This window comes from Tenrec ecaudatus, unplaced genomic scaffold (genome assembly GCF_050624435.1).
Source record: "Tenrec ecaudatus isolate mTenEca1 unplaced genomic scaffold, mTenEca1.hap1 Scaffold_138, whole genome shotgun sequence".
Lineage (NCBI taxonomy): Eukaryota > Metazoa > Chordata > Mammalia > Afrosoricida > Tenrecidae > Tenrec > Tenrec ecaudatus.
In genome coordinates, this window is record NW_027457907.1 from 205 (window position 1) to 144,383 (window position 144,179).

At 41.1% G+C, this 144,179-nt stretch overlaps 1 protein-coding gene across 1 annotated transcript; it reads right to left on the reverse strand.

Moving 5' to 3' along the window:
• Positions 1–653: 653 nt before the first annotated feature.
• Positions 654–97,402, reverse strand: LOC142436067 (thyrotropin-releasing hormone-degrading ectoenzyme-like). The gene is made up of 2 exons (XM_075539995.1): positions 96,504–97,402; positions 654–1,304 (listed from the first exon to the last, which is right to left on the reverse strand). The coding sequence occupies exons 1-2, from the start codon at positions 97,400–97,402 to the stop codon at positions 1,241–1,243; spliced, it is 963 nt and encodes a 320-aa protein (XP_075396110.1). The 3' UTR covers positions 654–1,240.
• Between the last annotated feature and the right edge of the window lie 46,777 nt (positions 97,403–144,179).

Sequence of the window (144,179 nt, forward strand, 5' to 3'; positions counted from 1 at the left end):
ACAAAAAATCACGTTGCCTATGGATTTGAAGTTCTGTGTTTTAAAATGAATTCAAATGTGTACAATCTCATTCTTTTCCATCACATGCTACACCTAGTGGTAAGAGTGTCAACTATTCTGTCTATTTTCTAAACAGCTCATTGTATGACCAGTAAAGCTACACAGCAGGCAGGTACTTTAATGAAACAGGCCTATTCTCTGGGGACAAGAACCTGTGGTTGAAACGCTAGCACTGTGATCATGAAAGCACTTTGTTCTTGCCAATGAGCAATACTTTTGATGTGGATCCTGATCAAAAATCCCCTTGGGAAGGAAAAACGTGTAGCGGTGGGGAGGGGGGAACAAAGGAGTGTTGTGATGTGAGATTTCAAAACAGATTTTCTCAGAAGAAAAAATACCTTCAGCATTCAAAATGGGTATGCATTCTACCTTTCTGGAAAGTCATAGAATGACGTTGCCAAAGCAGCCTCATTGAAGTTAAAGTAATAAAAGTAATTAATTTATTCATTCAACCAACAGTGTTGAGTATACTACTTTCGTGCATGGAAGAAACATAAGAACACTCGAGAACACAATCCCATGACCAGTGCAATTTCTTTCTCTCTTCTCTTTATTTAACTTACTATAACTCGGCATCCAACATGTGGCTGAATGAAAAAAACCTAGGGGCAGCTTACACACTGTAGCCCGGCATGTGAGAGTTAGGAAACAAGCACTAATCAATGGGCACCTCCTCATAGTGTCACAGTGAAGACTTTGGGGAATCACAGAGAATGTGTTTGACATCCCAGCTCCTTCATTTAATGGCTGTCTGCAGGAATAGGAAACTTCATGGTCTCAATTTCCTTAATATAAAAAATAATCGTGTAGCAGTGCCTACTGTACACAGTAGTTAAGAACATGAAGTGTGACACTGCCAAGAACCTTTTACGCATGTTTTTAACAAAGTAGAATTATTTTGGCTATCTTTTAAAATGCTAAACCTACATCAGTTCTTAAATAATTATACACATACTTTGTGGCAAGAATCCAGAAGCACCAAACTTTATTTTACCTCTTGTGAAATCATAGCCTCTAAAAATATAACCCTTAGACTGTTCATGCGTCCTAAGCATCTTAACCAATAAACTCCACCTTCAAGGAGCCCTTCTGAAAAAATAAACAAGAAAATTCTTACCGAGTTTTGGCAAAGAATAGGGCACTTTAAAGTAGTCTTCATAAAACTCAATTAGTCTCTTTGTTATATGGAGGGCGTAGTGCCCGGATCCTCTTCTGATGGCGTCGGGTCTTGCATACAACCGCACCTAAAACATATGCAGACGCAGCACTTTAGCCTTTTGGTCTCAAGTTGTATCTATCGTGCAAATATGAACCTACACAAATTACTTCAAGGACTACAAAAACTAAACAATATCCTTTGTCCATTATATCAAGGCACTTTGTAATTGAAAGAATCAAACTACAACAATTGAAGTAACCAAGGTGAGCAAGTTACAATTTCCTCCCTTTGCAAGACGACAAAGAGAACAATTCTATACCTTGCTTCAAAATAAATATTCAAAGTGATCACTTATGTGCGCCTGTTAGAGATTTGAAGGTATGGTGGATTAATATAATGGGTCCCTAACGATGCTGAAAATAGTCAGGATACGGTGGCTCAGCAGGAGAGAAAATTCATGGTTTGTTAAAGACATATTATAACAAACTTTGAAAGTATTACTGAGCAGGGCAGAAATATAATTTATGCCCCCTTCTTTTCTTTGGAAAAAACCTGTCTTGTTCCCAATCTGCAAACCAGGGATAGAAAATTCTTGCCTGGACATCAACAATCCTCATTCTGGTGGGCACTCTGCAAGTGCTCCTGGCTCAAACCCAGCTGAACATCATTCATATTCCAGCACAATCTGGACCCTTAATATGGATTTTAAATCAAGCACTGTATATTATCTAGTCCTCAGCCAAGAAGGATCCTAAGGCAAGTAACATAAAACTGAACAAAACTAACAATTGTACAGAAAAGGCTAAAATGAGATTAGTTTCCATAAAGCTTTCATAAAGCTATCCAGCATCCTTCTTTCCAAAGGCTAAGTCTATTTTTCACAGATGTGGTCCCTAATCCTCATATCAATTGTGTGAATAAGAAATGTGTATTTTGTACAGCAGTGGAGAGCAGTGTCCTGGGAGTTGGATTTTAGTCCAACTCTGCCACTAAGAACGTGGGATGCTGGTGAGCAAATTACTTAACCTGCTTGGGTCTCAAATGTTCTCATTTATAAAATAAAGGTGTTTGCCACCAGATAGTTCTACAGTGTTTTTCAATTCTAAAACACCTATTCCCAATCCCATTTTACAGATAAAAGGATTTATTATTTTCTTACTGGTGATTTTCCCAAATCAGTATAAAATATTTTATTTAGTATATGTAAATGGATATTTATGTTCATAAAGACTACAAAGGAAAACTGTAGTCCATGTGTAATGGTTAGATCTTATACTAACTTGGTACTTTTGTGGAGGCAGGGGTGGAGTCAAACCTGTCAATCATGTAGTCGCCTAGTGACGCCTCCTTGGGGGCGTGGCTTTTTATAAGCGAACAGCAAGAACTTCTTTCTCAAGCCCGCCGCCTTCCCTGCTTGCCAAGATTGTGTCTGCCTCTAGCGTCAGCCCCATGTGGACTGCAGACCCTGCATGTTTCAACACCCTGCCATTTCCCACCAACCCTGGATCCACAGGACTCTGCGCCCACCTGTGATCCCCCTGCTTCCGCTAAAGGTACTTGTTCTGTTTCATCCGCCTGCCTCAGCTGGGATGCATTCTTGATGTGAAATTGTTTCTTGATATCAAGGGTTTTTTTTTTTTCTGATTTCAAATCCATAAACAATCTATGTCATTGGTTTTGTTTCTTTAGACACCCTAGCCTACCCCATCGCAATATAACACATGATTGTACAGGTGACTCTTTACCATCTATATTAAAAGGAGAGAGAAGGGAAAACCAAAGCAGCTGCTCTTAAGTCAATTCTGAAGCAGCAGCTCGATATGTCCCAGAGCAGACCCGCTCCATAGAAGTGTATCACGGTAATTCGTCTGGAAGTCGTTCCTCGGGACTTCCTTCAACAGAATTTCTGGGTAGGGGTGAGCCAATCGCAAACTATCTGTACAGTCAAGATATAAGTACAATCTAAAAGCCTAGAAAATCGAGGAAAACACATTTTGACTTTAGCTTGAAAGACCTATAATTCAATACCAGATTTACTGACTAACACATTTCCAACAAAAATGGCTGACAGAAATATAACCTCTTCCATCAATCAATTCCACAAATCAGTCAAGATATCTGCAATGAATTCAATAACAATTAACTACTAAAATGATGAAGCTGCTTCTCATGCAGCAACTAAGTTAGATATAAAATTGGGTCCAGTCACCACAGATTTAGTCGGCAGCGGTAGAAAGCCGACACTCTCAGGAAAGCCCATCTGAAAGAGCAGCACATGCCACTCTTGACACTCGGGGAGATGCAGTCATTCCGAGTCCCTGCTGTGCCTGGCATCAACTATTCTGTATACATTCGGTATTTTAGGTGGAATTCCCAAGAGATAGGCCACAAGACAAGTAGGGTGTGTGGGTGATCAGGAAAGAGGCGTGCCCAGGAGATACCTCCGAGGGAATAGGCAAAGCAGCATCCAGAAACGTGAGAATCCAAGCGAGGCTGCAATTTCAGGTGAAATCTGGAGCACAGACTGACCCACAAGGGCCTCGATGATCTGGAAAGTGTGTCCTGCGTGATTGGCTGGCTCCCATGAGCCTGGACCAGGCCTCATTGGCTGCTCAGTGCTAAGGACGGGCATAAAACCTCAGGCACTTCCTGTTCTTGAGACAGCTGGGCAAGGAGCTCCCCTAGTCAATTGCTCTTGTTTTGGGACTCTCAGGTGTGAGCAGTTAGGAGTAAAATCACTAAAACGGAGCAATAGGGACATCAAATAGGGAAGGGGATCTAGCCTATACAACAGCAACTGTCATAGAAACTAATTCACTGTCAACAGATATTTAATTAGCACGTGCTCGGTGCCATAATAATCCGAGAAGTGGTGGACTGCTCACAAAAAGGTCAGTGGTTCAAAGCCACCAGCTAACTGAGAGGTCACCACTTCAAACTCACACTTCAGGAGCAGCATGAGGCCATCTGTTTCCATTGAGGTTTACAGCCTCGGAAATTCTAAGGGACACTGCCTGCCTCTCTGTCCCGCAGGGTCACTATGAATCAGAATTACTCAATGGCAGTTGGTTTAGTTTTTTGATTATTTTTAATAGGGATGAAAAAGACTACAGGAGGAGCAGGTGTGCATGTGTGTGTGAGAGATTGAGAGAGAGAAATGACTCAATGGCAGTGGGTGTTTTGTTCTTTGGGGGGAATTTTGTACCATGGTCAAGGCTAAGTATTTTTTATTTAATGATGAAGAAAACATGGTCTCTAGTTAAATGAGGTACAAAGCATTAAGGTACAAAGATCAGAGATAATATAATCATCATTATTAAAAAGCTTAACATATATTCAGTAATTTAGTATTTGTATTTTTTAGTTACATTATTTTCATATCAACTTGAAGATATGAAAATGTAGGGGTGGAGTCCAGTCTGTCAATCAGGTCACAGCCTGATGATGCCTCCTGTTGGGCATGGTCTTCTCATATGAAGGATCCTGGGCTCTCTCTCTCTCTCTCTCTCTCTCTCTCTCTCTCTCTCTCTCTCTCGCTCTCGCTCTCGCTCTCGCTCTCGCTCTCGCTCTCGCTCTCGCTCGCTCTCTCTTTTTCTCTTCCCTCTGCCTTTACCCTCCTGCTGGCAAGCCACTCAGAGACCTTCCAGAGCCCTGTGATGCTTCTACCACCATTTGATCCACAAGACTTGTCACCTACCAGCCTGTGATCTTCCTGCATTTTGCATCATGGCTTGCAGCTGTGTGAGTCTGAAGAGGAATTTATGGACTAAGATCAGACTTACAGACTAGTATTGGACATAAGGACTTTATCAGGACTATACTGGGATATTTTATTTATGCAGAATTACTTCTTGATATAAAGCTCTCTCTTACACATATATGAGTGTCCTTGGAATCCACTCTGTCCAGCAAACACATTGTACAAGTAACATTTTCCTGTGATATAAATGGCAAATGTATCATGAGAAAAATATATAGCTTTCAGAAGGTTTGAAATGAAGTAACTAATAAATTCAAGTTAAAACTATAACTAGGACCACTACAAAATGACAGAGTAAGGGTCACTGATTTTAATCTTAAGCACCATCACCGATTTTGGTAAAAATGCAGCTATTTCTATCAATCAACTCCACCAGTCTGTCAAGCTATCTGCAGGACCAGACAAGAAAAGCATGATTGAGTCAATCTGGTTGTTAAGAATTGATGGAAATGATCCAATTCCAGGTGAGGAAATAAGACATAGAAGCAGTGTCTTCATTTATTCATTCCAACATGTATTGCATGCCTGCTGTGTACCAGGCACTTTACGGGAGCCTACAAATAAAACAAGACCACAGAGTGCGTAGCCCTCGAGGTCTGAAGTTTGAACTCACCAGCCGCTCCAATGGAAAAAAGATAAGTTTTTGGTTCCTGTAAAGATTTACAGCCTTGGAAACCAAAAGTGGCAATTCTGCTCTGTCCTATAAGGTCAGTGTGAGTCAGAATTGACTAGATTCATACCATGCACTTCATAGCAGTGCCTAGATGTTGATAAGTAATGGCATGGATTAAGTTGTGTATCCTCAAAAGATGGGTGAGCTTGGCTGGATCATGATTTCCTGTATTGTGATTTTATTACTCCCCCACTTCGTGATCTTCTATGTATAGCTGAAGCTGGACTAGGTCATGGTGATGAGGATTATGTTATGTTTGTTATGTCACCGAGGCAGGATTCAGTGGGAGGCAACAGCCCTAGTCAAGATAAGGCCCCTCGTCCAGTGTCAGGAGAATCCTCCGGGGAGATAAGAAGAGAGAGAGAGGACCCTCCCCACCACAGTGAAAGAAAAGCCAGCAGAGTGTGTCTTTTTCACCGGGATCCCTGCCCTGAGAGCCTAGATTCAGGGAAAGAGGGATGTCCATACAGATGGAAATCTCCAAGGAATGCCAAGCCCACAGATGCTGAGGGCAGACAAGGACTTTGTCTTAGAGTCAACAGAGGAAGAAAGCCTTCCCCTAGATCTGGCATTTTGAGTTCTGACTTCTAGCCCTGAAACCATGAGAAAATAAACGAACTTGTCAAAGCCATCCCGGTGCTTAAGCTGTGTTGTAGCACCACTACTCTTCACGGCATCTTAAATGACACACAGATTAACAGCAAAAGGACAATATGAACATCAAAAGGGCATCTTTTGCTTTTCCTCTCATTCCAACAGATCAACTGATTAATCTCTTGTCCAAGGCCAAGTCCTTATTCCATCCCCTTTTACTTGAACAAAGACGTCACTGCCAAAATGCCTTCCCCGTTTCCTGCATCACCAACTGATGCCTGCCTCCTGGATCATTCTCCTCGGTAGGCACATACTCTGTTTTGTCTCCTTTGTTAAAATTAAAAACCGAAAAACCCTTAACCTCTGTTCCTCCAATTATTGTCCCATATTTCCATTCCCTTTTATATCAATGATACTCAAAAGAGTTTCCTATATTATAATAAACAACATAAAATGTAATATGAACCAGCATGAAAGTGGGCATATAATATAGAGACAATTATAAATGGGGTGTTTTGAAACGTATATCCCCTGCTTTTAAGTTGCTCATGAACTACAACCAGGCTTTTTTTTTTTTTTTTAATTTTAACAATTTATTGGGGCTCATACAATTCTTTTCACAGTTCATTAACCAGGCTTTTATACCCAGAAAACCAACACTAAATCCAATGTCACTGAGTTGATTCCAACTCCATGTTGGGTTTCCAAGGCTGTAAATCTTCAAGGGTGCAGAAAGCCTCAACTTGCCTCCATGAAGCAGTTGATGCGTTTGAAGCCCTGACACTGTGGTTGGTAGTCAGCCCAAAGCACCACCTGGGCCCCCAACAGTCTACCAGAACTAGACGCACCAAAAGTACCCTACTAATGACTTCACAATGCATGCTTGCCCTGTCAGCAGTGCTTGGGACAGGCGATCATGTGTTCTCTTTGAAACACTTTTGTTATTTGACTTCTATTCCCACTTAAGCACTCCCAAGTTTGGCTGGCTCCTCCTCTTTCTTCCCTCAATGGTAGAGAGATCCGGATTGCAAGCCATAGGCTTCTTCCACAGGCTGTCTACACTTAAGATCTTGCTAATCATATATCATATCTAGTTTTCAGATATTAAAACTGAAGACTTTCCCTACAATTTCAGATTTGTAAATGCAGCTGCCAACTGATACCTCCACTCAAATATCTATCAGTCATATTAAAACCAAACCTTGATACCTTGATATCTGTCTCTCTCTCTCTCTCTCTCTCTCTCTCTCTCTCTCTCTCTCTCTCTCTCTCTCTCACACACACACACACACACACACACACACACACACACACACACATCCTGCTTCTCCTATAGTCTGTTTCATCCTGTTTAAAACTAATCCAAAAAACAAAGCAGCCACTGTTGAATCAATTCTGACTCATCGTGACACTGTAGGACAGAGTCAAACTACTTCCAGGATCTCCAAGACTGTGAACTGTACATGCTGACAGAAAAAAAACGCATCTCCTCTGTCCCTGGGAGTAGCAGGTCAGCTCCCACTGCAGACCTACCTAAAAGGCTTATTAGTGTTGTGCTTAACCATAGTTAAGTGCATGCAGCAGGACAATGGTACACTTACCCACTCTATGACATTTCAAAGTTTGCATAGACTGGCAATAGAAAATAATAAAAGAAATCTGCATGCAACTTTCAGATATGTCTCTTATGAAAGGCATTTAAAACAATCAGGCAGATAGCCGTGAATCTAAACCAGCCAAAGACCATAAGCTGGAGCTCTTCTGACCCCAGCACTTTAGTAACAATGAAGATAAATCACAGCGTCAGTAAAGGGAGATAGAATGCATGTCAGTCTTGGCTCCATGGAAAAGACATATGAGACACACTCGGGGAAACTAAATTTACACAGTCTCCAGAATGAGCATCAAGGAGGGAAGCTGATCACACTCTATAAATACCACCAAGGTAACACCATAAATAATTAAGGAGAGGAAATATTCGTCATCTCTGAAGGAGCTCTAAAAATGAAGTTTTAGATTTACTTCTCTATTCCCACTTCTTGGCATCAAAACAGCTTTGTGTTGAGAGTTGGTTGCTCCTGCCCAGGACATATTGGCGCAGAAGAGTTGACATGTGGCTATAGTTACTCAGCCCTGCATAAGAAGAAGGACTCTCCTTTGTCCCACAGACCATACAGCTCAGACCCCCCAGCAGTGGAGGGATTAGACCTCTGCCAATCAACACTTCTGAAGCATGCCTCTAACCACCCCAGGGAGCCAGTGTCCAACCCTCCTAAACACAAGAAAAAGAAATTGGATTTGTGGCTTCTCAAAAAGTTAAAAATGAGGGGTCATAGGGAAGAGATGAGTCAGTCAGGGTGCAGTGTGGCACCAATGAAACACACAACTTTTCTCTAGTTCTTTGGTGTTTCCTTCACCCCACTATCATGACCTCAATTCTACCTTACAAATTGGATTAGACCAGAGCATGCCAACTGCTATAGATAAAAGCCCCAAACACAGGGAATCCAGGATAGATAAACCCTCAGGGCCAACAATGAGAGTGGCGATACCAGGAGGATTAGGGGATAGTGGGGGAAGAAAGGGGGAATCAATCACAATGATCAACAAGAACCCCCTCCAAGGGGGACAAATAATGGAAAAGTGGGTGAGGAATGATGGGGGACAAGGTAAGATATGGAAATAATAATCTATAACTTATCAAGGGTTTGTGAGGGTGGGTGCGGAGGGGAGGTAGGGGAAGAAATGGGGAGCTGATATCAGGGGTTCAATTGGGAATAGAATGCCTTGAGAATGATGGTGGCGGCATATGTGCAAATGTGCTTGGCACACTGGATGAATGTATGGATCGTGATAAGGGATGTAAGAGTCCCCAATAAAAGTATTTTAAAAAATGCAATGACCACATAAGACAGCAATTCCACTCCTAGGCATATGTTCAAAAAATTAAAAGCAGGACACTGATACTTATATACCAATGTTCATTGTAGCATTAGTCATAATAGTAAAAACTCGAAACAACCAAAATGCCTGTCAACAAATGAATGGATAAGCAAAATGTCTGTGCATACCTATGAAATCTGCTGTCATCTACGCTGGCTCATGGGGACCCCGTGGATGTCAGAGGGGAAGTTTGTTCCATAGAGTTTTCCATGGCTGAAATTTTACAGAAATAGACTGGCAGGGTTTTCTTCTGCAGAGTTTCTTGATAATTTCAGACAGCCAGCCTTGTAATTATTAACTGACAACTATGTGTCTCACCCAAAGAAGGTACACACATACGATGGAATATTACTTACTCCATACACATAAATGAAGTTAACATACACATACTACAATAGATGAACTTAGAAAGCATTCTGCAAAGTGAAATAACCCAGAGAGAAAATGACAGGTGTTGCACAATCCCACCTAAATAAGCAATAAAGTAGGCAAATGTACAGCGTAGAATGTATATCAGTGGTCCTCAGGCTCAGAGGGGGGGGAAGGAAAGTAAGGACTTAATGTGCACTGAGCTCCAGGTGACCAACGTTTTAGAATAGCACTGCCCACAACTATCCAAAGGAAGAAACACAGTAACAGTGGGTCTACTGCATGTATGTATGTATGTATATATATGTATATATGTATATATATTCTATTTGCTCAAATGAGTGCTCACCATGTAATAACATGGCATTTAGCAACCTGTAAAGTATAGGTAAAACATCTAGAGATTTCATTAAAGTGCAATTCTAAGTAGGTCTGAGGGGATTAGATGTGAAAGTTGAGAACAAAGAAAAATCAGTTTAAAAATATGACTTTGGTCATAGAAAAAATGCTGAATATTGTTTGATAAAACATTTCAAGACCAATTACCTATTCATTGAAATGCCTTTTTTAAACAGAATAAACTATACACATGGAAATGGTTGGTTAGAATACACAAGAATCAATCAACTTTATCTGTGTAAAGACAAGATGGAAAAAGTTCAATTTCATTAGACAAAACAACGTCAAGGAACAGCCATGAAAAGAGATCATCAATGGCTCATATGCAAGTTCAAGTTGAAGCTGAAAAAAGAAATCCATGAAAGCCAAAATAGAGCGTGGATTTAAAAGGCCATCTCAAAAATAGATAGGACACATTAGACCAGATGAGTTGTGGGATCATATCAAGGATACCATACATTGAGTCTCTCTCGGCCCGCTGAGGGCCGCTCTGGCCGGTGCTTCGCCCCGGCGCCTCCGTGCGCTCGGCCAACGGCCTCCGAGAGCGCCCCCCCGAGCGCCCCGGGAGCCAGCGGGCGGCGGCCCTCGCCAGGGACCCTCCAGCGGGCCCAGGGCCCCTTTTGTTCCCCGTAGGACTTTTTGGAAAAGAACTTAAACGAATGGTTTCCATGAGGGGGCTTCAGAAAAGTCGTAAGCTTGAATTCAGAGATGATGGAGTTTTTCCATTTTTTTTAAGCACCCTCATGTACATAAAAACCTTGAACTAAGACCACACCATATATGCTAAAAAAAAAAACAACAAAACTGGAGGGTGTTTTTTGGGAACCAAGTGGCTCTAAATCCAACACATGCCCTTTGAAGCAAGTTAAAGGATTTACTATGAAGCCCAGAAGCAGATAGTGCCAAGTAGCAGGCAGTAGTAGTTACCCATTTGGTGAGTGGGGCAGCATTTCCTTCCCCCACTGCTGCTGAGATGGCGGAAATCAGTCGCATCCAGTATGAGATGGAATACACCGAAGGTATCAGTCAGCGAATGAGGGTCCCAGAGAAGTTAAAAGTAGCACCGCCGAATTCTGACCTAGAACAAGGATTTCAAGACGGCTCTCCAAATGCTAGTGTGATAATGCAGGTCCCAGAGAGGATTGTTGTGGCAGGAAATAATGAAGACATTCCATTTTCAAGACCAGCAGATCTTGACCTTATTCAATCAACTCCCTTTAAGCCTCTGGCACTGAAAACACCACCGCGTGTTCTTACACTAAGTGAAAGACCGCTAGACTTCCTAGACTTAGAAAGACCTGTACCAACGCCTCAAAATGAAGAAGTGAAATGTCGATTGATGACAAACCTCGTCCTGGATGTGTGTCAGCTTCCCAAACAGACGAAAATGATGACAAAATCTGTGCACTTGTGCTCAAAGACTAATGACAGACCATTGAAGAGATGGGGACGTTATCTGAGCTCAGTTCAGCAAATTGTAACGGAAGATTTAGGAATGAGAAGGGACGCTGCAAAGTTTGTTCCATGGGTTCTGACTGACCAGGGAAAAGAGCCGTGGAAACATGCCTGTGCTCTGAAAGAACAACTCTGAAATGCCCCCAACATTTTTCTCCAAGGTCATTACTGGTAAACAGACATGGTGCTATTCTTTATACCCCGAAACCAAACACCAGTCAAGCCAATGGAAGACGCATTGTCACCTTGCCCAAAAAAAAGTTCATCAAGTGAAATCAAAGATCAAGACGATTCTCATTTGTTTTTGTTTTTTGGATATAATGGGGGATAGTGCATTTGGAGTTCATTCCACTACGTCAAACTGTTAATCACACTTTCTGTTTAGAGGTTGTGAAAGATCTCGTAATGTTGTGTGACAGAAGTCTGATCTGTGGCAGAAGGGACACTGCTTTTGCCACCATGACAATACACTTGCTCATGTAGCCATCTCATTGTGCCAGGTTTTGCCAAAAAGGGCATGCCTCTCTTCCCCACACACCTTACTCACCTGACTTTGCTCCGGGCAACTTCTTTTTGTTTCTGTGAATGCAGAGGGACATGAATGGACAGTAATTTGATGACATAGAGAGGTGAGGACAAAAGCGAGGGAGGCGCTATCAGCCATCCAAATAGATGGGTTTGAAAAATGTTTCCAAGAATGGAATCGCAGATTTTACAAATGTGTTAAGTGTAATGGAGAGTACTCTGAAGGTGATAGAGTTGCTTTGTAAAAATATTTGAATACATAGCTTTGAAAAAAAAAAAAAGGATACCATACATTAAAAAGGCAAAGTCAGAAAAATTTTTAAAAATTAAAAACAGAGGGGACCCGGAAATGTGCTTTGGGGCACAGAATGGTAGCTAAAGCCAATAGAGAGATGCTGAATCAAAAGAGTTACACAGAAGGTTTCAAAACCTAGAGGTTGTTATCATGAAAAATTCAAACACCTGGAAATAAACAACTAAGAAGGAAAAACATACCCAATATTTTTCAAGTTGAAAGAACTGAAAAGGAAAGGGTTCAGTCATAATATTGAAAGATTCGGCAAAACAAGAGGGAAACCCTACAAAAGATGGCTTTCCAGAATGGCTGTTACAATGGGCTCATCCATGACAATTATGGAGATGGTGCAAGACCAGATAGTGTTCTGCTACATATAGTGTTGTAATAAATCAAAGATGACCTGGCAATATCACACCAACATCATAGACCAGATACTGAACAACAAAAATATAATCAAGAACTGACAGCACTAAGAAACTAATGACACACCCATTCAGAAGTTTCAATAAATGGCTCCAACCCTGGACACACTCACACATCTGTTTAGAAGATGGCTATCTGTTTGGAAGATAGTAACCAGACTAAAGCCTGAAAAGATGCCTATTTGTTCCCATTCCAAAGAAAGGTGAGCCAATTGAATACCAGGCTTTTCAAAAGTTTGTGAAAAAGAAAAGAGATTAGGAAAATGAATTTCCACTAACTTTTTAAAGCCCCCTTGTACCTACATTATCAAAAAATATCTTTAATATTGAATTGTCTTAGCGTTCTCTATTTTACTTCTCTAGATTCCAATATCCATTGAAGTGGCTACACAGCAACTCAGAGACCAAATCCACGATTAAATGATTTATTAAAGAAGTTAACAAATTGTAATGCCCATAAGAGGTGCTCAGGGTAGTTGCTAACCAGGACATGTGTGTGACAAAGTCACAGGTCTGTTAATACGGCCAAATTGGCGTACCCTTTTGCTGTAACCCTCAATCCAAAGGCAGTCAGCTCAAGCTCTATGGATCAGCAACCCAGCTCTTTTAAGAACCCAGAGGTGCCCCACTGGAGAAGTCTGCCTCCTGAACAACAGCCCTAATCTCAGCTCGGAAACCCAGCCCTCCCCTCTCATGCTCTAGCTCCTGGTGTGACAGCTGCCCCTCTGCTGCGATAACTGTCATCTGGATCCAGAAGGACCCTATGCAGTCATCTCTGGTCCACTCTTGCGTCCTGCTGATAAGGACATCCCTACTCTTCCTTCTCAGGTGATACACAGCAGGATGGCACTCCCAGGAATCCTGTTTTCAATGACTCACAAGTGAATCTGATCAGTATTATCCCCACCTTCTTACCAGACCCATGCATGGAAAGGTTGTTTATGGGAGTTAGAGACTTTGGCCAGAAGAACCACATTAAATCATTCAGTGCCCCTTCGAGTATCACATGCAGTTAAAGCTTTACTGAAGATAATTCAACCATGGCTGCAGCAGTGAGTGGACAGAAAGCTGCCAAAGCTCAAGCTGCGTCCCAAAGACGATGCTGAATTAGAGACGCCATTGGGGGAGTCGGGGGATCCTGGCAAGAAGCAGAGAAGACCAGAAGCTTATTTACCTGTATTTTATTGACTACACAGAAGCATTTGACTGTGAGCATCCTAACAAATTATGGAGAACACTGCAAACAATGACCACTGCAGAACACTTCACTGAAGGCATGCAGAAGCTGTCAGAGACCACAAGGCAACTGTTAGAACAGAACAACGGAATGCTGTGAGGTTTAGAGCAGAAGGGAAATGTGTCTGGGTTGTGTCTATTCCATCTGTGTCCTGAGCAAGTAATCTGAGATTCTGGATGTTTTAAAGAATATGGCGTCAGGACTGGAAGTAGATTGACAACCTGCAATATATAAATGAGATAAGCTTGCTTGCTGAAAGTGAAGAGGACTTGGAACACTTCCTAATGAAGATCAGAGTGTAGCCTTCAGCAGACTGCAAATCCATGTGAAGAAAACAATGGACCCAAGTCAACATCATGATAAACTGAGAAAAGATTCATGTTCTCAAGGCTTTCATTTTATTTGTACCGATAATCAATGTCCATCGGAGCATCAATCAAAAAATCAAATGATCTATTACATTGGGGCAATCTTTTGAAAAAAGAGTTCTTTAAAGTGCTAAAGAGCTAACTTTGAGGACTAAGGTGTGCCTGACTCAAGCCATATTCTTTTCCATTAGCTCGTGTATGTAAAAACCGAGCAATAAATAAGAATTGATGCCTATAAATCATGGTGTTGGTGAAGGATACTGAAAGAACCATGGACTTCCAGAACAAAAACAAGTTTGCCTCAGAAGAAGTACAGGCAGAATGCTCTTTAGATGCAAGGATGAAAAGGCTTTGTCTCGCGTACTCTGGACATGTGATCCAGAAGGTCCGGTCCCTGGTCAACACAGACCGATTCTCACAGAAGTCTACACAGTGGGTTCCAAGATAACAGTGTTTCAGGGTAACCCAGAACTGGACTGCGTTTCACCTGTTGTACATAGGTTGCTCTGTGCTCCATTAAATTGGCAACCCACAATACCAACAACAGATCCGGGAAAGACTTTGAGAGTCTGTTTTTCTTAGTGCTCCTAAATGATCCTGAGGCTGCCGTGTTATGGGCCACTCTTTAATAGTAAGCATCGGAGGAGTTGAGAGTTTTGTGGGAGAGACAGGCACAGAGAGATAAAACTAATCTAACGACACGGCAACAAATAATAGAATTCGCCCTAGTAATGAAAAGAGTGAGGGGTTTGGTTGCTAACTGAAAGGGCGGTAGTTTGAACCCACCCCATTGTTCCACAAAAGAACTACCAGGCCATTTGCTCTATAAAGACGACAGACAACGCTGTATGGACAGCTTTACGGGGTCCCGTGAGGTCCTTGTGGGTCACAATTGACTCAGTAGCACATAACAAGCACAGCAACAACATATTATAGGTCACTAACTAAGCCTGAGGAAGTGCAGTTTCCCAGAGAAGAAAACTCTTCATTCAGTTCTGAAAAATGATGTTATTAAAGATCTTGAAAGGACGCTCAAGAAATTCTCGTGACATTTCCATTCACAGATAGTTAATATGACTAAGTTGAGGAATAAGAGGGATTCAATTAGATCCTGATTGACGTTGGTTGGCCTGGGATTTTACAGTGACTGAACAGAAGACAGTATGGAGCAGAACAGCACGGGCTTTCAAATCAGGTAACATCTCTGAACGAATGTTTCCCATGGGGAAATGGGCACAATAAAACCTGTCTCTGGGGTTGTAGAAGGTATAACAAATGTGAGCTCTTAACATGTGTCACGCTCTCTCCCCTTTTATTGGCATCTAAAATCAATGGCAACTCCAACCTCACCATAAATGCTCTCCCCACCCTCCATCCTTTATAGTTACTTTCATTTCTGATTGCTCTAAATGTGCTTATGTCTCTAAAAAAACACTGAATTTGCAAATTTTCTGTCTTCTAGGGAAAAATGAGTTAAATGTATTATTCCACTTGCTCACTGTTATTATTCTTTAAATAATAGTTCATAAGCCTATTCCTCAAAATAAGTAAAGATGTGGTCATCGTATATCTGCCTTAAGTTTTTCAAGGGAGCTTGGATTTCAAATATTCTGCCCACTCATTAAATAATGATCACCAATTTTTGGTTTAAAAAATGGCTACCACTGACATAAAACAGAGCATAATAAATTGCCACCATGGGTCCGCAGAAGGGTTTTACTAAAAAAAATTTTTTTTAATAATCTCATTCTAATGTTTGTCTTCAATTCCTAACATATAAGGTATGATGGGGCAAACCTCCATGATTACCATATTATCCCTGTACTCAGATTGTGTATAATCTGGGGGTTGGGGGGTGAGTCTGCAAAACCGGTTGCCACAATGTTGGAATTGGTCTGCATAATACCAAACCCAAAACCAAACTCACTGCTATTGAGTCTATTCCAGCTCACAGTGACCCTACAAGGACAGGGTAGAACTGTCACTGTGCATTTCACAGACCCTAACTCTTTATGGGAGAAGGAAGCCCCTTCTTTCGCTTACAGAGTGGCTGTTGGTTTCAAACTGCTGACCTGGTAGTTAGCAACAAATGGATTACCCTTATGCCACCAGGGCACCTTCTTGTGTGCTGAAGGCAGTTATTTCTTCCAGTGACCCACAGACAACACTTGACTCTCTTATTTTGGTTTCCATCTTCTGCTTGCCAGCCAAACAAAGAAAGTCTAGGCATTCTGCTCCCCATTTCTCTCCCATTCTACATGGAACAAAGTATTGTGATCTTAGTTAGAAGTTTGTTTCATGTTGCCTCTTGCAGTGCATAAATCCAGGCAATTATGTGATGGCCTTGCTGTTCCCTTGGTGCATTCTCTTCATACTTGCAGCGTTGGCCTGGTAGTGGCGAATTCCCAGAGCATTTGGTTGCGGAAAATATCGTGATTTTCCACACTTGTTTTTAAGTGACATCTTTCTGGGTAGAGGATTCTTAGTTAGAGATCATTTTTGTTTAATAATTTATACATTTTGTTCCATTGTCTAAAATTGCTGGGGGGTATGTACACTGATTCTATGAATGCTTCTCAGTAAGTTACACTGATCTTTGTCTCTTGCTGCTTTCCGAATTCTTTTGCTTTGGTTTTGAAGAGTTTTATTAGAAGACGGCTGGGAGTTAATCTTTGTCTCTTTTGGTTGACATCCATGGATTGTGTTTGGTTGCAGTTGGTTTGGGCGGGGTGACTGGTTGTGGTTGGGTAGTTGGGCGGTTGTGGCTGTTGGTTGTTGTTGTTGGCTGTGGTGTAAATTCCACTCAGAGTGACCTGTGTACAACAGAAGGACACACTGCCTGGTCTTCCACTGTCCTCACAATTGTTCTTTTCAAGGTCATTGTTGCAGTCACTGTGTCAGTTAATCTCTGTGAGGGCCTTCTGCTTTTTCACTGTGCCGACACGAGTCCGTAAGTCCCTCATTGGACTCATGCAGTCACATGCCATGATGCAGAATGCAAGAAGATCACAGGCCGGTGGGTGCAAAGTCTCGTGGTTCCAATGGCCGTGGATCCGAGAGTTCTCATAGTGACTCACCAGCAGGAAGGTGAAAGGAAAGAGAAAGAGGCGCCGGTCTCCAGGCAGCCATTTATTTCATCGCACCTCCTAAGGAGGTCATCAAGTTGCAACCTGGCTGGCAGGCTATCCTCCACCCACATCTTCTTACAGGAGCCAGGTACAAACAAAAAAAAACCCCCCTAACTATCACATTGTGCTTTTTCAGGAACCAGTCTCTACTGGTGACATGTTCAGAGTACACAAAACTAAGTCTCGCCATTCTCACATCAATAAAACACAAGTAAACTACTGGTAAGGATGTTTTCTTTCATCTAAGATCCAGCAACATCAATGTCATCCCTCCTCTGATTCCTGCTCAAAGTTCTGCTCATGTAGCTTCTCGTATTTGTTTCTCTGTTCAGTTCTGATCATCTCTATGGTTATCGCTTGAAAAATAATATCTATGTCTTTACTATTACTATAGAGTTCTGGAATGTCTATATTAGACTGATTCCTAATTAAATCAAATATTACCTTTTCTTTTGTTTCTTGTTCTTGAGGCTTGTTATTTTGTCTTTTAATTCACTCATTCTACAGTTTGTCTGTTGACCTCTACTATGGTCTCTCTCCTATTATATTACTACTTTGCCTTGTTTTCCAATTTTCTTTCCTTTTTAAGTTTCAGTTTCCTTGTTGAATCTCTCATTTTGTTCCTCCATTTTCTTTTTTAACCATTTCACTAGCATATAATTCACATATAATACAATAATTCAATCATATTTTTTAAAAGTAATACAATCATCACCACAATCAATTTCAGAACATTTACCTCGTGTATCCATTGTCATTAGCTCGCCATTTCCCTACAACCTCCCCCACTGTGCCATGAGGAAACCATTCATCCAATTACTTACTTGATATATTTCTATCTCAGTCGAAATATTAAAAAACCTTGTTGTATTTAGTTTAGTTTAAATTTGTTCTAATTTTAAAAGGCTCAAAAGAGAGATCAAGTGGTAAGGTGATACATTTTTAACCTAATTGTATCTTTAATAATCCACTTTCCAATACACTCCTTCCATTGTTTTCTGTGACTTTTGCTTCCTCCAAACACATTTAGCACCACGGTCTGAAAGTGATTGATTCTTGGCAGTAGTCTGACCTCAGAGGATAAAATCTCTCTCCTCCATGCTTTTCTTTTGATTGATCCTTCTCTTGTAATTCTGCGTGCTTTACTATTTTTAGTTAAACCTTGGTCATTTTCCTATTTCTTTTTTAACTTTAAATGTCATACTCTAGTTTTCGGTGGGAACTGTCTCTGATTGACTGACCTGGTAGCACCAAGGTCAAATAACCAGGTGCCAATCAAAAGACTGGGGTCCACACTCAACAGCCTCTGCGTGGGGAAAGACCCCTGCCTTGGAAACCAGCGGGGTGCTGCACTCTGTCCACAGGTCCCTGTGTATCCGAATCAAGAGAGCAGCCATGGACTAGCTATCTTTTCCTGAAAGAAGTCATTATTCAGTGCTGATTCAGTTCCGGATGCTTGAATTCAGAAAGACAACAGGTATATATGGAAATGGCGGGAATATTTAGCTGCCTGGACTGTGATGTAAGCAACAGGGCTTGACTTTCCAGGGCAAAGACTAGAGGGCTCTTTCTTTCCCTCATGGGTGCCCCTTTACCCTCCTGAGTACCCCTTTACAGGCTCTCCGATGGTGTCTCACAGTAGACCAAAAGCTGGCTCCTTCTCTCTGTGTCAGTAACGGTGTGGACTCTTCCCCCGACCCTGCTGCTTGCAGTTCCTCCCTGTCCTGCTGTCCATTTGTCTCGAACCTCAGCAAGATTCAAGTGTTCTCTCGTAGCGGCACAGCCTCCTGTTAACCCCTCTCAGGTTCAAGGCCTATGAATTCCTATCACCAATCCACACTGCTTTAACATACCAGGTGACAGCTTATTCAGGTGAGTTTCTCTTTGATGTCCCTTCTCTGGAGGACTGCCCAATCCCAGCTCAAAATGGCTGTGAAGAAGGAGTCATACAACGTTAGTGGGAAGGTTCTCTCGGCTGCTTTGCCATCGCTGGTCCTCATCGTCCCTGCTGCTGGAGTCACCCCAACTCCCAGGTTCTTAGCTGCAGCCCAGAATTCTGGGGCTTCCATCCATGCTGTATTTATTCACTGTTCGTTGAACAGGGTCACATTAGAGTTAGCCTGCCACCAACAAGGTTGGCAGTTCAAACCCACCAGATCTCCACAGGAGAAAGTTGAGACCGTTTCTATAAAGATTGACAGCCTCAGAAAACCTACATAAGATTGAGTCAGAGCGACTCAAGGGCGGTGGGTGGGTGGTTGCACTGAGCCGGTTTCTGGGGAATGAACAGGGGCACGCGCGCACTGCTTCTTCCTCCTCATTCTCTTTGCACTCGCTCTGCTTTTATGCTTCTTAACTCAATTCAATGAACAGTTTTAATTTTCTAAAAGCCGAACTATAGATAATGGTTACATAGGTGCTGTTATCATGAAACCCCAAAAGTTATTATACTTTCAAAATTTTGCAATTTTTCACAAAAGACTTCAAAATACCAACAAAAAAGGCGCTGAAATAAAATATCTCTAGATGCCAGAATCATTTCATATGTATATGTGCTCATCAGTTTATCTGGATTTCATATCTGTAGTCCAAAAAATTAATTCCTCATAAAGTAAATATAAAATGTCATTTAGGGCTGTGCAGTCTTAATGTTCCCTAAACTTTCTTGCCAGAGCACAGATGTCGTCCTCGGCAGAATATAAAGTCAACACTCTATGACTGGCAAGCTCTAAGCAACACATAGTCACAATAACAGAATCTGAGTGGGAGTGGATTTGGAAATACACAGTTCTTGTACCTGTTCTATCATGAAGAATCAGAGTGAACCTTATAACTACACCCTAAGTCATTTTTACTAAGGCAAAATTCTGGCAAGAAAGGAAAAATCTACAAATAAGCAAAGTGCCGACTGAGGCAATCAGGATGACGAATGATTTGCTGAACAACAAACGTTACAGAGATTTCTGCTCTCTGTGAGCATCGGAATGTGATTATTTTATACCAGACCCCTTGAGATACAATCCACGCTGGAGAGGCGGAGCGAACGACCTCAGTTCTCCTTCTCCTTTACAAAGATTAGAAGAAGAGAAAATAATTAGGAAAACCGTCCAGAGGCCTCTGTAAACCCAGAATTGTACCCATTCCACTAGATAAAAAAATCAAAGGTTGACTTTAGTCTCCAAACAACTGAACCATAAAACACTATTTCTCTATGTGCATCAACACTTGTGTTTGAATTATCCAATGTAATATTTTCATTTTTTTATTTATAAAAAAACCTGTTCCTAAAGGAAAATTTTTCCAATATTGTCTATTCAAAATATGATGTAAATAAACAATGAACAAGATACATTTCAGCTATACCTCAGTGCAAAATCACTGACCCTAAAAAATGGTATGAAGATATTTTTATCCCTATTTCCCATCACTTGAAGTATATTTAGGCTACATGGACAAGAGGGTCAGACATGGTTCACTAAGGACACAAACGGAGCTAATCATTAATGCTTGTGAATTTCCCCATTACCTGGGCCCTTCAATCTATATCCTTCTGCTTTTAATGCCTAGAGCAAGAATGCTTTAGTACCACACTACTGTTTTAACCTTCTTAATGTCACAAATTCCAGAGACTTTCCAAATTGCCTTGTTTCCTAAGTGGATCTGAATTATGTTCACTCTGATTCTCATTCACTGCCACTGAGTCGACTCCAACACATAATGGCATTCTAGGACAGGGTGGAGCTGTCCCTGTCCCTGGGAGTTTCTAGGACTGAAGCCTTCACGGGAATAGTAACTTTCAGCTTTCTCCTGTGGACCTGCAGCCCTTGTGGTTAGCATCCCAATGTGTAATCATCTTTGATTCATTCTCTTCTAATTCAAATTCCTATGATTTAACATTCTCTCATTCAGATAACTTTCTATCTGCTAAAACTTTCTTTCTGATAAACACAGAGCAAAACTCAACCTGGGGCTATTGATTCGGACTAACAGTGATGGAGGACAGTTGCTCCACGGGGTTTCCAAGGTGGAAAGATTTACAGAAACAGACTGCTTCGTCTTTCTCCTGTGGAGCAACTGCATGGCTTGAACTATAAGCGCCACCAATGTGCCGCCAGGTTCAGGACAGCACCAATATATTTGGTAAATATTCAGACAATCTACAGTTTCTGGTGTAATTTGTATTAGGTGTATCCGTGATTCCAATAATCTTCATTCTGCTCAGAGTTCAACTAAAATGCTTTGCTCTGAAGTAGGTGCTGAGGAAGAGATAAAAAAGGAAGGTGTGTAATTAACGGTGGTCCAAGACTGCCGCATACTTACTATTTTAATGTCCTCTTTTCATGATTATGACATGCATTAATCTGGTAGCCCTGGTTATGCTGTGAGGAATGAATATTATTGAAAATTTACCCTGGTGCCAACCTCCATTGAGTATGTAGTGTCCAGTCACGTAAGAGTTCAACATGTGCAAATCAACAATTTATGTACTGTTGGTCTTAGCTAGCCTATACTTGAGTAATTTCCTTTGCTCGATGGTGTTTTTGATTCTAGTGAACAAATGAATGACACTATTAATAGATTTGTCTGATGCCCCTGTTCTGTATCATAAAATGATAACGATGTCTCTAAGGTGAACCAGAGACATGTATTAACCATAGAGACATGAATGGATCTGGAGCTTGCACTTAATGCCAGCCCGGATCTAAGAACAATTAGCTTTTATGACATGGCCCCGCTGGATGCTCATCCACATGAAGAGATCACTGAAGATAAGGATGTAAGAGCAAAGTGTGGTAAAAACGAAAAAACTAGATAGTGTCTGGCAATCAGAAAGACTCACATCTGGAGTCTTAAAGGCTTGTCTTCAAACAAGCAGTCATGTAAGTAAGTGGCCAACGAAGTCCACATAGAAGAAGCAAACCAGACTGTGTGATTCAAAAAAATGGTAAGCAATAAAACTCAAATCTTTCTAAAGGTGTTCCCTCCCCTCCTGGTCTCAGAGCCAAGTTCTGAACACCTGCCTGGTTTGCAGAAGGCTGTGCTGAGAGTAGAAGTCCAAATCCACTTGCAGAGCCCACGTGTGGAATAAGCTTCTCCTGAGTCCCCTCTGACCATAGTCAAGGGATATGAATAGACTTGTTATCCGACAAAGAGCATCGTAAGGTTGATTATGGTGGGTATATTTAGGTTAAAATGTAATATCTTATCATTTGATTACCCTTTTGACACATTGTCCAGTTTTTTCAGTTTGTTTTTTTTTTAAGTGAAGAGACAATATTCATGGACAGAGCTGCCAGTGAATCCTCTCAGAGCACAGATCAGGGCTGTGAACAGCCTTATGCTCATCCAGAGTGCAATGGGAAATAGGTCAGCGCAGATGAAGCTCACTTAAAATGGTCATTTAAAACACCTTATCATTTGAGCTCCTTTGTGTTCTAGTTCTATTTTCTATCCCCTTTTCAACTGAAGTTTTTCTCTGTTTTCCTTTGTTATTGTTGTTAGCTTTGGCGGTGTTGTTTTGTATGTTTTTCTGCATATGAAATCTAGGATATACAAATCTATAGACACAGTATTAATAGTTTCTTGAGGGTACGGCTGGAGAGGCTGGGGCAAATGGGAAGCTAATGACAATGAGTACAACAAAAAAGAAAATATTTTAAAACGGTGATGAGGATTGTACAACTCCTCTTAAGATGGCTGAATTACTGAAGGGTATGATATGTGCATTATATGCCAATAAAACTGTTCAAAAAAAATTAAAAACAGATAAAGCAAATTATTTAAAGGAAAAAAAGATAATTGACGTGCTCCCCTAGAACTAGCAAAGTAAACAGAAACAAATGCGGCTGTGAAGAAAGTAAAGCCTTTGACTACGGTCATTACTTCCTTGAACCGAACATCTCCAGGAACAGATCAAGTCTTTTTACCTGCAGACCACATGGTGGGTTCAGTCTGTGACCTTTGGTTAACAGTGAGCACTTAACCACTACACCACCAGGGCTCTTTCCTGTGTGTGCTGCTGCTAGACGCTGCTGAGGCAACTCTACACCCAACAGAACGGAACACTGCCCAGTCTTGTTCCATCGTCGCGTGTTTGCTGTTTGAGCCCATTGATGCAGTCACTGTGTAAATCCACCTTGTTCGGGTCGTCCTCTTTGCCACTGACTCACTGCTTTACAAAAACGATGCCCTTTTCCAGGGACTGGTCTCTTCTGATAACATGCCCAACGTCCATGAGATGAAGGCCTAAGGAGGATTATGGCTACTCTTCTTCCAGGACAAACGTGTACGTTCTTCTGGCCGTCCATGGTACTCTCAATATTCTTCAGCAATATCAAAAGTCAAAGGCATCAATCTTCTGTCCTCATCATTCAGCTTTCACATGCATGGGACCCACCTGAAATGACCATCGCTTAGACCGCAAAGTCACGCCTTAGACCTCAAAATGAAACTTTAAAGTGGTCGTGTGCAGATTCACCAATGCAAGCAATATGTCATTAGATTTCTTGATTGTTGCTTCCATGAATATTAATTGTGTATCCAAGTAAAATGAAATCCTTGACAACTTCTTTCTTTTCTCTACTTATGATTTTTCCTGTTTGTGAGTATTTTTGTCTTTCTTTTTTATAATTTCATTTCATTATAATTAACGTACAGTTCAATAACTCAGCCACGTGAAGGTTTGTGCAGTCCTGACAACAGTCAATTTTGGAACCTTTCCTTCCTTCTCGTTCCCATTGTTGTTGACTCCCTATTCCATCCCACAGCCCCTTCCCTTGCCCCCGGCAACCATCAGTCTACTGCAGGGCGTTGTCTTCCTTTACCAGTGAACATTTTCAAGTCCTCTACGCTCTCAGCAAGCAATGTTGCGTCATCTGCATATCAAGAGTTGTTCATGAGTCTTCCTCCAATCCTGATGGCAAGTTTTTCTTCTTAGAGTCCAGGTTCTCAACTTATTTGCTCAGCATACAGATTGAAACTTGAGGGTTGATCAAATCATTTCTGCATCCAATTTCCCATGCTGGCCATCAAGGTCACCCACATTTAACTCCGCATCCCTATCCCCTTGCATTGTTCTACACCATTCCCTTAGCTGGGGCCATGTTTCTCACCGCACTTATCTATTGAACTGCCCGTTCATCTCTCGAGCATTTCACACCTGCTCCCTTTCCCACTTACACTCGCTCAAGTCCTACCTCCTCCATAAAGTCTTGCCCAGTTTCTTCAGTCATACCAGACATTATTCTGCCCCTCAGGAAATGTGTACCTCATCAGTCTTTGAGGGCACTCTAAGAGAGCAAAATGCATGGGAAGCATCTCAGATCAGAGACATTTAGTCTATTTAGGAGCAAAGTCATGAAATGCGCTCTATTGGTGTAAAAAGTTCCCTGCGAGTTCAATGTCTTGTATTTGCACTGTCCATGCAGAGTAAAGAAATGTAACCATCCGAGCGTTTTTCATTCCTTGCGTGGGCTATACGGGCAGGTGAACTCTTTTAAGTATTTTCTTTTTTATTTTAAAAGACACTCAAAATTCTGAGGTGTGGTACTTACAACAAGGGTTTTAGAGACCAGCACTTAAAGATCAATCGGCTTCCTACTTATTAGATCGATAGCTTTGGCCAAGTCCTATAGCTTCTGTAAAGCCAAGAGGCTCTGTTGAAAGGAGCACATGATACCTCACAAAGCCATTATAAATAGTAAATGAGATAAAATACATGCGAGCTGCCTACAGAATACATGCTGCATATAAACTCCTCAAATGTTAACCTGGCTACGACAACCACAGACAAGTTTATGTAGGCAATGGTTCTCCACATACACTCCTGAGAGATGCAGTGGCAGCATCACCTGGGAACCATCTAAAAAGGCAAACCCCCAGGCCCCATCCCAGACTTTCTGAATTAAAAGCCCTGGGAGTGGAACCAAAGAATCTATGTTGGGAAAAGCCCTCCAGATAAATCTACTACACACTAAATACTGCCCCAGAAAATCACCAAGTTGTAAGAATTAGATCATATGTGTAAACCGCTTCGCTTAGTGACAAGCAAAGAGATACTAGCTAAATGGTTCCTATTATTTTTATTAAGATATATTTAATCTAAAAGTGCTTTCACTCTACTTCTGAACACATGTCCTGGCCTGTATATCAGTAACTCTCTAGTTGATTCAGTTACCTCGCTGCCTAATTACCAACCTTTGAGGCTGCTCCAAACTGCTGCTCACAAACGATATCCAATTGCCTGCCTAGGAACACCCCTGGGTCTAATTACAGCACCTGACCTCTGGCTGTAGGCGCATGACCATCAGCTAGCCCATCACAGGGGCGAGCACCAGTGGCCTCAGAATGGTGCTCACGCAGCTCCAGGCTGGACACCTCCTCTCGTACCCTTAATGTCACCACCCTACGTACACGACATGCAGGGTTCTGGATTGCTCGGATTTGTTGAGGTTTAGATTTTATTTTGTCTTTGCTTTTATTTTTTGAGGATTAGGGGCCTGAGTTGGGGAGAGTTGCTTTTGTTTCCTTAACAGCCGAATAGTAAAACTTTTCCATAAAAACTGTGTATTGCTCAAGGCCAGACCGTTAAGCAGCTGGGGCATTTTTGGGCACTGCCTGTTACTGATTTTATTTCTTTTTCACTGCACTTGCAAGCAAGTCATTTATCTTTAAGTTAGCAAGCAAGAAATGGGAAATAAAAGAAATATGTTTTATTTAAAGCAGTGTTTGGGGTTTGGAATGATGGGGGAAATGACATGGCCTACGCTGATTTCATTTTCATTCCACTGCACTGACAGCAAAACCATTTATCTTTTCTACAGCCCCACTTCCATCTCTCCTCTTTCCCTCCTGTTTCCCTTGTCTGTCCCCTCCACACCCTACTCTTGTCGCACCAGTGTTCTTGAATTTTGATGAGACCAAACTGGGGGAAAGCAGGACAAGTGATTCCTTTGGGTAACAAGCCCCAAGCTATCCGTCTCCTCTGTGATAAACAGATGGAATAAATAAAACATTATTTCAAGGCATAAATCAGAAGAGAACTTCCTTTTTCCATCCAAATGGAACAAATGATAATCAGAGAGACTGTTCCACTCACTCCCACTACTTATTTTCCTTTAAAATGGAGATGCAACATGCTACCAACTAGCGCTGCACCCTATGATGTAGCTGTAAAGCACAACAGAAACAACGTACAATAGCCTCAAAAACTGATGTTCTTTGATAAGTTCTATATGCTTTGTTTTAATGTAATACACTTTCTTATCATGGAATTGGTAGGTAAAGGTAGGCATTACCAACCTGTAAGGAAAAATGGGTTCAATGTTTTACTATAATTACAGTCACTCTGATTTCCCACTCTGCTTGAGTCATACCCAATATGTATTTCTAAATCAAATGGTATTTTCATAATTTTAAAAACTTGAATATCTTTATTTTTATTAATTGAAGCCTCTAAGGATTTATCTGACCTAGATGGACTCTGTCCTTGTTTTTTATTTAACCTTTAACCTCCCATAATCCCCTCTGCTGGCTTCAGCAGAGTTGACAACGGTCTCTAGTTTCCTATCAGACTTCCAATCAGTCAACTGTGAGTAGGGAAATATGGGCTAGCACCTCAAAGCCTAACAAAAGACAAGAATCTGGTGAGCTTTCCATAAATATTTTTGAAATGTGAACTTTATAAAAGAACTTTGAAACTAGTATTCATATTTTCATATATATTTCCAGTGACATAAAATTAGGATGTCAGAAATTATATATATGATATAAATATATATACATACATACATTTCTTACTGTCAGTTGATTATGACTCATATATAGATGCATATATAATTAAGGTTTTAAAATACACTAGATATTATTAAACATGCTCATACAAATTATAAGCTACATCAATAGCAAAAACTCTAGAGATTGTGCCACTTGAAAAACCGTAGTATAGCAATGCAAGCAAGTCAGAAAGAAGGACAATTTTCCTCTCTGTAAAATTACTTCATCCCACTTACAATCTCATCTTGCCTGGTTAAACTATTTCAACAAATTTATCTCTCACCCAGACCACTTATGATTCATGTGTAGTACCATTTCTCTCTAAAATATAACATGGTGAAAATTTAATAAAATTTCACAAGTATCTAGGGTAAAGATTGTCTGTTTGCCTATGAAAGTCTCCAGGTCATAAAAGTAAAAAGTATTCTCCTATTGTGTCTGTCCATAATTACAATGAACTAAATCACTGATAATCTAAAAGAAAATATACAAATATCTCTGTAACAACACTTTAGTGCCAGCATTTGCAAAGAAAATGAGTGGAACGTTGTTTCTGAAAAGAATATCGATCAAACTTAAATTTGACCCATTAATGTGTAATAAGTGACCCTACTTCAGAAAAGAAATTCCAAATTAGGAAATTACTTGGAACGCGTCAGTAACACTCAGCTTCTATTTTAAATCTCCTTGAGTCTGCACCCCACCCAATCAGTGACTGCCTTCACAGGAATTTAATTTTAGTAGGTGTCCATATGAGGTGATCCAAGAAGTTCATGGAAATTTTATATTATTTTTCACTTCCATTTTGTCAAAAAACTTTTTGAAGCCTCCTTATACACAGCATCACAAAAGCATACTATAATCATATCAAATTCAGAATGGAATTTGCGAGATTGGGTTGGAGTATTTCGGCTTCGAATGATATAATTCATAACCTGACATTGTTCAAACCTAGTAGAGCAGTTTTTTCCTCTCTGATACCCCTGGGTAATTTACAATGTATGTCAATATGCAAAAACCAGAGTGCCTGGTGTTGATTAGGCAAAAGCCAAAACACGCACAATTACTAAAACTGGGCTGCTTGCCCTGCATACACTCCTAGCAAGAAAACTGATGAGAAAACGTGTGGGAGACTAGCAGAAAGGGAAGTCTGAGCAGAACGAATTCCCCAAACAATCTTTTGAAAGTCAAAGCTATATCTTTTATATTTCACCCTGATAGGTAATCAAATAGCTTAGGTGTTAATTTTATGTGTTACATTTTCTTTCTTTCTACTATTAATCCGATAAAAGAGAATAACTGCTAAAAGCTAGCTTCATCTTGGATTTAAGGAGCTTTAAAAGGAAAATAAATAGTGTTAACAATGGCAAGGGGGTGGAGATTGTACGATATGTCTTCATTGTGGTCTCAGCAGTTTCCCACACTGGCAATTTCATGATGGGTAGACGTTGAATTCTGAGAAGAAATATCTCTGGTAAGTGTGTTCTAATAGGTGATCAAAAAAATAATGACAATTTCCCAAAGACTAATAATTTTAGAATATCACTCGTGCACATAACCTAATTACTTTTGTTAACAGCACGGGTTAATGGTATAAGAACAATCGTTCATTCTTTCACTCACTCACTTGCCTGACCAGCACTACTTATTTTTTCAGAAACTCTCCTACCCCTGTGAGGGTCCCACCCTCCAGTTCACATCATATTCTCACTTCCTCAATAGAAGTCTTAATGTGAATTAAGGAGAAATACGGACACTGCCCCTGACTCCCTCCCCTCCGAACTCTATTCCCTCTAATTAAAATCTGTTTCTTTAAGGTCTCCACCTTCTTGCACCTCCTCTCACTGGACACATCTGGTCAGTGCACATTATGAAACATCTTTGCCTCTGTAAGCGGGGAAATGAATAAGGCTCCTCCGAAGGAGCGATCCCACCCCTCGCGTGTCAGTTTGAGATAATGGACGACTCACCGGTGGCTGTGACGCTGTACTTTAAATGCAGCCAGGGCCACCAAAGGAAACGCATTTCAGCGAGCGTTCCCACACAGAGACCCCAAAGCAGAAATCAGGTATTAGCCACTGACCACTATAACGAGGGGAACACTGTTAGCTGCGTACCTGAAGGGGACCAGGCTCCCACTGCTGAGGGATTAAGAACACTGCTCGCTAAAGTGCCAGAAGCTGAGCCCCTCACCTTGGAAGGCCCTCAAAATAAGATAAGGAAGAGCTGCCTTCTCAAGGCAGAGTCCACCATAATAATGTGGATAGAGGAAAGCTTTGGGAAACTTCATTTACAGACAGAGCATCAAAATAAGAAGGAGCTACAAATATCAATTAATAACTAGAACATAGAATGTACAGAGTGTGGGATATAAAAAAGACTTCTCCCCAGCTTTGTCTCCCCCAAAGATATGCCAGACATTAGAGGCTGTTTGCAGGCACATGGTGGGAGGTCAGATGCTTAAGAGATATCCGCCCTGAAGGCATTCAGCCATCAGACTACTGTCTGGTCCCACCACAGGTGGGGCTCACTCCCTGCTGTTAGGGACAATGGAATGCTTCCCCTGAAAGCTTGGAGTCTGCAGCTCAAGGGCAATCAAGGTTAGCCCACCATCATGAGTCTAGGATCTGCCCATCTTGTCACATGTGTACCCCCAATAACTCCCCTTCCTATTGTGCGTATACCCCTAGATTGTCTCCCTCATTACTGTAGTACCTATAGTACAACCCTTTCCTGTGACATATGTCTTTACCTGTAATTAGGGGGCTTGCACACCCCCAAAAGATATATAAGCCTTGGTTAGTAATAAATCTTCCTCCTGCCCTCTCTGCCCGCGCTGTGCATGGACCTGGCTGTTGAGATCATGGCCATCCAGGAGGTGAGCATGCTACCAAGAAATGTGTCTGATTTCTTTATTTTACTCTCTCCCATCTCTCCCATTTCTCTATGACTTTATTATAATCTTTATATAGCTCAACAGTACAACTGTGCTTACTGAACCCATGATTATTTGTGGGGGGCTGGCTTCCCCCACAACAGAGTATGAATCTAGTAAAGTTGAAAGTCACCAAAAATGAAATGGAACACACAGAGATCAATATCCTACATATTCGTGAGCTGAATGGAATGGTTTTGATCAGTTTGAATCAGGTAGTGATTTGGCTATGGGAAGTGGGATAGTGTCAAACTCATCATCAAAGAGAATACTTGAAGCGCTCCCTTGAAGAACAATGTTGTCCGTGATAAAATATTATCTATACATCTACAGGAAGTCCTGTTAATACAACTTGTATCCAAATTTACAAACTAACACTAAAGCTACTGGTGAAGACATTGAAGAACTGTACCAATTTCTTCAGTATGAAACTGAACAAATATGCTATCAAGATGCCATCACAGTTATTGGCAATTGCAATGCAAAAGCTGGCAACAAAGAAAAAGGGGCAGTCATTGGGAACTATGACCCTGCTGACAGAAACAGTAACAGAATTTTGCAAGAACAATGACTCCTTAAGGATCTCTGTAGGCATGGTGGGCTATGCATTGAGCTTCAAACCACAAGGTCAGTGGTTCAAACACACCAGCAGCCCTGAAAGATAAAGATGAAGTTGTCTTACTCCTATAGAGATTTAGTCTCAGAAATCCAAAGGGGCAGTTCTACTCTATCCTACAGGGTTACTATGGACTTGAGTTAACAAATTCTGCAATGCAAATACCTTGTTCAACAACATAAACTGTGACTTGTACACATGGATCTCAACAGGTAGAGTACACAGGGATCAAAGGGACCACATTTTGAAGTTGGAGAAATGCAATATCAGCAGCCAAAGTGAAGCCATGAGCCAACTGTGGAACAGATCACCAATTGCTCACACACAAGTTCAAGTTGAAACTAAAGAAAATGAAAACAAATTGACATCGCTAAAATACAACTTTGAGTATATCCCATCTGAATTTCAAGAATACCTGTGGAACAGATATGCTCCATAGAAAACTAATGAGAGAAAATCTGTCATCTGTAGGTTGACATGAAGCTCATACATGAAGAAAACAAAAGGTGTTTAAAAGACAGGAAGCAAAAAGAGATCAAAATCCATATCAGAATAGACTCTAAAGCTAACTCCTGAACATATACAGCTATAGAAAACTGCAGAGAGGATAAAGTAAGAGCTTAAGGTGACCAAAATGAAGATGGAAGTTATCAAATAAAACCATAAGTACCACATGGAAGTAAAACTTTGCCAAAGATAATTCAACAATAGTCAATGCAGCATATTGACAGGTACCAGGCAGAATTTCAAGCTGGATTCAGAAGAGGACATGCAACAAGACTAACAATGACAGAAGATCCCAGAAAGATGTTTACTTGTGTTTTATTGATGGACTATGCAGAGTCATGAAGCTGTGTGCATCATAACAAACTCTGGGTAACATTGAGAATAACGGGAATTCCAAAATGCTGATATCATAGTGCTTATGCAAAGCCTGTACATGGACTAAGAGGCAGCCATAGGAACATGAATGGATGTACACATTGGTTTAAAATCAAACAAGGTGTGTGTTAGGGTTGTATCCTTCACTATACTTATGCAATAGCATGCTGATCAAAAGATCTGTGAAGCTGCATGATATAAAGAAGAAATTGGCATCAAGATTGTAGGAAGGCATACTAAGAACCTGTGATATGCAGATTATACAACCTTACCTGCTGAAGGTGAGGAGGAGGAAGAATTTGCTGATTAAGATGAAGGACAGTCGCTTTTTAGTATAGGTTGCAATTCAATGCAAAGAAAACAAAAATACTCACAACTGGACCAATGGGTAACATCACAATAAACAGGGGAAAGATCAGTGTTTGCAAAAATTTTATTTTGTTGGTTTTTTCCCCCAAAAACCATTTTATTGGGGGCTAATATATTGTCATCCCATAGTTCAATCACATGGCGCAATACTGTACAACTGCTACCACAATCAGGTTCAAAACATTCGCTTCCTTCTTGAACTCTGACATCATCTCTCTCTCTTCTCCCATCACCCTCAATCATACTCCCAGAAACCCTTATTCTGCCTGCTGTCTCTATAGGTTCATCATTCCTGGATCTGATCAACAGAAAAATGTAACAAAAATTCAAGATAATTACCCCCAAAGACAAATTGCATCTAAAATAAAACCCAGTATAAAAACACAGACGCACACACAACACAGAAAATATTGAAAACCAGATCAGGCCCAACATTCATCACAGGAGCTTACCCTCAATGATAAAATACATCGAAGATAAACCCCGTAATGAAAAAAAGAAAGAAACTACAGAAAATGATGAAAACCAGATCAGGCTTAACAGAGGGGAAATCAGCTGCCAAGGTTTTCACTGCTCAAGTTAGGTTATCATTTTGATCTCCCTAGAGTCATCTTGCCATGCCCTTGGTTTGGCAACCAGTTTCGTCCCATCCCTCAATTATGGATCTAGGGAATCAAGGAAGACTTATTTCCTATGTAGAACTCACAAACGTATCTTGGGCGCCCCCCATCACTCATAGCCTTCTGCAAACTAATGTCTCACAATTTAGGTTCTGATATTGTTGACCTCCTTTGGCTTCAGATGATATGGTTTATAATCCTTTGGTGGTCACTGATATTGGTGTACTTCTAAGTGGATTTAGTTGACATCTCACTTAGATGGCTGCTTATTTGGAAACAATCCTTTAAGACTTCTGATGTTATCTTTTTTCTGATAGTAAAGCACCATCTAATTTCTTCACCACACTTTGATATAGCATTCATATATCCTCGGTTCCCTATCAAGCAGGGCCATGATGTAAGCACTAATTGTTCTCTATAGGATATCGTATGAACCCAAAATCTATTTCTGGATGTATGGATTTTTATCTGCATTTGGCTCCCTTTAGAGACCGCATTGTCAATTTATGTTAGAGAGTCTTATTGATCACCTCCTTGAGGCAAAAAGATCTTCTGTTAATATTGTCATTGATTAGCCCCTGGTACCTAATTTTTTTTAAATAGAGATATCGGTCCAATGTAGACTAACTCCCTATCGCAGGACCTGAATTATTCGCTTGTACAGAATCAATCGTTTCATGGCTGGACGCTACTTATACAAACAATGGGAGTTGGCTGCCAGGGAAAACTTAAAATAATACTCACTGAGAATGTCAGTCACAGGTTTGCTAGAATGATATATATCTTCCTATAGCATATGGGGCATTGATGTGGTAAGACAATGATTGTCAGCCTACTGACTGTTCAATAATCTTGGTATAGCTGCCTTCTGTTTAGTAACCAGGAAATTTAGTGAAATATTTCATTAGGCAAATCTGCCACACAAAACTACTTTAAGGTGTCGAAGAGCAAGCAGGTCACTTTGAAGACTAAGGTGTGCCTGACCAGGCCCTGGTGTTTTCAATTTCCTCATATGCAAGTGAAAATTCGACAATGAATAAGGGAGATGGAAGAATTGATGCATTTTAATTAATATGTTGGAGAAGAATACTGAAAGTATTGTGGACTGTGAGAAGAACAAATAAATATGTATTCAAAGAAGTACAGCCAAATTGTTCCTTAGATACTCTAGTGGTCTTCTACTTGACCAGAAGTGCTGTTCTATTCCATAACTCGACCAGTTCAAATCAAACTAGTCTTAAAATGATCAGTTCATATCACTAAGGTCTTCATTGGTTAATGTTTGTATCGGGCCTTTCTTCCTACTCTGTCTTAGTCTACAAGCGCTGCTAAACCTATTCACTGCGGATGACCCAGTTGGTACTTGAAAGACCAGAGGCATAGCTTCTAGGATCACTGCAACACGCAGCCATCAGAGCACAGCAAACTAACAATCGGGTGGAGGTCTAAATCAGGGTGTTTACATCGGGAATTCCAGTTCAACCCACTGCTGATAATTTCAACATCCATCTCACGTACACTGAATCAGAATCTACATTTTAATAGGGTCTAAAAGAATCACATGAATATCTTGTCCAACTATAGAGTCAGTTTCAATTTATCTGGAGAAAAAAAGGAAATTTTCAACAGGAGGTTAACCAGAAAAAATAGGTTGGAAGATTTTATTTAAATTACATCCATATACACTTCACATAACAATATTAATAAAGATGGCTTTCATCAGTAACAAGGAACAATTTGACACCCAGACTGACATTTGTTTTTAATGGTCAGCAAGAATACATTTTCTCCCTCCAAAACTAGACAATTATTTTCTTGTATGCACTGCATCCAATATTGAGCCTGTAGTCCCATAACCAAGAATCAAATATTCTGTAAATGGCAAAATGCATGTTACAATAATTAGTTATATACTCGTGTATAAACCAAATTTTTCAGCACATTTTTTATGCAGTTTTTGTGGTAAAATTAGGTGCCTCAGTTGTTAATCAGGTCAGCTTATACTCAAGTATATACGGTAGTTAAGGCAAATAAAATGTACCATTAAAAAGAACTGGCAGTCATATTTTCAATTTCACTAAATAATCCTTCATTTCAAAGTAATTACATTTATCCTTATAGAACCTCGACATCGGAGGTTCTCAAACTGTGGGTTGCGACCCATTTGGAGGTCGAATGACCCTTTCACAGGGTTCGCCCGATTCATAAGAGTAGCAAAATTACAGTTATGAAGTAGCAACAAAAATAATGAGGAACTACATCAAAGGGCCGTGGCGTTAGGAAGGTTGAGAACCACTGCTCTAAATAGAAAGATTGACTTGACTAACAGTCTGACGTGGTGGAATGAACTCCAAATGCACTACAAGTCAATGTTTCAATCTGTTTGGGAAGTTAATGGATGTCCAGAATGAGTTTTGTCATCAATAGACATTTCACCTTTTTTTTGAAACAAGGAAAACACTCATACGCTTGAGTTTTTCCCATAGTGCTATCCTGTAAGCTGTGTTCAACATCGCAACAGTTTCTGTGTCATTTTTCCCGAGCAGGAAACAAAACTTCACAGCCACAAGCTGTTCACTTAAATCAACCATCACAAGAAATGAGGTTTGAGAGAAACTGGTTTTATGAAAAAAATCCACTGAGACCATAGAGAACCTCCCCAGGTGACACCACTGGATACACTAACTCAGAGAGAGTTGCTCAATGCTTGCCCAGTGGGGAAAACACATACTAAGAAAGCTCTGCCAGCCCAATTCTGGTTTTAGGGGGTATCCCTTTGTATATGACATGATTTGAAATCAAGAAAGGTGTGTGTCAAGAGTTGGGTCTTCTCACCTCACTTGTTCAATCTGTAAACTGAGCAAATAATTAAGGCCCCTGGATTGCATGGAGAAGAATATGGCATCAGGATTGGAGAAAGGCTTATTAACACCTATGATATTCAGATGATACAACCTTGCATACTGAAAATGAAGTCCAAGGACTGCAGCCTACACTATGCATTACAACTCAGTGTCAAGGAAACAGAAATCCTCACATCTAGTCCAATAGGCAACATCATGATAAAAGAACATTGAAGTTGCCAGGGGTTTCATCTTGCTTGGATCCATAATCAACATTGAGGGCAGCTTAGTCAAGAGATCAAATGCCACATTGCATTGAGTAAATACGCAGCTCAAGTTCTATTTAAAGTGTGAAAAGCAAGGCTGCTATTTTGAAGAATAAGGTGCCCCAGCGCCATGCCATGATCTTCTTCATTTGCTTCATAGGCATGTGAATGTTGAACAATGAATAAGGAAGACTGAAGAAGAATCTGCACATTGGAATTGTAGTGCTGGGGAAGAATATTGAAGGTACCGTGGACTGCTAACTGGACAAACAAATCTGCCTTGGAAGAAGCACAGCCAGAGTGCTCTTTAGAGGCAGGGATGGTCAGACTTCGTCTCAAGTATTTTGGCTATGTTATCAGGAAAGACAAGATCCTGCCACAGGGCATCCTACTCAGTAGAGATGCATAAATAAATTAATTAAATAAAGCCCTCAATAAGATGGATTGGCACAGTGGCTGGCAACAATGGGCACACAAAGGAACGGCGGTGAGGCTGGAGCAGGACCCGGTAGTGTGTCGTTCTGTTGTACAAACCGTTGCTCTGAGTCAAAACTGGCCTCATTTCATGTAACAACATCAGGCCTCTTCTGAGACTTGCCATTCCAATGCTTTGACCATGTTTTTACCAATGCCTGTTCGCATTCTAGATCCCACTAAATTTTAAAAGTCGAGTATCTTTTACTTCATCACCAAGTTTGGACCCATCCAAAACAGTGCGAAAGGCACTACAAGTGATATAAGTAAAACATTCTTCTCTATTACTTTTTCCTCTCCAGCAAAAAAGGATTGTTGATTGCTGTACTTTTCTTATTAGCATAGTTACTCTACTCTTAAAAATACAAAATTCTGTTTACAAAAACAAAATCACCCTTGTTTTCTTTCTTCACAAAAGTTATTTGATCAACAGAAATGTTCATTTGTTTTACAGGCTTTCTTTCCTATTTTCCCCCTGAGATTTGAGTAGAAACATACAGATATATAAATCTCTCAAGATGAAGTCTAAATCTCTTTAGTGGACAGTACTTGAAATTATGTAAAAAAAATAGTTTGGAGAAAAAATGGTGACTATGTGCAAATAAAACTGGATAAACAGGCTTAAATGGAAAAAGATAACATTTAAATTGGAATTAAACCATTTTTATAACAATGTGATGTTGTGAAGTCAACATAAAAATAGGTGTGAAAATTTCTTTGTTTATTTTTTGTACCAAAGACTGGTAAAATGACTATGGGCAATGTGTGATCTGGGAAAAACAAAATCAGTGGCAGAGATGAGTCATGGGGTCTGCGGTAAATACCCTGCCGCCAGTGTGACTCGCCCACTCTGTCTATTCTCTCATCCTCTGTCAACCAGACTCCCCACCACCCTCATTTTTCTGTGTTTATGTTTTTCTGATAAATTTTTTCTTGCAGAATACCCATCATAACAAACCCAACCTCTCTCAACACCATGACGCCTTTTAGCTGCAACTCCATGTGGCTTATTTAAAATTTACGATGAAGCAATGTGATTGGCCCAGTACACTTTTTTGACCCATGTCATGCTATTAGCCATCATAGTCAATTATTTTAAAATGGTTTCCTTTGGGTCAGATTTTGACAGATAGCTCAGTTATTTATTTGTGTACCTGGGCAATAGGATGGGTTTGGGATCACCTGGAACAAACCTGTTTGTAGTTTGTATAAGCACAGCGCCTTCAGAACCGACAGCAAGTAAGTTGTTGTTTTGTTCTAGCAATTCATACAATATTCATTACAAATGGTTTTCAACCTTATTCAAACCCAACATAAAGAGTCGACAGGAGCGGTGTGTGTTTTTAATGCGAAAAATTCTGCTTCTCACCAGATGACTCTAACAAGCTACTCTCTGCCCTCCTCCTCCTCTAGGCTGGAAAGCACGGCTCCATAGGCTCTAATTGATCTCGTTACATCATCTCCGATCTTTGTGTTTCAATTTCAGTATGTTCTCTTACAACTGGTGGTGACCTTCCTCACTATAAGTACTATGCTTTCTATAGAAACATTTTTGTAACCGAATTTCTTTTTCCCTTCTCCTAGCGCATGGGGAAACACAAGTGGTAATATTTTCACAGACAAATATAATTGTAAGAATAGAACTCTGAAAATCTTCATTTACGCCATCCTTTTAAAGATTAAAAATGAAACCTGAGAAACTGACAATGGCTAATTTGTTAGGAGGCAAAGATTAGCACTAGGTCGGCAAGGGCTCCAAACAGTGCTCGTGTATTTCCAGCATCCATTGCTGATGGTACCAGCCCTGGAGAACCCAGGTCCTAGAGCTCACTTAAAGGAGTGCTAGGGACACAGGTTAATGCTCTCAGGTGGTGACCGAAACACAGAATCCATCAGCTTCTTTGCAGGAGAGATGTGGCAATCAGCTTCCATAAAGAGCACAGGATTGGAGACACAAAGGTGCAATTCTACTCTGTCCTAACGGGTCATGTGAGTCGGAATCAACTCAAGGGCAACAGGTTTTTAAAACTCACTCCCAGCTTAGTGTGTGGCGATTACAGAAAATCTTGATCTACTTTTTTTTTTGAGACATACCTGATAAATTCAAGCTCAAAAGCTCATTTATAATTTATCATATGGTGATTACTGACGTTTTCAGATATCCCTTTTAATTCTAAAGTAGTGATAACAAGTCTAATACATGGTGGAAATTAGTCTATTATCTGGTGTTCATATATTTATATATAATCTGGGTAATGTGCTAGTTTCTCAATTTCATTTTTTGATATCTTACCCCGGGGACCTACTATAATAAGATAAGCAGCCAACAGTCCTTTGATGTTCCTGGAATACAGTCCCTAGGAATACCTGTTGTTTGATATCAGCATGTTACCACAACTAGGCAGAAGACAGCAACACCTAACAAAACTGTACATTATTCACAAATAATTATTTATAAATACTGCTTCCTTTGTATGCTGCATGAATATATTAATTGTGCATTTAAAAATATACCTTTGTAATGCATTCATAGTAAAAAGTGCCTTTTAGAAACAAATTTGAATATTTTTAGAACACCATGTATAGAATTTAATGAATATTCACCAGAGAAATGCTTTGTAACACTTAAAAAATAGATGTGCGTTTGCTTTCTACAAAGAACTTAAAAATTTATTCCTTTTTGGGTCCGTGTTGCCTCACACATGAGCCGAATTTCAGAAATACTTTCTGTAACTGAGGTCATGACCTAGTAACCACAACTTATCCTGTCCTCCCTGAACAGTGTTCACCAATATATGTATTTTTAAAATTTTGAATTAATTACCAAAAACTATATTGGGAAGACTTTTTTAAAGGTTTTTTTTCTGCCTTCTCTTTAAAAACAAAACCATTCCCATGTATGCCTGGTAACCACGAGGAGTCACTGACTCGTGGCTGCTGGCTGTATCTGACATTAACCCACCTCCTGCCACTGTGCTGACTTAGACTCACAGTCATCCTCCAGTCAGTTTCCAAGATTGTGTGTGTGTTTATGCGACAAGATGACCTCAGCTGTCTTTGGCTGGTGGGTTTGAACTGAGAAGCTGGAAGTTAGCAGTCCAATGCTTACCTACCGGCCCCACTTGCGCTCCTTGTACAGGACATACAGAAACACGCATCAACGATCTTCCACTGAGTTGACTCCCTCTCGCGGCAAGCCTCCCTGTGTGTGCTATAGTGGAATGATGTCCCACAAGTTTATTTCAAGGGTAGATTGCTAGCCCTTTCATCGGGGGTGTTACTTGGTGGACCTTCACTGCCAACCTTGTGGTTGGCAGCCAAGATCATTAACTATTTGCTTTACCCAGGAACTCCTACAGAACAGGGCAGATGGTTCTTCTAAGTATTGTTTCTCTGCTACTTGCTGTTACCCCTGATGTTGCAGTGAGTTTTCTATTCTAATATTGAGAGAAGTACTTCTTTTACTAATGCCTCCATCGATGATGAGAAAAAGGCAGAGAATCACAGGATTCGTTTTCTTGACCCCTGATCGTTCACATTGGTGTTAAGTTGGTGGCTCCTGTTCTAACGCTGTGACAGATACTCTTCTAAGAAGTGAAAATCAAAACTTGGATAACAATATTACCTCTAGCTCTTTGCAGTTTACAGAGGATTATGCATTATCCAGTGTAATCTTTGCAATAAAGGAAAAGTAGGTAGAACAGATATTTTTATTCTCATTCTACCGAGAAATTCAAAGCTCACACAGATTAAGTAGCTGTGTAAGGCCACACAGCTATTAAAAGACCAAGAAGGATGAAATCCTTCTGATTTCAAATCCATAGCTTTTCCTAACACAATCTACACATGAGTTACACAGCTAACTCATTTTTCTTGCATATAGCATTTTAAAATACTTTTTTACTGTTCATGAGATGGAGATTTACAGCAGAAATCGGTTTTATACTCAATTCTTACACACTTTGTTGCAATTCCCCCCAAGGTACTCTCACGTACACCATTGTCTTCCTGTGTGTCCTATTTCCATTCCTCTTCATTCCCCGTCAGCTAAGCTTTGCCTTGAGTATTTCCTGTTGCTCTTAAATGGTTGATGATTCTAACAAAGGAGTTCAGTTCAAAACACACAGAAGGACTAAGGGCCATAATCACGGGGGTTCCACCTGTATCTATCCAACCATTAGAAAGCCTGATCTTTTTTTAAGATTTTTAGTTTTGTTCGACATTTTTCTCCTGCTCCATCCAGGACCAAACATAATCCTTTTCAGGGCAGTTGGCAGTGGTGGTGGGCAACATCTAGTTCTTCTGCTCTCAGAATTATAGTGACTGATGTCTGCATGGTTCGTTAGTCCATTGGACTAATGGTTTCTCTTGATTTTCATCACTCTTCTTTCCTCAGGTGAGGAGACCCCAAGATTTGCACCTTAGATGGATGCTGATAGTGTTTATGACCCCAGTCACTACTCACCTTAGTAGGATGTAGAACATTGTCTTTGTCATGCCAATTGACCATGGTATCTCCCAAGACTACCTTCTTGAGAGAGCAGGTCCATTCCCTGAGGTTGTTTGGTTATGTCTAAAAAGTTTTGATAGCTTGATCCCCTGTACACTCAGCCACATTCATTTCTGTCATTGAATTCAAGGTAAAATCACATATACAAATAACCTCTGTCAAATCTCTGTATGTACATGGGCTTACTTCCCCCTCCACCTCCCATAGCTGTTCAGCCTTTGTGTCTACACAAGCATGTACTTGTAGATCTCCATGATTGCACGATGGTGTCTATAGTAGTATTTGCCTCTGGTTCCTTTTAACTCTAGAAAACCTCTTACCCTGCTTCCATTATTCTTTAATATATATATATCTTTGTAATAAAGATAAAACTCCCATCTTATGAAATTAGGATGTTTCTTACATATGCCACACAAAAGAGCCCATTTCAGTGGAATAAAGAGACGGTTTGTCAGGTCCTTGTTAGTGCTTTTACAATGACATGTGTGTAAGCCTGTGCAAAGGAGCCCTGGTGGCACAATGGTTTCCAGCTTAGCTTCCAACGAAAATATCTGTAGCATGCAATACTCCCCGGTCCCCACAGTGGCTCCACGGAAGAAAACGCTTCCAACGAAAATATCTGTAGCATGCAATACTCCCTGGTCCCCACAGTGGCTCCACGGAAGAAAACGCCAGATATCTGCTTCCATACAGATTGAGCCTACGAGACAGCTCTACTCTGTCACGTGGAACACACAACACCTATAAGTAGCAACAAAACTGTTGTGTAGGTACACATACACACTCAGGTATTTATAGGACAAACAAGAATGTAAGCGCCTTACCATCTTCCGAGTACCTTACTCGAGTAATGAGACTAAAGAGAACTGAGAAAAGGTGTGTAACAGGAAGTAAAAAGAGGAGAGAATAAAGCCAGAATTTTGATTAGCACTATAATTACTGTTATTGGTAACAGATACTTCATTCAGAACCATATGCTTTCCTCTGAGTTTCCCAGTGACTAACTCAAAGAAGGAAATAACAGCAGCTACATAATTCACCATCAAGGGAGGGGGGCGGTGAATATTCAAGAGAAGTAGAGCACTTCCCGTCATTGATCACTGGAAGTTACTTTTCTCCCAGAGTCCTCATGTAGTCTACCTAGTACACTATCGAGAACCAGATTATTCACAAAACCAAAAGTGAATTAAAAAATAAACCATGGTTCCTTGCCAGTTCCTTATAACATCTCTCAGTAAAAATTGGTTGCACCCTGCCAAATCATGGTTTGTAGAAGCAACCTTATTAAGAACCAAAGTAATACGGTCCATTACTCAGCAAACCTGATGGCCATAGATGGATGGAAGGACAGATGTGTAGACAGATATATAAAATTATCTAAGGGACTATCTAGAAGAACACCTTATGTTTTTCCATCTAAGCATTTGTGAAAGTATCATGCAGAATTATTCAAAGTTAAAAGCCCCAGACAAGATTTTCTTGGCATAAGAATGTTCTGTTTTGCATCCCTTGCAGAGGGGTAGTGGGGAGGAGATGAGTCACTCAGGGTTCAATGTAGCAACAATGAAACTCACAACCTTCCTCTAGTTCTTAAACGCTTCCTCCCCCCAACTATCATGATCCCAATTCTACCTTGCAAACCTGGTTAGACCAAAGGATGCACAGCGGTACAGATGGGAACTGGAAACACAGGAAATCCAGGACAGATTAACCCCTCAGGACCAAGGGTGAGAGAGGCGATACTAGGAGAAAAGGGGGTAGAAAGGGGGAACCAATCACAGGGATCTACATATAACCTCCTCTCTGGGCGATGGGCAACAGAAAAGTGGGTGAAGGGAGACACCAGGCAGTGTAAGATAAAATAAAACAATAATTTATATATTATTAAGGGTTCATGAAGGTGGGGGAAGCGGGGGAAGGGAAAGAGAAGGAGAAAAAGGAAAATGAGGAACTGATTCTAGGAACCCAAGCGGAAAGCAAATGTTGAGAATGATGAGGGCAATGAGTGTATAAGTGTGCTTTGCACAATTGATGTATGTGTGGATTGTGATAAGAGTTGTATGAGCCCCAATAAAATGATTTTTTTTAAAAAAAGAATGTTCCATTTTGTTGACAAAAAGCAAATCCATCATTTTTGACAGTCTGCTGATTGTTTGGTATTATATATGAGATCATGGAAACCTCCTCCCTCAGACCTGCAGAGAGCAAAGGGGGGAGGGGGGCAAGGATGAAATGAGTGGCACTTCTCACCTGTGGACAGTTAGGCCCTCTCTAAGACAGCAGAAAGCACAGTGGTTAGCACGCCTGGCCTGTCCCTGAGTTTCGGTTATGTATCACCAGCAGCTGCTGAACATCTCCAGCTGGCTATCATTCTTGCCCTTTAATCTTCCTTGCGATTCCTGTGTTCCAGATCTATTGTGAGAATCTCACCTCCCACCGCACATTTGGGGATAAACATAGGGAGACTGTCGTATAGCCTCTTCTTGTCTTCGCGCCACCATCTGAGGCCGAGTCTTGTCTAACGTCCGTTTGGATTGCCTCTCTCAGAGCCTACTTCTAGCACCCTGGCCGAGCAGTCAACCAGCTCTCCTAAGCATTTCCTTCCTCATGCCTTTGGTTCCAATTCTGATGGAGTAATATTTCCAAAATAATAGAAACGATTATAATTACTGAAATTTTACTATCTCCCAGACATGATTCTAACTACATATATTATCATCCCATATATTCCATCATAACTCCATGAACTAATCCTATTTTCAGAAAAGGAAACGGAGGCATAATGAGTCTAAATAGCTTGCCAAAGCTCACTCAGCTAAGACAGTGGAGTCTGAATACATAGCTTGCACCACTAAAATCTGGCTGAAGAGACACCCCGGACTGGCCCTCACAGCACAGCTGCAGTGTTGTCCTGTGGGCACAAACAGTCCCAGGGAACACCAACATCACCCAAGGTCACTATGACTTTGATGAAGGGAGAGCAAAGCCAAGTCTACTTCATAATCCTGCCTAAGCATATAAAAAAACAGATGTATCGTGTACTCCGTTAAAAAATGCCAACCACACCCTCTCCCAGCTAATATGAATAATTTCTGCTTTTTCTGAGACCAATCACAGTGTCAGATTTCTTTCAGCACTCCTACTAAATCCAGTTTATAAAATTACCAAATTACAGAATTACCTCTGGTTCCTGATAACATCCTTTGACCTACCCTGAATCACCAAATCATATCTTAACTTTTTCTAACATACTCTACAGTAAGAATAAGTCCAGGTTATTCCATTGCAGACGCATTATTTATGGGCTTTGGTTAAAGGATATTGGTGTCACTGTGCAGTACTGATTCTCCTGTTTCCCCCCTGATAAAAGTCCTATAATCACTACAAATTACCTATATGGAAAAGCTCACACTCATTAGCAGGAAAACCCCGTCCTCCTCGTTCTTGTCCATGCCTCACGTCCTTTATTTTTATTCCCCCTTTAAAATCATTTTATTTGGGGCTCTAACAATTCTTATCACAATCCATACATACAACCATCGTGTCAAGCACATTTGCACATTTGTTGCCATCATCATTCTCAAAACATTTGCTTTCTACTTGAGTCCTTGATATCAGCTCATTTTCTTTTTCTCCTTCCCCATCCCCCTCCCTCATGAACCTTTGATAATTTTTTTTCATGTCTTACACTCTCCAACATCTCCCTTTACCCACTTTTCTGTTGCCCATCCCCCAGGAAGGAGGTTATATGTAGATCCTAATGATTCGTCCACCCTTTCTACCCCACCTTACCCTTCCCCTCCTGATATCACTACTCTCATTATTAGACCTGAGGGGTTTATCTATTCTGAATTCCCTGTGTTTCCAGTTACCAGTGTACATCCTCTGGTCTAGCCAGATTTATAAGGTAGAATTTGGATCATGATAGGGACGGGGGGAGGAAGCATTAAGAACTAGAGGACGGGAGCCATTAGAGGGGCCCGAGGGCTCGGTCCCCCATACCAGCTACGTGGACAACTGCCATTCCCCCCAGAAGAATTTACTTTATTTCCCCATTGTCATATAGAAATATATTTATATATGTACATGCTTTTATTGAGACCTTTATAAATGCCCTTTGCCTTCTAGCTCTTTCCTCTATTTCCTTTACTTTCCACTTGTCCCACTATCATGCTCAGCCTTCATTTGGGTTTCAGTAATTCCTCTGGGTTACATTGCCTTTGATCAAGCCCTACCAGGCCGCCTACACTTTCCTTGCCATTGATTTTTGATCACTTGTTGTTCCCTTGTCCTTGGTTTGTTAACACCCACTTCCTTTCCCCCACCTCCTCCTTTCCCATGTCCCACCCCCACCCCACCGGAACCCTGGATCCTGTTGTTTTCTCCTCCGGATTGTTCATCCCACCTATCTTATCTAGATAGACCTATAGAGATAATATGCACAAAAAATAAGAACAACAAAAAACCCAATGACCAAAAAGACAAAAGCCTATAAATAGTTCAAGGTCTGTGTTTTGGTACCCCCTCTGGACTTCCTTGCTCTGCTCACCTTGCTGTTCTGTTGCACACCCTTAGTGTTTTGCCTCGGTGTGGTGGGGTCAGGTTGGGCACAATTCCCACACTGTGTCTCCAGTGTTGCCCCCCGTAGAGCTATGTGTCAGTGAGGGATGTCGTGTGTCATAGTGGGCCCGGCCATATGTTCCTCTCTGTGCATTGGCTGCTCTGAGCAGGAATATTGTCCTCGGGGCTTGGTGGGTCAGGATGTGCTCCCCATTCTTTTCCTCCCCCTCCGTTTACTCCCTCCGTTTACTCCCTCCGTTTACTCCCTCTCCCTGAGCTGTAGATCCAATAGAGAGGTCTGAAGGACCAGCCCCAATCCCAACTAGGTGGGCAGCCCTCCCTCTCCCCAGAAGAATTTCCTTCAGAGGCCAGCACTGAAGGCTCAGTTCTACCATGTGCTTTCTCCTGCTATCCTACCCCATGCCCATCTTGAGCTGTAGCTGTGCTCCCCACATCGTGCCATGTCTCCGCAAAAGCACCTGTTCTACTTTGCATGGTTCTTGCACATTCGACCTACAACTGTCTCACTACCCTGAAGACTTACATGCACTGATTGCTCCCATGCTTCCATTATAATGTACAGCCATTGTACAAAAGTTCACATTTAAGCAGTCACTTTCTCTGTTTGTATCTCTAGTGCCACAGAATACAAGCTACAGGAAGGCTGAGGTTATGCCTTAGCATGTTTTAAGAAAGTAGAGTTGAACACACATGGAACTTGAAGATAAGAAAGCAGCCTAAATTTTGCTTTACCACTTAGAAGTTGCATTGTAGGCAACTAGCTTCAGCTTTCTGAGGCTCAATTTCCTCACACTAAGGAATGACAATACCTTCTAGGATTGTTCTGAAGACCAGAGTACATAGTAGTGTCAACACTCAAGGTGTGTTTAATGAATTTAATAGGATAGGACATGTCATAACTGCACACACTTCTTTTAATGTCTGCTATACACAAATATTTTCATTAAAAATAAATGAATACATCCTACCCTGTCAGAAGTGAGTCTTGATCCTGTATGAACGATCCAAGAAAAGCATGTAGCTTGCATGTGAGAAACTTGAACGATCACTGACTTAGAAATGCACACTACACAACTAGCGCGAAGCTACTTGATGCCACGCACTCTTGCTTCGTTAATGAGCTGTGGTATGTTCGTAATAAAAGGAGACTTACTGGCACACTGATTGAGGCATTCATTGTTGCTAACCAAAAGGTCAGGGATTCGAACAGCCAGCTGTTCTTCAGAGGAAAGAGGGGCCATCGTCTGCCATAAGGTTTCTCAAAGAATTTCCCCTAGAGCAACCCTTGCTAGTCTCGAGCAGGGGCAGAATCTTGGGAGGCAAAACGTCCCGCTCATTCTTCGAGGGTGTCAAAGGTATTCCTTGAGAATTTACTGAGAAATCTTTACCTCATTCACCCAACAGCCTGAGCTTGCCTCTTCAGGCTTCCTTTTGTTCAACAGGGAAATTCATCTGAGTCCCTGGAGGATGGCAAATCTGCCATTTGGGCATGGTGTAAAGCAAGAGTGCAGAATTTTTCAGGAATGGGTTACAGAGAGGAAAACCAAAGCCCGCATGGAAGAAGCACACCAGCCTGTGTGATCACTAGGTGTCAAAGGGATCAGGTATCAGGCATCATCAGAACAAAAAATTATATCATAATGAATACGGGGGGGTTGTGCGGGTTGGAGCCCCAAAGTCCATGTTTAGGCCACTGGACATCCCCTTACCAAAGGGTTTCAGGGAGGAGACGAGCCAGTCAGGGTGCAATGTAGCAACAATGAAACATACAACTTTCCTCTAGTTCCTAAATGCTTCCCCCACAACCCACCCCCCACTATCATGATCCCAATTCTACCTTACAAATCCGGCTAGACCAGAGGATGTACACTGGTACAGATAGGAAGTGGAAACACAGGGAATCCAGGGCGGATGATCCCTTCAGGACCAGTGGTGTGAGTGGCGATACAGGGAGGGCATTGGGAGGGTGAGTTGGAAAGGGAGAACCGATTACAAGGATGTGTACATTACCTCCTCCCTGGGGAACAGACAACAGAAAAGTGGGTGAAGGGAGACGTTGGACAAGGCAAGACATGACAAAATAATAATTTATAAATTTTCAAGGGTTCATGAGGGACAGGGGAGTAAGGAGGGAGGGAGAAAAGGAGGAACCGATACCAGGGGCTTAGGTGGAGAGCAAATGTTTTGAGAATGATGAGGACAATGAATGTACAAATGTTCTTTACACAATTGATGTATGTGTGGATTATGATAAGAGCTGTATGAGCCCCTAATAAAATGATTAAAAAAGGAAAAGAAAGTATGTAGACCTAGATGGAGAATCTGTTGAAAAGTAATACCTGCACCTTTAGATTTTTTTAAGAAAGGCCACTATTAATTTTAGCAATACTTTTTGACTTAATAATACTTCAAAAAATAGTTTATTTTGAAAATTGGTATCCCCAAGTGCCTTGTGGTCTTTCCAGGCCCCATTAATCCAGCAAAGTCATATAACAAACCCATGACTCAGAATTAAAGCCCAGAAGCCTTATCTCCATGCCAGGGTTCTGGATTTATGTGTGTATAAGGCTATTCAAAAAACATATATACCAGTGTCTTCTCAAGGAAAAAGTTCCTTGGATCTGTACATTGAGAAGCTGGGATGGAAAGTGTTCAGTGGAGCTTGGTTTTGGCCCTATCCCAGCTTTTGCGCTGGCTCGCTGGCAGAACATCCTCCGAATCTGCGAAAATTTGCAAATCAAGGCCAGGCTTCAATCTGCAGCTGGCACAACGCATTTCTGTTTGAAATGGATTTCAGTTGCAGTTTTTTCTGACTAAACTACACATCAAAGGGGGAAAAATGAATGCTTATCCGTTAAAATGACCATGGTGCCAAAGCCACACAATGCAATTAAAACCCTGCGGGCAAGGAGGCTGCATGGCAACAACATGGCAGCACCAGCTCCCGTTTTCCGCCAGCGCCGAAAGCCTACTCAGAGACAGCCATGGGTAAAATGGTGCCATGCTGCCCTCCCTAACTAGAGCACCCAAGGCTGACCAGCAGGAAGGCCAGGCCCCTTGGCAGCCACAGACCCAGTCCCTGCTTCCTGCTGCCAACCGCACTCCAGCAGTTCAGCAGCTGTGCCTCCGAGAGGCCTTGGTTCGCAGATCATCTGCTCAGGTACAGGGAGGCAAAGCAGGAAGTAGTTTTCCAGCTACATGCCCTATATCCCACAGCTCTTTGCTGTTTTAAGTATTTAGGTAGCAGGAAGGCTAGGACTGTGCATAACTAGACGCTGATTAAAATGCACAAGACATCATAAATTATGGTGCAGATGGCTACCTAAACACAGCACACGCACACACACAGCACACACCACACACACACCACACACACACACACTCCATAAAAATCTAAAGTATATGTGGACTTTACAAAATCTAAACTACTCATTCCATAAAACATTACCACCTTGAGGAACTTGTGGAACACCTATAAATTTGCTTATTTTTTCCCGAGAAAATTAGTAGGAAGCAGCCAGTAGCTATCATATTGAAATACTTCCTAACAGCACCAAAGTTGAAGGTAGAAGTTTATCTTGCTCGTGTAGAATATACAAATGAAAGATCTGGGAGTTAGTTGCTGAGAATAACTTGTCACTTAAAAAATATATAAAAGTAAAATGCAGTTTTCCTTTAAATATAACTAAAGTTATTCTTTACTAAAGCTAAAAGCAAAATACCCTATATAAAATTTAAGGCTCTATCTCAATATAAATCTATCAATATGCCTGCTGTCTTCTATGTCTAGCACTACTACAATAGAAATATCACAAGTGGGTGGCCACGGCAAACAGAAATTGTGTGAAAATTCACAGGTTAAGAGGTGAGGAGTCAGCGCTGGAGGAGGGATTTTCTTTGTGTTGGTTCTGTGGACGGCCCTGTCCCTTCAGCTAGCCTCCTGGTTTCTTGCAGATCTCCACGTGGCTCAGCTTCAGTCTAGTCCCATCTCTACTAGCTTGCTTCTTTAATTGCGTCTGTATATCAAAAGAGACTGACTGAAATACCACCTACATAAAGCCCTCGTCATAAACATCGTAACAGAGACAGCCCGCCCCCAAGTGGAATTACACCTACAGGCATGGAGGTTAGGAATTACAGCATATGTTTTGGAGAGACGTCATTCAATCCATAACACCTGCCTGAGCATTTCACTTTTATCTAGGGCGCACCAAATTAATTTGGTAAACTTGCGATGAATACATCACTTATATTAACAGGTATTTGTGGTTCATTGACTGCAAACTTGCCACCAAGCTGAGCATGGGCATTCAATGCAACGTCTTTAGTAGCTTTTCAAAAAGTAGCCCCATTTCTAATCCCAATTCTCAATTCCCGTATCAGTTGCGCCACATCTGAAGAAAGAACACAACACCAAAGGGGAAAAAAATTAAGATCACAGTTACCAGGCATCTTGATATATTAAATCTCTTGCATGTGTTTTATTCATTTGCTAGAACTCAGATATAAGTGCCACCTGCTGCTCCTTTGAGGGCCAAACACTTAAACTGCACAGAACTACACACCATGGACACATCAAGCCTCGAACTATCAGTACTGCTTAGCATTTGAAGCAGTGTGAGTTTATGCAAGTAAAATTAATTTCATATTCATACTCTTGTCTCTGCAATAAATGCTGCCATAAGTTGAAGTTTTATACGGCAAATAGTATATATGAATGCTTCATTCCCAGTGCATTTAGTTTGAGAAATAAGTGCAATTTATAAGGCAGTTGTATTCCTTTTTTTTCTCTTTTTTAAAAGGAAGGCCTGGTGTTCTAATGTTTAGCTACATGTGATAAAAAAAAAAATCAAGCACTGTGAAGGGACTGAGAACTCTATCTGGCTGTCAAACTCCCCTGTTCGCCTGTCACAATTCCATAAACGCTGACGTCCCAGTCACAGACTCTCTCACTCACGGGGGGTGCTGTACTCACAGTGTCTGTGTCACACCGGAAGAATCCCAAATTTAGGAAGTCCCCAATTTTATAGAGAGCTGCACACAAACCTGCTAACCTCTCTGCACAGAATCTATTTGGATCAAGGAAAAAATCTCCCCTGTGCCTCAAAGGCAGAACTGTTCCTAGCTTCTAAAGCTGTTTGCTGGGCAAACACCCCTGAAAAGATAGTCCAGAACAACAATGGTCACAAGACGTGGAGAATTCCCATGGGAACTGTCACCCGACCCCCACACTAGCAGTTCTCAGCTACATGCTATATACTTTCTGAAATATGTTTTTTCTAAAATCTTCCACGCTTTACCTAAAAATAAAGGTTTGAACTAGCGCTGGAAGCACATTTTTTCCCCCAGTGATAAAATGGAACAAAGTTTGCTGTTGACAAAAAATAAAAAATTCCCCTTTGATGATAGAATTAATAACCTTACCACTATTATAGTTTATTTGCCTAATACCATTCTTAAAATGTTCACTTCAACATCTAATGTACATTACATTTTTTCCCAAAATACGCATCTATATTAGTAGTCACTTCATCAGGTGTTCTATAAGGCAAATAAAATATGAAAATTCTAAGAAGCAGCCAAATGGTTTGGCCATTGGAAAGAACAGATACATTGCCTTGTTCCCTGATACAGTTGTTTGAAATTATACATATATCCTGCCAGAAATAATACAATTGTCAAGCTGAACAGCTAAGTCCAAAGTTGAATGCTTCTAATCTAATAAAATTAACCAATGGCTTACATCACAGGAGTGAAACATTCCAAGGGGATAAAACAAGAAAGGAGAGATAGAGGGAGGGAAAACACTTCTTCCTTCTCAAAATTTAAGAAAAGTTTGTTTCAAGACCCACAAAAACATCCTACAAATCCCTTCAGGTATGTAGGCAGTCTCCAGGTCACCCAGGTCTGACTTGGCTGCAGCCTGTACTGAAGGGCCAGCCCTGTGTTGCCTACTAAAAATGAGAGGAAATGGATTGTAGTCACAAGGGATGGTACTTTGCAATGCACATCAAAACATTATTATTAAGTATTATTGTATTGTGTTAAGGATGTTTTAATATATCCCAGGGTACTTCTTTAATGATTTTTATTCATAGAAATATTACACACACACACACAAAGGCAAACATTTGACCGACCTAACTATTGTAACTTACAAAAGAAAAGAAAGAAGCAGGATTGAAAATCTTTCATAAGTCAAGGCCTGCCCAGAATGACAAGAGAAGGAGGAAGGTGGGGAGCGGGTCTTTAAAATAAATTTTAAAATTTTTAAAGAGAGAGAAGGAGGAAGAAGAAAAATAATGCAGAAAAAAATACTTCACAATATTCCTGGACCCAATCTTTCTTCATTTGCTTAAAAAACGGAATGGTCACCTCATAGATTTTCAATGACATAACCATAGAAAGTTAACAGACTGATAACCTTCTTGAGACTTTATTAAAGTTTAAGTGGGTAATAAAGCCCAAGCTGGTACATTTGCGACCTACCGGAAAATGAGTTCACCTGCTCTTGTGAGTGAAGTTACGGGAAATAGTCATAGGCCAACAAAATTACCTTTTTAACACCCACCACACTGTTACATAACAACCAAAGCATCATTTGTTGTATTCTTTATTTTTTTATTATTTTTAAAGCAATGGCTGAGTGCTCTTGGATCATAATTAATAGTAGGCTGCAGAAGTTCTGGTCATTACTTTACAGGAAATGTCTGACCTAAGGTCATCATATTTATTATGAGTTGTTCTAACCTCCTAAATATAGAAAATGAAAAAGCAATTCCTGTTATTTGCTGAACACTTGTACATAATCATAAAGTTGATGCTCTGTGAACAATATCAATGCATTTAGCTAGTAGATAAATGGACCAAAGGAATGACACTGAAGCGTCACCACACAGCATACAGGGAAATCAACGAGGGGAGGCACATTGACTGTGGTCTTTGAAGGTGGTATCTGGCTTGACTGGCTGCATGGCCCTCGAAAGGCTCTGCTTACTTTATGTATGTAGAAAATAGGAATCACAAAGCCCCCTTTAAGGGTTTCTGTCCGGCTTGTAAGATGTATTTAAAGCATCCATAAGTGCGCATGTGGCAGAAACTTAAATACTTGTTAGTATTGTCTTTCCACCTATTTGCATCTATGATAATGCTACAATCTAAAATAGAAGATTATATAATTATCCCAATTTATCAGGATATGAAACTTCCTAGGATGGAGGTACTAAGTGATTTGAAGCTCTACTCGTAAGGAGGTAAGTAATGAGTTTCCTTCTCACCCATGTGTGTGGGAAGAATTTCTATTGCCCATCAATTGACCCTTTTGTAGTCAATTTAGTGTTCTCCAGCTGTATTGCTGGCCATCTACCAAAATGTGTGGAGCAACAGTAGCACTCCAAATTGGTCAGTGTAACAGATACAACAGCACTGATGCTGATGTTATTATTATTCTCCTTTTCATACAGATCAACTGACTTCTCCCCAGCAGTAAAGCTATTTCCTTAGTTCCATTACCATGTCAGCAGTCAACAGGGTTGACTGAGAGGCAACTGAGAAAAGAAACCTCCTCCTTTCTCTGATTTTCAGCAACTGTGCTGCCCTCTAAAAATCCCATCCCATCAGCCTCTCGGGCGATAAATGAGGCCTGGGCCCTGGGGCTCATTAGCACCATCCTTTACCACCTGCCTCGAACCACTCACAAACATGGACACAGCACTCATACACCCACGCATGCCTCCATGGGTAAATTTGGACATACAGGCAGTACCAGGTAACAAAATTCCCACGTAGCGACGAATCCTACTGACCCTTTAATGCAGTGGTTCTCAACCTTCTTAATGCCACAACCCTTTAACACAGTTCTGCATGTGGTAGTGAGCCCCAAAACAAAACTATTTTCATTGCTGCTTTATAATTGTCATTTTGCTACTGTTATGAATCAGGCAACCCGTGTGAAAGGGTCATTCAACACCCACTCCCAAAGGAGTATGACCCACAGGTTGAGAACCACTGCTTTCATGTTATGTGAATTCATCCTAACTTTGAAACAATTGAACCAACCACTACATGCAATTAATTAGCCATCACAACCACTTCAACTTTCAAATCAATGAAAATAATAAGAAGAATTTCTTGCACTTGAAAAAAAAAATCCAAGATCATCAAGTCAATTCCAACTCATCAGAAAGAGTAGAACTCTGCATTTGGGTTCCCAAGTCTTTGCAGGAATAAAGTCTCATCTTTCTCCAGTGGACCGATGGGGGGGTTGAGCTGCTAACGTTGTGGTGATCAGCTCAACATGTCACCCATTCTGCCACCAGGGCAGGGCTCTTCTTGCACTGAAGTAAGAGGACACAAGAACTACACCACTTGTTCTGACAAACTTACAAACTTCACAGAACTTCACATATTTGATATAAATGGAATCCTGGAACAAATAAAAGGGCAGGGAAAGAAAAAAGATCCGTGGTTCCCATGGCCTGAGCGTTGGGCAAAGAGACGAAGCGCAGAGGCACGAAGGCCCGTTGGGGAGTGATGAGCTTGTGCTATATCTTGATTGTGTTAGTGGATACATGATTGCTCACATTTTTCAAAATCCAGAGAACTTTCACCTTAAAAGGATAAATATGATGATATGCAAATTACATATGAATAAATCTGACTTAAAAATAAAACAGCTCACTGGAGAAAGGAAAAGAAAGTAGGGGAACCCACACTAACAGCAAATGCTATAATTTATCCTCCAATGGTGCTCCATGAAGTTAATACACAGAGTTACCACAAATCTTTAAAAGAACTTGCAACATTTTGTACCTGAATGAATTCTTGGGCTGTATGCTATTAGAGGTTGGGATCGACTGAAATTGGTATTGCCGAGGCACTGTCAAATTCCAACGCCACGTGCTGAAGGAAAGAAAGGGACTGAGCACCACAAGAACAGCAAAACTTTCTGTTAATGAGAAATTTAAACGGTTGCCTTCTTTTCTTGCCAATAAAATATTTCTTCGAGGCTGCAGGTTAAAAATATAATTGCATAAATACATAATCAATATTGGTTCACTGCCATCGAGTCAATTCTGACTCATAATGATTCCAGAAGACAGGGTCGAACCTGCCCCCTGTGGTTTCCTAACCTGTAACTCTTCACAGTAGTAGAAAGCCTCATCTTTCTCCCAAGGAGCAGCTGGTGGTTTCATACCACTGATCTTGCATTTAGCAGCCCAACTCCTAACCCACCATGCTATCAGTTGCCTTGAAGTCAGTTATGACTCATGCTGAGCCCATGTATGTCAGTAGAGCTGTTCTCTAATGAATGTCCATTGGCTGATTTTTTCCAGAAGTGAATTGTCTGGTCTCTCTTTCGAGGAGCTTCTAGGTAGACACAAACCTCCAACCTTTCTGTAAACAACTGAGCTCTCGATCATTTGGAAAACCCAGGGACCACATGATCATAATAAAAATCTACAGACTATTTTTAATCTCAACACTGCTCTACATTTATAGCCTTGCCTAGCCTATAACATGTTCATATTCATTACTTTACAGAATTCCTGTGTAATCGGACACACAATTAACACTAAAAATTGTGTTATTATTTGTATATACCACAAGCATATATAGTATATCATTCCATTGTCACTCAACTACGTTCAGGTAAGTTAATTTAACCTACAACACAGCTGACGTAAGCAAATAGCACTGAATGGACAGCTTTCACACTGGCTTTGAATTTAGATATGAGATTTGAACTCAAGTTTTCTGACTCTTAATGGTAATAGAGCCCCCGTGGCACAATTCACCACAGAATATTTGTGTAAACAGCATATCCCATATGTGATAGGCATACATGCTACTCCAACCAATGTACGCATTTTATCCATTTTTAAAAGGATACTGGAGCGTATTGCACATGAACTAGAATAAGGTCACCTCTTTTACAGTCAGTTAATAGCTGACTTTAAGCAATGCTTCTATCTTGAAAGAAAAATAATCAAGGCAGTATGGTTTATGTAAAACAGTAGACAAATAGATCAGTAAAATAGCATTTAAATAGACCAACACAAATCTAGTCTATTGATCTTTCAAAAGTGTGCAAAGACAATCCAATAAAGAAATGACGGGCTGTATAATAAATGCACTGGATTAACAAAACAACAGCATGCCCCAAATATCTGAACACTAGCCTTACATCCTTCAAAAAACTACTTTAAAACAGAGCACTGACCAAATTGCAAAATGTAAAATTATAAAAGTTCGAGAAGAAAATGGGAAAATCTATAAGATGTACACCTGATAAAGGATTTATATCCAAAAAAATACACAAGAATTACTAAAATTCAACAATAAGAACTCAAACGGCCCAATTACAAAATGGGTTAAAATATCTGAGAAGGCACTTCACCGGAAAGGGACACAGGGCATAAGGAAAACGCTCAGTATCAAATGTCAATTGTTGTTGGGTGTCGTGGGTCAGACCTGATACACAGGACAACAGAACAAAGCACTGTTGTGTCCTGAATCCAGGAGATTCCCTGCACAGGGATCTCACATCCAAACAATAGGCTCAGCTCCATCCTTCCTCCTGCCTTTCAGAGGGCTCATTTTAAATGCAGCAGGATGGCATTCCAGGGAATCCTGCTCACAGTTACAGGGAATTCTCAGTCTCTTCCCTCACCTTCATACGAGAGCCATGCAGAAAAGGGTCCTTAGAAACTTTGGGGTTTTGTTTTCTTAACATTGAGGTGTAATCCTTGTTGAAGAGGAGTCTAGCCCATAGCTTCCCAGATTGATTTGGCCTGCCACTGGCTTTTAAAAAAATTACTCAGCACCATCCTCGCAATTAAAAACTTACTTATAGAGCCCATACTCCAGCATGTCTGGATTGTTACAAAGCCCTTCAGGGACATATCACCCACTTGCTGTCAGCAAGTGAGCCTGTGTCACCTGAATCCCACAGGTGTGACTGGCTCTTCCTACCATCTTGAGGCCACAGTTGTCTTCATAAACTCCAGCTGCTCAGCTTCTTTGCACAACGCGAAGACTGGATAAGCACGAAGAAAGGACACAACCCTGACACACCCTTTCCTGGATCTGAAACCACGCAGGACCCTGTGCGTTCAAATGACCACCTTTATGTCTACATACAACCTTGGCTTGACTAAAACGGAGAGTACAAGAAAGCCCATGTTTCTAAATCACATACATTATTTATTACGATTCTAATGAATCATGGTTTAATGCCTTTGCATATTTAATAAAACACAAATAATCATCGTTCTGGTGATTTCTGCTTTCTGTAAATACCCACCTGACACTAGCAATGATACCTCAGAGTCTACAACCACATCCTCTTCTGAGTCCAGCTAGAAATTCTAGCAGCGCCCTGTCAGTGTAAAATGATCTTCAGCAAAATCTCACCTGCATGGAATATTAATGATATTGTTCAATATTTGCTGTGTTCCTTGGATTCACCATTCTTTGGAATGGCACTGACACGTATCTCTTTGCGTTCCAAATTACTTGGCACAGAGTCGTAAGTGCTTCAGCATAGTATCCGCTAGTTGACACATTTCAATTGGTACTTCCTCAATTCCCAGAGCCTTGTTTGTCACAGTGCCTTCACTGCAGCTTGCATTTCTCCCAGTAATACCACCGATTCTTGGTCACACGCTGTCTCTTGAAATAGGTCAACTAATTCCTTCGGTCCGGTGATGCCATGTGTTCCTTCGATCTTCTTTTGAGGCTCACTGCATCACTGAATAGTTCGCCCTTAATGGGTGCAGGGTGTTGGTAAGTGCCCCCATGTGAGTTCCAAATCACAGCCACCTTATTTACAAGAGAAGGCCCCACTGCCCGGTCCTTCACATCACCACACTGGTTGACTTGAGCAAATCCATCTTGCTAAAGATCTTCCTCTTTTCAACTAACTTCACCAAGTATGACGCCCTTCTCCAGGGCTGGTTTCCCCTGATTATACGTCCAAAGCATGAGAGATCAGGTCTTAACCCCTAGCTTCCAAGAAGCATTATGATGTACTTTATTGGACAAATGGGCTGGGGGTGGTGCTGGGGGGGACCTCTGACCCAGTATTTTCAATGATATCATGTGAAAGGAAATGTTGGACAGTAAATAAGGAAAACTGAGAAATGATATCTATGATTATGGTGTTGGTGAAGAATACTGAATAGCTTCTGGACTGCCAAAAAATTGAAAAAAAAAAAAAAAGGTCTTAGCGGAAGTACAACGTGACTGATCCTTGGAGGAAAGGACTGTGAGCTGTCTCCCATACTTCGCACAGGCTGTGCAGGCACAGCAGTCCCAAGAGAAGGACATGACACTGCAGGGGAAGTTGAGGGCTGCAGATGCAATGACAGGAAAGGGGCAGGGGCTACAGCACCTGCCTCAAACAGCAGCAGTTGTGAGAAGGATGCAGAGTGGGGCAGCATTTCACTCTCGTGTACATAGGCTTGCTACGTTGGGGCTGAGTCAATGGCACGCAAGAACCTAACAACATGCCTTGTAGTTGGTGACTGGATGAACTATGGAACATAAAGTCAATTTCAACATGTGGCAACTCAGAGCTCAACCCCTTCTGAGGGTTTTCACGCCTGTTACCCTTCTTTGGAGGGGCTGTTGGGTAAGTTCCAGAAACAACTCTTCCAGTTAAGAGTTTAGGATTTAACTCTTTGTGCTACACAAAAACTCCAGTCCAGCCACGAGACGGAATATTATTCAGCAATACAAAGAAATGATCTAGCAAGCTATGGAAATATATGGGTGGACCTAAAATGCATATGAACTGTATGATTCCAACTCTATGACACCCTAGAGAAGTCTAGTCTCTAGAACCAGTTTAAAAAAAAATAGTGGTTTCTAGGGACTCAAGGGGAAGAAGAAAGGAAATAGGCAAAAGGAGTGTTAGGGCAGTGAGACTATTCTGCAGGTGATTTTGCTGGCAGTCATATGACACTGTGCATTTGTCAAAATCCATAGAACTACACAGCACAGAGTAGGAGCCTTATGTAAATGAGGTACTATACTTAATAATAATGCTGCTGTATTGGTTCTCCAGTGGTAGCAATTCTAATGCACAATGCAAGTATTAATGAAAGGAAAAACTGTATCCAAGAGACAGAAAGGGTACATGGGAGCCCTTTTTACTTCATCATTTTGCTATAAATTGAAAATGATTATAAAAATGGTATATTACAAAGATAGTTTATCATACATAAATTTCTCCATAAGATTGATTTAAAAATAAGCTGATTAAGAAAACAAAGAAAGAATGAATTGCAAAGAAGTGAATTACACTGATCAAAAGGGGTGAGAACATGAACTATGTGGCTAGACACCAAACTGAGAGGTGAGTTTCTCCATAACAAAGTCAGAAAGGGATTAATATGAAATTAGAGAAATGTTTTGTGTTACCAGAATTCAAAGAAGATGGTATCACTTAGTCCTTGTAGATGAAGTTTTTAGGTAAAAATAATAAAAATTCAGAAATGTTTTAGTGAATATTTTATGCATCACTTCTATTTTAAAAGATGAGACATAACATTAAAAATTACTTGATCTACTCCCTCAATACAAGAATACTTGCTCTATTAAACTGACATTCCATGATCCTCACCTTCCCAACACAATCACAGCAGACAAAGTAGGTGCATAAGCAAATGTGGTGAAGAAAGCTGATGGTGCCCGGCTATCAAAAGATATAGGATCTAGGCAGGGGTCCTCAAACTTTTAAAACAGAGGGCCAGTTCACTGTCCCTCAGACCCGTTGGAGGGCCAGACTATAGTCTAAAAAAAACTATGAACATATTCCTATGCATACTGCACATATCTTATTTTGAAGTAAAAAAGAGGGGGGGCGGTCAAAAACACCCAGTGGGCCGGATAAATGTCCTCAGTGGACCACATGTGACCCCACGGGCCGTAGTTTGGGGATGTCTGGTCTTGGGTCTTAAAGACTAGAAGGTAAACAAGCAGCCATCTAGCTCAGAAACAACAAAGCCCACATGGAAGAAGCACACCAGCCTGTGTGATCACAAGGTGCGGAAGGGATCACGTTATAAGGCACCAAAGAACAAAAAATCATATCATTGTGTGTTTACCTTCCTGATATGATTGCTGAAGACAAAAGGGTGCAAAAGTGGTACAGAAAGCTGATGATGCCCGCTATCAAAAGATACAGCATTTGGGGTCTTAATTTGAAGGTAAACAGCGGCCATCTAACTCAGAGGCAACAAAGGCCACATGAAAGAAGCACATCAGCCTGTGTGATCAACAGGTGTTGAAAGAATCAGATATCAGCCATCAAAGAAAAAAAATAAAATTATTGTGAATGAGAGGAAGTACAGATTGGGGGCCCAAGACACATCTGTAAGCAACTGGACATCCCCTTACAGAAGGGTCGTTGGAAGGAGATGAGCCAGTCAGGGTACAGTGTAGCAACAATGAAACACACAACTTTCCTCTACTTTCTAAATGCTTCCTCCCTCCCCTCCCCCTACCCGACTATCATGATCCCAATTCTACCTTACAAATCCAGCTAGACCAGATTTGTACACTGTACACTGGTACAGATAGGAACTGGAAACACAGGGAATCCAGGACAGATGAGGGTGGAGTAGAAAGGTGGAACCACAAGTATCTACATATAACCTCCTCCCGGGGGGATGGAAAACAGAAAAGTGGGTGAAGGGAGACGTTGGGCAGTGTAAGATATGAAAAAATAATAAAAATTATAAATTATCAAGGGTTCATGAGGGAGGAGGGAGCAGGAAGAGGGAACAAAAGAGGAGCTGATACCAAGGGCTCAAGTAGAAAGCAAATGTTTGAGAATGATGAGGGCAACAAATGTACAAATGTGCTTGAAACAATGGATGTATGAATGGATTGTGATAACAGTTGTACGAGCCCCTAATAAAATGTTTTAAAAAATCTTTTAAAAATAATTACTTGATTAAAAAACTGCAACAGCTACTAAGATAACCTGGACAGTGGCTGCTGCTTTTTGACAATACACCCCAGTGATAGCAAAGAACTGAAGACAAAGCAGCTTCTCTATTCCAGGCATTTTAGATATGTAATCTTATTTTACCTGACATGCATAAAAATGTGTTAGATGAAATGAAATTATTTATTTAACATAGTTAAGTAACACGGCTAATATGTAATTATAGCAGAATCAGTTCCAGAAAATGTCAAGCTTTAAAATCATCCTGTATGCCATACACAGCCACTAATCTAAACAAGTAGTTTGTCAGTTTACTGATGACATGATCTTTCTCAGATACCAATTGTCTGAAGAAATCATTGACAAATGCTGGACCACGCGCAATCTGTCCTTCCATTCACTGGCATGTGCATGGAGGAAAATGACCGTCAGCGTATTGCAGCCAGTACTAGAAGGGGGAGTGGGAATTGCCCTGCTCCGAGAGCCTAACCATATTCTTAACCAGCTTTCTCTCCACAGTGATGAAGATCTTCAGGAACGAAAGCAAAAAACAGAATTAGTAGAATCAGCCTTGATTCTGTTAATACCTTCAGATAGTTATTGTTAAATCTCAGAGTCGACACCATATAGAATTGAAAGCATGACAAAATGACTATGTAGGCGATAAAGAATCTGATTTTATTAATAAATACTCTGTTGTGGGTGTGCATACAATATGCAATCTGTAAAATTAATTCTCAACTGTTCAATTAATTACTGTGTTGAGCAGAGTAATTTAGTACTGTCCACTTACAGACTAAATGATCCCAATGTTAATTCAGTTGAGCTTGTTTAGACCTGTGCTCTCTGACAATGAACAACTAGCTCAGCTGTTTCCTATGTATCCCCACATTCTAAATATCTTTTTTTTTAACAATTTATTAGGGGCTCATACAACTCTTATCACAGTCCATACATATACATACATCAATTGTATAAAGCACATCTGTACATTCTTTGCCCTGGTCATTTTTTTCTCCTCTTTTCTTTTTTTACATTTTATTAGGGACTCATACAACTTTTATCACAATCCATACGTATACATACATCAATTGTATAAAGCACATCCATACATTCCCTGCCCCAATCATTCTCAAAGCATTTGCTCTCCACTTAAGCCCTTTGCATCAGGTCCTCTTTTTTTTTTCCCCTCCCACCCCTCTCCCCCCTCCCTCATGTGCCCTTGGTAATTTATACATCGTTATTTTGTCATTTCTAAATATCTTTTAAGTACAAAACAAACCTTAGAACCTTGCATTCTCAAATTTTCTTACAAACCACACGCAATATCTTATATAGACAAGTTTTAAATTCCGCCGCCTGTCTAAGTTCTGCTATCAGAGGCTGCAAAAATCACTTAGAAGACCACTCAGCTTCTATGTTTTGCCCCCCTATAGGAGGGGTTCCAAAAAGCTCATGGAAATTTTTTATTACTTTTCAACTCAATTTGTCCTTGAACTTTTCAAAGTCCTCATAGAGAGGCCCTTTCAAATGTAAACCTGGTGGGTCCCTCCTTTGTTTTTCTAAAAGCCTGAGAATTCCCATCTCCTGCAGGCTGAATAGGAAGTCCTTGCAGTAAACCTACAAGGGCCTCTCCACAGCACACGCAATCCCCCAAATCATCCTTTCCTTTGCGTCAATGCTTTCTAGTAGCACCTGAAGAACTCCAGGCAGCGTTCTGTCTGAGCCCTGTGCATATGCTGTCCCTCTGCCTGGAATCCTCTCGCCTCAGCTATCCGAAGGCTCACACCTGCAGTTCATGAAACCTTTGTTCAAGCGTTCATTCACAGTTCATTGTGATAACCACCCTATTTTAAATGGCATTGTTTTTCTTCTCAGCACACATCACCATTGAACTTACCATGTATTTTCTGTTTTGTCAATCTTCCTCGACCAGAAGACATGTAAGGTCTGTGAAGTTTTATCTGTTTATTTCACCGCTGTGTCCCCAGTGCCAGGAGAAGTGGCTGGCACGTGCTAAGATTCAAAAGGGGGTATTTGTCAAGTGAGCATGATTGTGTGATGAATAAATGACTGACAAAAACACAGAGAAGAACGCTTGCGTTCATGTCTACAACAGCTGAAATGTAAATCTAAAATAAATAAGAAACTAGGGCAAAAGTCAGCTTTACAGTTTAGTACTAGAATTTTATCTTACATGGTTTCTGCCCTGTAAAATCACTGATTTTAAAATGGTAGTATTATGCAGATTTCTAAGAAAGGGTTACTATCCTGTGACTTATACAGGTACTATTCTTAGTCCATGATGACTTTCTGACACGAAATCAAAAACAGATAGAAAAATGAATGAGTACTGTCATTCAATGTAGTCTCAGAAAATACATAAACATGGGAGTGTCAAAATCCTCCTCATTCTTCCTGAAAAACATTAAATTAAGACATTAGATTTAGTTGTCTAGTTTTGCTTTAACAGAAATACTATGACTGACTGGTTCGAGGAAACGAGAATGTATTCTCTCCTAGTTTAGAAACTAAAAGTCCAAATTCAGGGTGTCAGCCCTAGGATGAAGTTCTTACCTCCCTTCAATATCTGTAGACATGGCATCTCCGGGAGATCTCCATGTGTCTTGGCATGAATGTTTCCCTGAGCACAGGTAGCATGTTTACCAGCGTAAAGCTCAGTAGACAGAAAGGGATAGTAAAGAAGGACAAATGGAAAGAGTAAACCTAAGAAGGGTGTGGAAAGGGTGTTGTTACACTGTACACATTGCAGTCAATGTCATGCACCAAAAGGTATATGAACTATGGAAGGAAAATCCAAATTTCTCTGTAAACTGGAAGCCAAATTACAATAAAGCATCTTAGTTTTTTCTCTAAAAATAAAAGATAGTAAATTCAAAATAAATAGTACTATGGTTCTAATAAAATCTTAAACATAAAGGCTTATTGATACTCCTGTTACCAACAGAGGCCAAATTGGCTTTACATATAAATCTAAAGACTCTAAACACTGTAACTAAATTGTCCTGGGCAACTGAGGTAAGTGATAGAATTCAATAGCCTCGTCGCAAATGCCGATAGAATAGAGAGAAACTGTTTTAGCATTTCAGCACAATATTCAGCAACTATGTCCCCATAAACAAGTTGTTCAGGCCTTGAAGATTCCATTTCCTCATCTATAAAACAAGGATGCTCAAAGCAGGGACATCATGTAGTGGCTTTGCCTCTTCCTGGCACCCGTTCAGTGCTCAATAAATTACCCCCTATTATAATAATTGAATGTGCTAAGGACTGCTAACAGTCCATCAATGTCTGTTCTCTTTTGTTACTGAGCCGTAGAACCCCTCATTTTTAGCTGGACATGTGACCTTCCTAACTACAATTTACATTTCCCAACATCCCTTGAACTTCGATATGACAGAGAAGTTCTAGACAATAAGAATTAAACAGAACTGCTCTTTGTGAATTGGGGGATAGTCCTTTGGTCACAATAGGTCACTGCAGACCAAGAGGCAGGGAAAAAAGACTGTCGATGCCTCTCAATCAGAGTGTGCTTCAGAGCTTTCTAACTCAAAGGAAGCTTCAAAAAGTTCAGTCCTAAAACTTCTGTTATCTTTTGAACCTTCTTAGTGAATTGAGTAGAAGGTTACTGGGCAGATCAGTCCTCTACTCCACAAACCATGCTGCAAACCTCACAATGCATCCTGCTTCTCCCGCTTCCTCCAGACTTCCCTGTGTCCTGCTTCTCTCACCCGCTGAGCCGTGTTCTTCGCACACACTGCCCCTGAGCCCTGAGTGTCGGGTCTTCTCCCTCTCTAGTGTGACTGCTCCCCCTATGGTTCTAGCTCAACATTAAGCGTGAGAGTGAATTCATGTCCACACCTGAGGGTTACCAAGGGTCATCGGCTCATACGTTCCATCAGTCGCTATCTGACTAGTAAGCCTGGTCATACTTTTCTTTTTAGTTTTGTTCCAAAAATAAAATTACGTTATTTTCATTACATTTCCCATGAATTTCTGGAGCCCCCTTGTATGCTGTCAAAGCATATGCTCTCCTGCATCTAAAGACTCCAACGCAGCAGGTTTGGAGCTGCATCTATACGTATGAATTTGAGAGAAAAATGTCCTCAGTTTATTCTGATATATATATATGACCACCACTGTAGGGCTACTAAAACATAAGGAGGACCGAAGGCTAATCAATCATGCATTAAAAACATTGTTAAATGCAAGTTCAGACTATTCCAAAATACACCAGCAACCCCCAGAAGCAAACCAGGGTACTCTGAAAATGACAAAAGCCAGATTCGTGTACGGTAGAAGCCTGTCAGAAAAGGGAAACTCAAATCTTTTCCATTAAAATAAGACAAAAGAAAAGCTTACAGGCGTGCAGTCGATGCTGACTCCTAGCAACCCTACAGGAGAGGGCAGAGCTGCCCCTGTGAGTTTCCAAGGCTGAGACTAACTCTTTCCTCCCCAGCAACTGGTTTCAAACTGCTGACCTTGCAGTTAGCTGAGTTTCTGAGACTGTAATTTTTTACAGGAGTAGAAAGCCCTGTCTTTCTGCCACAGAGCAACTGGTGGTTTCAAGCTGCTGACCTTGCGATTAGTGGCCCAATGCATAACCACTACAGTACCAGGGCTCCTTCCGCTCAAACAAGTGACAGAAAGGTCCTAAGATTTTTCCCTGTAAAAGGAAAATACTTGTGAGACTTGGAAAAAGCAAAGCAGTAGTGTTGAGTCCCAACTCTCACGGGTTTCGCTCATAAAATGTTTACTTCTCACTTCCTTTTACTTGTATTTTCTCTTCATTTAAAATAACTATCCAATGAAAATCTGAAAACCTTTCCCTTTTAATCACTCAATTGGTTACGCCAAGCCCTTAAGTCTCTCGCGCTGTAGTCCAGATGTCCTGCCTGCAGCGCCATTTGAGTTCAAGTTTTTCTGCAGACAAAGAAGATTACCAAGGAGTAAGGTGAGTCTCGCCAACCCCTCTGTCACCTCCGAATATAGGCTGGCTGCACACCTCCACACTTTTGCAATTTAAATTCACCAAGAGCCAACGCATTTTTCTAGACTCGGGAGGGTCCTCCCGGCACATGTGGCCATCTCTGAATACACTGCTGATTATCACAGCTGCTGGCGCTGCTGGCATCTAGTGGGCAAGGAAATGCTGATCCACAGCCGGTAACGCGCCGGACAGGCCATCACAACAGCAACCACAGAATCAGTCAGGTCAACATGAGCATGGTCCTGAGATGGAGAAACTGTGTTCCAAAGAGTGCTTAAGGGTCCCTCCCCTCGACAGCTGGAGTTAGAATGCTCAGAGAATTTCATCTCTGCCTCGGAATTAACTCCATGCAGACAGACAGAAAGGGCTTGCCCTGCTTCCCGCTGCGCCTGCCTTGCAGACCTCCTACCGCAACCCGTGGGGGAGGGCAGAAGGAGCAGAAGGGACTCTGCAGACCATCCCAGCTGGAGTCTCAGCCCCACAAGTTAGAGTCACGTGGCAATGGGAACATCACTCCAATCTCCCGGAGCTTCTGTGCCCTCCTCCATAAAATATTGTAAAATAATGTGACAGAAATTTCTTCCTAACTGTTATGAAGATGAAATGAGATAACTGATGCATAATAATCAATAAAGCAAACACTAGGTATTATTTGATTAATGAAACATAAGTATTAGCCATTATTTGGTGAATAAATGATTTATTTTTGTACAGCCCCAACAGTGCAGACAATCTCTTTTCCAGCTTTCGAACTTGCTGTACAGCCCCCCACCCCCACCCCTTCTTTCAGGACAGCCGGACAACTAGCAGGATATCACTCTGCTTTACATACGGCTACTTGTCACAGGCACCTGTGCATGACTAATGCAATCATTTACCTGCTTTATTTTTGTTGTTGAAAATAAACACGGTAAAACAGCTAACTGTAAGTCAAAAAGTATTGATACTACCGTTTCCGTTCATTTGCGCATGGGTTTATTCCAAACAAAATGTATGTAAGCATGTCCTTGGATCCGTGGATGGGTACGGACAAACCCTGTCAGCAATGTCCTTGTGCTGGTCTGATCAGGGCGCCTTCATAAAGGAAAGGGAATAGAAGGTGGGGCGCTGCAAGACAGCGGCGCCCCACAGGATCTGCCGGGCCAATTAAACTCCAGACAACAAAGCCAGCTCCGAAAGTTACAGCCACTGTTTGTAAGGATCCCAGTGGGATAATCTTCATAGGTTTTCTCAAAGAAAAATGCACAATTAATTAGAGTTTACTGGGGGGGGGGGAGAAAAATGAAAACCGTATAGGTGAGAAAGGGCCAGGAAAGTTGTGCCAAGAATTTTCCCATCAAAATACACCTGCTCGGTCCTAAGAGCAGCTATTCGGGAAATCCTAGCCCATTCATCCCACAACCTCGGTCCTGGGCCTCACACTTCCCTTTGTCCTGAAAACTCACAGAACATTTGAAAGAAACCCAATTTGTATCCCTTGCGGATGCCAAAATTATCATTGACATGGTCTAAATCCAAGAGGGCAAAGGAATGCCCCTTCCTCAGGGCAGGCGAGATAGGTACAAACACTGCCTTTGGAAGTATAGATGTAGACAGAAGATATGTCAGGAAGCAATAGCTTCGCATTTTGTAAAGGTTTAATAGAGGTTTCTATGATTTTGTAGCATTACTTTTTTACGTATCCTTACATGCCACTTCCACAGTTAAAAATTACAATTCAGTGACACTGACTATATTCTTCAGGTTGCACAACCACGTTCAGCCTGCCTTTCACTGTTCCCGAAGCTTCCCATGCCACATCTCAAGGTGTGATGAGCTATTGGACCTGTCTACATAGTTCGCTGACAGAGTGCAGTGCTCGCGGCAGTTATTCCACATTAATTAAGCTACACTGAGGCCTGGACTGAAGAAGGATTCAGAAACAATTCTTTTCATGTAAAGTTGAAATGTTATCCCAGGGCGCATTCCATTTCTTCCTCCTAATCCTGACTCTCCTTCTTCCTCTGCTGTTCTTCATGAACCCCATGGCCACCAAGTCAATTCCAACCCATAGCGAGTCTATACTGCAGAACAGAGTAGCCCCTGTGGGCCTCCGAGGCTGTAAGCCTTTGGGATGGGAAGAAAGCCTACTTTTCCTGTCTTGAAGTCACTAGTGGCTGTGAGCCCCATGCTGTGATTATCAGCCCAATTCTTAGCCCACTCCAGCATCAGAGTTCCCATGGTAGGTACGTCGAAACCAGTTATTGTCACTTAGATGCCTGCTTGCAAGCTGTTTAGCACCCTGTGACAAATCAGGGACAAAACAGAAGTACCAGAACCAATGATAAGCCAATTAATTGAATGTCCTATGAAATCGTGACCCCTAAACCTTCAAATCAAAAATCAAACCCCTTGAGGTGTCTGACTCTATATAAGCAGCCTTTACGACGATTCTCCTCTTTCTCTCCTCTCTGTTCCTTTACTGCTGCTGCTATTAAAAAACAGATATACATGCATGTATCACACAACATTTGCTAATTCAACTTCTTACAAATCTCCATCTCTTTAAATACTTCGTCTCTAGTATATTACTGAGAACAAAGTGCCTTGAACCTAAGAAGATCTGATCATCCAACATATGACAGAACTTAGCTCATTTGCTCCAATAACGAGGTTGATTATCATAGGAATAATAAGCACTATGCATTTTTACAGCATTATCCACAGATGCATTATGCTGGGTATATTGTCCTCTCAATCTATGCCTCCTTCCCTTTTGCAAACTCCATCTTTAAACCTGCTCCCACAAAGCTCCCCATTTGAGCCTCCTGTGCACTTTCTCCCCTATTCCATGCACAGCTCTACCCTGTTCACTCACAAGACACACACGCACTCTGGTCTGTATAGTTGCTACACATTGAGAAAGAGCCCTTACATATCAGGCACTTGGATGGGTGCTTCGCTTCCTTGGTCTCTCTTTAAGCCTCTCAGCTGCATTACAGAGTACTTATTGTTATCCTCATCTTCGTAAGAGAAAACTAAGGTTCTAGTCCTGGTTTGGGGCTGCAAATCACAAGGTCAGTCATTCAAAACTATCAGCTGTTCCAAGAGAGAAAGATGAGGCTTTCAACTCGCTAAAGATTTACAGTCTCAGAAACTGACACGGGCAGTCCTACTTTGTCCTCTAGTACCACTCTGAGTCAAAATATACTCAATGGCAGTGAGTGAGTTTCTGGTGTCTGAGACCCAATGCTGGTTCATGGTAGAATCTGAAGTCCAACCCCACTGTGCCAAAAGCCAACGCTATTTCCACGAGCCTCTCACCAATCTACACTGGAACCTCCATGGCCCCCAGAAACCCCACAGCACTGAACAGACTCACTGTATGCTCAGTTGATTCTTTTACAGAGGACTCTTTCAGAGCCACATACTGAGCCTGGACATTGCATCTTCTGTTTCTTTGTCTCCACCACACACTTCTCCTATGTTCATATAAAGGCCTTTCTGGTAGAATTTTTCATTGTCTAATGAACTACTGAATAAATATGTAAATAAAACTCACTCTGGAAAAATAATCTGATTTTGAACAGTTAGTGTGTGTTTGCGCGCGTATGTGTATATATATATTATATACATATATGAAATTCTGTGAGAGACTTCGGCATTAATTCTAGGCATGTGTGGAAATAACCTAACTTTCAGCCTGACTTGGCATTTGAAAGATTTACATTTGATCAGAGACACATATTATAAGTTTTCCATATTAAAGAAAACCTGCCATACTTCTTCATTTTCTTTCACTGGCATGACAGGATTGCGCTGTGTTAAACTGGAAGTGGAGAGAGAGAGAAAGGAGTATCGCATTCTGACCGGCCCTCTACCTGAGGCTTCACAGACAAGAGTAGTAAGAAAAAGTATGAGATAAGGGAGGCAGGGGAAGCAAAAGGGAAAAAAAATAAACCTAACGTGCAGGGACAGTAATAATTTGCCATCCTCTCAGGAAAAATGGTCTAAAATCTGTAAGTTCTCTTTGATTCCCTTTTTACCCCTTTGTCACCGAAATCAAGGCACTCATCACGTCCACATGACTTCCCTTCAAATCGTACCTGGCCCCATTCCTAAGCGCTCTGGATGCCTCCTGAGAGACAGCGAGGGCATGGCACTGGGCTAGGGACCATGCGGTGAGTAGTAGCTAGTTTGTATACCATTTCTGGGACTGGGAATATTATCGCATGTAACAGCGCATATCTTCAAACTACAAAATGAATAAACCGGGATAACTATCCAATGAGAATCATTCCTGAAGAGAAAAATTATGAATAAAAAGAGAAGAATCAAAATGGGAAAAATCACAAGGCTTCAAGGAGGAAGTGAAACTGAAAATTTTCCCTCGAAGTTCTTGTGCCAGAATAATTCTTCCTTGTTAGACCATTTTTTAAGAAGTCTCTGCCTCTTTAACACAGTGTTTCCTGGAACTGTGGGGCATCATGAGCTGAAGCCAACGTGACAGTAAACAGCAGTGACAGTGTGTTCTTGTGATTTTTTTAGAAGACTAATGGAACAAACTGGAGACGTCAGAAGTAAACACAACCACCTATGAACAGCTGATGTTTGGCAAAGGCTGAACTACATTCAGTGGGGAAGAGGTCATCTCTTCATTAAATGGTGCTGGCAAAGCTGGGTTTCTATTTTCAGAATAATGAAACAGGACCCGTATCTCATATCACACAGAAAACCAAAACTCAAGACAGAGCAAAGACCTAAATGTAATACCTACACACTATCATACATAAATAAAAATGCACAAACACCAGACTATAAACTAGAAAACTTTAACCTCCCAAAGATTAAATATTTATGCTCATCAATAACTTTCCCCAAAAGAATAAAAAGAGAATCTAAGGTCGGGTACTATTTTTTGGCAATAACGTATCTGAAAAAATGGTCTGATCGCTAATGTTTTCAATAGAACACTTCAATCCAAAAGAAGCAAAAAGACAACCCATTTTAAAGTGAACAAGACATGTCACCAAACAAGACATCCAGGTGGCTAGCAAACATCAGAAGATGCTCAGGATCACTGGCCAGAAGGAAGATGCAGATTGAAACTACAATGACATATCATCTCACTCCAGTCAGAATAGCACTGATAAAAAAGGAGAACAATAACAAAAACAGCAACACAGAACAACAAATGCTGGAGCGGTTTGGGGAGACGGGGACTTTCAGACACTGTCAGTATGACGGGGCACAAATCAGCACACCCACTGTGAAAAAGGGAATCCACACTTCTCCGAAAGCCAGGACGAGAAATGCCATAAGAGTTAGCAATCTAACTCCTAGATGTAGATCCTAAATAAGAGGCATTACATCAATAGACAAAAGCACATCCATGTTCCCTGCAGCATCAGTCACAATAACCAAAGATGGAAACAACAAAAGAGCCCACCGAGGACGAAACATAAATAAGCAGTGGCACATACATACAACGGAATATTCTGCAATGATAATGACGAATCCACTAAACACGGGTGAATCTTGAAGAGATCATGTGAGTGAAATAAGTCAAACTCCAAAGTACAAATATTGTATGAGACTGCCATGATAAAATGTCCAGAACAGATTTAGAAACATCATTTGATCATTACCAAGGAAAGAAGGGGAATCACTTACTAGACAGCAAACAGGATGATTCTGGTGAAGAAAAAGCAATATACAACATGGAGGAAGTCGGCGCAATGTGACCAAGGCAAAGGGAGACACTGAGAACATCGTAAGCAGAAAGGACAACGGTGGTAAATGCTATGGGGCTCTAGGGGCTTCATGGGTACAAGTCGGGCTGCTGCCCCAAGGTCAGCCGTAGGCTTTCTATGGGGCAATTCGATCCTGTCCAATAGGGTGCTCTGTGGCAGTTAATTTGGCTTGGGTATGTAAATGCTGTAACATATACAATTCTGGAAGAACAGTAATATTGACCAAACATCTGTGAGTGGTTACCTTCTTAACATGTATACTAGCTAAGTGTGGGAGGGCATCTGAGAGTACACATGCATGCACGTGTAGATATCATTAGGGAAATTGGGCGTATGTATACAAATAGGGGCACTTTTGGGGAAACGTCTTAGACCTATCCAAACACCTCAGAGGACTGAGCTATTGGGTTTGAATGTTAAGGACCATCGTCTCGAGGGACATCTGGGTTAATTGGCATAACATACCTCATAAAGATAATTTTCTACATCCTCATTTGAAGAGAAGCTACTGGAGTCTGCAAAGCTTGAGACTGGCCATCACAGAAGCCTGGAGCACCAGATGGGTCACCCTGACGCAGGCTGCTGGCTGTATCCTGGGGACTCAGGCTGGGTGTCACGGGGCCTTGGGACACTGAATCCTGGACCTTTACGTCGTACGGCATGCCCCAGAGGCAGAATCAAAGAGATCCCTTGCAGGAATCCCACCTCAGACGCACCTAGAACTTGTGGACTTAAACCGGAAAATACATGTGTCCAAGGAAGCAGAAAACAGCTGTATCAATTTTGGAGAATTGTTGGCAGGTAGACAAATAAGGTCTTGCTACATCAATGCCTCATAGATTGTGCTAAGATCAAATATTGTTCTGGCAAATATGTGATGATCGTTCTGCTATATTTGGTTTTTGTTTGTTCATAGCAGGGCATACCTCAGGTGCTATGGAGTAGGGAATTAGCCTTCAGAAGAAGTGAAATAAGTTTTTCCTTTTTTTGGTAAATGAAACCCAGGAAAGTGGGGAAGGGGGATAGCAATAAAAGGGAGATAATGTCAGAGTACCCAGGAGAAATCCAATGTTTGGGAACTGATTATGGAAGCAATGGTAAAATTCTGCTTGATGAGATTAAGTGGTATGATATTTGGGTTAATTCCAAAGTAAGAATAAATTGAAAGACCACGTCAAACAAACATACATCCAGGACTGGTTTGGGCATACACTAAATCCCAGTTCCAACTTAAAAATAATTAGTTCGTACATCATGGCCATGCTCAATACTCCAATACTCGTCTCCAGGAAAGGAACATGGAGGAGACGGGTGCTATCGCAAAATGTGGTAAAGAAATTAGATGGTGCCACCTATCAGATAAAATAGCATCTGGGGTCTTAAATCTTGTCTCCAAACAAGCAGCGATCTAAGTGAGATGTCAACCAAGTCCACATGGAAGAAGCACACCATCACCAGTCACCAAAGGATTGTGAAGCATATAATCCAAATTGAAGGGAGGGCTCAGTATCAGAGCCTAAAGCCCAAGAATCTGGTTTGCCAGACGCTACGGATGACATGGGAGCCCGAGATTCATTGGTGGAACTATGCAGGAAATAAGACTCTATCCAGAATCGAGGGACAGGAGGAAAGTGGTCACTAAACGGAGGGCATTGGTGAGTTGAGTATAGAAGGTCAAAGGCAGAAGCCTGCCTGAAAAAGTTAAAACTTGTCAACAGATTCCCCCTAGGATGCACGCTGGACCTGATCTGGTCTCCAAAATCGTATGCATTGGGGATTGTATTGTTTGGCTGGGTTTCTGACTGTGCATATTCAGGGGTATCTTGGGAGTGCAGTATCATTGCAGTCACCCTCTGGAAGCTGCAGTATATGTCTTTTTCATTTTTCAGGTTATGAAAACCAGGACAGATGAACCTATATCGTCAGCAGTAGGATATGAGTTTTGTGGGGGAGGGGGCCACAGATTAGGTAAAGGGAGGCTGTTATCAAGGGGGTCCATACAGAAAAAGATTGTGTGGAAAATGACCGTGGCAGCAAGTGTACAATTCTGCTAGATGTGATTGAACTGTGGCCTGGTTTGATAGGTGTATTAATCACAATTAGTTTAGAAAGAAGACGAAAACTGAAGACTCAAGGAAGCAATTAGTAGTCCAGTCCAAAGGATGCACGGCCCACATGAGCCATAATGTGCGACCAGAGAACCAGGTGGTGCCCAGCCACCACAGTTGGCGCTGACTAGGAGCACGGAAGATGACCCTGATTAAAATGATTAAAAAGTAGGGCAAATTCAAAAACAAAAATAGAAAATACCAGCTTACTGCTCTGAAAGGTATTGGAAGACACCGCAAGGCTAGTTCCCTAAGACAGTGGTTCTCAACCTGTGGGTCCCGACCCCTTTGGGGGGTCTAACGACCCTTTCACAGGGGTTGTCCAATTCACGACAGTAGCAAAATTACAGCTATGGTTATAGTTATGAAGTAGCAATGAAAATAAGTTTTATGGTTGGGGTTCCCCACAACATGAGGAACTGTATTAAAGGGCCCCAGCATTAAGAAGGTTGAGAACCACTGCCCGAAGGCAATCTTCCAACTTGAAACTCAATACGGGGCTATAAAATAAATAACAGCCATGAAGAGCATGCTCTATATTGAGACTAATGGGGCAAAGAAGGATGGAACAGAAAAGCCAGATCAATGGAAAGGAGTACCCAAGGGGAAATTAGGAGATTTCAATTAATGTCACAGAACAATGTGTGTATGAATTAATGATTAGGAGATTATTTTGCTATGTTAATTTTCACTTAAATTAAAGTGTGTTAAAAATAATTCATTGCCATGTTAAAAAGGTATACAGGCATTCAATGAATTTGCCTTCACTCGGCCATGGGCTTTCAGGACTACAGACTTTAGTTTCTCCATATTATTTGACACTCTACTTAGATAAAAAATAACATTTTTAAGTATTTATCTTTTTTCTTCTATGATGATCATTTCCTCCCACTTCAATATAAAAGTGTGTTTTTGGCTCCTCTACGTACTCAACTTTATTTTCTGAGTCTCCATTCTGCAACTTCTTCAGCATAGTCAAAAGTACACACCTTGGAGCTCAACTACCTGGGCCGGAACCTCACCCCTGCCACTTATGGACCACGTAACCAGGACCAAGTACCCTCACCAATCTCTCAGCGTCTTACTGTCCTCGTCTAGCAAACAGATAACGCAGGTCCTGACACAACCTGTTCACCCTCTGAGGAAAGCCTTATGATCCTTCCTCCCTTTCCTGACCCTTTCTTCTTCTCAAACACCATTCTCTGACTCGCTTTTTAACACCTCATGTTCACTCACTTCCCAGGCTTCAAGACTCTTCGGTAATCATACCGCACTCATTGACTTTCTTCTCTGTTCTTCATCATCTAGCAGTCTACTGACTTTACCTTTCTATGTGCCTTGTAAAGAAAGCCCCATGAGTGGCAGCGTGCCTATCGTGTCTTCAACTACTTCCTGAACCAATAAACATAAAATCTATATTGTCCTGCTGGTCTACACATAGTACACTCAGAGAAGACACTGGTGTCTGCTAGTCAACTGATTAAGGTTAATCAAAATTATTCCATTTCTTATCATTCAAATTCCTATATGTATGTGAACAGCTTATGAATTCTTCCCAAGCTGTTCTCTTTTTAATATGCTTAATTAAGCTAAAGTATTCCAAATATCTCAGTTCATCATTGGTTATAGTTGTTCAACTTATGTTTGTGAATAAATTAATAGCTCTCTGTGGTTTTAATATATAGGGTCAGCAATATATAATTTTATTTTAATGTCAACAGTACACATGAATAATGATTAGTTTCAAACACTGGCCAGTTCCTCCCTAAATTAAATCTAATCAGAGAACAGCAGCATCTCACAGAGCCAGTAAGTTTCCAGCCTGCCATCTGGTCTGATAAGGACATGCAGAAACATTAGTAAGTGGCAACGGCTGAGGACAGGCAGAACTGTCAGTACTTCTGATGGCTTCTTCCACACTGAATGTGCAGCTTTGTTTATCTGCTGAAATAGAAAGGCCTTCCAGGAAGATAATTCCTTGATCTTTCAGCAAATGGTTTTTCTCTTTTCTCCCCTTGGAAATTCCAGACCCAGAAATATCAAACAACCTTCCACCAAATATACTTGTAAGTCTTCCTAAAAATTAATATCCAATCCTCTAGGAATCTTTTGAACCTAGGTAATATTGAACTTTAGACTATGACTTTGCCTCATCATACACTTTATAGGATACTTACCAGAAAATTTTCTCTGTAACACAATTTGTGTCTGAGATCAGATGCAAAACTTTGGCTTTGTTTTCATGTCAGCTTTGACATGAAAGTCCACAAGGCCAATAAATCTTTTTCTTGAGCCTTAAACTAGATTAATCTAGTAGCCTTAACCAAATAGGAAAACAGATACTGGTCAGTAAGAATGGAGAAAATGAACTATTGCAAGTATGTGGGCAAAGGTGATAAGACATTGTCTATTATTCCTGTGCTTCTGCAGAAAGCTCCAGATATGATCTGAATGCCTCTCGGCACAGCCTTTTAATGGTTCCTCTCTGCTTAAAGATAAAATCCAAACTCCTTATATGACCTACAAATCCCTTTGCAATCCCGACCGTGCAGAAATAATCAACCTCATCTCTCCTCACACCCTTCTCTCTACCTGTCTCAACCCGCTGCCGTGAAGTGGAGACCAACTCCTGGCAACTGCATGTCTTGCTGAGCTCCACAGTCCACCCATCCCAGGCAGGGATGAAAAAAGACGTGGCCAAACAATCCTTTAAAGCGAAAATCTTAAAGAACTTAAAGGTAAAAAAGAAGAAAAATAAATCTGAAATTAGGAAAATAAACGCAACTGCAAAGGAAAGAAAATCAAGTCTATGAGGAGGTACTCTGAAAAAGTGAATTTTGTTTTCAAAGCTAGGTATTTAATTTTTTTACAAAACAACCTTATCACATTCTAAGTATTCTCCATTACACTTAATACATTGGCCAAATCTGCAATTCCATTCTTGGAAACATTTTTCAAGCTCATCTGTTTGGATGGCTGACAGCACCTCCTTGATTATCTTCTTCACCTTCCTACATCAGCAAATTGCTGTCCTTTCATGTCCCTCTTCATTTGCAGAAAGAAAAAGGAGTTGCACAGAGTGAGGCCCGGTGAATAAGGGGCACGAGACAAGACAGACATGCTGTTTTGTTGCCCAAAACTGGCACATTGAGATAGCTCTGTAAGTAGGAGCATTGGCATGGTGGCAAAACCGGTCCCCTTCTGCCACAAATCAGGCCTTTTCTGTTGCACCCTGCTATGCAATCTTTTCAGACCTCTAAATAGAAAGCTTGATTAACAGTCTGATCTGGTGAAATGAACTCCCAATGCACTAGCAGTCAACATTTTCATCCATTCAGGAAGTTGACAGACATCCAGAATGAGGTTTGTCATCAACTGACATTTCATCTTTTTTTTGAAATGAGAAAACAACTCATACACTTGAGTATTTCCCATAACACTGTCCTTATGAGCTGTGCTCAACATCAGAACAGCTTCTGTGTCATTTTTCCCAAGCAGGAAACAAAATTTCACAGCCGTACACTGTTCTCTTAAATCAACCGTCACAAAAAAAAAAAAATCCGAGGTTTGAGCTAAATTGCTTTTAAGAAAAAATTCCCTGTAACCAAAGAGAGCCTTCCCAGGGGACACCACTGGGTAAACTCGCTCAGAGCGAGTTGCTCCATGCTCTCCTAGCAGGAACAATGCAGACTACACGAGCTGCCCTCTGCCCAGCGCCGTTCCAGCTTTGGTACCCCTCACATTTAGATGAGCACGCGATTGCCATTAAATCATTATTTCCTGATCTAGCCAGCATGTACCCAACAAGACACAGTCGCGCTGCCCGGATAGGGCAAGATATGACAAAATAACGAGGTATAAATTACCAAGGGCACATGAGGGAGGGGAAAAAAAAAAGAGGACCTGATGCAAGGGGCTTAAGTGGAGAGCAAATGCTTTGAGAATGATTGGGGCAGGGAATGTATGGATGTGCTTTATACAATTGATGTATGTATATGTATGGATGGTGATAAGAGTTGTATGGGTCCCTAATAAAATGTAAAAAGAGAAAAGAGGAGAAAAAAATGATTAGGGCAGGGACTGTACAGATGTGCTTTATAAAATTGATGTATGTATATGCATGAACTGTGATAAGAATTGTATGAGCCCCTAATAAATTGTTAAAATTTTAAAAAAATTAAAAAAGAAAATGATTAGGGCAAAGAATGTACAGATGTGTTTTATACAATTGATGTATGTATATGTATGGATTGTGAGAAGAGTTGTATGAGCCCCTAATAAAATGTTTTTTAATAAAATAAAATAAAATACAAAAAAAGAAGCAGAGGGGCACATTTTCCACCCCAGAGTAATTGGTGGGTTCAAATTGCTGACCATGTTAGTATGTAGCCGAGTACCTAACAGTGGGCAACCAAGACTCTTTTTTTAAAACAGGATTTAAGCGAGGAGAATAATGCAGCTTTCTACTCCCATGAAGATTTACAGTCTCAGAAACCCACAGGAGCTATCTGACTCTGTCCCAAAGAGTCGCTAGGAGTTGGACTCAACTGGATGGCAGTGAGTGAGAGGGAGGACACAAACTATTCTTTAGTCTAGATATGCCGAGACTACACTAGAAGACAAGGGAACTGATGGTCCCCTCTGTAAACACCTGAAATCCTGCTGGAAGACCCCAAGGATCATTTCCCAGTTTGTACAAGGAAGGAGAATAACCTGGTTGTGCGCTATACAATCTAGCACACGCGTTATCGCGTTATCATATCTAAACACACCATAAACATGAATGCTCTACACTAATTGAACTCTTCTGTTTTGTACGTTTGATTTTCAATTCAAGCTCTTTCCCTTAGTTTCTATTCTGCTCCTCAATATATATGCTTCTAAGCCTTAAGGCTGTTGATAAATTGTGGATTATATAACAAAACCCATTATCGTTCATCACTGAAGCCACCATCAGCCGAGGCCCGCCACCAGGGGATGGCGATTTGCGGAGGCACACTCCATTACACCGATATCCCGATGGAAACCTTGGGGCTTGATGCTTGTGTCAGCGCCTCCATTAACGAAATGTTGCCTGCTTACTCCTCCCCTGTTCTGCAAATATGTCCCTCTAGTCTACCATTCCGACAGTTCTCATCCTCTGACTCCTCTTCCTTTCTGTGCCCACTGAAAACAGCTTGTTCACCTACCCTCAGAGACAGACAGGGGTGGGCACATTCCCAGCTCCCTCAATTGCTGCTTTATGCTATTCCTCTTCTACTTCATGGAAAACCTTCTCTCTTATTGGATGGAGTTCACGGCATTCACAAATCCTTTCTGCGCCAGCCCCCTGGCCGTGCATTTCTTCAAGGAGCTGAAGTCTAGCTTACAGATTTCTTATCAATCCCTTCTCAATAATACTGTCTGTTCTAATCTGACCTCTCCATGTACACTCCAGAACTCTTATCTTCATTGCCCCAATTCACCCAATTTGCAGTAGAACTTAAAATCCCTCCAGCTTACTTAGAAATCTGCTTACCTTACCTAGAAAACTCTCTATAACAATCTTCCTACCTTATCCACTTCATCTCTCTATTTCATGAAACTACAGTTTAGTCTCATGTTGACTTATATTCTTCAATCCCACCCAATCCATTTTTCACTTATGTCCCTATAGGCTCCCACTGAAGGTTGGCTTCCCTCTTTATCGTTCTTGACATTAGGACTAATTATTTCTACAACACTAATATGTTGTACTAGAAATCTTGTCCTCTAGACAACTGGCTCTGTATGTCTTGTGAATCCCCAAGGTTGAAAATCTGCATCTCCTCTCTCTCTATTTCTGGGTTAATAAAACTTGCAAATAGGCACAAGAGTGTGCTGGGTATTTCTCTCAGAAAGATGAGTTGTTAAGCATTAGGTGACCCGTGACTGCTATCTGAAAATGTCTTATAAATACAGCTCTCCCATTATCTAAATCATTTTAACTATGCTATGCATGAATACATTTTCCTACCCCTTCAAGGATAAGGGATACTTTTGAAGTCACGTTACTGTTTACACTGATGTTCCAATCAGTCTTGATCCATCGTGACCGTGCGTACAACAAAACAACACTGCCCAGTCCTGTGCCGACCTCACAGTTGCTCGTGTGTCTACACCTACTGTTGCAGCCACTGTGTCCGTCCACCTGCCCCTCCACTCAAACAAGCATGGGGCACCTTTCCAAGAACTGAGCTCTCCTGACAGCACGTCCAAAGTATGGGACTTCTCTCCGTCCTTGCCTCTAAGGGGCATTCTGGCTGTAATTCTTCCAAAACAAATCTATCTGTTCCTTTGGAAGCTCATGGTATTTTAAATATTCCTTGACAACACCACAATTCAAATGCACAGATTCTTCTTCAGTTTTCCTTTTTCAATGTCCAATTTTCACATGCATAGAAGTCGATTAAAAATCCCAATGCTTGGTTCTGGAGCACCTTCGTCACCAGAGTAACATCTTTGCTTTTCACCAATTTAAAGAGGTCTCGTGCAGCAGAGTTACTGACCACAATGCATTTCTGCTGGCTGCTTCCATAAACATCGATTGCGGAGTCGACCAACATGAAATCCTTGACAATTCGATCTTTCCTCTACTTATCAGGATGTTGCCTATTGCTCCAGTGGGAGGGTTTCGGTTGTCTTTACATCGAGTTGTGATCCAGACTGAAGGGGACAATCCATGATCTTCATCAGCAAGTGCTTCAGGTTCCCCTCCCTTTCAGCCAGCAAGGTGTGTGTCATCTGCAAGTCACAAGTCGCTAACAAGCCTTCCTCCAATGGTGATACCGCATTCTTCCTCAGCGTCTCCGTTCTTCTCCTTGGCATGCAGACTGTAAAGGTACGATGGGAGGATACAACCTTGGGGCACAACTTTCTTGATGTCAAAGCATGCAGTGTGCCCCTGTTCGTGGTCCCATGTGCTATGATCCACACAGCCAAACACTTTTGCACAGTCAACAAAACACAAGTAAACATCTTTGTGGTGTTTTCTGATTTCAGGCAAGATCCATTGACATCAGCAATGATAACCCTGGCGCTAAATCCTCTTGACAGAATTTCCAGAATTCCTGACAGAATTCCAGACAGAACTTATGGAATTCCTGGAATTTCTGGAACTCTCTGTCAATGTCCTGCTGCAACACTGTTGAATGATCTTCAACAAAATTTCACATGTAGGTGATATCAATTTTATTGCTGTATAATTTTCACATTCTGTTGGGTCTCAGTTCTTAAGAATGGGTAGAAAGATGGATTGATTCCAGTTAGTTTGCCAAGAAGCTGTCTTCCAAAATTCTCAGCATAAAGGACTAAGTGCTTCCTGTTCTTCATCAGCTTGTTGAAACATTCCAATTGGTACTCCATCAATTCCTGAAGTCTTTCAGTGCTTTCTGTGTAGCTTAAACTTCTTCCTTCAGTACCACTGGTTCTTGCTTATATACCACCTCTTGACATGATTCACTATTGACGAGTTATTTTTGGTAAAGGATTCTGCATATTATTTCCATCTTCTTTTGATGCTTCCTGTAACGTTCTGTATTTTGTCAATGGAATCTTTCAATATGACAAGTTGAGGCTTGAATTTTTCTTTAGTTATTTCAGTCTAAGATATGCTGAGGGTGTCTTTCTTTTCGGATTTCATATTTTATATTTTCTTCTCAAGTTGTCTCCTGAAAAATTCTATTTAGTTATTATACTTCTTCATTTCTTCCATTTGCTTTAGTTACTCTACAAATAGAGCAAATTTGTATGTCTCTCCAGACATCCACTTTGATTTTTTTTTCCTTCTTAGATTTTTAATGACGTTTTGTTTCTTTATAGATTTTTCTTGATGCCATTCCACTGCTCATCTGGTCTTCTGCAATTAAGGGGGCACAGCGTCAAATCTGTTGGGATATTCTCAAAATTCAGCTGCAATATACTCAAGGTCATACTTTGACTTGGGGGGACTTCTTTCAATTTTCTTCTGCTTCAACCTAAACTTAAATATGAGCAATTGATGGTCTGTTCCACAATCAGCCTCTGGCCTGGTTTAGCTGCTGATAGTCAATCAACTTTGCCATTGTCTCTTTCCACATCTATCCACAGATGTAGTCAACTTGATTTCTGTGTATTTCATCTAGAGAAGTCTACATGTCTTCAACCTTTTGTGTGTTGAAAAGAAGTTATTTTCTATTAACAAGTCTTGCAAAATTCTATCATGCGATCTCCAGTTTAGTTCTATCACCAAGACTATATTTTCCAACTACTAATCCTTCCTCTCTTTCCAACTTTTGCATTCTAATTACCATTAATTGCCATTGCATCTGGATTGCATTCTTTAATTTATTCATCACTACCTTTTGAGGTTGGTGCATAAATTTGAAAAATAGTGGTATTGGTGGGATTTGTGTGAATGTGGATCGATAGAGTCCTATCACAGACAGCACTGCACTGCACGCTATATCTTGATGTTCCTTTGGATGATGAAAGCAATGCCTTCCTTTCCTTTCGATTTTGCTGGTGGGAAATAAAATACATAATTTTCTGATTCAAAACAGCCAATATCAGACTATTTCAGCTGAACAGTGCCTAGAATATCAATCTTTTGTGCTTTTCACTTTTAATGACTTCCAATTTTCCTAGATGCATTCTTTGTACAAACCACGTTCCAAGTACTCATTTACATTCGCAACACCTTCTTCCTGTTTTGAGTGAAATGCCCCATCAGAAAACGAAGGGCCTGCAGGCTTTACTTCATCCAGGCCTGATGGTCCCCTCTACTCTGAGAAGGCAGTTCTTCACAAGTAATAGTTTTACTTCCAATGTGAGGGGCTTATCTTCCAGCATAATCTTTTGCTTTTGATTTGCTTCTGTTACTTGGGTTTTTAGTAACTGACAATGTTTTCTGCTATCCATAGTCTTTCCAGAGGCTAATCGCTCTGAAGTGGACGACAGACTAGTCCTTCAGAGTCCATTCTCAGTCTGGATCCTCTCCTGAAACTTGTTCACGCCGAGTTACCCTGCTGGTATCTGAGATGTCAGTGGCACAGCTTCCACATCACAGCCATACACAAGCCACCACAGAATGACAGACAGACAGCGAAATGGTGGCTGGAAGACAGAGTCAGCAATAGCTGGAACCATTTCTCCATTAGACATTCTATCCATCACAGAACCTGTCCTTTTCTCACCACATCCGTGAAATATACTGAGGTTTTCATAGTATGTGTGTTCTTTTTATATTCTCTAATTCCTGGACCCAGTAACCCTGGCCTTGTCATCTCACCTGTTGATAGCAATGCTGATCTCACTTGGAGCGCTAACCCTGACTCGGCACATCTCCCGCACATCCGAGGCAAGTTACTGATGATGACCCAAGGCAGGCACCCACCTCACAGATCTCTGCCTGCCAGCTCAGTGCCTATTTGGCATGACCAGCCTGTCAACAATTCTTAGAGACGATGCTCAAAAAGAACCAAACCCAAACGTATTGCCATCTGGTGAGCTCTGACAGACAGCAACCCTGCATAGTTTCTGAGACTGGAAATCTTTAGATAGCAGTACCCTCGTGTTTCTCCTGCAGAGCAGCTGGTGGGTTTGAACTACCAGCCTTATAGTTGGCAGCAAGGTAGTGACCCACCCCACAGGACCACACAGAGTCCTTTCCTAAAAAGAAAACAAAGATGATTTATGCTTCTTGATAGTGACGTCTTCAGTGTCTAGACTTTGCTGGTTCCATTTTTCCATTTGACAGTCTCCTCAGTATTCTCTCTGGAATCTCATTTCACCTACATCTTCCTGGAAAATTCCTTAGAGGCAATAATAATGAAAGTATCTGTCCTACATATTAACTACCCCAAACAGTTAGAAGCTCCTGAAATTCGGACCTCTCTGAAAGGAACTCCCCCATTCAAACACCAAGTGGACTCTCCCTAAGTACCTACCATTTTTTATACACTACGAACAACCGAACCTACAAACCTGGGTAAACAAAGGAGCCTGCCTCAAAGTGTGCAGACTTTGGCGCTCCAAAGAGGCCAGCCAAACAGCCGATGGACAGCTGTACATCTGTGGAAAAATGCATGCTCCACGTACTTTAAGAGGATCTCGGAAGATGACTAACTCTTTCTGGGTTTGTCAGGAAGTCTCTGCTTACATTCCAAGACAGGCTGCAAGCTAACACATTTCTTACTGTTTGCTTTCTTTTTCTCTCTGCGGTCATTGTTACATGTGCAATATAATCAAAACAGAAAGGCTAATGACAGAGAGACTTTTGTTATCAAACATAGATTTTTTTTCTATGACAACTGAAAAATAAGTCTAACCATATACTAACCTATTTCTCTTATTAAAATAAGACCTAAGTTCTGCTTCCAATGGGAAATAACACAGAATAACTCAATTTTTAAAAATGTACACATTATTTCTTCACTAAAACTGGCCATCAGAATGTGCCTTACAGATCATTTAAAAATATAAACATATCACACGCAACCTCCTCCCTGGGGGATGGACAACAGAAACGTGGATAAAGGGAGACGTCGGACAGTGTAAGATAAGACAAAATAATAATAATTTACAAATTATCAAGGGTTCGTGAGGTAGGAGGGAGTGGAGAGGGAGGGAAACAAATAATGAGCTGATACCAAGGGCTCAAGCAGACAGCAAATGTTTTGAGAATGATGATGGCAACAAATATAAAAATGTGCTTGACACAATGGATGGATGCATGGATTGTGAAGAGTTGTATGAGCCCCCAATAAAATGATTAAAATGTGTGCATATATATGTATATATATAAACATAAAAAAGAAATGTGCCTTACATTCGTGTGTGAATGTGCAAGTGTACACTTTCCAGGGGGTGTATTGTATACACACTACCACTGCATATTTGGTTTATGGTTTCTGTTGTAGTCAATCCAAAGTGAAAATATGTAAAATGCAAGCTTTAGGACTTGCGTTTTCTTCCTGAAGTCCTTCTTTAGAAATGTATTTCTTGAAACACCCACTCCCGTTTGCAAGGATGCAGGAAAAGATATCATGTTCTGAAAATCTCCCTTCACGTGTGTACTTTCCAGACCTAGCAACCATGGATGATCAGTAGTTCAAACACAGGCAATCAATACTCTTGTTATTAATTGGGGACTTTATAAAGGTCACTTCCTCTCTTGGAGTATGCACAGCAATATGTAAAGCCTGAAAATATGGGCAGTCATAGTTCACTGTCTGCATCGAGGAACAGAGGAAGAATGCCACCGTAAGAGAGAGAAAATGAACCAGAAACAGCATTTAGAAGGGCCTATTCTGTGAGCTAAAGTATGTCCCCAGAAAGCGATCATCAAGTCTTTTCCTCAGTATCTGTGAATGTGACCTTACTTAGAAACAGGGTCTTTGCAGATGTAATTAGTTAAAAATCCACCGCCATCCAATCAATTCTGACTGATGGTGCCCAATGGGGCAGGGTAGAGCTGCCCCCTTTGCAGTTTTAATACTTTACCTCTTGACCGCAGCAGGAAGGCACGTCGTGCTCTCAAGCAACAGCTGGTGGCTCGAACTGCTGACCATGTGGTTGACAACCCAATGTGTAGCCACTAAGCCACCAGGGCTCCTTGCAATTATTCAGATCACAACGAAGTGGGTCATAATCCATTCTAAATGAATGGTGTCCTTGAAAAAGGAGAAGCGAAGAGAAACAGAGACACACACCCAGAACTTGAAGGCAGACTGGAGTAATGTATCTTTATGAATCGGTGGAAGGACAAGGACTATTGGAAGGGAAAAAAACTAGAAGAGCCCCCCCCCTGCCCCCCCAAAAAAACACAGACTTTCCCTAGAGTCTTTGAAGGGGTATAACCTGGGGAAAGTGTAATTTCAAACTTCTAGTCTCCAGAACGGTGAGAAAGCAAATTCCTATTATTTTAGGCCACTCAGTTTAATGACCACTTGCTGCAATGGCCTAGGAAACTAACACATGCTGAAATAGGAATCATAAGTTCCCACAGCGCCCCGAGCACTAAGTTCATCCTTGATGTGGACTTCAATCACTTTCTAAAATAAATTCTCTTTTTCTTTAGCTTTGATGGAGTTTTGTTAGCTACTAATAAAAAATGTGACTAATAAAATTCTGTATAATAAGTTACAATGCAACAAATGGGTTATTTGGGTAGTGTGCTTTATGTGCCCAATGGATTGGCCAGGAAGAATGAAAACCCACATTGCCTGTGAATAGTTGGTTCAAAATGCACAACAAATGCTGATAGGAAAAAAAAAAAAGTGGTTTTGCTTTAAACAGGAGGCCTGGTGTGCTGTTGGGTAAGCATTACGCTCCTAACCTCAAAGTCAGCAATTCAAACCCACCAGCTGCTCAGAAGGACAAAGGTGAGGCTGTATGTTCCTGTAAAGATTTATAAAACCTATGAAACTCCACAGAAGGTTTCTATAGTCAGAACTGACTCACTGGCAGCAAATTTGGTGTTGGTAATTACTTTAAATTTTAAAGCCAATCTTTGCTTTCTCAACTTTTTATTTCCCTATCCAAATCCTATCAATTCCTCCTTTAAAATCCCTTCCATATCCACTTTGTTCTATGCATTTTAAGTTATAATGACTTTAGTAGTGATAATACTTAGTCTTACCTATGTGAACTCTCCTCGTGCCATAAAAGCTGCACCAGATTATCAAGAGTATAAATAAACACATGCAGCTTTGAAGGTACCCCAGTGGCACGGCAGTTAAGTGCTTAGCAGCTGGCCAACAGGTTGCCATTGGAAGCCACCACCTGCTCCACGGGAGAAAGGTGTGGCAGTCAATGCCCAGGACACTTACAGCAACAGCCTGTCCTGGTTTGACTTCGCTCGTGGATGCAGACTCACTAGCTCCCAACTGGAACGCAGAGTTTTCACACCAAAGAACACACTGGTCTCCTGAGAGCACTGGGTTGATCTAAGAGGGAAGTATAGAAATTGGATACCCAAAAAGGGAGGACAAAGTAATGACATGGCTGGCTTACAAACTTCCATGGGTATGGGAATATGTTCATAAGAATATTTTGATAGGAAACTTTTTTTGAAAAGAATATTTTGATAGGATTATGATGTAGATATTCACATACTGCAATTATTACGCATAGAATAGTTTTGTTTCTATGAGTGTATAGAATATTATGTTTAAAAAGCCTGGAATATTTTGAATTTTTTGAATTTTAGTTTTTTCCTTTTAAGCACAAATATGATTTTACTATTGTCCTTTTTAAAAAAATTATATTTGACTAAAGAATGGTATATATGTGCCAAGTTGAGGACTGTGATAGTTAGGTTTTCTTGTGTCCACATGGTTCTTGTAGGAACCTGGAGTTTAGTGTATTAATGAGGTCACAGCTTGAATGGAGGACCGAGATAAATGGCTCTGTGAGGCCAGCCTCTTCCTGTCTCTTTCTCCTTGAAGGCAGGCCATACACACTCTCCGTTTCATCTTCCTGTTGACAAGCCACTTCAAGTCATGCTGATGGCAGCCAGAGCCCAGAATGTGTCTACCACTATTGACCTACAAGACTGCACCCACCCCCACCGGCCCGTGATCTTCCTCCATTCTGCCTCACTGCATGTGGCTGCACGACTCTGAAGGGGTATTTATGGACTAGTATTCGACTTATGGTGTAGAATCAGATTTATGGACTTGATCTGTACTAGGCTGGGATGTTAGCTGGAAATATAATTACGTCTTGATATAAAGCTCTCTCTTACACTTAAAAAAATGACAGCATTGGAAATCCTAAGACAGTCTGTCTTACAAGGTTGCTCTCAGTTGGAATCAACTCAAAGCAATGAGTTTGTATTAGCTTTCTATGTAGCTTTAAATTATTCAGTGAATAAAACAAATACTCGAGTGGTCTGGTATCAAGATCCTCTATAATCTAGTTTACATCTAAACTCTTAAATGTATATATCACAAATTCATTAAAGAATTTCTGAACAGATTGATTTATAATCATCAGTGTATTATGTGCCAAATGCTGTGCTTCCGATTTCATATCCATAAAACTGAAATAAATTCATTTTTGTCAAGTCGATTCAGACTCACAGCGACCCTGTAGCATTACTCCATAGGTTTCAAAGGCTGTAAATATTGACAGAAGGAGTTGATGGGTTAGTTAGCAACCAAGACTTAAACACTGAGCCACCAGGACTCCCTTTATTTATGTAATCTCTTCTAATATTTAGAAAAACTTTTGGTAGTTTGAGAAAATTTATACAACTTCTTTGACTCTATTCTCACTGAGAGATGGAGTTTATGCCTCATCCATTGATCATGAGTCACCCTAAGCTTGAAATTAATAAAGTAATACTGACACATGGCTGCATTAGAAATGGTAATACCTTCCTAACAAGAGAGAAAAATATAGTGACAAATGCAATTCTCCATAACTATTTTATAATGCAAGGAACAAATGATGTAAATCTCTTTATACTTGTGTCTTTGGAAAATGAAATCAATAGCTAAGAAGACCAACTACCATGTGAATACCATGTGATCCCCATGCTTCAAAGACGCTCAAGTGACGGAGAGAGGCCACATGTAAACCCCTCGGCTGCCAGCCCCAGGTGAAGTCCTAATGGCATCGGGCCCTCCAGCTATAGATTATCTTGATATCCCAACACTGACACTTCCCAGCTAAGGCCCCAGACATCATGTAGCAGAGATAAATTGCTCCGTTCCAAAAACGATCTGAGTCCCTCACACAAAGAACCTGTGTGTGCCATAAAAAGTATATTATATTGTCAAGTGGTTTGCTCTACAGCAGAATCAGCCAAAGCAAATTTGTATCCATGGAGCATTGCTGTAACAAGGGCTTTTAATTAAAACATGGCCGTAGCTTCAGACATAAGAAGACTATGAGTGGAAACTGTTGATGAGGGCTTCGAGGCTAATACGATAAATGTGGGTAGAAACATAATAAAAGACAAACTTTTTGTGTGGTCACAGAAAGTTTAGCTCTACAGTTGTCTGCAGTATGCGAAAGGAGAAGAAACCCATTCCACTCTTCTTTTCTAGCCAAGGAGCTTCCAGAAAGAGTACTGACAGTGCTACCTGGCTGATCGTCAGCAGCTCTGGTAGTGTAGCGGTGACCCACTGGGGTGCTAATCACAAAGTGAGCAGTCAAAACCACTAAGCACTCTGCAGGAGACACGTGGAGCTTTCTGCTCTTCTGAAGCGTTACGGTCTCAGAAGCTCACGGGGCCAGTTCCACCCTGTCCGCAGCTGCTATGGGTCTTCATCACCTCGATAGCAGAGAGCCTGTCTGGACCTGGCTTATCACTCACTAGCCATGAAACACACACACACACACACACACACACACACACACGTTAAGAACAATCTCTACAGTTTTCAAGTAAAATGTAGCTAAACCATAAACGAGCAGGACTTTCTAGGTTTTAAATTAAAATTGTGTTTCCTTCCCAGACTACAGAGGGCTTAAGATCCTTAAAGTAAAAGCAGCCTCCGAAAAAAAATATTCAAATCAAAGGGTTAGAAAACATGATCTAGTTGGGTGAGCGGGGAGAGAAGCATTAAAGAACTAGAAGAAAGTTGTAGGTTTCATCGGTGCTGTACTGCACCCTGGCGGGCTCATCTCTTCCTTGTGAGCCTTTAATGCTTCCTCCCCTCCACTATCATGACTTCAATTCTACCTTACAAATCTGACTAGACCAGAACATATACACTGCTACAGATAAGAGCCCATAACACAGGGAATCCAGGGCAGGTAAACCCCTCAGAACCAATAATGAGACTAGAGATACCAGTTGAATACGGGGTGTGTAGGGGAGAAAAGGGAATTGATCACAAGAATCAACATACAATCCCATCCCAGGAGGACAACCAACAGAAAAGTGGGTGAAGGGAGACAGAGGACTATGTAATATATGAAAATAATAAACTATAATTTATCAAGGGTTCATGAGGGAGGGAGGGCGGGAAAAAAATGAGGAGCTGATATCAAAGGCTCAAGTAGAAAGAAAATGCTTTGAAAATGATGATGGCAACATATGTACAAATGTGCTTGACACAATGGATGGATGGATGGATTGTGATAAGAGCTGTAAGAGCCCCAATGAAAGTACTTAATAATTTTTTTTAAGTTGGCAAATTCACATTTTCCTCTTCAAAAGCAAGACTCTTTTGTAATAGATACTGCATTGAATTTAATTCCCAAACAAACAAATAAAAAAGAAAAGCTTGATCTAAAGATAATGCTAGAGTATGACTTTATTAAGACCCTAACGGGCCTTTTCAACGTGACAACAGGCTGTTGGAGTCTTTCGATTAAGCCTCTTCCAAGCCTTGTCTTTTAAATAATAGGATAGGTAAGAATTATAAGGGTCTTGTTCTACAGACCCCGAAGGTAAAGAAAGGCTCATCTCAAAGAGATTTGTGCATGTAATTTTGTCTAATCGAGTGGATACCAGTTGATACATAAAAAACCCACCATTTTTAAAAGAATTACAACTGCTTGAATTCCCAGCAATAGAAGCGAAACAATAAAACAGAAGCCTTGCTTCCCAACCCTGCACTGAAACAAACTGAGAAGGTTATTCAACACCAACCACAATCTACTGGTTGTTGTCTGCATAAGTTTTCCTGAGTTTACTGACAAATCATCAAATGGTAAACAACTTTTTTGGAGAATCAACTGAATGTTTTACAATGATCAAAGTTTTAGTACCTGAATTATATACTCATATTCTTTCATGATGTGTAAGTCAATCATAAACCTATGCTCTATCTTTCAAAATGCCACAGTTTGGATTAATAGAAATGTGGCAGTCTCTCCTGCTGACATTTATATGTCCTGCTCACAGCTCATCTTTTGCGGATAAGTAACAGTTTGATTCATTCCAACATACAACACAGTGGAATTTTAATAAAAGAAGAAAACATCTAAAGGGGAAATTATGGTCCAAATGTAAATTAAATTGCAATCAATCACATGAGGCTTATTAATTAATTCAAGAAACTCTCCTCAACAGAGGAGACCATGAGCTCTCTATTACCCCTTGTTACAAGTTCAGCTTAATTAGCAATGTGTGCCTTGAGCACTGCTCTCAGGCATTTGGATCGAATCAACAACAGCATCCAGAAAGATCAGGCAAGAAACTTAAGGAGCAGTAAGTTTATATAAATAGTGGTGGAGTGATTATGAAAAAAATAGTGAGACTGGTTATACAACTGAAGAATAAAGCCGATGTCAATGAATTGAGCAAACTGCCTTTTAAATGTAGAGAAAGGAAGATTTAGAATGAAATATAAAGGCCCCAGCAAGGAAGGTCACGTATCAGGGAGAACAACTCTCAAGGAGTCGAAAAGAGCCATAATAAAGGAATTGGCGGCAGGGGCTCAACTGAATTGGAGAACTGCCATCGGCCAGTGACGTCTGTATCCTCCTATTTTCTCCGTATTTTCATGAAAATGGCTGCTGTAATCACCGTATGCCTGTTTTATTACTGCACACTGGATGTGCAGGGGGAAACAACTTGTCTTCTGACTTGATGGTCTTCAGAGTAGAGGAAGTACACATAAGAGACAAACCCCGAGTGGCAGCTGGGCAGGGTAAGATCCTGGACCTCAAGCTTGAGCTTGAGTTGTAATAGGAGGAGGCCTATTGGTGGTTCGCTCTCTCTGAAGGGTCAGCGGAAATTCGTACAGGGGTGGATAAAATTCTTTAGGACCAGAGAGCAAATAATATACATTTAAAACACTTCCATAAGCTGTTGACCCTTTTCCTATCAAGAGGTGAGGTACACTTTCTCTTCTAATGAATCAGGGCCATCCTTAATGACCCACTTATAATTAGGAGATATTATGTATGTGATACTGAGCAACCCGTAAGGATGCCGGTAAAGGCCACAGTCTCCACCTAGTTCTTTCAGAACACCCCCCTTCGGAGCCCTGAAGTACCATGTAAGAACACAGGCCTGAAGTACCATGTAAGAACTCCCCTACAGAGCCCTGAAGTACCGTGTAAGAAAACCAGCCATTCGGAGATCACCACGTGAGTTAGAAGGCCAGGCCACACTGCGTTCCAAAGAGAGTACCCACAATGAGCAGCAGGTGAGTTCCACGAGCGTGCCAGCACCAATCCCACAGACACAACAAAAGAACCTACACGGAGTCACCTCTCATCATAGAGTGCAGGCTAGCCTGCCTCTTTCCTGTCCAAAATTCCTGATCCATTAAAGGAGAGCTTCAGTATAGCAAAGTGGTTTCTATCTGCCACTAAGCTTTGGGATGGTTTGTTTTATCACAATAGTAACCAGGAAAACAATGTAAATGAAGAATTTGTATTTCTAGTTTTAAAAATGTGAATTAAAGAGAGGTTAAGTAATTAACCCATGTTACACAGAGAAACGAAATCTAAATTCTCAGATCTATTTATAACAAGAATACTATACTTTCTCCCACAGACCTCCCCATTTCTATGACTTTTCTTTATAATATTATTTAAGTGAATACCAAATCATGTTTCTTTTATAAAGTAGATCTCTAGACTCTAACTCACAGAAATTTCTCCCTCTTCTAAACTCTCTTGGACTCATTATGTACAAGAAACTTATTCTCTACAGGTTACACTTGACAGTTAGTGAATGCTACTGTCATTAATTCACAATTAGTGAACTTGTTGATTTTCTTATTCATATTCCTCTTTTTCCTGGTCCTTATTATTGGCCTCCCTGGTGAATTATGGCCCAAGCAAGGGTTGAAAATCCAAATAGCCACTTGATTGAAAAAGGTGAAGTAGACTAGGTACAAAGATGCAGAAGTGGTCTAGATTAAGTTACACATGGAAGCAAATGTCACTTGTAAATGGGTCAATCACAAACTTAAGAAGTATAAAAGCTTCCTGACAATGTGATTTTGTTCACTTTATTTCTAGACCCTAGAGCCTATGAAACTGCCTGACTCTCACAGAGGACATTCAATAAATAACTGTTGAAGTAATAAATGAAGACAAATACTGCCAAGCTAGAATGTAAGCCCAGTGGTACAAGATTTTCCAATTTTCCAAAAGGCCAGAAATAAATACTTTTCTATGTAATCCCTCAATTTCTAAACTTTTACAGCTAATCAGAAAAATAACATTAAGCTGTTTGGGGGTTAGGTAAACAAATCGTGTCTGCAGGCTTGAAGTCTATCTGAAGGCTGCATGTCCGATCTCTGTACCAGTGGGACCTTGGACTGCTTTTTATCTTTCCGATTACTCAGGGCAGTGCCTGGTGGGGGGGGGGGAGGGAGGGAGTAGGTAGCTTAATAAGCAGGTACTGAGGATATGGCTGATGTCTCAAACGTGCCACCTTGAGGCGCTGCTGTCATTCAGCTGGGGTTGACAAAGACACTACTCAACTTCATCGCTCTCATCCCAAAGGAAGGAGTTTCATCTTCGGCTCTGTAATGGCCACCTGGATTTCACATGACTATCCCCCACTCAAGATTCTGAAGCTAAACTTTCACTCCTTCCAGCTGGTAAGGGTTGATAAATGTCATTCCTATCTGTTTCCAGTAATAAAAAAAGAAAGGCAGGAGAAAGAAAACAGATTGAATTTTCAAAGGGTGACAGAAGAAGCGAGACTGGTTTTGAAATCAGATTTCCACAGTATTAAATAAGAACTCCCTATGGCAATTTTGTTTTCCGTTTTACTGATCTTGGCATTTTTAGATTATACAAACTAAAAGTTTTTTCCAATTGACCTTTGATACTCTCTGATAGTGTGCTATTTTATTTTTCTACATAAAAATTATGAAGTCAAATTTTCAAATGTTTACTAATTACTTAGATTCTTAACTCATAAAAAGTCACATCTAAATAATTGGTGTGTCTGATTTTAAACCTTTAGCAACAAGTACAGATGAGTGGGACTGAGAACAATTTTAAGATACTTTATAGCAGTGGTTCTCAACCTGTGGGGGTCAAAGGAACCTTTCACAGGGGTCGCCCAATTCATAACGGTAGCAAACTATGATTATGAAGTAGCAACGAAAATATTGTTATGGTTGGGGGGTCACCACCAGATGAGGAACTGTCGGAAGGTGAGAACCACCGCTGCAAGGGAGCATGCCCGAAGAAAGCACCTCCGGTACCTGCCCCACGTGCTAAGTGACTCAAATCAAATCAAACACCAAATTTTGAAGACAGAGAGAAAACGAGGTGTCTTGGATTTCCTTTCACGAAATGATCTAACCTGTATAGCCTTGAAATGGCCATAAGAACATCAAAAAGCATCTAAAGATTTCTATAAAATGATTATAGATGCAAAAGAAGAACATGTTCCTCTATATCCAAAATAAAATCCCTGATGGTCCACTGCTTAAACTGCTCTGCTGCAAAGCGAGACGTCAGTGGTTCGAACCCACCAACTGCCCCGTGGAAATAAAAGACGTGGCAGTCTGCTTCTGTGAAGAGTTCAGCTTTGGAAACCTCTCGGGCGGTTCTGTTCTGTCCCATAGGGTCACTGCGAGCCAAAACCTACTCGATGGCAGTGGGCTGGGAGTAGGTATGGCCAGTATCCACTGCACTTAGAACAGTAACTACGGTCACATAGACTAGGCCACTATACTTTGATAATGGCATTAATTTCCTTTGCAACCATATTTATTTTAAACCAGGTTTCCCAGAGCTTGCCCCTGTGTCCTTTTGGAGAATGGGGTTTTTAAATGTTATTTACACTGCATTTAGGTGATAAAATTATTACTAACAAAAGTCCAACTTTGACTGAGTTCCTGCTATTAGTCTAAGTAGCCATAGTAACAGCAACAACAACAACAAGAGTTAATATCTGGAACGCTGGTATGATTTTTTTATAATAATTTACTACATTTTCATTGTCTTATCAACTCTAGCATAAACATCCAATACATGATCAAATTAACATGGCCTTAAAGAAAAAGGAACAGAACTCTTAGGAACACAGAATCCTGTAGTTCCGGGGGGGGGGGGGGGGGAGGGGGGGGCAAGAGGAGAGTTTAGCTGCATGGGCACTAGGTTAAACTTTCAACTGAGCCCTTTACATCTGTAGGGAGAACTGAAGGAGTGCATTGAAATGCAAATATGTACCAGGGGTATAAGAAATCAGTTATGGGTCAAGCAGAAACATCTGGTCTTTTTAGGAGTCCTGTTAATTTGAAAGCACTGACCAAAACAAACTCAGTTCCACCAAATATATTTTGGCATGGCTCAAAAACCAGCATTAGTTGGAGGTATTTATTTTACCGCAGCAAGATTTATCAGTAGTGATGTGCAATTTACAGTATTGATATTTTGATATAATAAGCTTTTTTCTCAGCATATGAAGATATACCTTCTATGCCTTTCCCCATATTTGATGATAGTGGGGTTTTTAATGGTTAATCTATATTCTTTATAATATATGGGAAAATGATGGAAAGGGGTTTAAATTATCCATACCTAATGCTACGATTTATCAAGTGACTAATTTATGGGAGACCTTAACTATCATGCAACTATTGAGGCATTTCGGTATTTTATTTATATAACGTGACCTCATAAAACAGAACTTTGGTGAAGTTCCCGTCTCTGAGAGACTAGCAGTTTCTCTTGAGAGTTTCCAGGCACCATAAGCTCAGGTCTAGGGATCAGAAAACCAGAGTTCAAACTCAGCTCTTCACTGACAAGCCTGGGGATCCCAAGTGCGCTGGACTGCTGAGCCTTCGTTTTTGCCGTTGTGAGAATCACTGGGGATCTCCCATCAGTCATTTCCAGCACACCTTTAATCAAGTTGTTTGCATTTTTAAGTTTGTTATGTTTCTACTACTTTGTTATTTTTTAACTCTCACCTGTTCTAGTCATTTAAGTAATCATTTGCTTTAAACGCAATGAGTCAGGGGAAGAGCAAGAATCTTATTCTTTCATTAAAATATACCTAAGAACCTCGTACTACCAGACACTTATTTATGGTAGATTATATTCCCCGCACGTGGTCGAGTGTTGTTTAACACATTTACTCATAGGCACCTAGGAGCCCTGGTGGCATGGTACTCACTCATTGGTCTGCTAAACACTAGGTCAACGGTTCGAATCAGTGCTCTGAGGAGACAGACAGACAGGGCTTTCTACTCTGGTACACAGTTACAGTCTCATGAACTCATGAACTCACAGGAGCAGTTCTACTCCGTCTACTCTGTCCTGCAGGGTCTCTGTGAGTCAGACTTGAGTCTCTGGAAGTGAATGAGTCATGGGCACCTGATGCAATACTGTGAGAGTATGGTATCATTATGGATTTATTATTGTTATTATTCCCAAGTCAGGGGATATATATGGGCTCTACCAAGCCTTGCTGCCTGAACTCAAATCCCTGCTTTGTCGGTTCATCATGTAATCACAGTCAAGATACCTGACTTCCCGATGCTCCCCTTTTCCCATCTGTCAAACTCGGGATATCAGCTCCTATCCTACAGGGCTGCTGTGGGGTTGATAGAACTTAGATAGAGGTCATCAGGTTCAGAAATATTGGCTTAGCTAAATTAAACAACTTCACCAAACCATAAAGTTTTGGAGGAACTGGTGCAATTCGCACCTGTTCTGTTGGATTCTTAAGCACAAACTCTAAACAAGTGAAGGAAAGTTTTTTAAGGCACTAATAAGTAGAATACTGACCAATCTAAAAGGCATCAAAGGCACTCGGCTTTGAAGACTAACTAGCCGTGTTTTCTCCCCCTTCACCACTAGAGACATCTCCAGGGGCAATAACTCTAGGAAAAGCCACTGGAATGACCATGCCTTGATCCTCAAACTGCAGCTCCCGGCGGCGGGGCACTCTTGGCAGCGTGTACCATGCCAACCACCCCTCCAGCCTCTCCGGCCTTGAGCTGTACTAGGCAGGGCTGTGAACTTGACGTTCTACTTTTAGAAAACTTTACGCAGCCAAAGCCCATCTTCTGCCAAGCGTTTGCCAGGGGACGAAGAGTCAGACAGGGTGGACCTGGTAAGAGGAATTTGCCAATACCTTAACGGAGAGGCTCTGCTATGTTGGCCTTAAGCGCTCAGTCATTTTCTTTAGAGGATAACTTGTTAGCCTTTTACTGTCAATCTGGCATCGCTCAAATTACACATACCCCTTAGAAAAGCAGCAGCACTGGGAGTGGGAATCTATTCTAAGGCCCAGCAAGCTTACCCCAGGAGAAGGTCCCAACTATGCAAGGGGGGCGGAATTCCCTGTTTGGCACTGAGTGAGTGAGTGAGTTTGCGGAGCAGACGGGCTTTGGGGACGGGCTTTGGGCTTTGGGGAGTAGAGGGTTTGGGCTGGTGACTTTACGCCGCCACCCCTTGCTTCCCAGAGGGAATGGGACCGAGTCTGGGGGGTGGGTGGCAGGCAGCCCAGAGGGTCCTGAGGGTCCCGCGCCGCGGGGCCCCGCCCCTCCCTACCTTCTCTCCCCGTGGAGCACATAGGAGCTGTGGAAGAAGCCCAGGAGCTCGTTTTCAATGAGGGCATTGTAGATGATCTTCAGGTTGTAATTCCTCTGGGCGTCCAAGGTCCGGTTCAGCACCACCACCAAGACCTGGGTCTGTGGGTAGAGGAAAAAGCCGGCCACGGGCACGGCCCCAGCCACGCGGTCCTCGGCCACCTGCACCTTCTCGACGGCCACCCGGGAGGCGTGCAGCACGACGTAGCGGGTGGCGTTCCGGCACGCTATCTCCACGTTCACCTCGCCGGCGAAGGTGAAGTTCTCCATGAAGGCGGTGAGCATCAGATTGTAGTGCAGCGGCTTGAGGTGGCCCGACAAGCGCAACTGGGTCCAGGGGCGCCGCGGCTCGCACTCCTCCTCCGATGGTGGCCTGGCGGACGGGGTCGCCGGCGTCGCCTGGCCGGCCGCTTCGGACGGCGCCGAGCCCTCGCCCGCGGGGTGGTTGCGCGGGGCGGCTCCCGGGAGGCTGGCGTTGCGGTCACGCGCGGGGGAGCCCGCGGGGCCGCCGTCGGCGCCGGGCGCGCCGCACTCGTCGAACCGCAAGCTGAGCAGCACGGCGAGCATGGTGACGGCGAGCAGCGCCACGAGGGACACGGCGAAGGCCAGCACGAGCCGTTTGTGCACCGTGATGTGGCGCTCCGTGGTGCGGGGTCGCACGCCCACCGAGTCCGCCCACGGGTCCGAGGGCCCCCTGCCGCCCGGCCGGGGCGCGGCGGCGGCGGCCTCCCCCATGGTGGCCTGCGAGGGTGAGCGGCTCTCCGCGGCCCCCTCCTCTGCCCTCTTCTTCTTCCTCCTCTTCTTTTTCTTCTTCTTTTCCTTCTCCTCCTCCTGCTCCCCCCGCTCGCCGTCCAGGGCCATCACGCCGCCTCCTCCGCCTCCTCCGCCGCCCTCCCCAGCACCCCCCGCGGGCGGGCGCCCCGAGCCCCCTCCGGCGCGGGCATCCGGCAGCGCACGCGGGCCCGCGGCGCGACGCCGCCTGGCAGCCGGGAGCCTCCGGCCCGCGCTCTCGCAGGACGGGCGCCGGCCCCGGGCGCGGGCCGCCCCGACTGCCCCCGGGAGCCCCGCCTCCCCCCCCGGGCCGGGCCGCCCGGGGCGGGCTCGCGGACGCGCCCAACTTGGAAGGCGCCGCCGCCGGCCGCCGGCGCGCTACTTCCTGGGCGGGGTCCGGGCGCCCCCTGCGCGGCCGCCGCTCCCGCCGGGCCCTCCCCTGCGCCGCGCTCTCCGCGGGAGCCCGTCCGCCGGCCCCGGGCTGCGAGCCACTGCGAGGCGGACGCCGAGCGAGGGTCCCGCGGGGGGGAAGTTAGGGCTCCCGCTTTCGCCCCCCACTCCGGTGTCGCCGGGGCGTTCAGTGCTCCTCCGGGTGGGCTGCGCTGGCGGCGGCGGCGGCGGCCCCGGGGCGCCCCAGACCAGCACCCCGCAGAAGGGCCCGAGAGGATGGCCAGGAGGGACCGACTGGAGCGCCGCCGCCGGAGGAAGTCCGGGAGCTTCGGAGCCCTTCCGGGAATCTGCCCTGGAGACTCCTTCTTCGCCACCCTGGACACTTTAAGCCGCGGTGGCGGCCAACGTCTCCAGCTTGCCAACCGGACAGCCAACCGCCCTCCCTGGTTTGGATGTGGCTCTGCCCTCCGCAGATGGCAAGTAAGCGCTGAGCGCCCGGCCGGGCCACCCCCTGCAGGTAGCTGGAGCTTCGGGCTGGCTTGGTATCCCCGTGGGGAGAGCTGGAGTGAGTGAGTGTGTGTGCGTGTGTGTGTGTGTGTGTGTGTGTGTGTGCGCGCGCGCGCACACAGGCTCGGGTCTATATTGCCAAAGCTACTCTAGCTGCCTTCAGGGACTGAACACCTATTACCCCACCCCCACCCCACCCGAACATCCCCCCCTCCCCTAGAAAGGCAAAGGAGGCGAGAGCGCTGGGCGGCAGGGAAGGCAGGAGAGGGGAGCGGCTGAAAGGCAGAGGCAGGCACGGGAGATTAGAGAGCTTTTCCCCGCTCTGTCACAGCAGACACCCACGGCCACAGAGGGGGTTGCTGAGCCGCCTGCAAGAACTACATTGTAAATCTTCAGCGAAACAAGCCCCGCAGCCACTCCTCTCCCGGAATCTCGAGCCCCACCGCGCTGTCCAAGGATCTGTATTGCCTTCGGAGGTGAACCCCCTGGAGGAAAAGAAGATCCTGTTGGGGAGATTTGGCCTGTCTCAGATTTCACATCAGGCTCACCAGAGGATTTGGAGAGCTGTATGTAAATTGAGATAAATTCTCCATAGACTGTCGACATATATTATACAGTATGATGTGTGCAGGTGTGCAGTACTAAATTGTGGTTAGCAAGGAAGCATTGGAGTCCTCTGGCTGTACAAGCTAGAGAGAGAATTTCCCTCCTGTGTCTTTAGAGTTGAGAAATGATAAAAACATAATACCTAAACATAACATCCAGGACCATATACTTGAGACAGAACAACAGGGTTCAGAGCCCCAATACTTCAGACTTGCTGGAGGAGTAAACAAAGCAATGCTATAATTGGTCGGCATTTTTTCCCCGCTTCACCCAGTCAAGATGACTCTTGTGCAGTTTTTCGGTGTTATCTTGAAGATTGTTACAAAAATGTGTTTGGAAATAAACTTTGTTAAGAATGGTTATAATAGGCCAATATTTATCAAGGCACGGAGCGGCGTTGGCTGGCTGTGGACACATGTCTGCACGGGGAAGTTCTGAACGGTGGTGCAGAGTTTCTATGAGTGTGCATGGGCTGTGCAGGAATAGCTCGAATTGGAAGAATATTCAGAGGACAGCCCCAATAAAATTAACATCCAGGAGGCAGGGGACTGGTGTTTAATAAAGCGAAGTGTTACTGGCTTTAGAGTCCATAAAAATAGTTTTCACAATATAAAGAGAATGAGAGAATTCCTCTTATATGTGTCTTTCAAGTCTTCAAATCCTCAAGGCATTTAAAATGAATCGATATTTATAATTAAATATAAAGTGTACTGATTATGTTCAAAATTATTTTCCTTACAAAAAGCAACATGTAGTGCTACTGCAGAGCTGAAAAGGTACGATGACCTTAAAATATGACCAAAAGACAAGAGATCAAGTACACATCAACTTTGTCCTAACAACAATTATAGAAATGCAGCCCATCGTGCTAAATCTCTTTTCCATTTTTCCCAGATGGAATACATGCCCAGTGCTATACATTCTAAATGTCCATTTAAGCTGCTTGAAAATGATGAAGAGAAAATGTTCTAGGGTGGCTTTTTAAAAGCATGTTGTATGTGGGCCGTTAGCAAAACCAAGGGAAAATGCCACATTCTGTTCAAGTTACTTTTTTCTGCTCTGTTTTTACATCGCTGTGCTCTTGCTGCCCATATGTATCTGGCTAAATGCATTGGAAGAAGCAAGGCGCAGCGTTACCTATTTTGCTTTCATAGCATCACACAGCAGGGGAACGGAATGGTGGGACCCTTCTCAGATCACCTGACCTCATGTTTTAATCTGCCAATTCAGGTTATTGATCTGAAGTCCATGGATTCATCACACGTTGATGATCAGAAAGGTCTGGAACCATTCGCTGGGGTCTGACAGCCGCCACCTAATGAAGAAGTTTACACACTCAGTATTGCTAGTCGTCATGAAAAGATGGGGCACATTTCCGTTCTTTATGCCTTTTCAATGTGTTCATGTTCTTTTCAGTGCTACAACAAGGAAACTCTCAGATATTTTGAGATAAAGAATATATATGTACCAATTAGTAAAGGCTTTACTAAATGTGACTGAATTAATAAATGATTTTTTTGAAATTCAAGTAGACTGGACATGACCTCTTAATGCACTGATTCCCCAAATGTAGCCTCACTCAATAAATTGACTATCAAGGTCAAGTGTATGGATATTTCTGCCTTTCATATCAATGTTATAAAAGCATCCTAGTGAGGTTTTGTTTGATTTTATGGTGTTGTGTTTTCTGAAAGTGTTTTAGCACCCTCACCCTCAGAAGCAGGGTCTTTGGAAAAATAGTAATATCTTCTTAGAACCTGCTATTTCTATCCTGTGTTTCTGTTAGATTGTGTGTCCAACAAAAATATCAAGAAATAATACCCTGATATTTCTACCAAGGAATATTGGTGTTATGGGCCTTCTGTGTTGTGAGCCACTGGGATAAAGACACTTTTGACTGGGCCAGTTCTGGAGCCATGCATTTCCCTAGGGAAATATCGAGCTTTCCAAGTACATGATGTTTTTTCTCAGAAACACATTTATTTGTTTGAATAATATTATGATTTTTCCAGTGAAGTCAATTTTGTGGCCCTAGTTGACTTGTAAAAATGGAAACAGTCTGAATATTTAATATTCATGAGTCCAAAGAGAAGTTATTTTTAATTAAATTTATACTTCACCTTGTCCCTGTAAATGATCAAAATGAACTGCCTTTCGTGAATGTGCTGGCTTCAGAGCAGAGACTTTATGCTTTAATTGTTTACACCTGAGCTCTTTTTGCTCTCCTTTGGAAACTGGTTTGTATGGTGAGGTGCAATTTAAGTGCCCTTGGATTCTCGGCCCCTTCAAGTGCGATTACTGCTTCTCATCCAGAAGCAGCTGTTGCTCAGGAGAAAGAGCTAGATAGAGCCCTAGTCAGCCCCAGCTGCTTACACAACCTAAATCCAGTGACTGAATGAGCTCAGTTTTGGGGGTGACTGACTGTGGAGAAGTGGGACTAGGCAAACGCTACTAGTTCTTAACTTTTATGAAAGACTTAGAAACTGATATATTACCCTCTCTGCTTTCAATAGATTTCTCAATTATCTCCATTGAGAAATGTTTAATTTTTACCTTTTTAATGGGTAAAGAGACACTATAAAATGTTTAATAGCAAATATGATATGGATTGAATTGTGCCCCCTCAAAAGAAAAGGTGGAAGCCCTCATCCTTGTATCGAAATGTGACCCTGTTTGGAAATGAGGTTTGTCACTTAGGAATGAGAGAGGACTCTGATTCCATCTGAGAGACGGTTTCTAAAAGAGGAGAGCAGGCGAGAGGATAAAGTCACTCGAGGAAGAGGGCCACCATGTAAAGATGCATTTCAAAGCCCAGTCACTGAGAAGCGCCCAGAGCCTGCGGAAACTGGAAGAGGAAAGGAAAGATCTTGCTCTAGAGCTGAGGGAGCATGGTTCTTCCAATACCCTGGATTTGAACTCCTAACCTCCACAACTAACTTCAAGACAATCTCTGTTCTTTAAGCCATCTATGTAATGGAGCAGTGGAGCAGAGAGGAAGGATCAAACCTTCCCCAAACTGGCAGTCAAACAGGGTCGATGCGTGTGCTGTGAGGGCTGAGTTCCTGCAGACCACACGCAATTGGGAACCATGCTGACATGAATATGGAGAAGCTGGCTACCGCCATGTGACAACAGAAAAATGAAAACACAAATTTGTTTGAATAATATTATGATTTTTCCGTGAAGTCAATTTTGTGGCCCTAGTTGACTTGTAAAAATGGAAACAGTCTGAATATTTAATATTCATGAGTCCAAAGAGAAGTTGTTTTTAATTAAATTTATACTTCACCTTGTCCCTGTAAATGATCAAAATGAACTGCCTTTTGTGAAATTGTGATGAAATTTTTATTTTGGAAAAATTCATATTATTGTCTGGTTTATTAATCTTTTCATATTGCACAACTTGTTGATTTCACATGTGGCGCCACTGCACCTGTCAGCAGTGGTGAGGGATTTCCACAAGAACGACCCTGGTGGGTAGAACGTTCCTCACCATCTTGAGGATGGAAAGAGAATTGGTTAAAATTAGCCCTAATATGGAAACATGGAAATGTCCATGATGTGAGTAGTTTGTCACTATAGATAAGGCCTTTGATTTAACTGGGAGTTGTCTGACTTCTGTTTGTTTTTAAAGATCTATGTGAATAGAAATTACATCTAAATGTCATTGTCTTTTGTTCCTCACATAAACATTGGTGAAACTATGGAATTGTCCCTTAATCCCTTAATGCATTAATATATTTACTTGTTGTAGGCCATTGAATCAATTTCAAGTCAAGTCAAAGCAACTCCATGGAGCCAAGTAGAACACGTGGTCGGGGTCCCTAAGCTATAATCTCTGGGGAAGCAAATCTGATTGCCAGGTCTTTTGTGGAGCAGAAGGTAGGTTTGAACTTTTCAAATAACTTTCAAGCTGTCATTACCCCACCCCCACTAGCATTGCTATAGAATTATTGAAAGTCTTCTGATTATTCTTACATCAAAACAAGGTTAAGTCTAAGCAGAAAATAGATGGGAAATGTAAGGAAAAATCTGACCAAATATCCAGGGTATTTCCCAATCAAGCATTGAAAACTATACGCACAGAAGAGATAACTGGGATCTCTGGAAAGTTATGTTTCCACCAAGGTGGGGTGTTGGGGGGTCCTAATCAAGGAGGCCTGGTGGCACAACAATTAAATGCTTCACTGCTAACAGCAAGCTCTTTGGTTCAAACCCATCCAGTAACACCACAGAAGAAAAGACCTAGGAATCTGCTCCAGTAATGCATCCGGCCTAGCAAGCCCTATCGGGCAGTTCTGCTCTGGCTTACAGGATCACTATGAGTTGGAATCAACTCAGTAACACACACAGTTGGCTATAGTCCCTGGGTAGTGCAGTTACAGATACAGCTGCTAACCAAATCACTGACAGCGAATCCTCCAGAGGCATAGCAGAAGAAAGGCCTGTTAATGTATACTACCCCCTCCACCACCACCATCCCCCCAAAAAAACATTGATGAAGCACTGTGGAGCTCAGTTCCACTCTGACACTGGATCAATGACAACGTAAAACTTCAGTGTTTGCTCTGGGTTCTTTGTTTTATAAGCTCAGGAGACAAACTCTATAAAAAGGCAAAGTATGTATTGTGGAAATCTTATATATTTATAAAGCTTGCAAGCATAATAGGCACCAGATTTTACACACAGAACAGAAATTGGGTCATTTTCTAGGGATACATTATGTTGAACTAGTCTGAACTAACTAGTCTACTAGCTGAAGAAAGGAAAACTATAAGATACCAACATATTTTTGTCATGAACTTAAGTTGTTCAAATACATAACTATGACAAGAATTAATTATATAAGAATTAGGTAATGGTAAAGGTTTATCGAGGACTTTCTCAAGCTGAAAGAACATTTCAGGCCTCCAACTGCAATGTTGAAAGATTGAATGGACAAAAAATCAACAAAACAAAGTAACAAAATAATAAGGAAGGAATCGAGAGCCAAAAAAACTGATCAACCAATGTTCAGTTCACGCCAGGAGAGAACAGCTGATCAAGAACTGACAGTACTGAAAAAAGAAGTCCAAGTTACACTGAAGGCATCAGCGAAAACAAGGCTCTGGGAATTGTGCAGTTAACAGATAGCAATTGAGCTGTTTTGTCAAACAGATAATACTGTAAGCACACATTCACCTACAGCAAGAAATGGGAAAGACAGACACCTGCTCCACTGACTGGGAAAGACTCACATCTGTGCCAGTTCCCAAGAAAGGTAATTCGGCTCACTCTGGCAACTATCCACCAATATATTAGTACAAGTAAGCTTTCACTGGAAATATCCTTAAGTGGGCATAGCAGTACATTGACAGACAACTGCCAGAGATTCAAGCTAGATTTAGAGAAAGGTGGAGAATGATGGATATTATGGCTGATGGCAGATGGAGCTTACAGAAAAGCAGAAAATACAAATAAGAAGTCAACCTGTGTTTTATTGATTACACAAAGGCATTCAACTGTGTGGATCATAACAAATTATGGATAACTTTGCGAAGAATGGAAATTCCAAAAGACTTCATATTGCTCCTATTGAGCCTGTGTGCAGACAAAGAGGCTGTACCAGAACAAGAGGATAGCGCATCGTTTAAAATCAGGACTAAGTTACTGGAAGGGCTGTATGCTTTCATCATCCTTACTCCATCTGTGTGCTCAGCCAGTAACCTGAGAAACTGAACTCAGGATTACAGGAAGGCACGTTAACAGCCTGCTATGTGCAGATCATGGACCCTAGCTGGTTAAAAGTAAAGAAGATTGAAAGCACGTACTGATGACTAACAAAGAACGCAGCCTTCAATGTGGATTTCCCTTCGGCATCAAGAAAACACAGGCCCTCGCAGCATAAGCAACACCATGATAAAGAGAGCAGTATGGGAGTGCCAACGATCTCATTTTAACTGAGTGCACCGTCAATGTCCACGGAAGCAGCAGGCAGGGAGCCAAACGACATACCGAACTGGGAATAGCTGTTGCAAAAGACCTATGAAAGGTGTTCAAAAGGCGGGTTCCTCTTTGATGACTAAGGGGAGCCTGACCACAGCCATGGTATTTTCAGTCCCTTGTGGTCAATGAATAAAGAAAACCGAAGGAAAATTGTTACCTTTGATTGCGGTCTTGGTGAAGATCATACTGTGGCCTATAAGAAGAAGCACACCGGTCCTGGAAGAAGTGCAGCCAGAAGGCTCCCTAGAGGCAAGCATGGTGAAATGTCACCTGACGCACATTGGACATGGTATCAGGAGAGACCCGATCAATGGTAACTTCGAACTTCAGTGTAAACTAGAGAGGCAGCAAGACAATGGGAAGAACCTCAGATAAAGCGGCGCCCCAGCCGCAGCACTAATGTGAAACAGAGCAATGCTGTGAGGTGGTGCGGCATTGCTGTACATGCAGTCCCTGTGTGTCAGAACCAGCTCCGCAACTAACAACACCGAGAACTTGCCACGTGCCCTATGGTTGTTGAGCGACTTTAGAATATCTCATTTATCGTGAAAATGACCCCAACAGGATCATTGCTACCATGATCCCTATTTGAAAAAAATGAGACTGAAAGAAATTAATGTGTCTAAACTAATTTAATTAGTTGGTGACTGTCTTAGGTTTCTAAGGCTCAGATCACATCATAAACTGTGGTTAACATATTAGTACAGAAATGTTATGCCATAATTCTAGAAGCTAGAAGTCTAATTCAATGTGTAGACCAGGCCATAGCCCTTCCCCCCCCACTCCAAGTCTCTAAGACAGTGGTTCTCAACCTTCCTAAGGCTGCGACCTTTTAATACAGTCCCTCACATGTGACCCCCTCCCAACCACATAATTATTTCTGTTGCTACTTCATGGCTGTAATGTTGATACTGTTACGAACCAGGCAACCCCTTTGAAAGGGCCCTTTGATCCCCAAAAAGGTCACGACCCACAGGTTGCGAACTGCTACTCTTAAGATCTTTTGTTAAGAACCATATGGTCATATCGTTTGATGCAGAAAAGGCATTTGACAACATCCACCCCTTATTCCTGATGAAAACAATCAACAAAATGGGAATTAGATGGGAAATTTCTCAACACAATTAAGGCCATAGATTATAAACCAAAGGCCACTCTCTTCGTCAATGTAGGAAAGCGGCAAAGATCCCCGCCTAGTGAGTGGGAATCGGACAGAGACTCATCACTCTTATTATTCAACCTTGTGCTGGAATGATTAGCCAGAGCTATTGGACAGTCAAAGGAAATCAAAGAATGTGGATTGGCAAGGAAGAAGTCAAAGTCTCACTACTTGAAGATTATATGATTTTATACATAGAAAATCCCCCAAACATTCAGAAAATTGTTAGAAACAATCTGAGGAGACTCAGCAACGTGGCAGGATACAAGATTAACATACACATAATCTGATCCCTGTGTGCTAATGAGAGCAATACGGGAAGAATATGAGAAAAAGGAATCAAGTAAACAATACTAGTTACAATATCCACACAAACAATGAGACGTACTTAGGAATAAAGGATAAGCCTCACCAGAAAAACCTAGGACGTGTACAGCGAAACTATGCTTCTACAAGAAGCCGAAAGAGAACCACTTAAAGAATATTTATGAATACAATTGCAATTCAGATCCGGACTCCACATGCGTTCTTTAACGACATGAAGAAGACACTACTAACTTCATGTGGTAAGGAAAGATACCCAGGAGGTATAAAAATAAAAAATACTTAAGAAAAGCAAAGGAGGAGGCTTCGCCCTTCTGGACCTCACAACCCATTGTACAGCCACATTATCGAAAACGTCCTGGTACTGGCACAATGACACTGGTACATAGACTAGTTGAACCAAATAGAGATGCCAGAAATAAATCCTTCCACCTAAAGAAAATTTATCTTCAAAAAAGGTCCTAAAACCATCAAATGGCATTAGATAAATTAGATTTCCATTTTGTAGAAGAATGAAACAAGACCTGTCACCCCATGAACAGAAACATACTTAAGATGGATCAAAGACCTAAAAGTAAAACCCAGAGCCATAAAGTCATCGGTAAGAAATCAAGCTGAGAATAAAAATTCCATAGGACCTGGTAATCTCGCTGCTGGGTGTAAATCATAAAGAAGTAAGAGCCGTACCAGGAGCAGACATAAGCACATCCATGTTCAATGCAACACTGTAAGCTGGAACAAGAAGATGGAAAAAACCTAAGTGTAGAAGAACGGATAAAGAAACTGACACAAACACACAATAGAATAGTATGCATCACTAAAACTACCAACACCAAACCACAAATCATGTCCTGGCATATGGAACTAGAGAATATGATGATGCATGAAATTAGCCGTCACAGACGGAGAAGTGTGATATGAGACCACTCTTATAACGAGGGGGGAAACCAAGACGAGGACTTCCATGCTAAAGGGAACAGGCTTTGGAATTTGGGAGGCCATGGAGGAAAGACAAAGCAATGGGCTAGGCTGTTAACAGGTGTTTCATTAGGTGAAATGGAATAAGGCGGTCCACAAGAGGGAGAAGAGAAATCGAGTGGATGAAGGGTGAACTATTGGGACTTTGATTAGTAGTTTAAATTGTTGAATACAAAGTTAGTGATCTGAAAATTAAACACGCACCTAATTTACAATAAATATTGTTTCATGAGTTTTCAAAATTTTTAAAAAATTTAACATTTTTAAAATTGAAAAATTCACGGGTTGTCAGATGCATCCTCACATGGCTGCCCTAAGTCCGTGCTGCTCCTCTTTTACGAGAACACCAGCCACACAGGATTAGAACCCACGCTGCTCCAGGATGACCTCATGCCAACCGAGGGCGTCTGCAAGAATCCTATGTGCTAAAAAGCTACCGTCATACCTAGCAAGGGTTAGAACTGCAACATACCTTTGTGAGAGCCCTTTTCAATCAACAGCTGTGGCAATGCTCAGATTCCAAATCAGGTCATGTTGTTCTGTAACTTCTACAGGTAACCATAATGCTATCCTGTTCTCAGAAAGGTAAGCAACTGTAACAAGTCTGAGTGCATAGCTGAAACTCTTTATATAACTTATGAAGTTGGTGAGACACTGAACTAGGAGTGTAGGGCAGAACCAGACAGCTCTGAGCTCTACTCTTACTAGCGTACAGAAGTGCTACCTGGGTGTTTGTTACGTGAAGTGAATAAATAGAGAATAGTGTAGTGTGACCCTCCGCAGAATAATTATAATTTTATAAAATAATGATTATAGAAAGCACAGCATTATCCATCCTGGATTGAGAACTAAGTAGTTGAAAGAGTTGACGATAGCTTATTTTCATACTGCAGAACAAGCAGTTTATGTGCTTTACAAATCTTAACTTGTGGATGCATTAAAAATATTCCCCTTTGACCCAAGATGGTTTGACAGATCAAATTTACACGATTTGAACGGCGCCTCACCACTTTCAAACCACAGTCAGTATCTGCATAAAAGACATACTGAGTGTAAACGCACATAAAGGTGAAACACATCCTGCTTTAGTGCCTCCACGTACTCTAATCTGTAAATGTTAATCTTTCTTACAGTAATTTATCCCATCTCTTTACATTAAGAGAAAAAAATCATCACAGCCCCTTATTTGATATATAAATATAACTATACTAAGTAGAATATTAAATCTAGCTATCAGATGATCATTGTGGATAAATTGACAAAAATATGGTGAATTAGTGTAGTATTAAAATACAGCTAACATGGAAGTCATATGCCTAGGTGTGATTTTTTTAAAAGCTGATTTTGGCACACGGTGTCTTATTTTTAATATTGTAATATTAAACCCTGTTCTTGCATAGTCAGCTTCCTGGTCAAGGACATTTTAATGTCTGTGTCAGAAGCAGACTTTCTGCTAGAAAATAGTTCATGATGAACATGCAAAATAATGCTAAAAATTTAAATCACATTGTCAACTACACTAAATTCCTACCGGGATACTAGGCAAAGGAGTTGTACTTAGATGTCAGTCCACTATGTCTGTGTGAAGGTGCAGAGGTGGAGTCCAACCTATCCCTCAGGTCACAGCCTGAGGATGCCTCATTAGGGTATGGCCTTTTGCAAGCGAGGCAGGAAGAACTCCCTCTCTTGCCCTTGACTGGCCTCCTTGCTGGGACTCTGCCTGCCACCAAGGGCAGCACCCTGTGGTTCTCCAGAGAACTGTTGGCGCCCCACCTTGCTTCCGTCGACCTTGGATCCCAGTGTTCACAGGCTGATGTCCCTGCGTCCCGCTTCACTTTTCGGTGTCATCAGTCTTGGGCTACCAGAGTCTGAAGAGGACCACGGACGTTGGTTGGACTGGGCTGGAATGATTTCTTAATATATAATTTTATCTTGATAGAAAGTTCTTTTTATAAATATCTGAGTGTCACTGGTTTTGTTTCTCTAGACAACTCAGCCTAACACAGGAATGAATTATTGTGTTTTTTCCCTCTTCAAGTTTTAGGTCTGTGTGCAAATAGCATAGTTCCTTCCCTCGGAACTGAAGAGCAGCTTCTGGTTCACTCCATCTCTTTGCGCATAGTCAGTAAAGCTTGTGCATAGTCAGTAAAGGGAAACTCTTCCTTTCAGCTCATGATACCCTAATTCAGAACCCATCTTCAGTCTCAGGATTGGATACTAAGACTACACCAAATTTGTTTGAGACACACATTGTTTTCTGAGAACATTTCCACACACCCAGAAGGCACTTTTCAATGGCTTAAAAAGAAAGTAGGAATTTGGGAATGCAGAAATATTCCTGAAACTCGAACATTTAGACTTTTGGCTATGGGGTATTATTACAAATATTAAAAATCTCACTAAAAGGATCTTCAAAAAGTTCATGAAAAAATGGACTTGAGAAATAATGGAATTTTCCCAGGAATGTTTGAAAGGCCCCCAGCTCATATAATATGTTGTTACACTGATTGCCTTTTATATTAAGAAACTAAGTGCTGGGGACTATACAAAACGTAAAAGTGCAATGATCATCATTTATATGCCAAACAGTTGACCAGTTTATATCTGTACAAAGTCGTCCCTGCAAAAGGGATCCACAGAAAATGCAAACTGCTGACTCTTGAAAAATAACCAACTGTGTCATAAAATGAAGCATTTTTCCTCTCAACAGTTTGTGGGAGGGGAAAAGCAATGCACCTGAAGGAGACGATTTGTGAATTATTAAATAAAAGTTGACCCGTTCATAAAATTGGTTAATTCTCAGTATAGGATTTATTATGTAAGTCTTCCTTGTATATTCACTTTAGTCATTTTTCTCTTTAGTGCCACCTTGTGGGTTCGCCAGTAACAATAAATACGTAGTTTTTAGTCTCTGGGGTTTGGGGGAAGTTTTTGTCTTCTGCTGTGTTTAAGCTAGTCTTCATCGTGGTGTGGTAAACTCGGCCATTCGTGTCCTCAGACAGCCTCTGCACCAGAAGGTATGTGCCATACCTCTGCAACTGGCCCTTCTGGAGACCAGGATGATTTCTCAGAGATCGGCAATATTGGAGTCTATACAAAAATCGATGTTAATTTACAGGATAATCACCAAACTTATCTTGGATAACATAACTGGCCAGCTCGGACGTGATTTTTCCATAAGAAAAGTGTTTTCTCAATTCAGTATCATGATGTTTCCAACAGTGTCCCATGAGAATTGATTCTAGGTAATTCGCAGCGCTGCTTAATTCTGTTGTAGAAAAGCTCTGGTATCTGATTTCGTCGCTAAGGCAGCTTACTTCTAACATGAGATTGCATTTGCATTGAGTTATCATACTCAGGTTTTTTTTTTCAATTATGCTGCTGCTATGAGAGAAGAAGGAAAAATTCCGCACAATATATTGAATGTCTTTTTTCAGACATACAGGAAATATATATTCCCTAACACGACGGTCCTCAACCTGTGGGTTGTGACCCCTTTGGGGGGTCAAACGGCCCTTTCACAGGGGTCGCCCAATTCATAACAGTAGCAAAATAACAGTGATGAAGTAGTAACGGAAATAATTTTGTGGTTGGGGGTCACCACAATGTGGAACTGTATGAAAGGGTCGCGGCATGAGGAAGGTTGAGGGCATAACATTTTCTACATATTATAATAATCTTTTAAATTGTCAAAGAAAAATCCATGGCTTATCCTCTTTAAAAAGTGAATGTAATCCACATGTGACCTCCTCCCTGGGAGATGGACAGCAGAGAAGGGGGGAAGGGAGACTCCGGATAGGGCAAGATATGACAAAATAACAATCTGTGGATTATCAAGGGCTCCTGAGGGAGGGGGGAGCGGGGAGGGAGGGGGAAAAAAAGAGGACCTAATGCAGAGGGCTTAAGTGGAGAGCAAATGCTTTGAAAATGATTAGGGCAAAGAATGTACCGATGTGCTTTATACAATTGATGTATGTATATGTGTGGATTGTGATAAGAGTTGTATGAGCCCCTAATAAAATGTAAAAAAAAGAAAAAAAAGACAAACGTAAAAAAAAGTGAATGTGTCTGAACTTACTGCTGTGGGTGTATGTGGACACTTTTTGAAATTGTATTTTTGGAGTCATTTAAGAGAAAGTAAAAATCATGTATAGTCTGGTTACTTGGAATGTGTAAATGCTCAGAGTTGAACTCCTCCTAACCTATTAACATTTGAAGGTTGGGCCATGTATTATTCAAAAAGTAATTTTCCCTGGATCTGCAATAAGGCCTCGGACCTGACCTATAACCGGAATGTCTTAAGCTACTGGTTATCAATGCTGGAAGCACACCAACAAAACAAGAAAATGTAAGTATTTTTCTAGGCTTGCTAAAGTCTAATTACAGAACTAGGACACAGTCCAGTCAAACACTATCAGTAAGACTGCAAACCCTTCGAATATAACTCCCTACTCACCTTTGATCTTGATCAAGTCTCACACTGTGCTTCCAGAATTAATACATTGTGTTTTCCATTTCAGGAACTTTAATTGTTCCATTTTGCCCTCATTGTTTCCCACAGATTTCGTACAGGAACAAATTTAAAGATACCTTCAAATGATGTCAGTTACGTTGTTCTCGATTTATCCTGTGCTCGGAAAGTTGCTTTGAAATCCAAACCTAAAATCAAAAACCCCGGAGCTAGACTCCTATACCTTGGACCAAGAAGAGTGCTGAGCAGTTTTTCCTTCATGCTTCAACTTCAGCATTGACATTAGAAGCCTATCTTCTTTCTCGCCCTTACGACCAGCTAGGAACAGATATAAATCTCTCAGCAAATTATACCCTAAGCTTCAGAAACTGCTATGTAAGCCATCTAGAAAACCCATTGAGCAGATAGGGACTGCTGAACTGCAGTGATGAAGTTCTATTTTATTTATGGTAAATAGATACAGGAAACATATTTCATATCTTCTCTGTTACAGATTTCAAGTTGGACAGATCCTAATTGGATTACATTATAGACCAACAGACTTCTACTTTAAAGTCAAATGGCATGTATGGTCTCTGTTCAGTTCCTCTTAAAGTCTGGCTGCACAAAATATATTCCTGACATTCTTTAGCATCTTGGTTCCTTTAATCTTCCAAAGTGGAAAGTGATGAATTTTGACTTGTTCTTAAAAGCGCTAACATTCAACTAGGAAAACTCAGTAAGTGACACCTATTAATGTTCCCTTTTGTCTTCTAGACAGAAAATCAAAGCTATTTAAAGTAAAAGATACACTTAAAATCAATGTGTGCCCACAAGTTAGCATCAATGCTTACAAACCCTCTCTGTGATCATTGTGTCTTATTTGCGTATATATTACTTTATATATCTAAATCTATGAATAAGAGAGAGGTATCATTTGATGAGAAAGGAATACATGTTTCCATAGGGTCTGAATAGAGACTCTGCTGACCTGTAGTATTATAAAATACTGCGCCACTCTTCCATTTTCAGTTTTTGCCAAGATAGCCAAATTAAACTGATGTGATAATCATCCAAATATATAATTGTAAAACCATGATTGTAGAATCATTTCTTTCTAGCTCCATGAGATTTACCTCTGGTAATTCTGTTTAATGTTCAGAATTCTATAGCAGTTCTCTTGAAATATTCTAAGCAGAAGCTATACCTTTTAGGGTATGCAAATAGTTGCTTCCCAGCAACATTATAATCTATAACCTGTATTATGACTTGAGCAGAATGAGCCCTCCGTTTTGATTGCCTATGGCTCAAAGTGTTAATGTTCTTGAACTGCCTTGTCTGTTATTAGCTAGTTGAAATTGCACTAACCATGAGAATTAATTATGGTCTGCATCTCCCCTCTCTTCAGTAGGCTTTGTCTGCACCTTCCTAGCTGAGAGGGGAGCTTCTGCTACGAAGAATGACAGACTCCCACTGCACACCTTCCCTACTGTCTGCTCCCCAACTCCAACAGTAATCCGGCCTGAGGACCTTTATATTCCGGTGTTACTTCTGAGTTCCTTAATTACTTTCCCCCAAACTGCTATGTTCTCCAGTGTTTTCTCTAGAGGGAAAAATGAAGATACATAGGCACAGGTGTAAATGTCAGACTTCATCATTTATTTATTGAAGATCACTTAAGAGCAATCTGTAATTTCTTCCATAACCTCAAAATGGGTTTCTCTCAGCCACGTAATCTCTCAGGGAAGCGTTTGTTATGAAATGATCACCTGCTTTTGCAAAGTCCCGGGAGCTTTAAGCTGAATGCCTCTCATGTACCAGTCGCTGAACAATTGACGGCATGATGACTGAGTTGGGCAGCTGCCCGTTAGGTTAGCCATTTGACACCAGCAGCCACTCCATCCAGGAAGCTGAGGCTGTCTACTGTAGCGAGTTGACGTCTCATGAACCCAGAGGACCAGTTGTATCCTACTCTACACAGGGCCACTATGACTTGGAATTGACTCGATGGTTTGGGATATAGTTAATAGGCAATAAACAGGCCAACAACCCAATAGTGATTTGACTAGAACGAGTCAGCAAACTGCGCCTCTCAAACCATATGTCGTTTTATGAGTAGGCATGTGTGGCTCTGAAGTAACAGAAAATTGTAAAGGATTTTGGATAGGGTTCAGATAATTGTGATTTCATTTGTTTGTAAAAGTATCTTTTTGGCTCTTTGATTTTTAATGGTGTGGAACAGGATTGGCTGTTCTGTCTCCACAGTTTACCAACCTCTGGACAAGAAGATCATTTCCATACCCCTTGGAGTTCAGTCCTGTACCGTCAACATCTAGAAAAATGTAGCCACTAGCCACTGTTTCTCAGAAAAGCATTACCACTTCCCTGGTACCTGTTAAGCAACTCAGAAGAAGAAGAAAATGTGCAGGGAAAAAATGTCCTGAGAAAGTCTAAAATTGTTAACAAAACCCTTCTTCCACTTTGCCTTCCCAATACACAAGATCCTGTGTGGAGTGGGGATTTTAAGTAATATTTAGAAATTACTTTTCCAACTCTCATTATAGAGTGATGTAAACCTTATGGAAAGTAGTTTGGCAAATGCTTGTCAAATTCGCCAAAGTAAACAGCTGCAGTGAGATGTTTGAGACACCTTGTATCATAAATGTTAACAGAAACCTCACTTACTATACTGCAGGCTGTTCAGGGGTGAGGAATATGTCAAAGGGGCTTCAGGGGTTCGTAGGAAAATGGAATAAAGAGGCATGTTTATTTATGTATGCACAAAGCAAGCACTCCAGGGCATCCCAAGCCCTTAGTACATATACATTACATGAGTGAAGTCAGTAGTGCTTATCATCAGTTCCCTTGGCCTTCTGGCTCCTTCACTGCCTTTGCTTTGCCACATCCTCTCGGGATGCGTGCCTGCTGCAGGCGCTCTTCACCTCGGACGTCTACCGCCCGTCCCAAGGAACCGCCTTTGGGGGGCGATCTCATCACTAAGGTGCCTCTTCTCCAACCCCGTCAGAGATTTGGCACCAGAATATTTATTGAAAGCAGTTCCACCTATTTTGGGAGGAGACAAGCTAACAAATGACAGCATTGTCCCTGAATGAGCCAGTAAGTCAGTAGGATCTAAATTAGTATCAGATCCTCGAAGTTTCAAATTTTGAAACCAAAGTGAATGTGTTTTCCCACATGGAGGATGTGACTAGATGTTGGAACACGTTAGGCATTACAAAATGAGCTACACTTCACACGGGACTTAAACTCTGAAATAAAGACTATAAGGTAACAGGCACCTGCGGTGCAATTTACTCCTAAACAGTACCTCAGACTTACTACAATAATTGGTAAGTCAGCTTTGTGTGCCTGTTTCATTATACCAATATGTATGTTTAAATGCCACATGTAATACATAAACAATATTTTTAATTACGTTAAAATTGGGTCAATAAAACACTCAAGTAATTTGACTACCTTTCCCCCACCCCGCCATATGCTTGAAATGAACTTGTATGTCACTGAAGACTTCAAGTTCGCTTCAATGTTCATTGTTTAGCCACTCAGACCAATGTTTATTACATCTAAAGACTGGGGAGTCTGGAGGGGTTTTGTGCATTTATTTTCTCTAATGGAAACTTTTTTTTTTAACCTGCCCTCTCCTATGTATCCCCTCCCCCTTTCCCCATGCCTGTTGCTGGCCTCCTCGCGGGCATCAAGTCGTTTTTTGGTGCCCAAGCCACATTGCTCCTTTAGTTTTGCATATAACAATGGAGATTAAATATGTCAATTTGTAATATCGACAGCCTAAGATCTCTAGATTTGTCCATGTCTTTCTGTGCGTAAGAGTGTTACTGCTCCTTGTTGATGTATAAGATTCCATCGTATGAATGTACCAGAACTTGTTTAGCCATGGCTCTGGGGTTGGGGGGTTGGTTCTTTGTTTTTGCTATTGCAGAAATCGCGGCAAGAAGCATGGGTGTACTTATGTCTGTTTGTGTTTTCCTCTTAATTTCTTCGTAGAAGTTGGAGAGAGGAGAGAGATTGCTAGGTCAGGTCATAAGGGACTTGGCTTTGCGTGTGCTGATGGCCGCACGCGTCGCGCTGGCTTCCGGCACGGCGCCCCCCTCCCACCAGCAGGGTTACAGCGTTCCTCTTGCTCTGCATCCTCTGCAGCACTTCTTAATTTCTAGTTTATTGAATTTTTTGAAAAGTGATGGTGTGCGATGGAAACTCATTGCTTTCATTTGTATTTCTCTCATTGCTAATGAGCTTAACAATTCTTCATATGGTTCTTGGCCACCTCTGGGTCATCTTTGGTAATGTTTGGGGTCATGGGATGAAGTTTGGCTCTTGTTTCATTCTCCTGCAGGTGAAGATCCAGTTTTCCAGCATGATTCGTTGAAAAGCTGTCTCTCACTCATTTAATAGGTTGTAGTTTTTATTTAAAAATGGAGGTGTCTGTATATACGTGGTTCTTCTTCTGAGGTGTCTATTATCATCCATTGGTCTTCCTGCCATTGTGCCAGTCCCAGGCTGCGTGTTAGCATGGCAATAAAGTAGGTTTGAAAGGCTGGGAGTGAAAGACCCACTTAGCTTTGTGAAAAATTTGAATAGTGTCTGTGGGTGTGTGTGTTTGTCCTAGGTTCCTTTCTCTCTCATATAAATTTGGTAATTAGTTTTTCCATTTCTTTGAAAATTTGTGATGGAATTTGGATCACAAGTGCACTGACTTTGTAAAGTATTTTGAAAATGTTGATATTTTCACAACATTTAGTCTGCCTCCCTTTTTAAATAACACTGCTGCTAATTTACTATTGTAGTTGTATGATGTCAAAATAACTTGCTAATACAGAAAGCTTAATTTAAAAATATGCTCACTGGCTTACTAACCTAGGATTCATGGACTACTTCTACTTACATTTTAATGTTACATAATTTTGCTATTGCTTTGAAACCGTTGAGCCAACCTCTCCAATAAAACAAATCGCCAGACTCACTTCCATCGAGTCAACTGCTACTCGTACCAACCCTTGAGATTCTGAACCTATAAATCTTTAAGGAAGTAGAAAACCTCATCTTTCTTCCACAGATTGGTACCTTTAACTGCTGACGCGGTTAACAACCTGACACAAAGCCAACTACACAGACCTCTAACAAATTCTTCATCACAGTCGCTTGCATTTGCTGCATGTGCCACTTGAAGGCATTGGAAAGATAGCAAGCCTTTTGTTGCATTAAATCTGTGTTTCCCGAAGTAGGTAGTACATCCCCTGGGGATGCTGGACTGCTGCAAGTGATTGGAAAAGTCAGACACCTGCGCTTTATCCTGGATTGTGTGCTATTGTGGCAGGAGTTGTTTGCTTTGGTTTTGGGGGTGCTGTTTTTGGTTTGTTTTTTCCTGAACACAGGGCAGTAGGCCAAAGAAGTTTGGGAACCTATCCTTTAAACTCACTTGCTTGGGGTCTTCTCTGACTTCTAGGACCCTGTAGAACTGAAACCAGAGGGTTGCCTAGGTTGAAAATCCTTTAAAAAATAAAAAAGCAGGCTGCCGTATGTGCGTTAACATCACTGTATTTCTACTTAGGAGCCGAGCACTTTAGTCACTGCACTACCAGGGCTCCTATAGTAAACCCTTAGCCATCAAGTCTATTCCTACTCATGGTGACTATCCAGAGGGAGTAGAACTGCTCCTATGGGTTTCCAAGGGTGTAAATCTACACAGGAACCCAGTGCCTCACCTGCTCCTAGAGAATGACTGGCAGGTTAAAACGGCTGACTTGAGGGTAACAGCCCAATACACAACATATTAGGCCACCAGGCCTCTTCTTCTTGCGATAAAGTAAGGGTAAATTTTAAAAACCATATGCATCTGTTCTGAGTTGTCTACAAATGCTTAAAGATACAGAGTCTACCTGTAGTCGTAATGCCTTCCTCTCTGTCCCGCAGGAAAAGCAGTCCAGTGCTTGTCTGGGCTTGCCTAAAGAGTGCATCGGAGCTGACAAGAAGGCAATCTGGCAAAGTTCAGGACTCTAAGGAGGGATGCCTGAGCAGATCAGAGGACCAACAGCATCAGATGAATGATGACGTATGAGGACAAGGAACCAAGTCTCTTAGGAAGACACAAATATGCAAAGGGAGGACTTCAAATTAACTTTGTGGAGTCAAGCTGTAAGTGGAGGTAAAGATGTAATTTCATAGTTTTTAACAAATATAGATACAAACTCCAGATCACTAGCATCGAGTTAATTCTGATTCATAGCAACCCTAGATGACAGAGTAGAACTGCCCCTTGGGGTTTCTGAGCCTGACAATCTTTGCTGGAGCATACAGCTTCGTCTCCCTGGAGCTGCTGGTGGAGTGGAACTGCTGACCTTGTGCTTAGCAGCTCGACATGAAGCCTACTCTGCCACATGTAACTAAGACACACACCGAGAGATGGTGCGTACATCCACTAAAATAACCTGGAAGCAGCAACATTGCCGAAGCAATGAGAAGAGTTAATGGCCAAATCCTGGTTTCTAAATATCTCTCCGTACTAAAGAAATCAAGATCACTGGAGGTTCCAACGGTGGGTCAAAGCAGGAATGAAGTGAGATTTTAACATCTTGGTATGCCACGGAGTCAGTGAGCTCAAAGAACGATGTGAACATGGCCAAAGAACACAGGAGCCACCTGGAAGGTAAGACAATTGATGCAGCACAATGAAGCGAGTAATGGATAATAAATTCATGAATAAAAGAGAAATCTGTTTGTCCACACTGATATATACAAATAGAAAAGGAAATGCTTTCTTAGCTTAGAATGCCAGCTAATCAAGGTACCGGGAACTCAGCAAGAAACAACAATGATGCGAAATCTAGTGCTTTAAAGTGAGACACAACTTTACTCCGTCTTAAAGTATCTTCAGACAAAATTGTTACCAATTGCAAAAAAGAAGAAAACTTCATAGTGGAGAACCCTAATTTAAAAACACCATTTGAATCAAATGATAAAAATGAACACTTGTTCATTGTCATCAAATTGATTCCACTTGTGGGGGCCCCATGGATGCGATGGGCTCTAGGGCCTCTCAGACACAGGTTGTCCGGCCTGTTCCTCTGTGGTACTATTAGGTGGTTTTGAACCGCCAACTCTGGTTAACAGTCAGTGCAAGCCAAACCATTAAAACTCACCTAATGAGATGCAGTAAGAATGCATCCTAATTCTGGTATTCCAGGTAAAACTGCATTACCTTGACCTAACAGAATACACATCAAACAAAACTGGAGGGGGTTTCTATAATATCACTGGCCTTCACAAACGTCAGGGCCATGAACGTCAGAGAGACAGAGGAGCTACTTCAGACTGACGGAGGCTGAGAAGACATGACACCTGAGAGTAATGCGATCCTGAAGTGACCATTGTTGCTGCAAGCACATTACTGGAATAATTGGCATATTTTGAATTTGGTCTCTGGGAGAAGGTTACTGAGTTAGTTTATTGTGCCAGCCTGGCCTATAAACACATGTGGGGTTAATTGAAGGACAGAGGGATAAATGGCTCGGTGAACCTTGCCTTTAGAGTTCTCGAGTCTCTTGCTTTCTAATGGTCAGACCAATATGTAGCTGCCTTAGCCAATTCCCTGCTTCAGCTGGCAAGGCTCACTTCCTGCAAGACATCCCCAAGAAGAAGCCACATGGATCTACCCCAATGCAGCCCTGGGTGCTGGAGCACCCGTGTAGAGACCCCTGCCAGTGCTGAGACGCTTACACATTCACTGACTCCGCTTTCCTCCTGCAGTCGGCGTCATAGTGTGTGTTCTGTGAGATGGAGGAGGACTTTGTGGATTGGTATTGGACATCTGGGTTAGTGGGTTAACGTTGGACTTGTGGACTTGGGCAGCACTGGGCTGGGATGTTCTCTTGATGTGCACTTAACCTGTATATGAAACTCTGTCTTATGCATGGTTGCTATGGCTTTGTTTCGCTGAAGCACCCAGACTAACGCGGTTACTGGGCAGATCATCATGCTGTGCTATTCATACAACGCTTCTATCAGGATGGAATTATTGAAAATAAAAGTCTGTTTGGCAAGCCTCTCTGCTTGCTCATCAGTATTATATTTAGGTGCCCCTGTGCTGCTAGGAACAGAACATTGGTAGAGCGGCAGTAAGGAAAGCGGGAGTAAAGTGGGGGAAAAGGTGAAGCGGTCATGTGGCAGCCATCCACCGACTAATTCACAGTCAAGTTTTTGCTTTCACTCACTTTCCTGGTGTCTTGCAAGTACATTTCCACCATAAGAAAGCCTGTGTAACCATTTTAAACACCGAAAAAGACTTATTTTGAGAGTATGTTTTCCTTCCTGTTCTTCACGAATTTATTTTTAGAGACATCGTTTATTATTCTGGAAGAGGCCACGCTAAGCAGCAAATTGCTAGACCACTCTCCCAGCCCCATGAATCACCTGCGAGCACCGACGGAGGAAGGGGTAACTTGGGGCATTAGCGTTAGCTGCTAACTACCAAGTCGGTAGTTTAAAACCACCAGCGGTTCATAGGAGAAAGATGAGCGATTCTATTCCCACAGTTACATTCCCAGAAATCCACATGGGCAGTTCTATATTGTCCTATAGGATCGTTGTGAGTCACAATGAACTTAGTCACTGAATTATGAGACAGGGAGTTTAGTTTGGTCTTCCTAGCTTTCTTCATCCCATTCATTTACCTCACAGGCCTCTTCTTCTTTATCCGTCGTTTCCTCCTCTCTTCTCTTCACCAAAACCAAAACTCACCTGCATTGAGTTGATGCTGACTCAGTGTCCAGACAGGACAGAGTAGAACTGAGAACTGAATTTTTGAGACCAACTCTTTATGGGAGTAGAAAGCTCCACCCTCCTCCCACAGAGACTGATGGTTTTGAACTGCTGACAATGCAATTAGCCCCCATCTCATAACCACTACACCACCAGGCCTCCTTTTCCCTTGACCAGAGATGTAAAAATGCTTCTGAGACTCATTCAAAGAGAGAGGCCCACCATCAACATTTCTTGACCTATACTCTATTCCAAACCCTCCCTTAAAGCTGTGAGAAGAAAGGAAATCAGGGTGGTAAGCATCCCCCCCTCCTTTTCGTTCTCTTTTGTTCGGTTTTCTAAATTTTCTCCCCTTGCAATTCAAGTCAGGGCTATAAAACAGCCTGCCACTCTGAAACACCACTTGTCAAGAATGTGAGAAATTGTTGAAAGAAAACTTTAGAAGATCTAAATTCAAACCACCTTGACTGCAATTAAAATCGCCACCATTCTTTAGTAATGACAGGTGGAGTACAAAGGAAGCAGCAATGACAGCCACAGAGCTTTCTAAGACCTGGAACAATATCCACAAATCAGGAGAAACAATAGACTCACAGTCTATCTGGTGAGATATTTTAGTTCTCGTGTTCATCTGCCTCACAGAGACTAATGGAATACACGGTTAGATAACCTGGGGCTCTCACCTGCAATCACCAACTGCCTCATCTCCATTATGGTCATGATCACCTCACATTCTCCTTAATTCCGTCTCGGTGTTAATGGCGAGAAGGAAAATGGCCATAGAAGAAGAATGGAAATCACAAATCAGGTAAGTAGTATTTGGGGCATTCTAAGAATCCCTGCCCAAGCGATCATCCCCCTGATAACTACTTGTAACCAGACCTGTTAACCGCTTTTATTGGACATTTCCTATGATGCAGTGTTCAAACCCAGCTACTGCAAGCTTATACTGTGTGACTTCATCCAGAACAGCCCCTTGGTAAGTCACACTCTGTGCTGCTGCGAATCCTGGGTCTAGTTCTTCTAGGCCAGGATCTGCAGCCCTCCTTGGGTACTCTCTGCCACAATAAAGGGGCTGGGACATGTGGCCCCATTTAAACCAATCTCTTCTCAGCATAACCTCTCTTATATTAGATCATGGGTCTTGAAACTTGTCCCAAAGTTGTCCTTCCTGGTATTTATTTACTAACTCACTCACCATATGCTTATAAGAACTTTGTGCAAAGTACTTCTCTGGGCACCGTGAACAAAACAAAAACAAAAATTTTCCCGTGTGGAGATTTCATTCTAATAGACAAAATTTTAGAATTAAAATAAATAAGTATATTATAAATGGAGCTAGACCCAGGATTTAAACTGACAGGGAAGGCCTTATATGTGAATAAACACCAGTGGTAAGTAAGGTGTGTACTTGAGGGAGTGGACAAAGCAAAAGCTTTATGACAAATTCTTCTTGTAATTGATGTAAATTTACAAAACCCAAAAAGTGACAGTGTGGAAACTATCCAAAATAATACAGGCTATCTAATGTTCAACATATGTTTCTCCCTGTCCAGAGGAAAGCATGCAGAAAATCAAAAGCACGTGGACGCAATTAGTCTGATGGACTAACAGGCCATGCAAACATCATTCTCCATGACCCTGAAACCAGAACAAGTAGAGAGCACCCAGCTAGCACTGGCAACGGCTCTAAAAGGGATCGCATTAGAAGCACCTGAGTAGAGTGGAGATGTGGAACAAAACCTGGGGTCACAGAAAGACCAGGCTTACTGGTCAGATAGAGACTAATGGAACCTCCAACACTTTCACCTTAATCACGCTTCAGGTCTGGAAACAACTCCTGCCCAGGGCTCACTATTCAGCCAAACAATAGGTCTATACAGGAACAGTAGCAGTAGAGGGGTATCCTTATCTTAGAGCAGTGGTTCTCAACTTAGCTAACTACGGGACTCTTTCATACAGGTCCTCATGTCGTGGTGACCTCCCCCCCGCACACCACCATAAAATGATTTTCGTTGCTACTTCATCACTGTAATTGTGCTACTGTGATTAATCAGGTGACTCCTGTGAAAGGGTCGTTGGATCCTCAAAGGGGTCGCCACCCACAGGTTGAGAACCGCCCAGTGAGAGCCATCAACCATCTGAGATATAAAAGGGCAGCATTGACCCAAAGACAAGCTTCAGATGGGTTAGGAAAGACTCGAAATAGGAAACAGAGGAAGTGGATAAGTGATGTCACGTGTGGAGATTACAATCAGTGAGATGAAAATCTTTGTGAATTGTTGAAGAGAAAATTGATCAGCTCTGTAAACCTTCATCCAATTCACAATACAAAGTTGAAAAATAATAATAAGCCAAGCAAAAGCCAGCTGTGATTTGGACTAGAGTGGCAGCATTTCAAGTGGTGAAAAGTAACTGAATTTTGCTAAAGAATTTCTATTGTTGCCTGTGAGGGACCTCAAGAATAATGTCAGGATATTTGGCCTGAGCAATAAGGAGGCAGAACTTAGTTACTGAAGTAGAGAAGACTGAAGGAGGACCAAGATTGAGAAAAATACAAAAATTTTGGGGTTACTCTTGTTGGTAATCAATTGATATGCGGTCTGATGGTTGCTCTTATTTGCCAGTCTGAAGAACATGGGTGAGCACAACATGAACACGGGCAGTGGAGACAGTGCGAGTGAATGAAAAATAAAAGTGGTGGGAGTAGACAAGTGGTCGAGAGAGCACAGAAACGTTTTCTTTCCGTATCGCATGGTGACATTTCTAGACGCTTAAGTAATCAACAAAAGAATTGTAACAAGACCTAACTAATGAAGATCCGTGGGACAAACAAACCAAACAAATGCAAAAAAATCCTTGATTAATGTCAAATACGAAAGAAAGGGAAGAAAAGGTTATTTAAGCAAATATGGAAGACTAGTGATGAGATGGTAACTTTTCCTTCATTGTACCAGCAGCTGCATGAAGTGGAAAGACATTGAACACTTTAAGATAAGCATTATGAACTGAGTTTTAAAAATTGCACTACTCATCTTGAATGCAAAGATAGAGGAAGAGATAAGCATAAAAGAATAGGAAAAGATAACAGCAAATATGAACTCAAAGAATTTACATGGAATTGCATTACTAATAGCAGACAAAGTATGCTGGAAAACAAGAAGGGTTTACTAACTAAAAACTTTCACTAAAAAATATTTTCCATAATAGAAGATTCAAGAACATATGAAGACAAAATCTAAATTTGCGTGAAATTGGTAACATAGCCTGAAAATACATAAAGCAAGATTTGACGGAAATAAAAAGTCAAATGGACAAACTCACAGTTCACAATGTTACATATATCTTTCAGTAATTCCAAAATAAGCAGGGAAAATATCAAGACTGCATAAGATTTAAAAGCATAATCCACAAACTTAGCCAGAAAATGGAGAACTCAGCATCCGAAGAATGCATGTCGTTCATGCCTTTCAGTACACGTGGACCAATTTGCAGAATTATGCACGCGTGGGGCCGCGAACAAGTCTCCGTCAGTCAAGAGAACTGCAAAGATACGAAACAGGCAATCTCTGGATTATGACGAGTTCTGTTGCCAAATTTGTCTTGACGTCAAATGTGCATATAAGTTGAAACAGGTCTGACGTAATTATCAGTCAAGCGTCTGTCTTCGCATACAGTCTAGCGTGTGTGCATCAAAAGCCGTGGTGGCACAGGGCTCGGTGCTGCCCGGAAGACTTAGAAATCCGCTTCCATCATTATTGATGGTCTTAGAAGCCTAGTTCTACAGGGTCTCCGAGTCAAACCAAATTGACAGCAAGAGACATGTTTGGAGGCTTCTTTGTATGCATCAAAGAAATACTTCCAGACACCCTAAAACATCCTTAGCCCAAAACAATAAATAATACTAATGGTTTGGTAGGAATCATGAAGTAGCACTGATTCATTACTGAAAACCATTGTATGTACTTCAAAAGGTTAATATAATACACTTTATGAGGGATAAGTCATACTATGAGTTGTATCTAAACATACATAGTACATATTAATACAGTTAACTAACTGACATTAGATTCTTGGAAAATGCCGATAACACTTATAAAATCCTAACAAGATTAATCAAGACAAAAGACAAGGCACAAATTACAAATGTTAATATTAAATTACATCAAATGATACAATGGAAAAAACGTAAGTCAAAACATTTATAAGTTTAGATATAAAGAAAAGTCCTAAGAAAATAAAATTTATCAGATCTGACACTAAAAACCTTATATATTTACTTAAAAATCTTTGTAATAAAAAATTTCCCATAATAAATTCTTCCAAATAGCTCACGAAAAAATAAATCCAACCTTACACAAACTCAGAAAACAGATAAAAAGAGAATGCTTTCCAATTCACTTATGAGGTCAGCATAACTGTCATAATAAAATGACATGAATGTAATTTAAAAGGAAGATTATAGACCATTCTCTTTCATAAAAATAAATGCAAAAATCCTAAATCATATATTAGGCACTGTGGTGGTTATACAATCTTGTGTCAACTTGAGGATATTCAGAGTGAAAGGGTGGAGTCTAGTCTGTCCATCAGGTCACAGACTGATGATGCCTCCTTGTGGGCAAGGCCTCAGGAGGATTCGGGAACTTCCTCTCTCTGCTTCTCTTTCCTGTTGGGAGCCACATGGCTGAGACCAACTAGCACCTCAAGATACATCCACCACCACTGGGTTCACAGACTTTTCACCCACTGGCCTGTGATCTTCCTGCATTCTGCATCATTGCATGTGGCTGTGTGAGTCTGAAGAAAGACATATGGATTGGTATTGGACTTATTGTTTGAAATTGGACTAAAAGATGATCTGGACTGGAATGTTTTCTTGGTATACATTACTCTTTGATACAAAACTCTTTCAGATAGATAGATAGATAGATAGATAGATAGATAGATAGATAGATAGATAGATAGTCTCTAGATTTGTTTCTCCAGTCAACCCGGCATAACACTTTAATCCAGTATTTTTGGTTTTTTAAAGCATCATGATCCTAAATGGTATATTCCAGGAATGCAGTGGCGGTTTAACATTTAAAAATCAATCAACATAAAGTATCCTATCATCAGGATAAAGAAAAACAATCAGTTTAAGAAAATAATTATAGAAAAAGCATTCTACAAAACTCTAGTACTCAGAATAAAAAAAAATTTTAAACCCTTAACAAACTAGGAGTAGAAAGATACTTGTTAAACACACCAACACATATCCAGAAAAAGTGTGTGTGTGTGGGGGGGAGGAATCCTACAGCAGAAATCATAATTAATGGTGATCTATAAGAATATGCCTTTCACAATTGTGAACAATAAAAGTCATCTGTCACTCCTATAGAGTACATTGCTCTGAAGGTCCTACCCAGTGCACAACCACAATAAAAATTCATTTTAAAATTAAGGATTGGTGGAAGTACAAAGGATAAACTCGATAAAGAGCGTGGCACCCCATCAGACTTGACTGGAGGCCATGCCTAGAGGTCAAAATTCAGACCTTTATCTATTTACAGGTTTTCTTTCTTTTTTAATTTTTTTCTTTTTAAATTAATTTATTCTTTTGTGGGTCATTGGTTTTCTTTTTTGTTGTCATTGTTGGGTTCTCTTTTGTTGCTTTGTCTTGCTATGCCATGTTTCTTGGTGTCTATTATTATCTCTACAGATCTATCTAGATAAGATAGGCTGGATGAACAGTCTGGAGGAGAAAACAATTGGACCGATGGTTCCAGGGGGACATGGGCGAGGGGGAGGTGGGGATAAGTAGGTGGTATGGACCGACCCAAGTTCTCCAAAATTAGTGGTGGTATGGACCGACCCAAGTTCTCCAAAATTAGTGGTAAGGAGGGTGTGAGAGGCCTGGTAGGGATTCAGCAATGGCAATGTAACCAAGAGAAATTACTGAAACCCAAATGAAGGCTGAGCATGATAGTGGGACAGGAGGAAAGCAAAAGGAAATAGAGGAAAGAACTAGGAGACAAAGGGTATTTATAGAGGCCCAAATACAGGCATGTACATATGTAAATATATATAAGATGATGGGGAAATATATCTACGTGCATATACTTATAGGTTTAGTATTAAGACAGCAGATGGACATTGGACCTCCACTCAAGTAATTACTCAATGCAAGAACACTTTTTTCCTATTAAATTGGGATTCCATGATGCACACCTACCCGACACAATCACTGAAGACAAATTTGTGCATAAGCAAATGTGGTGAAGAAAGCTGATGGTGCCTGGCTATCAAAAGATATAGCGTCTGGGGTCTTAAAGGCTTGAAGGTGAACAAGCGGCCATCTAGCACAGAAGCAACAAAGCCCACATAGAAGAAGTACATCAGCCTGTGTGACCATGAGGTGTCTAAGGGATCAGGTATAAGGCATCAAAGAACAAAAAATCATATCATTGTAAATGAGGGTGAATGCAGAGTGGAGACCCAAAACCCATCCATAGGCAACTGGACACCCCCTAACTGAAGGGTTGTGGGGAGGAGATGAGCCACTCGGGGTGCAGGGTAGCAATGATGAAACATACAACTTTTCCTTTAATTCTTAAATGCTTCTTCCCCCCACTATCATGATCCAAATTCTACCTTACAAATCTGGATAGACCAGAGGATGTACACTGGTACAGATAGGAACTGGAAACACAGGGAATCCAGGGCAGATGATCCCTTCAGGACCAGTGCTGAGAGTGGCGATACCGGGAGGGTGGAGTGGAAATGGGCAACCAATTACAAGGATCTACATATAACCTCCTCCCTGGGGGATGGATAACAGAAAAGTGGGTGAAGGGAGACGGTGGACAGTGTAAGACATGACAAAATAATAGTAATTTATAACTTATCAAGGGTTCATGAAAGAGCAGGGAGCAGGGAGGGAGGGGGAAAATGAGCTGATATTAAGGGCTCACGTAGAAAGCAAATTTTTGAGAATGATGAGGGCAACAAATGTACAAATGTGATTGACACAATGGATGGATGTATGGATTGTGATAAGGATTGTATGAGCCCCAAATAAAATGATAAAAACATTAAGGATTGGTAAAGAGGAAATGAAAGCTTCATTGGCCACATATAGCATAACTATGTATGGACGAAATACAAATAAACCATGACAGTAAGGAAATTGAGCAATGTCACTAGAAACAAGTCAGAATTTAAAAATTCATTCAGATAATATTTAATAAAAATATATACATATATACCAATTATATATATTTCTGCAGCATGTTATATGACAGGTGAACTAGTTTGAGGTATGAAATGACATTTGGAGAAACACTTAAAATTGGTTAAAGTAACTAGAATGTAATTGAGCTGGAAGTTTTTATTAGAGTGACAGAAAAGAAATTATTGATAAATATGATTATAAAGATGGAAACATACTGTTTCGTGTAAGGTATCATCTTTCTTTTTAGCCATGATGTTAGCCATGGTCTTGGGTGGCACAGTATTACATCACAAAATGCACATATTGGATAGATAGGTCAAATATTAGGAAATATTTTAAAGTTGTATAATTCAGTATTTTAAGTTTAAAATGCTGATATTCTTATCTTAAAAAACATACACTATTAAGTAAATTTTTGTCAATTTTCTACATCAAATATATAAAACCAAAACATTCCTTTGAAATCTGCACTTCTATAGAAGGGTCTTTAAGAACAGCAAGGGCTCTATTTCTCAGTCTAGACTATGGTATTCTCTAGGAGCCAGGAGCCCCTGGAGACCTAGAGACCTGGTGTTGGGCTGTGAGCCCCATAGACCTGGTGTTGGGCTGCTAAGGACGAGGTTGGCAATTCAGATGCACTTCCCATCAGAAAGAGGAAGTGATCTGTTCCAGGAAAGATTTACGCCTCAAAAATCCAGATCGGCTCACAGTGAGGCCATATTGACTGGATGGTAGTGAGTTGTTTTGGGGGATTATTCTCTTATCGTCTCCATTGACCTTATAAGGTTCAGTGTATGTCTAATATACTCTTAAGAAAATAGGTGTATCCTAAATGATATTCTGCAATAAAATACCATGAAATTCTGGATGAAACATAACAAAACTACTTTAAAGTGATCCTTTACAATTCTAGCAGGGCTCTTTAAAAAAAAACACACACAACAAAAATACCTCCATACAATAAAAAGAAAGAGAAGGTAGAAACCAATACAGGTACATTCTTGAGCAGACAGGTACCTGGGAATAGTGCCACTTTAAAAACAAAAGTAGGTGGTGTTTAATTACCTTGCAAAACTATAGTCAATACCTGAGTATCCAACAAATGAAGTTGGAGTGGTAAACTTTATATTGAACATATGTCTTCAATGAACAGATGAATAAGATAAAATCGCTTCCACCAGAAAAAGCAAACAATGCGGCAGCTTATTCTGGGCTAGGCTTAAGTGCTGTGTGGAGGGAATGGAGATATTTTTTTCCTTAAGAATTCATAATTAAAGCCATCGTTTTATGTATGCTTGGCACAGTGCATTGAATAATGACTCCCCAGATGCCCATATCCTAATCCCAGGAAGATATGCCTATATTACTTTACATGACAAAGAGACTTTTCAGATACGATTAACCTTAAAATTATATGGGTGCATATATGTACTTGTGAAATTACTTAATCTACAAAATATTATGTGTGTCATTTATGAGTACAGGACATGGTTCTCAACTTTTATCTCTGCAATAGAAGGGTCATGGATGGAAACAGATAAGGTGAGACTCAGACATCAAATCTTCTAATCAAATAACTTCTATTTACATACTGGTTAATTATTAAAGCTAAATAACAGAAATCAAAATAATAGAAAGAATTCTGGTGAAGATAGCATTCTGTATTTTTTGACAGGATGTTTATTTCCCTGACAGATACTAAGCAACCTGGATAAAGTGCTACCAAGTAGACAGATGTAATAATTCTGAAAGAATGATCTATTTCTTAATACATGATGCAATGATTTATTGGGGATTTTGGGGGACAACTGGAGGGAGAGAGAACAAACAATAAATTCGGGAGTGGGCAAGGAGCATTAGAACGGATTGTGATCACGTGTATACAACTCTTTTTAAAATCAATTTAAATATAGGAGTGTATGATATGTGAATACTATATTAAGAAAACTGAGGGGGGGAAATGAAACCAAACTTGACTAATGGTTAACATGGGTAAAGGAGGAAGAATTGTTGCTTAGAAGTCATTGAGTTTATGTTAATGTTAGGGGAATAGTTTATGTTAATAGTTAGGGGAAGAGTTAATGTTAATGTTGGGAAAGGATATTGTGATAGTTATGCCAAACTGGCCAATGAACACCTGGGGTTAATTGAAGGGGAGAGAGATAAATGGGTCAGCGAGCCTCGCCTGTGTTGTCGCTTGCTCTCTGATAGTGGGACCAGTGTGCAGCCATAGCTAGTTCCGTGCCTCAGCTGGCAAGGCTCACTTCCTGCGAGACACCCCTGAGGAGAAGCCACATGGACCTACCCTGATGCAGCCCTGGGTGCTGGAGCAACCACGTGGAGACCCCTGCCAGCACTGAGATGCTTCCAGGCTGACTGATTTGGCTTTCCTCCTACAGTCAGCGTCATTGCATGTGTTTTGTGAGATTGAGGAGGACTTTGTAGATCAGTGTTGGACATATGGGCTAATGTCAGACTTAAGGGCTTGGACAGCACTGGGTTGGGATGCTTCCTTAATGTACATTTACCTCTTATATAAAACTCTCTTATACATATATGAGTTTCTGTGGATTTGTTTTCCCTAGTCTACCTAAACTAACTCAGATATTAATAATGATTATATAGCATGAAGAGTATAACCAATGGCACTTGATTATACACATAGAAATTGTCAAATTGGAGAATGTTTTGTAATGCATATTTTTGCCAAGGTTAAAAAAATAATTGCATGAATACCAATGAGTACAAGGAGGAAGAATATGTTTAAAATTGAATGAAGTGGTAATTCTACAACTCTTCTTGGTATGATTGGATTATTGAATTGTATGACATGTGGATAAAGAAATTACCAATAAAACTTTTAAAAGAAGAGTCTATTTCTGAGATAAAATAGAAAAAGTAGCTTTCTTCTACTCCCTCCCTCTAAGCAAAACTAAATACCCTGCAAAACACTCAAAATCATAGGAGAACTCTGAAGGTGGAAAGAAGATTATTTGGCTAGGCATCTTAGGGCTTAAAGAATAAGGTTATAATGACTTCTTAGACTTCATTATAAGTTGCTGCTGGTGTTTAATTTTTCCTGTAGCCCAGGCTGGACATTGGAAAGCCCTGCAATGCAGAACTCTCGACAGGCATAAACAAGAAAAAGATGAAAGAGGGAGAAATGTCCTGTTGCTTTGACTAATGAACTAAAATAACAAAGGGAGACAGTAGCCCAGCAGAGACAAGCCACACTCTGGCAGCAGCAGCTGATCTGTCAACAATAGGGTTGTCAGCAAGTGACTAAGCAATCCTGTCCACCCCTTGATTCACACTGGGTGACAGTAATGGGCGCAATTGCCAGTCACTTGCCACCCAGAGGGTTAATTCATCCCTTGCCTCACAAACATGATCTACCATCATCAGTATCCAGTGCGCTAACAGCTGTCCTTCCCTAAGCCAGCACGCCCATTCTGCCAAATGACAATCCCAGCAGAGACGGGGAAGGCCTGCCAGACCTCTGCCAAACCAGCATCAGAAAGTATCAAGTTAACATAGAAGATCTAAATAAACTTGAGCCTCTAAACATAATATCTAAAATGTCCACACTACAATCAAAGATTACTCATTATAGCAAAAACCTTTAAAAATCACAGCTCAACTGAGAAAATACTGACATTTCAGCAGGCACAAATTCTGAGAGGAATCAAATATTGAAACCATCTGACAAAGAATATAAGGTTGCCACCATAAATTAGACACAACAATAAAGGTTTGCTTTCTTCCAAATGAATGAAATGGAAGTTTTAAAAAGAAATTATAGAATTGAAAATTGAAATAAAATGGAGCCATCTAGTTAGTTTCAACCCATACCAACCCTATGTACAACAGAGCAAAGCAATGCCTGGTCCGGCCCCCACAATTGTTATGGTCAAGAACATCCTTGCAGCCACTGTAACAATCCATTTGGTCAAGGATCTCCCTCTTGTTTGCTGCCCCTCTACATTAAGAAGCATGTTCTTTTACAGGCAATGGTCTCTCCTGATCCAAAGAATGAGAGAAAGAGTCTCGCTATCCTCTCTTCCAAGGCACATGCTAGCTCTACTTCATCTGCTTATTCCGGTGGTAGATTATGGTACTCTCAGTATACTTTGATGGCACCATAATTAAAATGCCTGAATTCTTCTTCATTCTTCATTATTCAATGTCCAGTATTTGCATTTAAGGTGATTGAAAATACCATGGTGATTGAAAATACCATGGCTTGAGTCAGGAGCACCTTAATCCTCATAGTAACATCAATGATCTTCAACACATTAAAAAAAATCTTGTGAAACAAATTACCCATATAATGCCTTATTTTATTTCTTGACTACATCACAGATGAAGAAAACAAAAGGTCATTAAAAGATAAGAAAGAAAGAGTCGGCCAAAGTGGACGTCAGAAGAGACTGAAATTTGCTTTTGAACATAAATCACTTGAATGAAATAACAAAGTGAAACAGCTGAAAACATTTCAAAGAGCAGCTTAAGAAGATAAAATATTACGATGAAATATTTGTGCAAAACCTTGAGAAAGGCAACCCAAGAGAATTCTGAAATTTTAGAACAATGTCATTAATAATAAATACAAGTAAATTTTAAGAAGATTATTCAACAATGGTTGCAGCAATGCATAGACAGGGTGTCGCCAGGAATTCAAGACAGATACAGAGAAGGACATAGAAGAGTGACTGATCATTGCTTTCATCAGCTGGCGCTTGGCTGAAAGCAGTGAACACCAGAAAGAGACTTATCTGTGTTTTATTGACTGTATGGATCATAAAGAAATAACATTTAGAACAATGGGAATTTCAAAGCACGCCATTGGGTCCATGAGGTACCGGTAAATGGAACAAGAAGCAGTTGTTTGAACAGAACAAGGAAATACTGAATGGTTTAAAATTAGAAAAATTTATATCAAGGTTGTATGCTTTCACTATATTTGTTTCATCTATATGTTGAACAAATCTTCTGAGAACTGGATATATGAAAAAGAATCCAGCATCAGGATTATAAGAAGGCTTGTTAACCTTTAATATACAAATGACACCATCTTGTTTGCTGAAAGTGAGGAAGACGTGAAACACTTGCTGATGAAGATCAAGGTTTACAGACTTCAATATGGATTATAAGTGAATGCAAAGGAAACCAAAATCCTCACCACTATACCAGTAGATAACATGATGATAAAGAAAAATGATAGATGGGTTCAGTTATAGAGTTAGAACCAGTGGAGTAGATAAGAGCTGATTAGAATTTAGTAAACCTGTAAAGCAGAGAGAAAATATTCTGCGGGGAATGGGGGGCAGGGATGGTGGTGGCACAGAACAGACCACCAGAGTCCTGTGGGACAATAACAGATCCAACATTCACATCATCAGAGTCCCAAGAGAAAAGGAGAGCAAATACAGGACTGAAAAAGTATTCAAAGAAATAATGGTTGAAAACTCTCTAACTTTGGTAAAAGATAAATGTATGACTATATATAATAAAAGAGTAAAAATATCAAATCAATAATCTAGGATATGCTTCTCACCTAAAGAATTTTTAAAAAGAGAAAAATAAATTCAAATAGTCAGAAAGAAGGATATGATAAGGAAGATAAATCAATGAAATTGAAAACAGTAAACAATAGGGAAAATCAACAATACCAAAGACTGCTTTCTTAGAAATACAAGTAAAATAGCTAATTAACATTTAGCAAGAACAATAAAGTTTAAAAGAGTGTGCTGTAGTGTATTGCTTATTATAGCTCTTCTAGCTATCATCTGTGTAACTTTCACCAAAAGACTGGGTCTCCAACCCACAACCCGGAATAACACTCGGTCTTTGGGTTTCTGAGACTTTAAATCGTAATGGGATCAGACAAGCTCATCTTGTTCCCATGGAGACACTAGTGGGTTCCAGCTGCTGATCTTGCAATTAGCAATTCACGGAGTGACTCCCTATACCACCAGGGCTCCTTCATGATGAGGTGTAGTCTCACTGCCATCAAGGCAATGTTGACTACTAGCAACTCCCTGTGGGTTTCTGAGACGGTAACTCTTCACTGGAGTTGAAAGTCTCTCCCGTGGAGTTGCTCATGGTTTTGAACTGCTGCCTATGTGGACCAGGTAGATTGCAGCCTAAAGTATAACCACTACACCACCATGGCTCCACAAATTTAAGGTGTTTGTTATCCACCCAAGGGATTTATTAGTTGTTTTGTTTGTTTTTTATTACTAAATGTTTTTATTGGGGCTCATACAGCTCTTATCACAATCCATACATACATCAATTGAGCAAAGCACCCTTATACATTCGTTGCACTCGTCATTCTCAAAATTCGCCTTCCACTTGGGTTCCTGGAATCAGCTCAGTTTCCTAACCCCCTCTCCCCACTCCCCCCTTCTCCCTGCTCTCTTAATAGTTTATAAATAATTATTTTATCTTATCTTACACTGCCCGGCGTCTCCCCTCACCCACCTTCCCATTGCCCATCTCCCAGAGAGGAGGTTACACATAGATCTCCAAGATCGGTTCTCCCTTTCTACACCCCCTTCCCTCCCGGTGTCGCCACTCCCACCGCTGGTGTTGAGGGGTTCGTCAGTCCTAGATTCCCTGTGTTTCCAGATCCCTACTGCACCACTGTACATCCTCTGGTCTAACCAGGTCCGCAAGGTAGAATTGGGGTCATGATAATTGGGAGGGGAGGGAGCATTCAAGAACTAGAGAAAGGTTTTGAGTTTCATTGCTGCTACACTGAATTAGTATGTTAACAGTGTAAATAAGAAACATGAAACCATTGTGTGGGACCTTGCAAATAAGGAGGATGGGACCTTGACAAAGGGATTGGTTAGTTACACCATCCTGCTAAACTGAAAATGAACCACTCCAGAGATGCCACGTGGGTCCAACCACCATCAAGAAAGAAGAGCTAGGAGGGGAGGCTGACCTAGAAATCCCTGCACAGATCCACAGGGCTGTGACACCACAAATGGCAGAGCGACAGCCAAGAAAGGGCAGCAGCTGAGCTAGGGGACTGGCAGCAGACAGTGCAGTGAGCTTCCCAGCCGATAGAGCAAGAATGTTAAGGGGTTTCAAGGAGAAAGCTTGTTGGCAGAGTCTGGTGCCTCTGGACATTTATCGACAGAGCTAAAATAATTTCTAAACGTCATCTGCCAAAAGAAGTGGCTAAGAGATCAAGGAAAAGAGAGAGTTATGTCCGTGGACATGGCCGAAAAGGTGCTGTCCTGAGCATTTCTGACCCTGAACTGTATCTGTTAACTTTACTAATAAATCCCTTCATGGTGAATGTTGCCTGTGAGTTCTGTGTGGCTTTCAAAACGAACTACTGAACATAGTAGAGAAGCATAGTGTGTCTTGGGAGAGGCGATTGGTGTCAGAATTGGTAAGAAATGTGGAGGGTAGAAGCATTCCTGAACTTTATCTTATAGACATCAGTGCTGGGCTGCTACCAATGGCAATTCTTCTCTTTCCTCTTCATGAAATTAGGGGAGGTCAGATACCACCCCCAAAACATGATGAATGAAGAGAAAGCCATAAAATACCAAGAGTATGTATGAAAAAGGGATATCACCACATATCTTGCAGTAATTAAATGGGATATATTTATATTTTTACAGGAAGTTTTATCCTCCTAAATATGAACTAATTCCCTGAAAATCACAGACTACCAAAAACTCAACCAAGACTTAATAACAACCTAAGTAGTTTTATAAACATTAAGGAAATTGAGTATGTATTTGTAAAAGTACCTAAAAGAAAGACATTAAGGCCCAGATAACTTCACTAGGCAATTTTAGCAGAGAGAAAAAGTAAAAATAATTTATTCAATATCTTCAAACCGTAGAAGAAAAGGTATTGATTCTCAATTCATTTTATGAGGATAATATTACCCTAAATTAGCAAAGACAGAACAAAAATGATACATCAATGTTTCTCATGAACTTAAATGCAAAAAAAATCCGGAAAATCTTAGCAAAACATGTTTGGCAAAAGTCAAGGAAATAAAAGCAGCATATACATTGTGAGAGCTAATGTCAACCTATTAGAGTCAAACTACCTCTGGCCAAGAAGAAAGACACCTTCAAAGTCCTTCTCCTGCCCTTTTTACTGTGAAAGCCTCGGACGCTTTTTCAAAGCAGCTTGGTGTCAAAAATTCTTTCAGTATCATCTAAAAGCCTGTTTATAACTTGTTAGAATTTTTTTTGTGTTGTTTGCTGACCATATAAAATGAGCTCTCTTTTATCTGGTTCCTGATTGTTTTCTGACCTTTAGCATAATGGAGAAACATCTTTTAGCCCTTTAAAATTTGTGACAACAAAATTTGGATATGAGAAACATCTTCAAAGCTGGATTATCTGACTCACAGTGTGATCTTCCTACCATTTAGATCCCCTTTCAGAGAGTTTTGCCAGCCTGACATTTCTACAACTGAAACTGCCAGGCCCTAATGAGTTTGCTCATTTCTGAATTTCTCTAACCCTTATTACCTATATTAACATATTTATTTTAAATTAAGTCATCATTAATATGTGGTAAAAAGCACTCATTTTACATGTACATCCAGTGTATGGTGACAAATAGATTCAGTCCTGTGGAACCATCATCACAATCAAGTTATGAAACATTTTGAACATCCCAAATTGACTTGTCCCCTTTTTCCAAACCCCAGATCTAGGCAACCACTAGTTTGCTTTTCATCAATATAGATTAAGTTCGCCTCTTTCATAATTTTACTGAAGTACATAGCATGTATGTTTTGGGGTCTGACTTGTTTCACTCGGGATGAGAGTCTTGAGATTTATCTAAGCAGTTGCTTTGTTGCTGCTGCTGTTTCTGAGGCATGTTCCATGTTATGACCAGAGGTGTCCTTAGCCATTCACTTGATGAAGGATATCGGGGATGCTTGTCGTTTGGGACTATTACCAATAAAGTTGCTAAGAGCATTCATGTACAAGTCTCTATGGGCTATCTAAAGACTCCTGAGCAAACAGCTGGCCGTGGAATGGCAGAATCAAAAGGCAGACATGTGTTCCACTTAACCAAGAAAGCCAGACCCTCAAATGCATGAAGAAAAGATTCCCATCAGCAATGTGTGAGAGTTCCACTAGTTCTGCATCGTTGATAAGATCGGGGCTTTTTCGGTTGTTGTGAAATCATTAAAATGTTTACCATTCTAGTAGGTAGAATGCCATGTGGTTCTAAGGTATATGTCGCTGGTGATTACTAATGCTGAACAGATTTTTGTGCTTGTTGGCCTTCACACATCTTCTTTGATTGAAATTTTCACATTTTGGCCCATTTTCTAATTGGGTTCTTTTTCTTATTATTATGGAATTTATATATAACAGATAAAAACTCTTTGTCAGGTGTGCATACATTGTGAATATTATCTCCCAATATGTTTCTTACTTTAATACTTTTTCTTAAGAGTATAATAAATTGTCAGAAGTTTTCATTCTAACAAGATCTTAATTAGGACATAAAATGTTGATAGCTAATTCCTTTTGTTTCTTGCCTCAAGAAATCTATTCCTCTCAATGTCATAAAGATCTTACCCACTGTTTTTTGTCTAAAGGATCCTTTGTTTGATATTTTACATCAAGTCTATGATACATTCCAACTAGCTTTGGAATAAAATTTTAAAAAATAATAAAATCCAGAGCTAAATTCAATTTTTCTCAGGTAGTATTAAACTTAAGTGCTTAAGTTAGTTAGTATTAAACTTAGTTCTTAACTACTTAGTATTAAAGTATTCAGTATTAAACTTAAGTATTTCCCATCAGCATGCTCTCCTCTCTTCTGCCTCTTTGTAGTTCCTCTCAGCTAGATTGTTGTTGCTCCAGCAACCCCAGGATTTCTACGTCCCCCTCGTTGTTGATTTTAATTCCCTAGTTGTTCCCCTGTCTATGGAGTTGTTTCCTCACCATTTCCTTCTGCCTCCTCTGGAACCTTAGGTCCTTTGGCTTGCTTCCCATGCCTATCGTATATAGGTAGGCAACCCAAACAACAATGCAGACAATACAAAAAGAAAACAATATATGAATAAAAAGAGAGAAAAAAGAGATAGAAAATATATATATAATAATAATAACTAGCAAAACAAATAAAAACCCTGAACAAGCATAAATAATTCCAGGGCTGCCTGCTGACCATATTGATTATATTCCCACGGGTCTTTGGGGGTTCCGGGAACTGCCCCTCCTAGCCGGAAGTCTATTTTGGGGGCTCTTCAGTGGTTTTGTGGCTTGGCTTTGCTCCCATTGTGGATCTGTTATGTTCCCTTCTTGGGTCGCCCTATTGCGGGGGTTCAGACTGGACGCACTCCCCACCATGTATCCCCAGCACTGACCTCTGTCATGGTATGCTCCAGCGAGGGGTCATCATGGTGGGAAAGTAGGAAGGTAAAAGGAAACTGGAAAGACCTAGAAAGCAGAGCTATGGATAGAGGCCTAAACATAGGTGTGCACTTATGTAAATATATCAATTCATAAAAATAGGGTTATTGGCATAGGTACATACATTTCTATGACAATACATTGAGGAAGTGGACAGATGTTGGGCCTCTGCTCAAGCCCTCCCACGATGTAAGAACACTTTGTTCCAACAACCTGGCCTTCTGTGATGATCACCCTTCTGACACGATCACTGAAGACAAATGGGTGCACAAGCAAATGTGGTGAAGAAAAAAGATATCGTGTCTGGGGTCTTAAATGCTTGAAGTTAAACAAGTGGCCACCTAGCAGAGAAGCAACAAGCCCACGTGGAAGAAGCACAACAGTCTGTGCGATCATGAGATATTGATGGGATCAGATAACAGGCACCAGAAGGCCCAAACCAAACAAACAAACAAAAATATATTTCAGAGGACCAGGGAAGTCAGAGCAGACACTCAAACTCTGTCTGTAGAAAATGGGACATCCCTTCACAGAAGGGTCACAAGGAAGACACGAGTAAGCCAGGGTGAATATAGCACTGATGAAACACATAATAGTCCTTGGTTCCTTGAGGTTTCCTCACCCCCCACCTCCCCACTATCATGACCCCAGTCCTTTCTTTCACTGTGGGTTAGGCCACAGCATGTGCACAGGTACAGATACAGATCAGGACACATGGAATCCAGATCAGATAAACCCCTCAGGAACAGAAATGGGAGTAGCAATATCAGGAGGGTAGGGGGAAGGTGGGGAGAAGACAGGGAAGAAACTTCAGGGGAAGGAAGACAGTAGTGGGTATAAGAGAGACAACTGGACATCCCTTGCAGAGGAGTAGTGGGGAGGAGATTAGTCACTTAGGGTTCAGTATTGCAATAATGAAACTCACAACCTTCCTCTAGTTCTTAAACGCTTCTTCCCGTCCCCCCCCTTGCCCCCAACTATCATGATCCCAATTCTACCTTGCAAACCTGGTTAGACCAGAGGATGCATAGTAGCACAGTTGGGATCTGGAAACACAGGGAATCTAGGACAGATGAACCCCTCAAGACCAACGGTGAGAGTGGCAATACCGGGAAGGAAGGGGGTGGTAGAAAGGGGGAACCGATCTCGGGTATCTACATATAACCTCCTCTCTGGGGGATGGGCAACAGAAAAGGAGGTGAAGGGAGACACCGGGCAGTGTAAGATAAGATAAAATAATAATTTATAAATAATTAAGGGTTCATGAGGGAGGGGGGAGCTGCGAGGGAGGGGGAGGGAAAAAAGGAAAATGAGCTGATTCCAGGAACCCAAGCAGAAGATGAAATTTGAGAATGATGAGGAGGGCAATGAACCTATAAGGGTGCTTTACTCAATTGATGTATGTATGGATTGTGATAAGAGTTGTATGAGTCCCAATAAAATTATTAAAAATATATGAAATTAATAATGATTTATCATGTATCAAGGGGTCACAAGGTTGGGGGAGGGAGAGTAAAATGAGGAGCTGATACCAGAGACAGAGTAGAATGTAAATATTTAGAAAATAATGATGGCAACATATTTACAATTATGCTTGATACAACTGATGTAAGGATTGCTTTAAGGACCGTAAGAACCTAATAAAATGATATTTAAAATAGAAAATAAAGAAACTGATGGTCGGTCTACAGCCAGTACCTGCCTTTGTTTTGAACAATAAAATAAAATTAAAAATAAACAAGTATTTAATTTAATGTATTAGAAATTCAATATTTTACTTTTAAAACCTAAAACTTCCCATCAATGGAATAAATAAGAAAGCTGATATCTACTAATATGGACTCCAAACTTATAAGCAACATAGTTTCTTAACAAAATATCCATATTTCAGATACACCAAGGCAAGTGCCTTAAATAAAAATGTTCTGATTCTCCTGGAGTGACTAAAGGAGACCAACAATTCTACCCCCTCCCATACTCAAGAAGAGTCAGGGCAGCTACTGCTTCGTTAGTGAACCCTAAATCTTATGCCTTCACTCTACTTTCTGTTCCCTAACATTCTAACATATTTAGAATGATTTACCCTCTGAAATAAGTTGGCTTCAGGAGCCAAAAAAGGGAAATTGTATGAAGACTTAGCAAAGGTATCTTTTAAGAGCAATTCAATTGTATATAAATATGAAAAGGCATTAAATAAAAATTTCACTTTTTGATTTATAGTTTGTTTTCCATTTGTCTACATTGGTGTGGTGCTGTGGGTAAGATGTTGGACTTCTAATTTCAGTGTCGGTGATTCAAATGTACCAGCTGCTTCCAGGGAGAAGGGTGAGACTGTCCATCTCCATAAAGATTTCCAGTCTCAGAAACCCCAGACAGGGTCATTTTGAGTCATAAGGAACTCACTGGCAGTGGACTTGGTTTGGGGTATCTAAATATTCTATACCTAATATAAATGAAGTTCCAAAATATTTTCAATTCTCTGTAAGTCTGAGAAAGAGATTCTTGAAATTGCTTTGGCCCATATTCTGCACAAAGTACCATAGTTATATAAGGTGATTTAATTTTTTAAAAAGTTTATGTACTTGTAGGTTTCCCAATATAATCCCAGCATGTAATCTGAGGGCCTGCAATGTGAAAGACACTGTCACATGCAGCCAGGATTGAGAACCATTTTTTTTTAGTGTGGGGTGTCAAAACTTGGTCCATGGACCACGGGAAGCCCCTTGTACATTTTCAGGGGTCCACAAGGTCAAAAGTTAAAAGGCTAAAGCAGAGATGTCATTTTTTTAAAACGTTAAGACGACATTTTTATTAATGCTTAGTAAAGTTTCTGGAGTCGCAGCATGAATTAAGAAAGTGGGACAAGCTACCCCAGTTGTTGAACTTTTCACTACCACATGATTAAGACCTGCTATGTTCAATTACCTTGTATGCATGTGAAAGTTTGACAACGAATAAGGAAAACCGAAGAAGATGTGATGCATTTATTTCAATTATGGTATTGGCAAAAAATATTGAAAGTACCATGGGCAGTTGGAAGAACAAACAAATCTTTCATGGGAGAAACCCAGCCAGAAGGCTCCTTAGAAGTGTGTATGGTGAAACGATGTCTCATGTACTTTGGGCATATGACCAACCAGTCCCTGGAAAGGACTTCAAGCTTAGTCAAGTAGAAGATCAACAACAAAGAGGAAGACTGTCAAGGAGATGGACCAATGCTGCTGGTTGATGACTGCAAGGATGGACTCAAACCATGGCACTGGGCCAGTGCTGGGCATTGTTTTATTCTGTAGGACATGGGGTTGTAAGCATCAGAACCTACTCCACGGCAACTTACAACCATCGCACACCAACACGTGGTAAGAGAACACCCCCCAAAATTAAATAATGTCCATTATTTAATTAGAAAAAGATGAATGTTATTAAATATTAACTCTTAGAAACATCCCTTTACTCTTCTATGCACCAAGATGAAAGAAACACATCCAGGACTTTTACACTGTTGTATAAAATGACTTGTCTCCAAGAGAGGGATTTGTGTGATTGCTTAGGTCCTGAATGAAACTAATCACTCTAGCATGAACATAATTTTTGTTTGAATTAAAGACTGAAAAATAATTATTTCTACAGGAGCATTTGGCAGAAATTTTCTCAACAAACCAAATTAGCTGTCACTTTAAGGAAAACAATACACTAACAGTTGCCAATGATCAAATGTGAACTTGAAGTGAAAAATTAGAAATTTGCAAAGTGTGTTCCTGCCACAGTGAAACTGCTGCCTATAAAAAGGCTTAATGATTTTTCTAAAGAAATTTATACTTAGGCTAAAAAGTTTTTTATATGGTACAAAGCAGTGTAGCAACATTTGGAAACCCTACATGACTCAGAAAATCAATCATTTACAAGTGGCCATGCATAGTGTTACAAGGTCATGCGTGGGTAAAAGATCTAGTAAAAGAACAGGATGGATCAATAGCACATAATATAATAGATTACAAAAACATTGACAAACTGTAGATTTCACATTATAACTAACCTTCAAGAAACCACCACTTGTTTTCAACCTTCCTCATGCCACAACCTTCAATACAGTGCCTCAGGTTGTAGTGACCACCAACCATAAAACTATTTTCATTGTTACTCATAACTGCAATTTTGCTACTGTTATGAATCATAATGTAAATATATGATATACCGGGTATATTTTCATTGTTACAAATTGAACATAATTAAAGTATAGTGATTAATCACAAAAACAACATATATTTATATTTTGTGACATATTTCTAATTACAAATAAATGAAATTTTGTCTTGAAGCATGGTACAGCATGGGTAACAGTCTTCTTGCTGGGTGCTCGTATGTGGGCGTATCTGCATGTGGGTGGACTCGCCTGGAGATGGATAGAGGAGCGGTGTCTCAGTTCCTAAGACCATTGGAAATATATGTTTTCCGATGGTCTTTGGCTACCCCTGCGAAAGGGTCATACTCCCAAAAGGGTCACAACCCACAGGCTGAGAACTGCTGGTTAAGGTATGTTTTTTAATGCAGTATCTGTGGAATTTTTTTTAAGTCGCTACATTGTTCACAAAAGCAGACAGATTGGGTACAGGTATCTCCTGAAAGGGCCAGATAGTGCTGAGTCTTCTCATGACCCTCAGGCTGAGAACTACTGATCTAAAAGGACTTCTAAAGTATCCTTTTCTTTTATATTTATATAACTATGTAAAAGATTAAATTTCATTTATATTCTCAATTTAAGCATATATTGCAACGATAGACAGCAGATACAAAGATGAGAATACACCTGTTTTCTCTTGAGTCACACATTTTAGAGATTTTCAAAAGGGTAAAAAAATGGCATTCTTCTCATTTAATGTCATCTTTAATTGGAGAACTATTATTTTTCAATAAAATACAAATAATTTATATTAATATAAACGAATCGTTTTTTTACATTAATTAACATATTTTATAAATACATTTTAATCTCATAGTTTACATGGATAACTATAACTCACAAAGACAAAAGTACTTTGAGGCCCTCAATAACTTTTGATAATATAAAAATTTGAGAAGTGCTGATCTACATGTTTCTTTTTTAAATAATTTTATTGGATATAATTCACATGCCATACCATTAATAGAGCATATTGAGAAGGATTGTTCAATCAGCACCATGGTCAATTTCAGAACATTTTCTTTTTTCTCATGCCCATTGTTGTTAGCATCCTACCCCAGCAGCCAACATCTCCTGCCATGCCCGCGGATGATTATTAATGCAGTCACTGTCAATAGAGTTACCCACTCTGGATTTCATAAAGAGAAAATCATACAAAACACAAACAGAAACAATGACAAAATGAGACAGAGGAAAAAATCTTAATAGAAAAGAAAGTATTAAAAATGGAAACAGCTTTCAAATGGATCATATAGGGATCAAATGATAAGGTATTAACTACATCTGTCATAATTGATCTTATACTACTCTCTGTGGGGAAGCAATGTTCCATTGGTGCAGTGCCATCAGAGGGAATTCAAGGATGCCTCACTCGGCGTGGGGACCCTGTAAATGGATTTTGGGCGTCCATTCTCCTCCATAGCTTTTTAAGCCCAGGTGTTCACAATTTAAGATCTGATATGGATTTGATTATTTGCAATCCTTGGATCGCACAGATTAATGCGCTTCTTTCATGTGGACTTAGTTGACCCATCACTTAGATGCTTGCTTGCTTGGAGACGAGAATTTAAAACCCAAGATAGTATTCATTTGTATGCCAGGCACCATCGGGTTTCTTCCCCATACTCTGCAGTAGCGCCCTTATCCGCAGGGCTCTCCTCAAGAAGGCTAGTATTACATCATGAGACCTAGGTGTTCTTAGACTGTGACTATGCTTAAGTGTGCGTCCAAAATCCATTAATAATACAGGTCTCTGGTCACTTTGGGGCCATCATTATTTTTGATAGAGAATATGATAAATCATCTCCATGGACAGGAGGCAATCCTATTGATAGTCTCATTAGTTTAGCCAGAG

Coding starts and splice junctions, on each gene's coding strand:
- LOC142436067 (XM_075539995.1), bottom strand. CDS start 97,402: ATGGCCCTGGACGGCGAGCGGGGGGAGCAGGAGGAGGAGAAGGAAAAG. Junction 1,305..96,503: donor GTGCTCCACGGGGAGAGAAG/GTAGGGAGGGGC, acceptor CATATGTTTTAG/GTGCGGTTGTATGCAAGACC.